The sequence below is a fragment of the Pan paniscus genome, chromosome 12, assembly GCF_029289425.2.
Source record: "Pan paniscus chromosome 12, NHGRI_mPanPan1-v2.0_pri, whole genome shotgun sequence".
Taxonomy (NCBI): domain Eukaryota; kingdom Metazoa; phylum Chordata; class Mammalia; order Primates; family Hominidae; genus Pan; species Pan paniscus.
Window position 1 is genome coordinate 53,071,084 of NC_073261.2, and position 139,305 is coordinate 53,210,388.

At 49.1% G+C, this 139,305-nt stretch overlaps 6 protein-coding genes and 1 non-coding gene across 12 annotated transcripts; 3 read left to right on the top strand and 4 right to left on the bottom strand.

The window, feature by feature from the left end:
• Nucleotides 1-10,881: 10,881 nt before the first annotated feature.
• Nucleotides 10,882-10,986, bottom strand: LOC112438955 (U6 spliceosomal RNA). The gene has a single exon (XR_003027267.1). It is a non-coding gene; the product is annotated as a U6 spliceosomal RNA (small nuclear RNA).
• Nucleotides 10,987-16,098: 5,112 nt separating this feature from the next.
• On the top strand, nt 16,099-18,739 carry EGR4 (early growth response 4). 2 transcript variants are annotated; one of them, XM_008960290.6, is made up of 2 exons: nt 16,099-16,486; nt 16,887-18,739. In XM_008960290.6, the coding sequence occupies exons 1-2, from the start codon at nt 16,351-16,353 to the stop codon at nt 18,209-18,211; spliced, it is 1,461 nt and encodes a 486-aa protein (XP_008958538.3). In that variant the 5' UTR covers nt 16,099-16,350; the 3' UTR covers nt 18,212-18,739. The 2 variants fall into 2 exon arrangements, with proteins under 2 accessions (XP_008958538.3, XP_003808249.3); XM_003808201.7 differs by having other exon boundaries at nt 16,890-18,739.
• Nucleotides 18,740-25,195: 6,456 nt separating this feature from the next.
• On the top strand, nt 25,196-54,963 carry FBXO41 (F-box protein 41). 3 transcript variants are annotated; one of them, XM_034953386.3, is made up of 16 exons: nt 25,239-25,509; nt 28,505-28,681; nt 36,518-36,632; nt 37,346-37,461; nt 39,884-40,926; nt 42,968-43,193; nt 43,684-43,757; nt 44,010-44,368; nt 45,132-45,373; nt 45,598-45,713; nt 45,829-45,981; nt 46,343-46,438; nt 48,790-48,908; nt 49,101-49,259; nt 50,352-50,467; nt 50,602-54,963. In XM_034953386.3, exons 5-16 carry the CDS (start codon nt 40,022-40,024, stop codon nt 50,662-50,664), a joined length of 2,628 nt encoding a protein of 875 aa, XP_034809277.1. In that variant the 5' UTR covers nt 25,239-25,509; nt 28,505-28,681; nt 36,518-36,632; nt 37,346-37,461; nt 39,884-40,021; the 3' UTR covers nt 50,665-54,963. The 3 variants fall into 3 exon arrangements, with proteins under 3 accessions (XP_003808256.2, XP_034809277.1, XP_034809276.1); XM_034953385.3 differs by lacking the exon at nt 28,505-28,681; XM_003808208.5 differs by lacking the exons at nt 28,505-28,681; nt 36,518-36,632; nt 37,346-37,461 and having other exon boundaries at nt 25,196-25,509.
• A 1,687-nt stretch (nt 54,964-56,650) lies between these two features.
• On the bottom strand, nt 56,651-75,400 carry CCT7 (chaperonin containing TCP1 subunit 7). Of its 2 annotated transcripts, XM_003808196.5 has the most exons (12): nt 75,262-75,400; nt 69,860-70,013; nt 69,113-69,219; nt 66,528-66,653; nt 65,614-65,666; nt 64,943-65,114; nt 61,730-61,894; nt 60,474-60,662; nt 59,737-59,834; nt 59,215-59,347; nt 58,221-58,427; nt 56,651-57,016 (listed from the first exon to the last, which is right to left on the bottom strand). In XM_003808196.5, exons 1-12 carry the CDS (start codon nt 75,265-75,267, stop codon nt 56,795-56,797), a joined length of 1,632 nt encoding a protein of 543 aa, XP_003808244.1. In that variant the 5' UTR covers nt 75,268-75,400; the 3' UTR covers nt 56,651-56,794. The 2 variants fall into 2 exon arrangements, with proteins under 2 accessions (XP_003808244.1, XP_008958537.1); XM_008960289.4 differs by lacking the exons at nt 65,614-65,666; nt 69,113-69,219; nt 69,860-70,013; nt 75,262-75,400 and having other exon boundaries at nt 66,528-66,589.
• Nucleotides 75,401-76,294: 894 nt separating this feature from the next.
• PRADC1 (protease associated domain containing 1) lies at nt 76,295-81,642 on the top strand. The gene is made up of 5 exons (XM_003808200.6): nt 76,295-76,529; nt 79,416-79,516; nt 80,059-80,168; nt 80,690-80,857; nt 81,078-81,642. The coding sequence occupies exons 1-5, from the start codon at nt 76,295-76,297 to the stop codon at nt 81,196-81,198; spliced, it is 735 nt and encodes a 244-aa protein (XP_003808248.3). The 3' UTR covers nt 81,199-81,642.
• Nucleotides 81,643-82,425: 783 nt separating this feature from the next.
• SMYD5 (SMYD family member 5) lies at nt 82,426-95,429 on the bottom strand. 2 transcript variants are annotated; one of them, XM_003808194.5, is made up of 13 exons: nt 95,279-95,429; nt 90,667-90,775; nt 89,446-89,585; nt 88,877-88,998; nt 88,425-88,494; nt 87,730-87,834; nt 86,843-86,905; nt 86,554-86,624; nt 86,129-86,235; nt 85,658-85,714; nt 84,701-84,795; nt 83,958-84,028; nt 82,426-83,862 (listed from the first exon to the last, which is right to left on the bottom strand). In XM_003808194.5, exons 1-13 carry the CDS (start codon nt 95,372-95,374, stop codon nt 83,706-83,708), a joined length of 1,263 nt encoding a protein of 420 aa, XP_003808242.1. In that variant the 5' UTR covers nt 95,375-95,429; the 3' UTR covers nt 82,426-83,705. The 2 variants fall into 2 exon arrangements, with proteins under 2 accessions (XP_003808242.1, XP_034809273.1); XM_034953382.3 differs by lacking the exon at nt 95,279-95,429 and adding an exon at nt 94,926-95,272 and having other exon boundaries at nt 89,446-89,684.
• A 1,657-nt stretch (nt 95,430-97,086) lies between these two features.
• On the bottom strand, nt 97,087-106,822 carry NOTO (notochord homeobox). Its single transcript, XM_003808193.5, has 3 exons — nt 106,256-106,822; nt 101,023-101,237; nt 97,087-98,865 (listed from the first exon to the last, which is right to left on the bottom strand). The coding sequence occupies exons 1-3, from the start codon at nt 106,635-106,637 to the stop codon at nt 98,707-98,709; spliced, it is 756 nt and encodes a 251-aa protein (XP_003808241.3). The 5' UTR covers nt 106,638-106,822; the 3' UTR covers nt 97,087-98,706.
• Between the last annotated feature and the right edge of the window lie 32,483 nt (nt 106,823-139,305).

Here is a 139,305-nt window from a genome sequence, read left to right on the forward strand (position 1 = left end):
GTATTCATTTTGCAGAATTGTAATGTTTAATTAAAATTTGTTATGAAATGTATCATATATAAAAGTACACAAAGATAATCAGTTTAAAAGAAAAAAAGAAAGATTGTTTTCATTTGGTTCAAGCAAAAAATAATTGTAAAAAGGTAAAGGGTGTTTAATGGATAGTGAATAACTGTGGGGCCAGGAATAATCTGTACCCCGCTGGCAAGTCTCCTGGATAAATGTGCATTGCATCTAATGTATGTCAAGCCCTGGGTGCGGAAAAGATACAAAGATGAATAAGAGCTGATGCCTGCCCACAAGGAGCTTGGTGTCGAGTAGGGGAGATAGGTGTCTATACAAATAGCTAATTTATACAAAAACACAGAATTTGACCAAGGCTTAATAACAATAACCAAAAAAAGATACTGAGAGCACAGTGACAAGGGGAAGGACAAGTCTATTTGAGAATTTGAGTCACCTTGAGCAAGGCCTGGAGAAAAAGCCAGGAAAAGCCTCATTGGAGAAGACTGTGAACAAGGGACTTAGACAAAAGAGACTTGAAGGCTTAGGAAGGGTGGGTGAGAAGTAGTAGGGACAAGGGGCATGAGGAAGGGCAGTGTCTAAATCTGGGCCTTGCTCTTAGACTTCCCAGAAGGCCCAAGAGCCCCTAAGGATGAGGCTAATGTGGCCAAAGTGATAGGAAGGTTGGGCACAGATGCTGGGTCAGGTAGGGGCTCTTGAGGGAAATCTGGAGGGCAGCCTCAGCCCTAGACTCACCACCTGGGGAGCTGTCTCTGGAGGACCAGGTCTGCTGTGGGATAGGCGGCTTCCTGCCTGGATAGCCAAGTCAGGGGCTGGATCAGGAGACTGATAGGAAGGCAACGCGGCCGACGTGAGAAAGTAGAAGCAGGAGAGTAAAGTGGTTAGGGGCACAGTACCGGAACCCAACTTCTGAGTTTATGTCCCAGATCTCCACCTTCTAGCTTCTTAATCCTGGATCAAAACTTAAACTCTCTGTTCCTCAGATTCCTCTTCCATAAAATGTGGACAATAAAATCACCTACGTCATACAGCTGCGGTGAGCAGCAGGAAAGGAGCTGACAAATAGAAACTGCTAGCACAGGGTTAGCACCCATCAGTGTTAGCTGGGAGTATTCTCTAGGCATTTGACCAGAGGGTCCTTCCATTTCTCTATCCCCACTGATTTTTTCAAAAATCCATTTCATTGTCATCGAGGGCCAATTCATTCAGTTGGTCAAAACGTGGACTACTGAGGCCAGTGGGTTGAGGCTCAGTCTCTCTATGGATCCATTAATGCTTCTTGGTTCCACATCAAAGATGGAGACTGCTTCCAGCATAGTCCCCAGCCTGGGGGGCCAGCCATCTCAAAATAGGTGCCCTTGGTTATGGGAGGGCCTATGGGAAAGCAGGGGTGGGCCAAGGACCCCATCCCCCATTGAACAATCAGTGTAGACCCCAACACTCCCATCCTTTAATTTTCTAAAGCAAGGAGAGAGACAAAATAGTTTCAATCACAGGCTTCAATTCCTCTTTTTCCCACTCCTACTTCCCATATCCTCCAGCCCCTCCCACAAAGCTAACACCCCAATGAAGAGTCCTGGCATTCCTGCTGCTCTGGAGAAAGGCTCAGCCTCTGATAACCAAGGGACATAAGGCTCTTAAAGGCAGTAGAACCACCACGGAGCCCAGGAGCTCCGAGGCAAAGGTGCTGGCAGCAGGCACCCAGCAGCCTATATATGGAGCTGCCAGGAAAGCGACTTGTTTCCAGGGTGAGCCGGCACAGGCTTTCAGGAAACTCGGAACCTAGCAACTCAGAACCTAGCAACGTAATTGAAGCCTGCCACGCTCACCTCTCAGCCCTCCACCTCCAGCCCAGCTCCTGCTCAGCGCGGAGCTGCTTTGGAGAACTTGCTGCTGGCGCCCAACAGCTGGGTGAATTCTGCTTACAGTGTTTCCCAAAGAGGCCTGTAGGACATCTGGGTCTTCCATGGTGGTGGGGGTTTTGGCCTCAACAACAAGGCTCTGGTGGCAGAAATGATAGCAACCCAGTGAAAAGACAGGGACAAAAGGGTCAAAGGAGTCAGTGCAAAAGCACTGTCTGGGAAAGCGAATCAACCCAGATTGTCCCCTTGGGAAACATGGCATGTGCTTGGTGTGACAGCTGATTCTCCCCTTAATCACTGCCATGAAAACAAAATAACCATAAGAGCAATGGCAGATTAGACAAGGGAAATTAAGGAACCCAAATACTGACAGGATGCATTTTTGAAGATACAGCAGACTCCTGGGTCCTTGTGACAACCTTCCCACACCAATTCTCAGACCACCTTCTACCTGAACCTGCACGGTGTCAAAATGGCCTCCACAAGAAGCAATCCAATGGGGCTCTGTTCTCTCCTTGCCAAGACCAGGATGATAACGCAGTTGTGATGGCCACAGGACTAGGAAAGACCATGGATATAGGCAGCAAAGTCTAAGGAAATTTTCTTAGACAGAAATCTGAAACTAGCATGGAGAATAAATGGTTAAGGAAAGAGAGAGAAAGAGAGGCAGCGAGAGAGAGCGAGAGTAAGAGCAAAAGCGAGAGCGAGAGAGACAGATCAGAGATGGGACCTCCAAAGCCAGGATGTAGCAAGGTTACCAGCAGCAGCCCTGTAAGGTAAGTCTGGTCCCACAGGGCCTTTCAAGAGGGACTCCTCCTGTCTAGGGCCAGAAATGACTTCTAACTGGCTTCTGGTCATTTTTCCTTATTTTAACAAAGATCTATTTGATTTAATAGGCTTTTGTCTCAATGCTATTTGAACATACTTTGCTGACTCAATGAGGGATGTTTTAACCATTCTTCTTATACTATCCTTACCCCTATTTCATTGCTTCTCTTCCTAATTTTCAGGCTTCCAGTTCTACCTTCTTTCTATTATTTTCCCTTACCTTTCCATCCTATGTATTAAACTTTATTCTTTTTAAAACTATTTGCTTCTATGTTTTAGCCTTTTTATTTAAGAAAAATTTAACCTTAAAAAATCTTCCTTCACTTATATTTCTTGCATATTCCTTTAAAATGTTGTTTAGATATTTACAGATTTAATGCTTGTATTAAATTAAATACTTGTATATTCCTTTAAAATATTATTTTGATATTTACAGATTTAATACTTTCTATTGTATTTAGTTTTAGTTCAACCTTTTATGCTTAAATTGTTGAGGGCTTTAAATCCTTGTTGTTAACTGTATCAGTCATGATTCAGAGCAGGCATGTGGCAGATTATACTTCCTAAAAATGGCTGCAATATTTCCATCCCACTTGCTCTTCCAGAATTTTGTCACTCCTCCATCAACAGGTGGAGTCTAAGTCCTCTCCCTTGAACCTAGATGAGTCTATATAACTGCCTTGACTACTAGAGTATGGCAGAAGGGATGCTATGGGACTTCTGAAGCTAAGCAATAAAGGTGATCTCTCTCCCTCTCTGTTTTTGTCTTTCTCTCTCTCTCAAAAAGCTCTCCCTTGTAACCCAGCAACTATGTTGTGAGGAAGCCCAGGTCGCCTGGAAAAGTCCACGTGGACAGGAACCCAGGAACTCAGCTGACAGCCAGCACCAGCTGGCCCACCTGTATGCATGGGCCCTCTTGGAAGTAGACCCTCCAGCCTTCAGTAGAACCCCTCCAACTGATTCAATGTGATACAAAGATGAACCTTCCCTGCCAAGCCCTGCCCAAATTGCAGGTTTGTGGGCAAAATAAATTATTGTTGTTGTTTTAATCTACTAAATTCTGGATGGTTTGTTAGACAACAATAAGATAACTGAAACTAGGAAACAGAAACTATGTGTTTTAAAAAGGAAGAGGTTTACTAGAAGATATCAAATACTTACAAAATCTTTGGAAGGGCTAGAATGAATCTCAGAATATAAAATTATTAAACTCAAAAATATGCTATAGTACAGGGACCAGGAAGTCCCTGCTGGCCAACACACCCATTTTTCAACACCTAAAAAGCCAGGGAGTGGGCACTGGAGCACTGTTCATGTCCCTTGATATGGCTTGACAGCAGAAAAACAACCCAAAGAGACAGGGAGATGACTCTGCCCTGTGCCCACCTTCTAAGTCTCACACAAGGCTATGCTTGGTATTACTTAATTTGCATTCAAATTCTAGCTGTAAAGGAATCTGAGAACTGTAGTTTTCAGCTTTCCAGCCTCTGCAGTACAAGGAGGCCCTCAGAAGCAAGGAGAAATAGAGATTAAGCAAATCAGCCAAAAATATCCATGTCTACCTTCTGCCCAATCGATTATACCAACTACCATATTTTCAAACTGTTTTTATTTCATCTCCCCTTTTCCATATTTATTAGTTCATTTTTCATGATTTGTTTTTATACTGGCTAGCAGAATTAGTGGGTGTAATGATGATAGCTTTGAGGAGACTGCACTCTACAAGCAGGGAAGTTTAAAACCTCTGTCTCCAGATGCACCTGTGGCATTCATCTGGTCTCGCCTAATAGATACCCAGTCCTTGAAGTTGGCTCCTTGTTGTGCCTAGCATACTGTCTTCCCTCAGTCTCACTCTACAAAGGTTTCCAGGTTATTAGTCTGAAATGTATCCATCCAGCTCATTTTCTACACATTAACATTTTTATACTCACTATATCAAATTTAATGGACTAAAAATATATACTGTTCTGCAATTCATTTTTGTTATGTTACAATATATCAAAACAACTTTCTAACAGTATATATGGATCTATCTCATTTTAAACAGCTACAGTTTTTTCAATCACATAAGTTACTATAATTATTTAACTAATCTCCTCTTGATGGATACATAGCCATTCTTTTCCAATATGGCTTCTGAGTTTTAGTTCATTCTTGCAAAGGCCTTCTTCATTCCAAAATTATAAAAATTACCTGATACATTTTTTGGTTATTTTATAGTTTGGGGTTTATTATTGTATTTTAATATGTCTGGAATTTACTTTTGAGTGTTGTGTAAAATATATATTCTACTTTTTCTTCCAGGGGTCTACCCAGTTCTCTTAATACCATTTATTCAATAATCAAATGTTTGCATTACTGTGAATAGCTACTTATATTCTAAATTCCATATACATGTGGGTTGGTTTCTCAACTCTGTTCCACTGGTTCATTTGGGTATCCCTTGCTCTAGCACTACATTATGTTAATAGGTTTTGATATTTGATAGAGCTTTAGACATCATTTTCAAAATTCTCTTGATTATTTTTTCCTATTCTTCCAAACATATTTTAGAACTAATTTGTCAAATTGCACTCCAATTCCACAAAAAAACCACAGATGTTATTGGAATCTTTACAGAAATTGCATGAAACTTACAGATTGATTTGGGGAACTGACTGTGGCAGCTATGGAGGTGTGGCCACTCAAGTCTCCCTTCAACAAAGGATTTGCCATTCAGCTGCAAGCAGTGCAGTTATCCATGAGCCTACAGCTGTTAGCACCTTTCAGGTTCACCTTAGCTTTCAGGCCAAGACCATGCTCTTTCCAGCTAGGCCTCTCACCAATGACTGAGAGCAAAGAGGGCATAGAGACTGGCCGCTTCTTCCCAATGCAGGATTCTTCTAATGGGTTATTTGCTCTGGAACTCGCCACTGGGTTGGCTGAGACTGTCAGATGCTCATTGCAGTGTGAGGCTCTTCTATCCAATCTTGCCTTTATCTCTCACATGTGTTACTCCCAAATAAACTCCCTGTAGCCTTCCCTCTCAATGTCTGCTTCACAGAGAACCCACCAACACTGACACTGACATATTCATAATATTGAGTCTTCCCATCCAATAAGACATATGTCCCCACCTAGTCTATTGTTCAATGCCCTTCAGAAAAAATTTTTATCATTTTCTTCATATTCATCTTGCACATTCTTAAGTTTATGACTAGTAATTACTCAATTTTTCAAAGTTTTTTCTGCTGAAGTAAATGACATCTTTAAAGTGTGATAAAATACATCAATCACACTTTAAATTGATATATTTTAAAGGTATGTAGCAGGTCATAAGGGTTTATAACTGTTATATCATCGCCTTGTCATTCATTTCTAAGTTGTCTTCCTTTTGACCTCCTGAAAACAAACATAGAATTAAACAACAACAATCTACTTCCATCAGTAGGAGAATGGATAAACAAATTGGTATATTTAAACAATGAAAAGTTAGTGACTGAGAAAAAAGGATTGATACATACAAAACATTTATTAATTGATACTGATGCATGAAAAACATGGAGTGGGTAAATCTTACAGAGATTATGTTGAGCAAAAGAAGCCAGACACAAAACAGTACGTACTGGATTATTCCATGTATATGAAGTTCAAGAGTAGGCAAAACTAATCTATAGTGATATACTGAGAAATATGGTTACCCGAAAGGGGGTATCTACTGACTGGAAAAAGGTACAAGGGAACTTTTTGGAGGATGTAAATGTTCTATATATTGATTTGTGTTAAAAAGTCATCAAATGGTAGATTCACTTAAGATTTGCTCCTTTCACTGTATGTAAATTAAAGCTCCATAAATAAAACGTAGTGGGTCAGAGGAAGACTCTGTTTCTCCTACTGATTCTCCACCTAAATAAATGACCACTGGCCAGGCACGGTGGCTCATGCCTGCGATTTCAGCACTTTGGGAGGCTGAGACAGGAGAATTGCTTGAGCCCAGGAATTCAAGACCAGCCGGGGCAACATAGTGAGAGCCCCATCTTTACAAAAAAAATTTTTTTTAATTAGCGGGGTGTGGTGGTGCGTGCCTGTGGTTCCAGCTACTTGGGAGGCTGAGGTGGGAGAATTGCCTGAGCTGGGGAAAGTTGAGGCTGCAGTGAGCCATGATCGTGCCACTGCACTCCAGTCTGGGCAACAGAGCATGAGAGCCTGTCTTGAAAAAGAAAAAAAAAAAAAAAAACGACTAACCCATGGTCAAAACTGAACCCAAGAGTCAACCTTGACTCCTTCCTCTCTCTTTTGCCCCAAGGATAGCTATTCACCCTTGTGTGTGTGTTATAAAAGAGCTCCTAAATGGCTGCTGACTCTGAAAGCTTCTCCTTTCCTGTTGCCACCCACTGTTCACGTCTGAGGGCCCACTGTCAGTTGATTTGCCACAGTGGCCTCCTAACTGATCCCCGTTCCAGGTCACCTTCCACGCTGTATCAGAGCATGGAAGGTGGTCTTAGAACGCTGGTCATTCTAAGATAAAAATCGCATCGCCTATACAGCTTAAATCTCTTCAATAGCATCATATTACTCTAGGGATAAAGTCCAAATGCCTATGCATAGAAGCTTGTGATCAGATAGGTGGGGGGGGAAAAAAAAAAAAACAAGTCCAAATGCCTAAACCTGCTTAAAAGGTCTTCTAGGATCCTGAGCTCACCAGTTTCTCCAGCCTGACCCCACTTGCCCTTCCTAGCCTCTTTCCCTCCTCACACTCCAGCCGTCATGGGCTTCTGCCAGTTCCCTGAATCCTTTTCTCCTCCCTTGTCTTTTTTCTCTCACCTTCTGGCTTTTGTATATGCTGTTCCCTTTGCCCAGAACATTCTCCCCACTCAACCTTTCCCTTTTTCTGGCTAACTGTTACTTAACCTTCCAGTCTCCATTCAAATGTCACTTCCTTGGGGAAGCCTTCCCTGAATATCTTGTTGAGCTAATGACCTCCTGCTTCCTTCTATGATCTCAAACCATCCGGTCCTTCTCCCACTGGCACATGCATCACACCTTTCTGTAATAAGTTGTTGAACTGGCTGATGTATTAAGTCCTCAACAAATATTTAGATGAATGAATAATGAATGAATGAGAGCAAGGATTGGAAGAAAACAACTAGTCATGAAATTCATGTCATAGTGACCAATTCCACCCACATACACATAGATGCCCAGAAAACGCAGGGCACACATTTGGGGTAGGAAGAATTACTCATCATTTCTTAACTGGATATATTGTTTCTAACCTTGCCTTTTTTTTTTTTTTTTTTGTAGCAAGTGCCTGTGCTTCAACCACCACTTAATTTGTTAATTCTGACTCTTAATCCTGAGACTATAGGTAGAGAAGGTAACATACTCCCATTTCACAGGTGAGAATGCACAAGCACAGAAAGTATTTCGAATTTGTTCAAGGTCACAGAACAAACCAGTGGCAGAACTGGGTCAGACTCAGTTCCTCTGACTCCCTGGCTTGAGGTTTTACTCTATTGTCAGATTCTCTATGTCTCCTGCAGGCCATGTGTCCCTACCAAATGTAGGGATCACCGGTTTGGCCTTTGTGAGAGCAGGTGCTTAGAAATCCTGTTGAACTTTCTTCCTTCACTACCTACCCTGTACCAGAAACCCGCTGCACAACATTGATAAAACCAGTTCTATTCTAGGCCCCGACTTGCTGCTGCCTGGGGAGGTGACCCCCAGGGCATTCCCCCTCATGCTTAACTGAATAAAACTCCCTGCTGAAGTCTTCACATGGCACACCGCATGAACATGTGGGACCCACTGGTTGCCAAGCCAAATGTGGCTCCAGATTATTCTAGGAAACAAATAAATTGTTTTGCTCTGGATTGAAGGAATTGCTAATTAGGGATTTTTATTTTGAGCAGTGTTCCTTGGAGCTGGCAGACAGATGGAGTAGGCGACTTGCTCCAGGGGCATTGTTAAGCAGAGGGAACTATTTCTGCCCCTGGTTATGAGAACGTGCCAGAGCTCATTGCTGCCCAGCTCTTGCCCTCAAGGACAAGGGAGGCTTCCTGGCTCACAGTCATTTCCTCTTCTCTGGGACTTGCCCTCAAAGCACAAGCACAAGACCCTAGTGGTGGTGTCAACCGGATATTACCCTGCCTGCTAGCCATATAATTGTCCTAAGGAGAAGAGCAGAGGTCTTTTCTAGGATTCCCTACCTGCAACTGGGAATGAGAATCCATTTATCACAGAAGCTGAGGTGTAGAACACACAGTCTGCTAAAGGCCAGGTTTTCAGTTATCAGTGAGAAAAAAAAAAGGAGCTGAGAGCATTCTGAAAACTCTTAGCCTCTGACATCCAGCTTCTGACACCCAGTGTGTCCCTGATGCCCTCACAGGTTGGTTGTTTGACACTTTTTTGGATTTCCCATTCCCTTGGATATGCTGATAAGTTTCTTCTTTCTTCCCCTCTTTCTTTCTTTCTTTCTCTTTCTTTTTTCTTTCTTTCTTTTTCTTTCTTTCTTTCTCTCTTTCTTTCTTTCTTTTTCTTCCTTTCTTTCTTTCGTTCGTTCTTCTCTAAGCTAATTGAGGTTGCATTTCTGTCATTTGCAACCAGAAGCCCAGCCTGATGATGATGGACAGGATTCAAGGACACACAGAGGACCCAGGCTATGGCTCAACAGACCTAGCTGTGGATAAATTGCCTGGGCATTTCAGAGTTATATTGTCCAATCTCAGTACAATGACCAATCTACATCAAAGAAGTTTAAAGAAAACTATGGCAAGATGGGGGAGGAGAGACGGTGAAAAGACAGTGAGATGAGTTCAGATAAGTGAAAATAGAAGGAGGCCAGAGAGAGAGAAACATGCCAGATAGATAGGTTAAGAAGGCTTGTTTCTAATTCCAGTTCTGTTCTAGAGCTATAGGTCTCTCCGTCTGCTCACCAATCCTCCTTTTTACCTTCTTAACACATGAATTGAAAATTAGTGCTCTGAACACCATTATTTAATCAAACAAAAACATTTAACAAGATCCAAGTCCATTATTACCCACAAAGGGATAACCAGGCTTAGATCCAAAGGGCTGATGGGAGGCCGATTCCAAATCACAGGGCAGTAGCAGTGTGAAGTCATTGTAACCGTCCACCTACCTCTGACCCTCCTAGAACCCACCCTAGTCACGCCTCTTCTGTGATCATCTACCTCTCAGCTCTGTCCAGTGTTGCCAAAGGAAGGCTGTAGAATGGAAGATGAGAGAAAGAATAACCTCCCTCTCTCCTGTAGGAGAACAGCTCAGAAGCCAAGCCACCTTGGAAGAATCCACTTTTCCTAATGGCATGCAGCCACCTTGTTCTCCTCGCCACCTCTCCCCATGATCCAAAAGAGAAAGAACAGGCCCGGTGTGCTGGCTCACACCTGTAATCCTAGCGCTTTGGGAGTTCATGGTGGGAGAATCACTTGAGCCCAGGAGTTAGAAACCAGCCTGGGCAACAGAGAGACCCCATCTCTACAAAAAATGAGTAAATAAAAATAGAAAGAATTCAAAATAGAAAGAACAAAAGTAAAGAGGGTACATAAGCCCCCTATGTACATGTCCCCACCTAGTCCTCCCAGTCTATGCCACAGCAGAGCAGCCTCACTTTCAGTGCCCACTACACGGATGTGAGGAGCATAAGGAAGGCTTCCACTCAAAAAAAGTCTTTGGGTGAGGAGGCCAAAGGTGGGTGGGTCACTCAGGTCAGGAGCTCAAGACCAGCCTGACCAACATGGAGAAACCCCATCTCTACTAAAAATACAAAATTAGCAGGGCATGGTGGTGCATGCCTGTAACCCCAGCTACTTGGGAGGCTGAGGCAGGAGAATCACTTGAACCCGGGAGGCAGAGGTTGCGGTGAGCCAAGATCACACCATTGCACTCCAGCCTGGGCAACAAAAGTGAAGCTGCATTTCAAAAAAAAAAAAAAGTATTTGGGTGAGGTATTAAGCCTCTATATCATGGAAAAGGAAATACTAAGGCCCTGTGAAAAGATTCTCATCCTTACTGATAATTTTTACAATAAAAATTAAAATATCACTGGGATGCCTCTTTCTGCTTACCAGTTGGTCCTCATATACTGCTAGTTGGCCCAGAGATTGGAACAATCTTTTTAGAGAATATTTAACAATATATATAATTTTAAGTGTTTGTACCTTTGCCCTAAAACCAGTTCTATTTGTCCTAAAAAATTTCCCTTTTTTTAAGGACCATACTAATCTTCCCTGTATCATTCCAATTTTAGTATATGTGCTGCTGAAGTGAGCATGAAATTTCACTTTTTGTAATCTAGCCTATGGCTATAGTATGAGTTCAGATCCCAGCATCATCACTAACCTGGTAAGCTTGGGCAAATTTCTTAGTGTTCCATGCTCAATTTCTCCATCTGTAAAATAGAGATAATAATAATACGAATCAGATTGTGGTGAGGATTAAATGATGAGTATAGGTAAAGCTCTCACTACCTGTCAGATAGTGCCCATAGTAAGTAACGTGCAAATGTTAGCTAGAATACTGTAGTATTATTACCCCATCAATGCACCACATATACATAAAAGACTATATATAGCCAGATCCTTTATAATAGTGAAAGACAGGAAACTATAAAGTTAAAAAATTATATTCATCTACACAATGAAATATGCTGGTGAAACTGTTACCAACACTATAGATCAACACTGTAGATGGGTATCATTATGGAAAAAATTTAAAAAAAAACAAGATACAGTGTTAAGTTAGTTACAAGAGTACGTATAGTATGAAAATGATGTAAATAAGAATGATGATAATAATGTGATTGTTGACTAAATGGATGTTGACTAAATGGATGTTGCATGAATATGCATGAAAAAAATCTATAGGAATCAACCTAAAATGTGTCCGTGTGTGTGTGTACAGGATAGTGAAAGGTATTCTCGTTCTTTGCATTATAATTTTTAACATTTGTTTTTTTCAATAAGCCTGTTACTTTTGTGGGCATTAAAAATAATAGCCATACTCATAATCATAATAATGACCCAAACCACAAACTAATGATGGGCCATGAGCAGGGAAGAGAAAAGAGACGGAGAAGGACCCTGACAGTTGGCCTCTTGCCTCAGGGGCCGATGATCACACTACTTCTGCCCTACTGGCTGTGGAAGCCCGGGGGCACTGCAGAGGTCTTGGGAGTGGAGTTGGGCACTGCAGATGCTGCAACTGGATGCAGACTTCATCTCTGCTGTGGCTTCATTAGCCATGTTTTTTGTTACTCTGATGGCTGGCCCTGCCTCTGTCCCTGCTTTTAAATAAATCCTTTAGGAAGAAAAAAAAAAGAGGGAGTGGAGGGAAGGGGTAGGAGAGAAGAGAGGAGAAGAAAGGAAGGAGAAGAAAGGAGAAGCAGAGAGGAAAGAGGAGTGAGAGATGCAGTGCTCCTGCATCTCCATGGCCCCAGGAAGTGGGACATGGAACTGTTCCTCAGCTCTCGCTGTCAGGAGTCGCCATGGAGACAGAGTGCTGGCCTCTTCATGATTAATACTCCCAGGCAGCTGTCTTCTTGGAGTCTTTTAAAATATACACACTATTATTTGAACACAATGATATTTAGAGCAGAAAGATCAAGGTAGGGTGTGGAGGAGGGAGCAGTAGCATAACCAGAACTATGACAGGGGCTGAGCCCTCCCCAGAAGAGAGAGCAGGGAGGCTGCCTCTACCCTCCCTCTGCCCCTCCCCACCTCCTTCCCTGGATTCAAAGCTTCCAGTCTCATGCACTGCAGCATCAGCATCTGAAGGGCCAACCCAGCACCTGGCACTGGGCTGTGCTCAATGAATATTTGATGAATGAATTTCTTCATTCATTAATTCATTCAGCAAATGTTTGTTCAGTGCTTGTCTAGAAAGTGATTCTCCTTTGCACCTTTTCCCATGGAAATAGAAAATTCGCTCTCACCTTCCCCAAGATCACACATACATACACACACACACACACACACACACACACACACACACACACCAACTTACACAACAGCTCCAAAGAACCTTATATGTGCTACTTCTCCACACTAGTTGTGACCCACTGTTTTCCTATCCATGGCCATCACTCCAGGGAATTCTTGCAGGGATGGGCACCAGCCAGCTCAAGTTTGCACATCACATCCTATTTGAAAGCTACAGGGAGATAGATCCTCCATCTAAAGCCATCCAACAGTGAATCCTTTTGTAAAATTAATTATCTTTTCCTAAATTGTCTTATAGAGTAGGCTAGCCTGGACTTGACTCTCAGCCCTACCACTGACTAGAAGTGTGGTGTCGATCACGTCATTTGACCTTTTTGAATCTGTTTCCTCATCTGTGAAATTGGTCTCCAATTCCTTACTCCATAGAACTTTTGTGGAGATTGAATGATAAAATATTTGTAAAATGCTCAATGTATGTGATTTCCCTTTTTTCCCTTGTGTACATTTGTGTTTTTATATTTGAAGTGTGATTTAAATGGAGCTCATAGATCTAAGCTCCTCTCTCTTCCTTCCCTTCCCAAAGACCTTTATTTCATCTGGGCCCAGAATCTCTTTGTAAGCTGTTAAAATGTAGGGAGAAGAAGGGACGAGCTGGGAAGAACTACAAAATGCTCAGCCCCCTTTATATTCCCTCCCAGTCCTCAGAGAGCCAAAGGCAGATGCAAATTGCCCTCCAGAGGTAGCCATCCTCTGTGCCTGTGAGTGTGTGTATGTGTGTCCATTGGAGGTAAGTAGCATAGACATGGGGGTGTGAGCCATCCCACACCCAGAGCACAAGCTGTCTCTTCCCTATCTCCTTTCCTAATCACTCCTACCCACCCCCGAGCCCTGCCCCCAGGTCTGGCCTCTAACACAAGAAACTTTGGTGACTTGGACCCTTGTCCTAACACAGACCTAGTCCAACAGCCCTTGGCAGAGAGAAGCAATGGCTTGGCAACTCACCAAGAGAGTAGGGGAATTATCTGTGACTAAGAAGGAGGAGGAATGCTGTGGCAGAGGGAAGAACAGCAGAAGGGATGGGCAACCTGGGGCTGACCAATCTGGCCCGACGGGGCGACCTGGGGAGACCTGGACACCAGCCCAGTCAAACTCCTCCCCTCCTCCTCCCTCTCAGGCAGTAGGATGCCAGAGTGGATTTGAGACATGTGTGCCCTGCGTGTCTGGTGTGGGCTCACCTGGCCTTGGCAATGCATTTGGATTAGAATCAAACCCTGGATCTGAAATACAGTATAAGGAAAATCGTGCTTGGTGTGTCCAATCTTTACAGACATCTGCTGGGTTTCTGCATTTCCTACATGCTCATATATGTGCTACTAACACAGAACCATAAGTGTAGCCATTTAGTAAGACACACTGCAAGTGCATGACCCTGTGAGAACCTTTATATGATTTGTGGACTTCAGGAGAAGATGCATACAAGTGTGTCAGCATATGTTTTGCAGGTGATTGTGTGAAGGGACATATTCTGTGAAAACACTTAATAAGGTCACTGTGGGATGAGGAGTGGGCACCTAGTGCTGGAGATGGGGCTCAGGGTCCCAGCAGACATAAAACCAAAGTCTACCTTCTGGCCTGTAATAGGCACTTAAGAAATGAATACTGAATGAATGAACATTGAGAAACTGAATGGATGTTTGGATAATGGACATAGGGTGAAAGGACTGAGAATGTGGTGGGGTTTGGGCATTCTTGGGCTCTCTCTCTCTCTTGAAAAGGAGTGTACAGGGGTGGAAGAGAGGCTGGGAGCTATACTGCCCATGATGCTGAGTCCACCACCCCCAAAGGGCTTTGTTTGTATTTCAAAAAAGGAGAGAAGGAAGGAGGAGCCCTAAACCTGCCCACCTTACCCTCCAGCACACAGAGTCTCAGGAATTGATGCTCTTCCTAAAGAAGAACATGCATTTATTTAATCCTTCCCCCCCCCATGTATTTATTTAATTTGGTTCCAGAAAGGAGTTAAGTGAGCTATAATACAAAATAAAATAAACATTTTAAAAAGAATGAGAGAATGAGACAGAGGGAAAACCACAGCAGAAGAGAGATGAGACTAGGAGAGTAGGCAAGGTTCTTTGCTGGAGTTGGCTCTGATGCTTCTGCAGCCAAGATTCACAGCCTCCTTAAGGCTAGGATTTTTTTTTCTCAAAAGAAGCCCAATTATTTCAAGTACTGATTCCAGGGAGATATTTCCCACGGATTCCCTGTGTGTTGCTGGGAACAACATCCTTAGAGCGAAAGCCATTTGTATGAAGGCAGAAAAAATGTTCTGCAGAAGCATCTCATACCCTGTGGGTGAGGGAGGAGTGAGCAGGAATTGGCCCTACTTTTCTGGAAGATAATTTGCCAGTTGTCTATCAAAATTTTACATATACTTTGGCACACAATTACACTCGTTGGAATTTATCTCACAGACACATTCACATTTATATAGTCAAGGATGTTGACTCCAACAACATTGGTATAAGTAAAAAGTTGGAAACTGCCTACATGCTCATGGATAGGGGACAAATCGACTAACTCAAGGTCCTCCCTTACAATGGAGTACTATACAGCCTTGAAAAAGAATGACAAGATCTTTATGTCAGGACATGGCACAATCTCTAAGTTATTTCAAGTGAAATAATAATAATAATAATATTGCAGAACAATGTGTATGGTTGGATATACATAAAATTCTTCTTAAAGAATACCCAAGAAACTTAAATGTGGCTACCTCAGGAGCTAGGAATGAAGGTAGGTGGAGAGGAGGGACTTTTACTTTTCAATTTAGAATATACCCTGTTGTGCTAGTTGACTTTCCTCCTACTGTTAACAAGTATTACAGTCCTTTTTTAATTTAAATTATTTTTCCTAGCACAAATTAAAAAAAAAAAAACTTAAAATGAAAAACACACAGGCGTGAGCAAAATAAATGAATGGCAATAATCTCTATGGTTTACTGAGTGCGCCTGGACATTTATGTGCTCTCAGTTTCTCTCCACAGGAAATGCACAGATGAGAAACTGACGTTAAGGGGGATTGAGTGTTAAGCTAGTTAGTGGCAGAGGGCAGAGTCAAACCCAACACGGTCCTCCCCTGCTGCCCCTCGGCCTCTGCCTCCCGGACTGTCGGCCCGGTGAGGCGCAGCGCCCCAGACTGGCGCATCCACGGCCCCAGCGCACACAGGGCTCCACGCTTGGGGAGCGCGCGCGCACGCAGCGGCGCGAGCCTGGCGGCGGCGGCGACAACAACAACGTCACAGCTCGAGCTTTCCTTTTCGGGAGTCCCCGGCACACATCCTGTGTCCATGTTTGGGCATTTACGTCACGGCGGCAGGGCCGGGGCCTCCCAAAATGGCAGTGGCCCGGGGAGTCGGAAGCCCGGAGCCAGCGCCGCCGCAGCTATATAAGTGGGGGGGCTGTGGGCTGGGGGAGCCCGGCTGCGCTTTGGAGAGGCGAGGAGCCGCCGCCCGAGGCCGGTGCGGGCGAGCGAGGGCGCCGCGGCTCCCCGACTCCTTTCCCAGAGGTGAGTGCCCGAAGCCAGGAGCCCGGGCGCCTAGGTCTGCGCGCTGCGGGGAACCCCTACCGCCAGCCTCGCCGCCACCCGCGCGCCCCCAAGCCCAGCGGGCGAGGCCCCGGGCGCCCCACAGCCGGCGCCGCGCCATGCTCCACCTTAGCGAGTTTTCCGAACCCGACGCGCTCCTCGTCAAGTCCACTGAAGGCTGTTGCGCCGAACCCAGCGCTGAATTGCCCCGGCTGCCTGCCAGGGACGCTCCCGCGGCCACCGGCTACCCTGGAGGTAAGGAGGGCGAGCAGGGGTGCTCAGACGACGACGGCGCAGCGCGGGGGCGCACCATACCTGAGAACCAGGAGGGACTGGGACATTGGAGCTATGAGAATAGGGGCGATGGGAAGCTTAGGAGTCCTGGGGTGCGCACCCTCATTCCCACCCACACTGGGCCGCCAGCGCCTCCGCAGGAACCTGGGCGGTTATCGGAGCGCCCTTTTGCCTGTGCACGTGTGTTTTGCGTGTGCATGTTTCTATGTGCTCCTTGGGACGTATGCGGGCCCCTGCTGAATCAGAATGTGCAAAAGGCACTTTGTGTATATCCGTGGGCACCAAGAGTTTCGTAGGTAGGGGCTGTGGACTCAGGTGCACTCTTTGATGTGCCCAGAGCTGATTCCTGCTCCCTCCTCAGCAGGCGACTTCTTGAGCTGGGCTTTGAACAGCTGCGGCGCAAGTGGGGACTTAGCCGACTCCTGCTTCCTGGAGGGGCCTGCGCCCACACCCCCTCCCGGCCTCAGCTACAGCGGTAGCTTCTTCATTCAGGCAGTGCCCGAACACCCGCACGACCCGGAGGCACTCTTCAACCTCATGTCGGGCATCTTAGGCCTGGCACCCTTCCCCGGTCCAGAGGCAGCAGCGTCCAGATCCCCGCTGGATGCCCCTTTTCCTGCGGGGTCCGATGCCTTGCTGCCGGGTCCGCCGGACCTTTACTCCCCGGATCTGGGCGCTGCCCCTTTCCCAGAGGCGTTCTGGGAGGCCTCGCCTTGCGCGGGTGCCCCCTCGCAGTGCCTGTATGAGCCTCAGCTCTCCCCGCCCGACGTCAAGCCCGGCCTCCGGGCGCCTCCCGCCTCGCCAGCGCTGGACGCTGTCTCTGCCTTCAAGGGTCCCTACGCGCCCTGGGAGCTGCTTTCTGTGGGGGCCCCAGGGAACTGTGGGTCACAGGGAGGCTACCAGGCCGCCCCGGAGGCTCGTTTTCCCGCAATAGGGACCAAGATTGAGGACTTGCTGTCCATCAGCTGCCCTGCGGAACTGCCGGCCGTCCCAGCCAACAGACTCTACCCCAGCGGGGCCTACGACGCTTTCCCGCTGGCCCCGGGTGACTTAGGGGAGGGGGCTGAGGGCCTCCCTGGGCTCCTGACCCCTCCTAGTGGGGAGGGAGGGAGTAGCGGCGACGGCGGAGAGTTTCTGGCCAGTACGCAGCCTCAGCTTTCCCCGCTGGGCCTTCGCAGCGCCGCCGCGGCGGACTTCCCTAAACCTCTGGTGGCGGACATCCCTGGAAGCAGTGGCGTGGCTGCACCACCCGTGCCGCCACCGCCGCCCACCCCTTTCCCCCAGGCCAAGGCGCGACGCAAGGGGCGCCGCGGCGGCAAATGCAGCACGCGCTGCTTCTGCCCGCGGCCGCACGCCAAGGCCTTCGCTTGCCCGGTGGAGAGTTGTGTGCGGAGCTTTGCGCGCTCCGACGAGCTCAATCGCCACCTGCGCATCCACACGGGCCACAAACCCTTCCAGTGCCGCATCTGCCTCCGCAACTTCAGCCGCAGCGACCACCTCACCACGCACGTGCGCACCCACACCGGCGAGAAGCCCTTTGCTTGCGACGTGTGCGGCCGCCGCTTCGCGCGCAGCGATGAGAAGAAACGGCACAGCAAGGTGCACCTCAAGCAGAAGGCGCGCGCCGAGGAGCGGCTCAAGGGCCTCGGCTTTTACTCGCTGGGCCTCTCCTTCGCTTCTCTCTGAGCAAGAGATGGGTTTATGGGTTGGGGCGCCGCCGTTCGGCGCGCACGAGTTCCGGGCCGTTCCCCTCCCCGCTCTTCTTCCAACTCCTCCTCGCACGCCCGAGGGCCGGCCTCCGGTCCCGCTTCCAGTTTCCTTGAAGCGCCCGCCGCACACGCCCTATTCAGCACCAGCTCCGCGGACAGTTCCCGCGGTCCAGGCGCTGTCTCCCTTGTCAGCCGCGCTTTGGGGGAAGTCTTCTGAGACCACCCAGTGAATAGGCACTACCCTGGGATTCAAGACAGTCTTTTGTAACTGGCACACGCCCCACGCCTTCCTCTATAACCCCCAGAGACAGGCTGGGGCCGCGCCAAGGCGGTCTCGCGCGGGACTTTGTACAGCAGTGTCTTATCCAGCAGCCATTGGATGTAACGTTTTGCTTTGGGGTTTTTTTCCTTTTGTTGTTGTTAATTTTTGTAAAGCAGACGCTACTCTCAAGCAGTTGACAAAACTGTTTATTTTTGCAATTAAAATTATTGTGCTAAAAGCTTACTGAATCTGCCATGTAAGCTCCTGACCCTTCCCCTCAGCTTCTCCCCCAGGACCATATGTGCCAGAAGATAAAGGAGATCCCCACGCTCATGGGGTACAGGCCCTGAACATATTACACACCCACTGTCAGGCACACCTGCCAGGAACTGCGGCACAGAGTAGGCATTCAATAAATGTGTGTTAGGTTAATGAACGAATTTAATCACAGCTCACCTAAGGGCTGGAGGTGTTTCTGGAACTTCAAAGTGGTTAAAAGGCGTAGGTGTTCAACATTATGTATATATTATTCTCCTTAATCCTCGCATTCCCAAATAAAGCAGGCATATACCTCATTTCAAAGATGTGGAAGCAATGTAGATAGCTTGCTGGAACAATGTAGTTAACCCAGGCTAGGAACAGACAGGTCAAACAAATCTGTCCAACTTCAAAGCCAACCCTCATTTTCCAACCCCAGAATGGAGGCACCTAAACTTAATACCACGATTGGAAAGGCTTCCTACCAGAAGGTGAGAAACAGGTTTGGCAGCTAGAGGGAGCTCCAGGCAGTAGCGACAGCAGCAAAAGGCTGCAGTATTTTGGTGCTGTTTGTGAAAGCCCAGAGTGTTCAGTGTCACAGAGGCTCCAGACAGTATCTATGCATCTGTTCAAGAGTCACATGATCTCAGGACCCAAAGGGTCTCAGCATTTAGCTAGAGCACACCTGAATATAGCTAGGAGCAGGCACTTGCCAGAGACTGATGGTCACCTTAGTTGCTCTTCCCACAAAAAGGATCTTCTCCAGGTGGCATCAGCCTACTTACCATTCAGCCATGCACCTGCCACAGCTACTTTTCTCCAGCTGTCCTTCCAAGTGAACTCTTCATGGCTTTGGGATCAGAGGAAGGCTAGGAGGGTGATGAGGAAAGCATGACCTTGTAATGGTGAAGGTGGCCCCTTTTTACTCTTTGAACTCCCCACCCAAAGCTTTTCCACTCTTTCTGGCCACCTTGGGCAGACCTTGGAGCATAAAGGCCGCTGTGCTCTCCATCTCTCTGCTCCAATGACCCCTCTCTGATAAGGAAGAAAGAAGGCCTGTGTCTGAGGACTTCATTCTTTTGTCTTCTGAGCTGAGCTGTTCTTGAATTAAGAGAGCTTACAGCCCTATGATGCCAGATCAAACCAGCTTCTGATACTCTTGCTTCTTTCTTCACCCCTTCACTCTAAGATATGCTCACCCTCCACCCCACAGTCCAGCTGACCAGAGGCAAAATGATCAACTCAGAGAATTCCATCCTTTTCTCTCCCCAGGTGTTAAGTGCTTTCATGTGGCCAAGTATCTTGTATCTAAGAAACTAATTTGTGGTAAAGGATTTAATATTACCTCTTCTAGGAGAATTAACATTTTAGAACAGTAGCCTGCAGAAGGCAATGTTTAACCCTATGAAGAGGCTCAAATTGTGGACTGTCAGGCACTGCGATAAGTGGTAGATTCATGGAGACACAAGATAATGATGACCCTCATTGTCTTACTATTTAAGTCACCACACCTTTCACTTATTAGGCATGGGCCACCTGACTTCACTTTTCATGAAGAGTAGGGCAAGAAAAGCATAATGGCCCATATTTCAAGCAACTGGTCCCAAAACACACAAGCTGAACAAAGGAGGAAACGCAGACAGTTGGTGGCTGGCCTCTGATCACCCCTATCTTGCCCTCTCCAGCAGCATTCCAGCAAGTGCTATCAGCTCTATTATTCTTATCCTCACACCCACCTAGGCCTAACATCACTGATGAGAAAATTGAACCCCAAAGAAGTGACTTAGTAGTAGTCCTGGTACCAGAGCCCAGTCTGGCTCTATAACTCCTAGCTGAGAAGTTCCTGCTATGTCCCAAGGGACACTGCTCCCATTTATTGGAGCTTCCCCTAGGGATTGTGAGGGATGAGAATGTTAGGCTAGAGATGGAAAGAATTAAAACCAAACAATGTGAAAATCAATCCAAACCCAGGACCCAACCAGAATTGGAGACCAAAGAGCTCATTTTCCTTATTTGCTCCTCTTTTTCAACTGGTCCTCAAAACATGAGTGTTTTCCTGGACCAGTTCTTAGCTCTCTTCTTTCCTATTTCAACACTTTCCTTACAGAGTGCATTCATTGCCAGGCCTTCAGCTATTATTCCTACGTAGATGGCTTCTAAGTCAGACAGCCCCATGGTTCTAATGAATACCCCCATATGGATGTCCCACCACCATTCCAAATACAGTCTGTCTAAAATCAAATCACCCTTCCATATTTCTGGTAATAGCAACATTATTTGATTCCCTGGATTCATCTAAGTAACTACAGCTCTGTGGGATTCACTTTTGCTTCTTCCCACCCCACACATCCAGGCTGTCACTTAGACTTGTTGAATCTTATTGTAATTCTTCAGGGTCTTCTCTACTCTCATTCACGGTACATTGTTCCGGGTTACGTATTATAATCTTTAGCTTGTGAGCTCAACTTCAGTGGGGATTTACTTGGGCAGCAATACTCTGTGGCCTTGGGTGATGGTATGTTTCTCCTGAGCAGTTTCCTGTTTGCTTCTACCAGACACTCCAAGAGTATCACCTGATGGAGACCAATCTTTTGTTAATTTCTTGGTTTGAGGTTCTTGTAACATGCAGATGTTTTGAGTTCAAAGTCCAACTCAAGTAGTTATAAATTTTCAGAGACAGTTCCCACTTCTCTAACCAGGATCCAGGTCAGGACAAACAAGCAATATGCCTCCCTTCCCATACCTTCTGGGGTTAGTCACAGCACATCTCATGCTTATATTTCTTGGTCTCAGTCCCCCTATTTTGGTCCATGTAGATTTTTTTCCCTTTCTTGCAAGCTCAGCCAAGCATTTCAGGAGATGTCTGTTACATTTTATGAAGCAATCCACATATTTTGTAGCAAGAGAGTCTTTGGGCTATCTAGTCAACAATGTTGTTGAAAACTGAAGCCAGATGATATTAATTCTTCTATTAAAATAGTTCCCACATTTATCCTCTCTGTGCCTATTGCCAGCACCTTAGTCCATGCCACTCCCTCCATATACACACATACCTTGGCTATGTCAATTTCATAGAATCACATAATAGCGTTGCAGTTGGAAGGAGTTTGTAAGAACATCCTGTCCAGGCCAGGAATGGTGGCTTACACCTGTAATCCCAGTACTTTGGAAGGCCAAGGCGGGTAGGTGGCTTGAGTCCAGGAGTTCAAGACCAGCCTGGGCAACATGGCAAAACTCTGTCTCTATTTTTTAAAGTATTTTTTTAAAAAGAACATCCTGTCCAAACCCACACTCTATGGAAAAGAATACTGAAGCCCAAGATGTTGGGGATTTTCTAAAGGGCACACAGATAATAAGAGAATGAAATGGGCCTTGAACCTGGGCCTTCCAGTTCCAAGACCAGTGCATATCTAAATATCCACTCACTCCACAGATACTGAGTGCTACTACATGCTGGGCCAGTGATTCCCAACTATTTTACTTCCTGGGGCACCTGAGAAATTCGACACACACATCAGTAACAGAGGCTCACTCAAGTCCTGATTCTCACACCAAAAAGGTGGGAAAAAGTAATACAAATCTTGATGAGGTGGGATATGGGGGGGAAGTTTGAGAAAGCAACCCAGAATGTTTGCTATTTTCTCCCTCTTCACCCCAACTCCTGTACCCTATTTGAGACAAGGCTACACTATGCCAAACTGCGTCCTGTGGTCCCTCTGCCTCCATTATGCCTCCTTCATTCCACATTGCCCAGCATTAATGATGAAAATTTCCTAATACACCATTCACAACAAACAAGAGCTTCATCCCAAACTGACCAAGGTTTCCACCCTCCTATAAAAACAATACCTATTTTTCACCCTTGCTGTCAAAGCCCTCTATATCTGATCCAAATTCACCTTCCAACCTCCTCTGTCATCTCTCCCTTTGTGCTTTGCTCTGCCACCTCCCTTCCCCCACCAGTTATCCAAATGCTCCCACCCTTGAGCACCTTCAAGGGCAGAAACCTCATTTGATCCACATGTGTGGTCCCCATATCACCAAGTCTAACATGAAAGTGCTTAATTATTGTGTCAATTAGTTGAACAACAACAACAAAAAACCCAAAAGGAGAAGAAGGGAAACAGAAAGGGGAAGGAGGAGGGAAGGAAGGTGGTTGGAGAGCATGAAGCTGGCAAAGAGAGAGGGAGGAGAAAGGATCAGGAGGGAAAGATGGGAAAAAGCAGGACTGAGGACCGAGTCTGCAGCAAGGGGCCCTGATAGGCACCATAGGCCTCATGAGTGGGTCTACACCTCTGGCTAGTCTGGGTCTTTCCAGCTCTTGCTGAGCCCACAATTCTTTGCCTCAGCTCTGGGACCCCAGAGGTGTCTCCGTCACTGAGCTCTCTCTCTCTTTTGGTTTCTCTGGTTCACATGGAGTGGGATTCAGTTTAACATTTTTAGAACTGTGGTTCCCATAACAACCAAGCAGGAACTGTTGTCTGTGAAATGTAGCATGGGCACACAGGCACACAAATACACATGCATACATTCACAGACATATGCACACACACATGCACACAGGTGCAAATACACATGCATGAACTCTTACCCACACATACACACATGCATGTGCTCACAGATACACACATGCACCTATGTACACTTGCATATGCACAAGTGTACACCTGCATACACACACACATTCACACACTCATGCACACATGCACAAAAGCACCCACATACATAGCCATGCATGTCCCAAATTGTTTTGACACATTCACAGGATGCACAGAGTGAGGAGAAACTTCACAACAAAGGTGAAACCAAGACAATATATGGACATTTTTGGCCATCTGCAAGAGCAGATGGATTTAGGGAATCTGCATTTTGACACGTGAAGGTCCAGTGGACTGTATTATAGCAGAGAAGGCAGGAGGGCACTGTGGTTGAGCATAGACTTTGGAGTTTGATGACTTGAGTTCAAGTCTTGACTATGCCATGTGTTGAGCTCTGAATTTTAGTGTCTTCATCTGCAAAGTAGGGATAATAATAATATTAGGAAGAGCAAATGATATGCATAAAAATTATTAGCATGATGCTTGGTGCCTGGTTAATAGGAGCTGTTATCGTTTGGGTATTAGGAAAAGTGATTTCTCATTTGTCCAATCTCAGAAGACCTCCTCGAGGAGGAAAGAAATTCAGGAGCTACAGAGAGGAAGAGAAGATCGAGAGAGGGGGAATTCAACCTGATTGGCCACTGTACAGCCTCTGTCCTTATTAAATTTGCCATTCCCCCAAAGCCACTGACAAGTTTACAAATTATCCTTCCTGATACTGAATGTCCCAATGCCTCTGCCTTCACAGGAATGGGATGGGGGGTCAAAGAGAACTCCCATGAGCCCGAGTTACTGGAATCCTGGGACTAAGTTGGGTTTTTGCTCTCCTGCAACCAGATTGCCCCTCAAGGCACATGTGCACAGCCCTACCCAAGCACCACCCTCAGGCTGAAATAACACTTCCCCCTCAAGGCACATGTGCACAGCCCTACCCAAGCACCACCCTCAGGCTGAAATAACACTTCCCCCTTTTCTCATCCAAGCCTCAGCTCTGCTCTGGCCTTGGTTGCCTCCAAACCCTGTGTGGTTTCTCAGCCCCACTGCAGCCCTGTGGACTTCCTCCAAGCGCACGACAGCCAGATTGTTTCTGCCTCACCAGCTTGGTAGGCCTTAGGCCAAAGGTGGGGCCGTCTAGGTGCTCCAGTCCCAAGAAGCCTGGCTGCTATCTTAGCCAAGTGGTGGGAGTGGGTAGGAGGGAACCAGGGACCTGGAGGCCTTTTCCTCCTCCTCTAGGTCCGGGATGGGATTTGTGATGGGTACACGTGTTCCTAGGAGGCTCTTTAAGAGCAGAATTGGGTCTCCGGATGGGGTCCAGCAGCAGTTCCGCGGGTTCCCTAGGAATGCCCAGAGGGGATCATCCCAGGCGGTCTCCGCGGAGACCAAGCGTCTGACCCGAGGTCGCCGAGTGCACGACCCAGGCGCGCTGCCCATGAGGCCGCTTAGGGACCGTGGCGCATGTCTCAGGAGTAGCGCCTGCGCCCGCCCCCTTCCGGATTCACAGAACCGCCCACCCCCGGATTTGCCCCCGCGTGGAAGCAGGCCCAAGCCAGAGTGCTAGGGTTAGGGCGGAGAGGCCCTGATTCAAGGTGGGCAACAGAAGCCACAGCTGGAGGTGCCCAGGGCGGGGAATGCACTGGGCGGTGCCGGGAGCCGGGAAGACTGGGACCCGGGAGGAGCGCGGCGCGAGCCATCCCTGCACCCCCAGGGCGGCGCCGAAGACCCCTCCCCCATCGAAACCACCTTGAGCGGAAAACGTGGGGTCCCGGCGCAGCCGCTTCTGGGCGCATCTGCCGCTCCCCAGCTCACTGGAGAGCCCGCCCCGGAGGAGGGGCCGGCTCCGCCCCACCTCCGTGCTGCCTTCCTCCCCCTTCCCTTGCTTTCCTCGGCCCGCGCGCCCCCTCCTCCCCCTCCTCCTCCTCCTCCATCCTTCCTCCCGCCGGGTTCGTGCGCCCCTCCCGCTGCGACTGGCTGGGAGGCTCGGCCGCCCCCGCCCCGAGAGGGAGGCGGGGGCGCTAGCCGCGGCGGCCACCCAAGGCTGCGGAGGGGAACGAGATCCGAGGCCCCAAGGCGGCCCTGCGTCTGGACCGGGCACGCGGGGGCTCTTCTGCGTCCCCAGCCCTGGGCCGCTGGGCCTGGCCTCGCCGCGGGGTGGAGGAGGTAAGGGCGAGTCGCGGGCACGCTGCGGGACTGCTCCCGGAGAGGGAAGGAGGGAGGACCCCAGCCACTGTCCCTTCTTCCCCTTCCTTCTCCTTCACAGCCCTCCGGAGGCCCGCGAGGCCGCCCAACAGGGAGGGATTCTGGGCAGGCCAGACCAGAGGCAGGGAAGGGGTTAATTTAAGAAATTAAAATCAGAACGTTTCGAGACCAGGCTTCCCCTCCCCCCTCTCGCCTGTCGCTCCCTGAGCCAGGTTTTGGGGCGGGGGCGGGCTCCAGAACCCCACTGGGACTCTGGACCTTGGAGAACAGGGGCCAGAGGGAGGGGGGAGGGGAAGCGCCCTGAAACCCCAACCCTCCCTACCGGCTTCTGAGGGGCTGGGGGAGGGGCCTGGTGTTGAGGCCTGGCTGGGCACCTGTGCGGGTGTCTGTGCGTGCCGGTGTGCACGTGTGATAGTCTGGAGGTGTGCATGTGTGTGCACGCATGTGTCTGTCTCTTCACATCCAGTGCCTGTACTGGTGACAGTGCTCACAGTGTCTCTGAATGTGTGCGCCCCTCCGCATTGCCTTGCATGTGAGTGTGTGTGACACGGGGCCTGTGTGCACTGCCCACAGTCGGCCAGCGAGTACTGTGTGGGCCTGCTCTCTCCTTAGGTCTCTCTGCAGCGAGGGGCCCAGATGGTTTTCTGGGTGTGGGATCCAGGTTCTGGAGCCTGTGTGTGACCTTGGGAGGTGTATGCCTGTTTGCAGGAGCAGGAGAGTAAGGGAGGGCTTAGAACAGAAAAAGCAGTGCCAGGGCTGCTAGAAGGCAGAGGACTGGATGCATTGACCCCTGAGGGTCTTTGCCAGGCTGGAGTGACTACTCTGGGAGGTATACATGTTGGGGCCACAGCCACAGGTGTGGAGAGCCAGAGCCCCAGCCTTCTTGGGGGATTCAGAGGGATTTATAGAGGCAGTGGACATTCCTTTACTCCCCACCCACAGGGGCCTAATAGGGGTATAATGGGGACAACTCCGGCTGCCTCCCCCATCCTTAGGATACCTCCACCTGCTGGCAGATGCCTCCTAAAAGTACCGAGCTTAGAGCTTCATTTCTTTGGCTTGTAAATCCATCTGTTAACATCCAAACCTTCCTTCCCCATTTCTGTAATTTCCACCTTCTCAGCCCCTTTTCTGCATGTGGATTTTATATGGAAAGAGAGGGAAAGAATTGTTGGGCCCTGAAGGCCAAGTGGGATGAAGAGAGAAGATGCCATGAATGTGATGGGGAGGTGGGGACCGGGAGGCAGGGCCACCAGAAAACAAACTCTATTACCTTCTCAGTTTTGCCTGATCTGAATTTAACAGAGAAAGAGACAGACACAGAGAGGGAGTTTGGTGATATCCACACAGTTGTTTCTAGATTTAGGAATGCCTAAATGGCTTCATTTTTGTTTTTGTTTTGGAATATTTGTTTGTTTTAGACAGGCTCTTGCTCTGTCACGAAGGCTGGAGTGCAGTGGAGTGATCATGGCTCACTGCAGCCTTGACCTTCCGGGCCCAAGCGATCCTCCCACCTCAGTCTCCCAAGCAGCTGGGACCACAGGCATATGCCACCACACCTGCCTAATTTTTTTTCTTTTGGTAGAGACAGGGTCTCCCTATGTTGCCCAGTCTGGACTCAAACTCCTGGGCTCAAGTCCTCCTGCCTCAGCCTCCTGAAGTGCTGGGATTATAGCCACTGTGCCCAGCCTTGTTTTGGAATATTTGTAATGGGAAGGGGGTGATGGTTGTTGAAAAGTAATTACCATCCTGCCTTTGAATTCCCTAGATCTCTTTACCTCTCTAGTGGCCTATCATACCCTTTATCCATTCATTTAACAAATATTAGGCCAGGCACGGTGGCTCACGCCTGTAATCCCAGCACTTTGGGATGCTGAGGCGGGTGGATCACCTGAGGTCAGGAGTTCGAGACCAGCCTGACCAACATGGAGAAACCCCATCTCTACTAAAAATACAAAAACTAGCCGGTGTGGTGGTGCATGCCTGTAATCCCAGATACTTAGGAGACTGAGGCAGGAGAATTTCTTGAACTTGTGAGGCAGAGGTTGGGGTGAGCCAAGATCATGCCACTGCACTCCAGCCTGGACAACAAGAGCAAAACTCCATCTCAAAAAAAAAGAAATTTATTGCATGCTACCATGGGCCAACCTGTGTGTATTACACTGTTAGTATGATGTTCCACTCTCAATCAGAAGGAACACAATGTGGAGACCAAGGGCATGAGCTTTGGTAGTCAGGTAGTACTGGGTTCAAATCCTAGTTTATCATGGTTTTAGTTATTCATTAGGTTGTAACAGACCACCCCAGAATTTCTGGATTTAAAACAACAGCGATTTATTATTCCTTCATGGTCTGTGGGTCAGCTGTGACTGTGTCTGTGGCTGTGGGCCCTGCTGGTCTCACGTAGACTCTCACACAGCTGCATTATGTTGAGAGCCTAACAGGAGAGGGACATCAAAATAGCCTCTCATTCTTCAGGGTCTTAATACACATGGCATCTAATCATTTGCTAGTCTAGCCCAAGTTTTTTATGTGGCAGCTGGATCCCAAGAGGGAGTATTCCAAGAGGACAAGTCCTAAGTTACTGCTGATCGAGCCTCTGCCTGCATCAGGCTTGCAAATGTCCAGTTGGCCAAAGCAAGTCACATGGCCAATCCCTGAGTCAGTGTGGGAGGAGAGCACATAAGGACAGGAATACTGGGAGGCATGTCTCATTGGGAACCACCAAAGCAACAGTCCATTACAGGCCTTCCTTGGGCAAGTGATTTGGACACTGAGCCTCAGTTTCCTCATCCTACTATGGAAGCAGTACCACCTACTTGGCAGCATTGTTGTGAGGACCAAGTGAATAGCATGATGTCTGACCAGAATCATTAGTAGATAAGTATTCACTGTTTTGATTGTTAAACTACAGGCACCCTAATGGCACAACTCTCATTCATTTATGTGTACCCAGTGCCTAACATGGGCCTTGTGCTGGACATCGTTTGCTGGGTGGATAAAATGGAATGAAGCAGACAAGCCCTAAGCCTAAGAGCTCAGCTAGAGCAAAGCTGCAGCATTGAGAAGACACAGCAAGCTCTTACCTCCCAGTAGGTGACCAGCAGAACCAGGAAGCCACCTGTTATTCAAGGTGATTCTTGGATTTACTTAATTGTAACCAGTTCATCCAGTTCCATGATAACAAGTGGTGGAAATTGCTTTGGTTACATGAAGTCAATCAATTTCTCCATTATTCAGTGTGATTCCTCTAACAACATACTGATATCTACTGTGTGTTAGGATGAATCAGTTGTATTGTCTCTGCTTCCAGTGTATGTGTTAGGAGGTATTTGATGTGCAAACATGTCCATGATTATCAGTATGTGATGCCTGCTACCACATCCTTGAAGAGGTGCAGTAAGGAGTGATTCATGCAGTGATGTGATTTGAGCTGTAGAGGGAGAGGTCAAGGAAGGCTTGATGGAAAAGGTAGCATTTGAGCTGGGCCTGCAGAATTCAGGCCCAGGAGTCCCAGGAAGAGGGACCAGCATGAGCCTAGACTTGGCATTTCCCCATGGAGCAAAATCTTGTAGGGCACCCTAAGAACACACATGGGAGAGAAGCAGAGACAAAAGCTAGAGTGGGCGGAGCTCAGGGATGGTTAGATTCCAGCCAGTCTTGAGGGTGGGCAAGCCTGGGTGGATGTCACCTCTCAGAAGACGGCCAGCCTTCCGAAATGTTTTTAGAATAAAAGTGACATGACTGGATCAATATATGCAGAAAACTTTGGAAGCTGTGAGAATTCAAAGCTGGGAGATTTATAGACTCCAGTTAGACAATATCAGTGGTCCAGATAGAAGGGGATATAGGTCTGAACTGGGGAAGTGGCTTTAGGAAAAGTAGACAAAATCAAATATTTAGAAGTTATTGTGGACAAAAATCAGTGATTGATGAGATCTGAGGGGGACTGAGAATTCTGAGATGGCTTGACGGGGCGGCGTTTTGGGGTTGGGGGGCGGGGGAAGGGGGGGTCGCTATCCAGGGTGCTGAGTATATAACATGGGTATTGGTTGAGATGGGAACCATGAGAAAGAATGTTTGAAGGCGGGTGTTGGGGCATTGTGAGTTCAGTATTAGTCACGTTAAGCTTTGAGCCGCCAACATTGAAATAGCACCCTTTTCATCCTCTCCCTGTCTACTGGCTGCTTCTAAGAAGCATTTTTTAAAAAAGAATTGTTATACATTTCAGGTCTAAGGCATTGAATTATTCGTGCCTCGGGCCTGCGGAAGTGAAGATATAGAGTAAAATTAGGTTAGCCTTAAGAAGCATTTAAATATGTTCAGGTCACTCCCATCTTAGAAACTGCTTCTGGATTCTCCCATGCTGCCTCCTCCTCTTCACAGTTGAGCTTCTTGTATTCACTCATTGTCTCCTCACATCCTTACCTCACTCACTCCTCAGCCCACATCAGCCAGGCCCATCAAAGCAGCAGTCTTGAAAGTCCCCAGTGGGCCCTTCCCTCTTCTGCTCTTACTTGAGTTTTCAACATTATTTCTACTGTTGCTCACTCCTCTCCTGGACATCCTCTCTTCCCTAACATTCCTTGCCAGAACTCCCATTTCTGCTGCTGGTTCTTAGGAACCTCTTTGTTCTTCTGCCTCTCTGAGGGTCCATCTTTTCCCCCAGCTCCCCTCTCTCTGAGCCCTCTCCCTTGGACTTGCTCATTGATTAAATACTTTCCTTTTTACCCTTAAGTTGCCAAAACTGTATTTTTGGCTCCGTGTTGCAATTCATGTACTGAATATCTCTACTTCCACGGCCCACTGGAACCTCAACCTCATGGAATCCACAGCCAAAATTATCTCCCTTCAAAACTTGCCTTCCTCCATTTTTCCTCCTTACTGAGTCACATCCTCATCTCCCCAGTTGCTTAAGACCCAAACCCAAGCCTCATCCTTGAGTCCTCCCTTTCTTACCTGCCACAGTCATTCTGTCACCAGGCCTTCTTGACTCTCCTTCCTTAATTGCTCCCATATCCATCCTTCTCCCCATTTGCACTCCTGCTACCGTGGTTAATAGTTTCCACTTCCGGTGTTCCAACAACCTTCTTCCTGACCTTGGCTCTCTGTATTTTGTTCTCTAAACTGTAAATCTGATCAAGTCCTTGCCATTCATTCATTCTACAAACACTACCCCATGAGCACCTGCCCCATGCCAGGCACTGTTAGAAGTGTTGGAGAAACAGCAGTGATTGAGATATACAATGTCTCTATCCTCAAGGAGCTTACATTTTAGTTCCCTGAAGGAGGAATACTCTTTCTCACTTCCTTGCCCTTATACATGCTGTTTCATGTGCTCCGAATGTCTTTCTTCTCCTACCCCAACCTCATAATTGCTGTTCCTCACCTGGCAATTATATTTTGCTCTTCAAGAGTCAGCTTAGATGCTACCGCCTCTGGGGGCTCCCCAGTCCCCCAATTCCTCAAGTTAAGTGTAGAATCCCGTGCCTGCCTCTTGCATAATGTTTATTTCATAATTGTATACTCTAACACCTCAGTCAGCCCAGGGAGACAACAAACTGTTTGCAGGCCAGGACTGGATCTTGTTTGTCTTTGTCCTCAACAAACCTAGCACAGCACCTGGTATAGCTCATGGCACAGGGTAGGTACTCAGTAAATAGATATAGAATAAATTCGTGTTTGAATAGAGCTTAGGAGAGAAGTCTAGGCTAGAAATGCAGATTTGGGAGACTATTAGTTAGGACACTTGATTGCAAGGGACAGAAATTCAGCCTGAACTACTTTAAGTAAATTTACCAATTCATATAACTGGAAAGAAGGGAAATGAATGAGTCTTAGACACCTAGGTCCTCACAGATGTGGTGAGGACTTTACAGCTCTTGGCTCAGCTTTCCTCTGAGTATTGCCACCTTGTTCCCCACCATGCATGGGCTTTCTCCATGTGATGGGTGGAGGTTGCACAAGGCCATAGACAACTTCACTGTCCTAGCATGGGATCCCAGAGGGACAAGAGGACTACTTTATCTTTCATATAAACTCCCAATAGAGGACTCTGTTGGCTCAGCTTGAGGAATGTGCTCAACCCTGGGTCAATCACTGTGGCCAAGAAGATAGAAATACTGTGATTAGCCAGGCCTGGGTCATGTGCCCACCTACTAGGATTGACAACCCAGCCACAACCACATAAAGTACAGAGGGGCAGCTCACTAAAGAAAGGATGAGATGTTGCTATTACCAAAAGGTGAAGAAGACTTGCTGAGCAGATGAAAATCATAATGCCCACTGCAGGGACTATCAGTGACCACATGATGGTGGAAGCCATAGAAATGCAAGATGATCTGTGTTGCTGGCAAAGCCAATGTGTGAGAATGTGACAGGAAACAGGAGCTACAGAAGACACACATCTTAAGATGGTTGGTCTTGTTTGAAGAGGTAAGACTCACATACCTGTAAGCCTTAAAAAAAAAAAAAGTACCTCTGATTAGTTCAGCCTGTAGAATCCTTCTATCCAAAGAAAACCTTGATGAGGACTTGAAAGAGAGTAGGCTTGAGATAGGCATTTCAGATACGAGGAGCACCACAGGTCTGGAGGCAGGGCCAGGCCAAAAAAGGAGGCAAGTCTTAGGGCTGCAGAGGTTGCTGATTTGGGGACACAAGAATGCAAAGGAAAATCTTCAACTGTTCTGTCATGGTGCTCATAGTACAGACCTGTGATGAAATTTGAACAACACTTCTGTTTTCCTTTTTCCTGCTGTCCTACCTCCCCCTGCCTTTATTGCCCTCTTGCCTGCATTCAAGCAAAGCTTCAGGCTCACGCTTAGGAGGTGCATAAATCTAGACAAAAATTTTCCTAAGATTTATAGTCACTCCTCAGCTCCAGCAGATGGAGGGCAACTGTGGAGGAGGGCTGGCCTGGGGTGAAGAGGCACCTGGACCCCAGAAGTCCCTCTCCTCCTCCACCTTACACATCCATCCACAGGCTGATACCCCCAGACTTTCCCCTTCCCCTGCTGTCTGGCAGCCTGGCTAGCAGGATGCTGTGAGGCAAAAAGGGGCACTTCAAAAGTGTATGGTGAGAGAGGGCAGGGTGGGTAGAAGGCTGGCTACTTCTGGGGCCCTGAAAGATGCCCCCCACAGGAAGGACCAGCACTTAGTCAGGATGAACAGATACACACAGATATCCTGACACCAGGCTCACCATACATTATAGAATATCCTTGTTCTTGAACAGTTCTGTATGTGTGTGAACTCTAGAATATCTCTGGTCACTTTGCCAACTTCTTCAGTTTTGTCTATAGTTATTAGTCTATTCAAGTTTTCTATTTCTTCTTGAGTCAATTTTGATAATTTATATTTTCCTAGAAAAGCATTCAGTTTACCCAGATTTTCAAAAATTTTGGCCAAGAGTTGTACCTGGTAGTAATTTAAGAAAATCTTCTCTGTGCCAGCAGTTATCTTTTTTTTTCCCCCATGTGTTATATATAAATGCATTCTCTCTCTCTCTCTCTCTCTCTCTCTCTCTCTCTCTCTCTCTGAATAGATTTGCCAGAGAGCTGTTTATTTTGCTGGTCTTTTCAAAGAACCATGTTTTGGATTTACTTCTCAAGGCTACATTTTGGGTTTTAATATACCTAAAGGATGGTGATGTTGAAACAATTACTACACACCATTTTTTTGTCTTTCTTTGAGATGGAGTTTTGCTCTTGTTGCCCAGGCTGGAGTGCAATGGCGGAATGGCTCATTGCAACCTCTACCTCCCGGGTTTAAGTGATTATGCTGCCTCAGCCTCCTGAGTAGCTGGGATTACAGCCACCTGCCACCATGCCCGTCTAATTTTTGTATTTTTAGTAGAGAGGGGGTTTCACCCTGTTGGCCAGGATGGTCTCGAACTCCTGACCTCAGGTGATCCACCCACCTCGGCCTCCCAAAGGGCTGGGATTACAGACGTGAGCCACCACACCTAGCCTACTACATATCATTTTTTTAAAAAAAAGAAAGTTAAGTCTTGGCCAGGTGTGGTGGCTCACGCCTGTAATCCTAGCACTTTGGGAGGCAGAGGCAAGTGGATCACCTGAGGTCAAGAGTTCAAGACCAGCCTGGCCAACATGGTGAAACCCCCCTCTACTAAAAATACAAAAATTAGCTGGGCCTGGTGGCATACGCCTGTAATCCCAGCTACTCAGGAGGCTGAGGCGGGAGAATCACTTGAACCCAGGGCGTGGAGGTTGCAGTAAGCCAAGATTGCGCCACTTCACTCCAGCCTGAGAGACACAGCAAAACTCTGTCCAAAAGAAAAAAGAAAGTTAAGGCTTGTCTCACATATACTAAGGTATTTATGGATGAAATAATACGATATTTAGGATTTGCTCAAAATTATCCAATAGTGGGGACAGGGCAAGTGTGACGCAGGGAAGTAGTGTGCAGATGAAAAATAATTGGCCATGAGTTGAGAATTCTTGAAGCTGGATGATGGGTACCTAGGAGTTCATCATAATACTCTCTCTATTTTTGAACATGTGTGAAAATGTCTATAATGGAAAGTTGGTTTTTAAAAATTCCTATCACACCATGCACACCAAAAATTTCTAGCTGGGTTATAAAATGCAAATGGGCCAGGCGTGGTGGCTCACACTTGTAATCCCAGCACTTTGGCAGGCCAAGGTGGGCAGATCACCTGAGGTCAAGAGTTCAAGACCAGCCTGGCCAACATGGTGAAACGCTGTCTCTACTAAAAATACAAAAATTAGCCACGTGTGGTGGTGGGTGCTTGCAATCCCAGCTACTTGGGAGGCTGAGGCAGGAGAATCACTTGAACCCAGGAGGTGGAGGTTGCAGTGAGCCAAGATCGCCACACCACTGTACTCTAACCTGGGCGACAAAGTGAAACTCTGTCTTAAAAAAAAGGGCCAGGCGCGGTGGCTCATGCCTGTAATCCCAGCACTTTGGGAGGCTGAGGCAGGCAGATCACGAGGTCAGGAGATCGAGACCATCCTGGCTAACACAGTGAAACCCTGTCTCTACTAAAAATACAAAAAATTAGCCGGGCATGGTGGCAGGCGCCTGTAGTCCCAGCTACTCAGGAGGCTGAGGCAGGAGAATGGCGTGAACCCGGGAGGCAGAGATTGCAGTGACTGCAGTGAGCTGAGATCGCACCATTGTACTCCAGCCTGGGCGACAGAGCGAGACTCCGTTTCCAATAAAAAAAAAGAAAAAAAAAATCCAAATGTAGGCCAGATGCAATGGTTCAGGCCTATAATCCCAGCACTTCGGGAGGTTGAGGTGGGTGGATCATTTGAGCCTAGCACTTTCTGACCGGCCTGGGCAACATAGTGAGACCCTGTTTCTAAAAAAAAAAAAAAAAAAAAAAAAATCCAAAAGGAAAAAGGAAATCATACAGCCTAAAGTATTTAATACTACCAAGTCATTGTCAGTCTATGGTATTAGGGCTATTTGTTTAAAGCCCTTAATTCTAAAAAATATTCTGGAATTTTAAAAAAAGGAAATCACAAGTATCGAAAGAAAACATATGTAACTGTTTATAATCTCTGGGTAGGGAGAGATTTCCTAAGCATAATAACAAAATCCGATTTTACGGCGGCATAATTTAAAACTCTAGTATATCAATAAAGACCATAAACAAAAGTAAAAGCCAATCAACACACTTGAGAAAAATATTTGAGGTATATAAATGACACAGGATCAATAATATTAAAAGCTTTTGTAAATCGATAAGAAAATATGAATGTTCAGTATGAAAATGAGCAAAGTAGTGCACAGGCAAGTTACCGAAGAGATAGAAATGGCCAGTGTATGTGTGAAAAACTGTCCAGCCATCACAATCAAGGACATGCAAGTGAAACAGCCAGGCCACTTTCCAGTTTCAAATTGGCAAGAGCACAGGGGCCAGATCGTGAAGCTAAGGAGTTTGGCTGCAGTTGGTAGTGGATGGGGGTGCCCTTGAAGGAGTCTGAGCAGAGGAATCCGATGCCTTTACAGATGGAATGGAGCTGCGGGACTGAAGGCTGGGCCAGCAGTCTAGATGTGATGAGGCTGTGGCCTGGAAGAGTACAAAGCATGAGAAAAGAACAGTTGGGTTGAAAGCACTTGGAAGGAAAAACCAGTAGGTCTTGATGGTTAGCAGAGAGAAAAATCAAGATGGCCAGTGCTGTGGCTGGGAGGACAGTAACACCAAAGGAAACAGGGGTGCTGGGTAGTAGGTGAGGAGAAGTCTGGGATTTGTTTTTGACACTGTGGGCCATTGTGTTAGTCTGGAGTCTCATTACTAGAGACTGGCAACCGACCCAAATGATAAAAGCTACAAAAACATTTGCAGCCCTTCTCAATGGTCAAGTCCTGGGTTAGAGCTTCAGGCACATCTGGATGTGGATGCTCAAATATCATCAGGGGTCCTTTACTTTTGTCTCAAAGAGAGGGCAAAAATGGCCACAAGAGGCTCCAGGCTCACAGCCTACCAACTGAGCACAGCTCCCGAAGTGACTGTATCGGCCCAGATTGAGAAATGAGTCCATTACTGACCTGACCACTGTGATTCTAATGGAACAGACTGAGGTCATGTGTGTTCCCTGGGAGCCAGTGGAAGCTGTCAGCCCTACCCAAATCTATTCAAAGTGCAGGCAATGGTTCTCAAAGGGAAAATTGGGGATCAATTCACAATAAAGAGGGACTAGAGCCGGGCAGCAAAAACAATAAAAGTCCACTGTATTTCACTTCTTAGATGTCAAAGATCGACACAGACCCCCTTTACTGTGTAATTTTAAAAAATATTTTCCTGTTTATCATAATGCAACTATCCCTCACCAAACTTAAAGCACAGTTATCCCACTTCTGGGAGGAGACATTCCAAGTTTTCACCCAGTTACCACATCTATCCCCAATTCAACATCTTGGCAATGGCAAGGGGCTGTTTGTTTGGTTAGGTACTAAGCTCATGGTCTTTCCATTTAAGGCCCAACTACAATGATGGAGAGAAAACTGTATAGCTGAAAGAAGAAAAACCCTCCTAGTTGAAGAGGGGGGTGAGGAAAAAAACCTGGACCGTGGTCCACATGCTTGACTGAATGGTGAGGAAGAGGTTCCCTGGTACACCAATCTAACTGCTCTGATTTTGCTGTCTCTGTGAGAGGGGCATTGAAGGGTGCATGTTTGGGGAGGTTCAGGGCAACCATAGGGGCTGAGCAATCCTTTGGTTTGTGGGGGCTTTCAGGCAATACAATCCCCTTAATCCCTGGGAGGCTTTTCAGTCAGTTTGCATTTGGTTATCCCCAGAGCTATTAACCAAAGCTAGAGACCTCTATGAAAGTTACGATTCTTGAATGAAGTCCCTGGTGGTGGTGTAGAAGGAGGGGAGGGGTTATCTCTTAGCAACAGGCCCCAGTGTTCTGCCCATCCCAGGAGCCCTTGGTTCTGCAGCCTCTAGCTGGGCCTCTGCCACAGGGCAAAGCAAACTCCAAGTTTGGGGAGGGAGGCAGAAGGTCATCTGCCCCTTCTCACTGAAGCTGCATCCCAATGGAAGGCTGCTTATAATGGAAGCTTCTGTCCAGCTGGGAGGGCACAGCAGGAAGGGTTCAGCAGGGCCCAAGGAGTTGAGTACCTGTCAGGCCCCAGGCTTATCTCCCTCTTAGTTCCCAGCCTCTTTGTCTTCGCTTGAGCTGACTTTAGCTTGAAGCAAAGAACTGGCTCTTAATTATCTGACTCTCAGCCATATTGAATTACTGGCTGCAGGCAGAAAGGGCCTCTCTGGGCAAGCCCAAATTTTCTTCCTCTCTGCTTTCAGATGGGCTCCTTTCAACCAGAGTGTGTCTCTTGCTTGTTGGACCTTACTGAGGCCATTGGAAAGACACTCCCAACATCCTGACATTTTTCTACAAATCCCCTAATGTTCCAGCCATGGTAGGTACATGGCCTGAGCTCCAGGGATGGTGGGAGACAGTTTAATCATCTGCTTTGCTGCTGCTCTGTTCACCAACCTGTGAGTGGGGAATGGGGGAAGTAGTGCCAGCTTATGCCCCCCTCCTTAGTTCAGCTAATTTCTTTTGTGGATCTATTAAAAATTTCCATCTCTGATTCTAATTTCTTGGTTAGGATATTTTCTGGGTGCAAGTAACACAGATCCAACTGTAACTAGCTTAAGCAAAAAAGGGAAATAGGGGCTAGGTGCAGTGGCTCACACCTGTAATCCCAACACTTTCAAAGGCTGAGGTAGGTGGATCACTTGAGGTCAGGAGTTTGAGAGTAGCCTGGCCACCATGGTGAAATCCTGTCTCTACTAAAAATACAACAATTAGCTGGGCGTGGTGGCACATGCCTGTAGTCCCAGCTACTCGGGAGGCTGAGGCAGGAGAATCGCTTGAACTTCAGAGGGGGAGGTTGTAGTGAGCCGAGACTGCACCACTGCACTCCAGCCCGGGTGAAAGAGTGAGACTCCATCTCAAAAAAAAGAAGTTGGGGGCGGGGGGGAGTGCAGAATTGATTGGCTTGTGTAACTGAACAGGCCAGGCTCTCAAACAGTGTCTGTGAGGAATGTGTTTCTCCATCTAAGTTTTGCTTCTTTGGGTTGGCTTCATTCCCAGGTGTCTCCTCCCAAAAGGAGAAAGGATGGCACCAGCAGCTCTGGCCTTCTCCATCAGCTTAGAAACCTGATCCCAAAGACAATGCTTTCCCTCAGTCATTCCAGAACAGTCCTGGGGCTCACTGGCTCAACTTTGGTGCTCTATGTTTACCCCACAACTGATTTGCCAGGTCTATGTCATATCCCCAAGACCATGTGGACTGAGAAAGTGGGGAAGGATGGTTCCCTATGGTCAAAGCAGGGTGCTGTTACCAGGAGGAGGACTGGATGCTGGGCTGGCAAAAGGAACAGACATCCACCCATACATCCTGTGGAAATGCCAGAAGGCAACACAACTATGCGGCAGGTCAGGATGGAGAAGTAGAGCTTACAGGTGCGAGTAAACCTGTGTGAGGGAAGCTGACTGCCTTCCTAGGGGGAGAATAGAGATGGAGGGCTCCAGAGGCAGACCTCAGGGAATGAGGACGTTTAGGAAGGCAGCAAGAACAGGAAGTTGCAGAACCCAGGGGAAAATCCAGACAGGAAAGCTCATGGCAGCTGTGAAGATGGAGGGGTCAACAGTATCGGCCATGGGACTAAGTAGGTGAAGACCCTTGATGACAACTGGCTTGTCTGATCAGCAGGTGGTCTGTGACCTTGATCACAGGGCAGTGGAAGCCCTATTGCAGGCAGTTAGGAAGAGGATGGCAGTGAGGAATGGGATGGAGACCCCACAAGGTAGGAGAAGAGTGACAAGAAGCCAGAGATGGAGGGGCAGCAGGAGTTGACAGTGAGGAGGGTTGGGATGCCAGAATTGGTGGGGGGATGGAGGGACCTTGTGCCAAAAGGGGTGTGGGGAGGATGGATAATAAAGCCCTTGGGGTAAAGGCAGGGCAGGGACACTTACTGGAAGCCTACCTCACCTTTTCTAGGTCTGAGAAAAAGACCTAAGGGCCTGGAGTAGTAGGGATAGGAGGATGTGGTGCAGAAGTCGGGACAGAACAAACAGTGACACATGCGATGTCATTAGGTAGAGTGATGTCTTGGTCACTGCAACGTGGTACCAATAGTTCCAGCCTGTGTGGGGGTGCAGTCTGCAAAAAATGAAAATAAGCATGCATGTTCTTTCCAAGGATTTTTACACTCATTTTAAGTATACAGCTTGATGATTGTTTAAATATGTACACAACTGTATAACCACCACTCAAAGCAGATAGAGAACATTCTCCGCATCACATAAAGCTGCCTCCTGCCCCTTCCTAGTCCATGTAGCCCCCAGCTGGGGACCTCTCTGCCGACTTCATCATCAATTGTGTCTGTTCTTGAACTCCATCTCTCTGGAATTCTACAGCATGCACTCTTTGGTCTGGCTTCTTTCATGCAACATAATATTGGATGGACTCATCCATGTCACTGTGTACCAATAGTTTCTTTTCTTATTCCTGGGTAGATTCCATCATGAATATGCTACAGTTTAACCGTTCTACCATTGATGGGCACTTGGGTCGTTTCCAGGTTGGAACCATTATAAATAAAAGTGATTACGCGCCTGCCCCTTTAAAAACAGATTATCTCATTCTCTCGCTCTCTCTTGCACACATACAGGCCCTCGCACAGGTGCCAGAGCAGGCCAGCCTCCTCTGGGAGGTCTCCCCTTGCCCCTCAATGCTGATTTCCTCATGGCTGGGGGATGAGGGCTCCGGGCTGGGAGCCAGGGTGGGAGCAGCGATACCCTCTTCCTAAGACTCATCGCGTCTCTTCCAGCCTCCTCGCCCCAGGCCGCGGGCGCCCTGAGCCTTCCTGACCCCGCAGGGGGCCTCGCCCGCGGTCCCCCATGAGCGCGCCCGGCTGACCGGCGGGGCGGCCGCGGTGGAGCCCGCGTGCCGCGGGGGCGGCGGGGCCATGGCCTCGCTGGACCTGCCGTACCGCTGCCCCCGCTGCGGGGAGCACAAGCGCTTCCGGAGCCTGTCGTCGCTGCGCGCGCACCTGGAGTACAGCCACACCTACGAGACGCTCTACATCCTCTCCAAGACCAACAGCATCTGCGACGGCGCCGCCGCCGCCGCGGCCGCCGCCGCCGCCGCCTCGGGCTTCCCGCTGGCTCCCGAGCCCGCCGCCCTGCTGGCCGTGCCCGGCGCCCGGCGAGAGGTCTTCGAGAGCACTTCCTTCCAGGGCAAGGAGCAGGCGGCCGGGCCGTCGCCTGCGGCGCCGCACCTGCTGCACCACCACCATCACCACGCTCCCCTCGCCCACTTCCCCGGCGACCTGGTGCCCGCTAGCCTGCCCTGTGAGGAGTTGGCCGAGCCGGGCCTTGTGCCCGCCGCCGCAGCGCGCTATGCGCTGCGCGAGATCGAGATCCCGCTGGGGGAGCTGTTCGCCCGCAAGTCCGTGGCGTCCTCGGCGTGCTCGACGCCGCCGCCTGGCCCCGTCCCCGGCCCTTGCCCCGGGCCTGCCTCCGCTTCGCCCGCGTCCCCCTCACCCGCTGATGTGGCCTACGAAGAGGGCCTGGCGCGCCTCAAGATCCGCGCGCTGGAGAAGCTGGAGGTGGACCGGCGGCTGGAGCGGCTGAGCGAGGAGGTGGAGCAGAAGATCGCGGGCCAGGTGGGCCGGCTGCAGGCCGAGCTGGAGCGCAAGGCGGCCGAACTGGAGACTGCGCGGCAGGAGAGTGCGAGGCTCGGGCGCGAGAAGGAGGAGCTGGAGGAGCGCGCGTCTGAGCTCTCCCGCCAGGTGGACGTGAGCGTAGAGCTGCTGGCCTCACTCAAGCAGGACCTGGTGCACAAGGAACAGGAGCTGAGCCGCAAGCAGCAGTGAGTAGACCCTCGGGGCCCTGTGAGTGGTTGTGCTTGTGCGGGTCACTGAGCCACCACCACCACCGTGGGCGTGCCTGAGTGTGTCTGTATGTGGCCATGGCTTTGTAATAGAGGATCCGTGGCCAGGAGCATGTATGTGGGGCCAAGAGTGTCATGATGATATGTGGTACTGTGAGGACATGGCAGTGTGACCCTGTGCCTCTTTGTGAAGTCTGCCTTTCTCGTTCTCTGTCCTAGACAAGCCAACCCCTGCATTTTGGCACCAGATCCTCTTCTCTTTTGCCTAGCCAAAGATATAGCTCAACTCTCCCCTCTCCTTTTCCATCATCCGATTTTTTGTTTCTGCATATTTCTAAAAGCATACAGACATGTCATTTCTCCCATCTGCCATAACCCCCTTCCCCTTAAGCTACTGCCCCTTTTCTCTCCTCCTTACAGAAAACTCCTTGTATTTGTTTATACTTCTTGTCTCCAATTTCTTTCCTCACTTTCTCTCTTGAACCCAGGCTGATCGGGTTTCCACCTCTACCAGGGTCCCCATGTCACCAGCGACCTTCCTGTTGCTAAGGCCTAGCCATCGTCTTACTTGGCCCATTGGTGGCATTTGACATAGCTGATCCCTGACATGCCTTCTTCACTTGGCTTCCGGGACACTCTTGGGATTCCTTCTATCTGTCTCAATCTTGTTCATTTCTCTGGTCTTTAAATGTAGAATTATGAACTACAGATGGCCCCTGACTTACAATGGTTTGACACAATTTTTTGATTTTCCGATGCTACAAAAGCATCATGCAGTCAGTAGAAACTGTACTGTATGAAAATGAAAAACAGTATGTACAACCATACTGTTTTTTTTCAGTACAGTATTCAACAAATTACATGAGATCAACACTTTTTTTTATAAAATAGACTTTGTGTTGAGTGACTTTGTCCAACTGTAGGCTAATATAAGTGCTCTGAGCACATTTAAGGCAAGCCAGGCTAAACACTGATGTTCGGTAGGTTAAGTGCATTAAATGCATTTTTGACTGATGATATTTTCAACTTACAATGGGCTGAGGGGGATGTATCCCCATTGTAAGCCAAGGAGCATTTGTATATAGATGTTATTTATGTGTCCCCATTGTCATATAAACTCCATAAAGACAGGAGTTGTTCACTGCTATTTCCCCAATACCTAGAACAGTGCCTGGCACCTAGAGGGTGTTCAATAAATGTTGAATGGATGCACAAACAACCTGGAATGCATTTGGGAGTAAGTATGCATGTGATTCTAAGTGTGCCATGTGTTCACGCAGCTCCTACAAGTTGGTGCAAACTATCAGTATGCTTCCACATTTCAGTGTATTCCTCTGTGGGTTGATGTGACTTAGTGTGTATTTTTGAAGGTTCCTGCAAGTATGTTTGACTGTGTCGGTGGTACTGTGCCTCAATGGTTCTTTGCGTGTCTCACACGTAAGCACATGCCCAAGCTGGAACATGATGTGACTACACAAACATGAATGTGTGAGGCTGTGCCTGGGGCTGTGTAATGAGCCTCTGTGTGGGGATATGTGACATGGCTGGTGGCTCTAAGTGTGTGCCTAGGAGTGTTCTGTGTTGGGATGCCGGGTATTGAAGGACATGCACATGTGACTGAACATGTCTGTGTTTCTGTATGAGAGAGATGTGTCTGGTTATGGCATATGGATGTATATGGGGTACGTGTGTGGGGATGTATGTATGCCTGGGGTTGTGTGGGACTGAGTATGTCTGATTATTTCTGTGGAGAGCAGGGTGTGCAGTATTTCTGTGGAGAGCAGGGTCTGGGGCCAGGTGGGTGGGGTGTGAGTGTGTGGCTCGGAGTGCATGCATGCATTTCTGTATGTGTCATCGTGCGGGGCCGTGTGCTAGGCCTGTTCTGCAGGAACCCATGTGACCATAAGCAGACACCGCAGGCAGCTGTGCCAGTGTCTCCCCGCACTGGCCAGGCTCTTCTCCAGAGGGTGGGTGGGCAGGCAGGCTGAGGCCCTGGGGTAAGAGACTGCTCTGGGCCCAGGGAGGTGGTGCAGATCGACCAGTTCCTGAAGGAGACGGCGGCGCGGGAGGCCAGCGCCAAGCTGCGGCTGCAGCAGTTCATTGAGGAGCTCCTTGAGCGGGCTGACCGTGCCGAGCGGCAGCTGCAGGTCATCAGCAGCAGCTGTGGCAGCACGCCCAGCGCCAGCCTGGGCCGTGGAGGTGGGGGCGGTGGTGCTGGCCCCAATGCCCGGGGCCCAGGCAGAATGGTGAGTGCCCACCTGCCTTCCCTCCTCTACCTGCACACCTGGCCCCCCACAACCTCACCTTTCACGTGGCTGGACATCTCCCCCATGATGCCGCATTCGCCCCTTCTTTGGCTTTTACCCCACCAGCAGATGCCAGGAACAGGGGAGCCCCTTTGATTGGGCAGGAGTGCCAGTGCCAGCCCCCGAGGCTGTAGTGAGATGTGATTCAGTGGCCCCAGCCCTCGGGGGCTATCTCTGCCCATCCCTGCAAATGAGAGTCCAGGAGCCACAAGCTGGGGTCCGGGGTGTTGTGTGGGTGTGGGGAGGGGCTGGTAAGCCTGCCTCTCTGGGCTGTCTATCTGTCCATTTGTCCATCTTTCCCAACTATTTTCCCTTCTCTCTCCTCTCCCCCATCTCCTCTCCATCTTTTGCCCTGTTTCCCCTGCTATTCCTGCTCATCCTCTTGCCTCCTCCGCCCCTCTCCTTTACCTCCTGCTCTGGGGGCCCACAGCGAGAACACCACGTGGGCCCGGCCGTGCCTAACACATATGCAGTGTCACGGCATGGCTCCTCTCCCAGCACAGGGTAAGCCTTGGGCCCAGCCCACCCCATGCAGCCCACCCTCACCCTGGAAGGATCCGCTGGCCTGTCTGGGGCTTGTGTCACCCTCCTGCCCCTACCCTCCCTGGGTCACGTATGTCTGCCTTTCCACACCCAGAGGGGGCTTTTGGAAAGCAGGGCGGGTGGGTTGCCCTCAGCTGATGGTAGGGGCAGGATGGGGAGTTTGGGTAGGCCTGGTGCCTCTTACCCCTTACTGTGTGGTCCACCCTGCCCCAGGGCCTCCAGCCGTGTGCCAGCCGCATCCCAGAGCTCAGGCTGCTATGACAGTGACAGTCTGGAGCTGCCCAGGCCAGAGGAGGGGGCCCCTGAGGACAGTGGCCCTGGGGGCTTGGGCACACGGGCCCAGGCTGCCAACGGGGGCTCAGAGCGGTCCCAGCCCCCTCGCAGCTCAGGCCTGCGGCGCCAGGCCATCCAGAACTGGCAGCGCAGACCCCGCCGACACAGCACTGAGGGGGAAGAGGGTGATGTCTCCGACGTTGGCTCCCGAACCACTGAGTCAGAGGCTGAGGGCCCGTTGGATGTGCCCCGCCCCGGGCCTGCTATGGCTGGGCCATTGAGCAGCTGCCGGCTCTCAGGTAGGTCCCGGAAGGCTGGGCAGGGGGACACAGGTCTGAGGCAGTGAATCTCCTGGGCTCCTGCACCCCCCTCCCCTTTCCCCAGACTTGCCCACCCCTCCTACATAGCGCCCTTCAAGCCTGGGGCAGGAACTCTTGTGACAGGGCAGGGCTGCAGTGGCACAAGTATGCTCAGATTGTCTGTTGCACAAGGATGCCACATCTAGGGGGCAGGGGGGTCCATTCACGTGGTAGGCTCATCAACATTTACAGGGGAACAGTTGAGTGTTGCCTCCAAACTCTGAAGCCCCTGGTGCAGTGGGGGAGAGGCCCCCCACCATATTCACAGAAGGCACCACACATATGTGGGTGGTTTGGGAGGTGAGAGGGCTAGGGTCAGGGGTGTAGCCACACCCCATCTTCTGGGCAGCCCCATGCCTGCCTTCTGTTTCCAGAGGCCTGGTTTATACTCCAGCACCACTGCCCCCCGAACCCCTTTCACTCTCCAAATCTGATGTGTTGCCTCTTGTAGGGGGTGAGTTTGAATGATATATAACCTTAAAAAGGAAGTTTACACAAGGGATGCCTTTTTGTAATTTGTAAAACTGGAGATGGGGTACCGCAAAGGACAGGGAGGCAGAGGCCCCTTTTCCTTCCTCCCTAGGCCCTGGTACCACAGCATGTCCATTCCTCTGCAGATCCTACCCTGCCCCAGCTCCCCACACACATCCCCACACCAGCCTTGACCCTCCACACTCACTTTTGAACCCCTGGTATTCTGCAGCCCGCCCTGAGGGAGGCAGTGGGCGGGGTCGGCGAGCAGAGAGGGTCAGCCCCTCACGCTCCAATGAGGTCATCAGCCCAGAGATCCTGAAGATGCGAGCTGCCCTCTTCTGCATCTTCACCTACCTGGACACGCGCACACTGCTGCATGCTGCCGAGGTCTGCCGGGACTGGCGCTTCGTGGCCCGCCACCCCGCAGTCTGGACAAGGGTGCTGCTTGAGAATGCCCGTGTCTGCTCCAAGGTACCTGCCCCTGCCTGCCTTCTGTGCCCTGGTGTGAACCCACCTTTCCCCCTGGGTAGAATCTGGCCCCTTGAGGTCTGGTCCTTGCAACCCTTACAACACTGTAATGCCAACCTGGCTTCCCTGAAATGCTCTCATGGGGCCTTCTATCCTGGGGCTGGCCCACCTCCAGCCAACCAAGTTCAGACCCCTTCATCTCCAAATGCCCTTCCCCTCCCCCGCAGTTCCTGGCAATGCTGGCTCAGTGGTGCACCCAGGCCCACTCTCTGACGCTGCAGAACTTGAAGCCCCGGCAGCGGGGAAAGAAGGAGAGCAAGGAGGAGTATGCCCGGAGCACCCGGTGAGGCCTGCGATGGGTGGGTGGTGGGTGCTGTTGGGCCACAGACCTGGAATTAAGTAAGGATGTTTCCCAGAGGAGGAGGTTGCCAGCTCTCTGACCTCTTGGTCATCCCCAGGGGCTGCCTGGAAGCTGGGCTGGAGTCCCTGCTGAAGGCAGCTGGGGGGAACCTGCTGATCCTGCGCATCTCCCACTGTCCAAACATCCTCACCGACCGCTCGCTCTGGCTGGCCAGCTGCTACTGCCGTGCCCTGCAGGCTGTCACGTACAGGTGGGTCAACCGACTAGAAGCATGGCCTGTTCCCTCTAGGCCCAGGGTCCTACCGGATCCCTAGGCGCTGCATAGCCTCCCCCAGGGTTCTCAAGCAAAGGGATCCAAGAGCTCTATGGCTGAAGGAAAGGAAGCCTTGGCAAGAGCAGAGGCCACCACTGTGGGCGACTTTAGCTTTGTCTTGTATATTTTCTTTCTTTTTTTCTTTTTTAAATGGAGACGGGGTCTCGCCGTATTGCCCAAGCTAGTCTGGAACTCCTGGGCTCAGGCGATCCCCAACCTCGGCCTTGACCTCCCAAAGTGTTGGGATTACCAGTATAAGCCACCCTGCTGCCTGACTAGCAGCTTTGTCTTTTCACAGGAGTGCCACAGACCCCGTGGGCCACGAGGTCATTTGGGCCCTGGGCGCAGGCTGCAGAGAGATCGTCTCCCTCCAAGTGGCACCACTTCACCCCTGGTGAGCCCTGGCAGGTTTGGGGGATAGGAGGGGGGACACGGTTGGGCCTGGTCTGGGGCTGAGGACTTAGCAGATCTGAGCCCATTCCACAAGCTGTTAGGACAGATCCACACACATTAATCTGTCCATTGAGGCATTAGGAGCAGGGCTTTAAAATCAGACCTGGTTGGTCGAGCACGGTATCTCACGCCTGTAATCCCAGCACTTTAAGAGGCTGAGTCGGGCGGATCACCTGAGGTCTGGAGTTCGAGACCATCCTGACCAACATGGAGACACCCTGTCTCTACTAAAAATACAAAATTAGCCGAGCGTGGTGGTGCATGCCTGTAATCCCAGCTACTCGGGAGGCTAAGGCAGGAGAATCGCTTGAACCTGGGAGGCAGAGGTTGCAGTGAGCCGAGATCGTGCCATTGCACTCCAGCCTGGGCAACAAGATGGAAACTCCGTCTAATAAATAAATAAATAAATAGATAAAATCAGACCTGGGGTCATGTCCTGGCTTACTGGCAGTGCCACCTTGGCAATCTCAATCATGTCTTAGTTTCTCAAGCTGCAAAGTAAAGGTGGTATTAGGAACTATGGACCTTAGGGCTGTTGCTCGCCCAAATGAGATCAGGTACACAAAGCCTGCAGGGTCCACAGTAATTGTTCAGTAAACACCAGCTAAAAACCACCAGCTTTGTTTGACATATGAAAGGTGGTTCAGGGAGGTCAGTGTATGAAAGAGCTGGTCATTGGAGAATCCAGGTTATGAAATCATTTCTCACTCTGTTTGGAGTTCCTCTAACACACCAGGCTCTTTTGCTCCCTACATTTTGCCTCTCTCCACGCGACAGCTCCTCCCAGTCATCCAGTGTGCCTTCTGTAACACCCTGGGTAGAGTGTGTCACTGCTCCCCTGCCTCAATCCCCACTGCATGTTGCCCTGACCCCTCTGTCATCTACTTTGCAATAATTTCTTTTTTTTTTTTTATTTAGTTTTTGAGACAGAGTCTTGCTCTGTTGCCCAGGCTGGAGTGCAGTGGTGCAATCTCAGCTTACTGCAACCTCCACCTCCCAGGTTCAGGCAATCCTCCTACCTCAGCCTCCCAAGTAGCTGGGACTACAGGCATGGGCCACCATGCCCAGCTAATTTTTGTATTTGTAGTAGAGACGGGCTTTCACCATGTTGGCCAGCCTGATCTCGAACTCCTGACCTCAGGTGATCTGCCCGCCTCGGCCTCCCAAAGTGCTGGGATTACAGGCATAAGCCACCGCGCCCGGCCCTACTTTGCAATAATTTCTTTATATTTCTATCTCCTCCACCAGATGGGTTGTTCTCAAGGCAGAATCTAGGAATGTCCATTTCTGTATCCCTAGTACCAAATGCATAATAGATGCCAGAGAGATGTTTGTTGCCTGGGCAAATGTTGAGGGTTGAAGTGTTTAGGGAAATGGCATTTGGTGTGAATGGAAAGGAAAGTTGGGGCAATCAGGAAGGGCCTTGCTAAGGAATTTAGGTTTTTTTGCATTTTATCTAGAAAGTATTGGAAGCTATTTGGCGGGATTTTAGATTTTAAGAAAGGGATTAAGATCAGACTGTTAATGTTCTATGCCCCCCACAACTTCTGCCACCAAAGAGACTGTCCACTCTTTGAGGGTAGAGACCATGTCTATGTTGTCACCGCTGTACCCCCAGGGCCTAGCTCAGTTGTTGTTGACTTGATAACCACTTGCTGAATGGCGGAGTGAGTGGATGTAGGAATGAGGGGCTCTCTATCTGCAGTGTGGAGGATGAGATGCAGGGAGACTAGTGCTAACCCAGAGAGTGCCAATGGTGGTCTGAACTGTGGGTTCAAGAGTACTTAAGGCCGGGCGCAGTGGCTCACACCTGTAATCCCAGCACTTTGGGAAGCCGAGGCAGCAGATCACTTGAGGCCAGGAGTTTGAGACCAGCCTGGCCAACATGGTGAAACCCTGTCTCTACTAAAAGTACAAAAAAATGAGCCGGGCATGGTAGTGCATGCCTGTAGTCCTGTCTACTCGGGAGGCTGAGGCAGGAGAATTGCTTGAACCCAGGAGGCAGAGGTTGCAGTGAGCCGAAATTGCACCACTGCACTCCAGCCTGGGTGACAGATTGAGACCCTGTCTCAAAAAAAAAAAAAAAAAATAGTGCTTGGGAATCAGAATCTGCAGGACTTGGTGGATGAGATGAGGGCAGAGGAGTCAGGGATGATCCTGGTTCTCTGACTTGACCTACTGGGTTGTTGGAGGAATGCTTGCCTGAGTCAGGGAGGGGTCCCACAGGAGGAGCATGCTGGGTTATCAAGCATCCAGAGACTTCCCTGACGGCTCCCCCTTCCCATTCTCTAGCCAGCAGCCCACACGCTTCAGTAACCGCTGCCTGCAGATGATTGGTCGCTGTTGGCCCCACCTGCGGGCCCTGGGGGTCGGGGGTGCCGGCTGTGGGGTGCAGGGCCTGGCATCACTCGGTGAGTCTTTCCTTGGACTGGGGTGGTGGGTAGTGGGAAGCAGGCATGGGTGCAGTGCTGCCTTGTGAAATCCCACAGGGGCTTGGGGCTGCAGCCTGGGTGGTGGCAGGTGGCAGGGTGGTAGCCAGGGTGCTGGCTGCAGGGGTGACCTGGGGAGTGTGTCAGTAGGATCCCCCTTCTTCCTCTTCCTAGCGAGAAACTGCATGCGGCTGCAGGTCCTGGAGCTTGACCACGTGTCAGAGATCACCCAGGAGGTGGCAGCAGAGGTCTGCCGGGAAGGCCTGAAGGGACTGGAGATGCTGGTGCTCACGGCGACTCCCGTCACCCCTAAGGCCCTACTGCACTTCAACAGTGAGCACTGGGGGAATGAGGGGCAGGGTACGACTATCACCTGCCACGGGGCCCTGTCAGCAGGTAGCCTAACTATCACTGGGGCAGATGGATCAGGGTCTCCAGCCAAGGGCAGAGGCAGGGGGACAGGTTAAGAGCACTGGTTCTAGAGCCTGACTGACCTAGGTCCCAGGTCTGGCTCTGCTACTTATTAGCTGAGTGATGTTGGGCAAGTTACTATACCTCTCTGAGTCCTGTATTCCCATCTTCTAAGCTGACTTTCTAGGATGGGTGAGAGGATTAAATGAGATGATATGTGGAAGCCCCCCCAAGGACAGTTCTCAGGGTGAAGACTCCTCTCTCCCTGGACTCTAGATCATACCTCCTTGGCTTCCACACCTTTCTCAAACCACCCACTCCACTCTCAGTCACTACTCCACCTGCACTGAGGACCTGGCACCCAGTGTGGGCTGCTCCTGCCCAAGGAGACCACCAGCCAGGACCCTTTGGCTCCTGAGAGGACCCCATGCCAACTGCGCTAAGGTGCCTTGACCCTCTTTCCAAGACCTTCCTCCCCCTTCAGCCACATGGGATACCCTGGACTTTACCACCAGAACTAACTGCTCAGCCTCCAGAATCATGACCTCCAGGCCCTTCTCAGTCGCCTGATCTTCCTCTACCTCCCCCGACTTCACGCCATATCCAGTCCCTGAAGCCCTCTGTTCCCAAGTATTTGCCCCACCTCCCCCTCCTTTGTGCTTCAGCCTGGATCCACGAGCCCCACCTCAGCCACTCTGTTCCTTGCCATTCATCCCCAAATGCCCAGACCATGGTATAGCTGCCCCCTGTGTCAGGGAAGTTCCTAGAGGCTTTGGACAGCTGGTGGCTGCCCACTCACCCTCCCAGAGGCCAATGCAGCCTCTCCTGTGCCTCAGCCCCATCTACCTCTCCCCGCATCCGGTCGCCAGCCCCCAGGTGGCATGAGTCTGCTCTCCTCTGTCGTGTTCCCGGTAGCTGGCACCTGATTGTCTGATTTCATTAATTAGTGAGAGGAGAGGAGGCAGCTCCACAGCCCAGGCCAAACACGCCCCTACTTTGCTCACCTTTTCTCAGGCATCTGCCGGAACCTCAAGTCCATTGTGGTCCAGATTGGGATTGCGGATTATTTCAAAGAGCCCAGCAGCCCTGAGGCCCAGAAGCTGTTTGAGGACATGGTGACAAAACTCCAGGTGAGGGGTCAGCTCTGAGGCTGTCCAAGACCCCAAGTGGCATCCCTAGACTGGGGCTGGTGACCTGGGTGAGTGTGGCAGGAGGGAGACCTGCCTGGCACGGAGGGAGAACTAACCCAGGGTTCGGTCCGCAGGCTCTGCGACGGAGGCCCGGCTTCTCTAAGATTCTGCACATCAAGGTGGAAGGCGGCTGCTAACCCGGGTAGGGGGCGGCAGGGCCCCTGCCAGCCCCACACCAGGGCACTCTCTTTGGACCTCAGAGGGACCCTGGTTTGGACTAGACCTTTGGAGGCCGAGTGTTATCCCTGGCTTCTGGAGGGGGACTGTCAAGTCTCCTGTCCTCCTCCTGGAGCAGCAGAGCAACAGGCCTGACCCAGGGCACTGCCTCCCCAGTACAGGGGCTTGGACAGAAGCTGCCCTCCGACCCCCACCCTACCCCGGCTGGAGTAGCCTCTGGCACAGCCAGTGAGGAGCTGTCACCACCAGCGCCTGGTGTCATCACCTGGAGGATCTGCAATAACCACCCAGTGGCTCCTCAGCTGTTCTGGCTGGCCTCTCCTTCCTGAGGCCCAGCCTCCTGGTCAGGAGCATCTGGGGCCCCAAGCCAATGGGGGCTCCACAAGGCAGCTCAGACTTGGCAAGGAGGGCTCTTCTCCTCAACCTTGCTGCAGCCTTCTGGGGGCACCCCTTCAGACAGCCTGCCCAGGCTGTGGATCCACATTTCCTGGGGGTACCACAGCCAGACCCAGGGGCCTGGGCACGTGGTCAGCCAAAAGCTGGGGGCAGCAGTACAGTGGGGTAGTGGGGGTGGGTTTGGAAAGGAAACAGTCACCCAGAACTTCTCCCCAGGATGAGACCACCCTTCCAAGGTGGGGGATTGCCAGGGGGAGAAAACTTATTTATTGCTGTAAGACAGGACCCCTCCTCCCAACCTCATACCCCACCGCACACCAGAGCTAAATTCAAAGCTGAAAGGCGCACGTTTCTATACCTACATTCATTCCTGAGGGACCCTCCAGAGGGTCAAGGTCCCAGCCCCAGGCAGCCCTGTCACAGTGAGAAGTAGTTCCTGTCCTTAAGGAATTTCCTTCTAATCAGGTGCTTGGGCAGGAACCCGATGGCCTTCGGGTCACCAAGGCTGTCTGGGAGGGAGGCACAGGGCCGCCCTCTGTGCTGAGGCCGTGGAGGAAGCCAGGAGGAGGGTGGCTTGCTTTGCTTCCTTGTCTAATTAGCTTGCTTGAAGATGTGGCCTTGGCAGGGAGCCAGACCCATGGGGCCAAGGAAGAGGAAGAGCATCCTCAATAGACTCACTCCCCCTTCCTCGGTCTCCACGGGCCCCGTGGACTGAGGGCTGCATTGGGGTCTTCTGCCTAGGGGAAGTGCTGGACCTGAGCTGGAGCCACTTGGCTTAGAAGCCACAGGATTCACTTTTCACTGGCCTTTGCAATCCCCAAAGGATCAGGTCTCAGAACCAAGGCTCCAAAGGCTGAGGTCTCCCCAGTTCCTCCTCTCAGAACTCCCATAGTGGCTCAGAGGCCAGGGGTCCTGCCAACTTTCATTTGGAAAGTTCTTTCGAACATCTAAACTAGATCTATCTTAGGGTTTCTTTCTCTCCTAGATAGGATCAGCTCCCAGCCCTAGCCATTAGGCTGCTGGTCCTGGCGGGGGATGGGGTCCCCTCGTTACCCAGTCCTTCCCAGGGACCCAACTTCCTTACACAACCTGGCTTGGACATGAAGACCCACCCCCAGGTTACCTTGTAAAGAGTCCTCCAGAGCTGGGATCCCATGGGCGCAGCAGCACACCCAGCTCCCATGGCGTCACTCCCTAGCTCTGTCCCAGCTTTTGCTATCATTGCTGACTTTTCCTCCTGTGGCTCGTTCTGTCCCTGCCCTTTGAAAACCTAAAATACCAAGGGTGTCATGCTGGCAACTCCCTGCCCAGTCCTGCACAAAGCCTTGGCTGTGTGTGGCACCGCTTGCCTCCTACCCCAGAGCAGCTGGCTCCATTGGCTTCTCCCTGCACCAGCCCTGTCCTCAGGGGTCAGGAAAAAGCAGCACAGCTTTCTTTCCTCTCCTCCAGAGGCCTGGAAGGGAGGTGGAGGTCCACTAAGGGCCTGGCTGCCTTGGATTTCTTGGTCCTGCCTTGCCAACTGCACCCTGTAGCTCCTGCTCCCTGTGACCCCAGAACCAGAGGTGCTGCCTTCCCTGTCTCCTGGACAAAGCACAAAGGGATGCTCTGCTTGGCTTGAGCCTGCCCAACTGAAGGATTTTCTCTGCCCCAGGGACCTTCCATCCCTGAATACAAGGCTCTAGGCAACTTCTCTCTGGGTGGTACACACTAGAATGCCTGGCATTAGCCCTAGAAAGGAGGTTGGGGTGTATGGGTAGTGAGCTAGGGTGGGAGAAAGGTGGTGCTGAAAGGACAGATGCTAGTTGTAGTTTCACTCACTCATTCATTCATTAGTGCAACAGTACTGAGCACCACCTGCACTAGAGGCAGAGGGGTGAACAAGATACCCTTCTGCCTGGGGGGACGTCCACTTCCCATGGGTTTGGCTATTTCCAGGAAAGCCCCTCAGTCCTCCACCCTGTTCTGGCTGTGTGTGAAGGATGTGTGTGAGCAGGCCCAATCCTTTGCAGCAAGAATGAGAGGTCAGAGTATCCCATTGCACACGCACCCTGGGGCTGACAGACTTGTGCCCCCTAGCCTTCATGCATGCCCAAGCACTGGCAGCTTTGCAGCCCCTGCCCCACCAGCCCCTTGACGCTCTTCTTTTGTTCTCTCCTCGGGGATGAGCCCTGCTGCTGAGTAGGGAGCTTTTGCTTGCTGGGAGGCTCTATGCATGGATTTTTTTGGTGACCATACAGCTAGGGCTGAGGATGGGAACAGGGACAGAGGGCCTGGCTATCCCTAGAAGCACTTCATCCATCTTTACCCACCCAAACGGGATCCCTCCACATCTCATACCCAGTAAGATGCAAGAAAGGAATATCTGAGAGCAAGCAGCCCTGCTCCAGGGGCCCCAGGTATGTGTAGAGGCCCAGTGGGGGTGGCCACTTGGTGTTCCTACCACACCCTGCCATCCAGTCTGGCCCCAGTACCTACCTGGGAGGTTGGTGTACTTGGCTTAAGTACTTCATGCTTTATTCAGGCTGCTTCCCCACAGCACCGGCAGGAAATGAAGGTGCACTTATATGCATCCCTGCAGGAATAAAGAGTGGGTGGCCTGCCCAGCCCAGCACCACGGCCTTTCCCCAGCCAGGAGAGACCACCTAAGGATCAAGGCAGCTCCTGTTTTCTTGGTTCTGTGACACTCGAGTCTGAGCCAGCCCCTCAGGAATTGCCTCAAAAGAGAAAAAAAAAAAAAAAAAAAAGGCCTCCTTCCCAAGGCCTGCCACTCCAAGGTTTGGCTCCATCCCTTGCCTTTGGGTCCTGCCTATTTCCCCACTCCTGGTCTCCTATCTTTGGGGCCACCAGTGGGGAGTCACCTGGGCCCCAATCCCTCTAAGGCGCTAAGTTGAAGGAGGCCTTCCCAGAGTGACTATTGGTGCCAAAGTCCCAGTTCCTGTTGGACTTGGGGTAAAAACAGGAGATGGTGAGTGGGTGTATGGCCCAAGTGCCCAGAGAAGTTAACTCGAACCCATGGGACCTGTCCCAGCCTGTCAGTCCCTGATGAGTGTAACTTCCTTCCCCTGGGGGCCTGGCCCTTCTCTCCAACCCAGTGGCCATGCTTTCTCACCCAGCCTTGTGCCCAGCCTGCATTTCTGTATATATTGCTGTGTATTGTGTGTATGTATGTATTCCTGGACAAGTGTGTTCATCTGCAGCCCTTGCCTGAGGATAAGGTTTAGGATTGGGTAAAGATCAGAATACCAGGGCCAGCTAAGGCAACGACTCCCTCCCCAACCCCTTGGGACCTCAGCCAGTCCCAAGGCTGCCCTGACAATCAGGCAGGCTCCCCACCGTGAGGCCAAGCCTCCTCTGCCACTGCCAGCATGGCCCAAGGGAGGCTTGGCCTTGGGCTTGCCAGCCTCAGCTCTGCCCTGACAAGGGTCTTGTATCCAGGGCAGAGGCCTGAGGTGACCCAGGCTTGCTTTGTGGCTGATGCCAGCAGGCTTGGTTCTAGTGGGCACCACTGGTGGGCAACCTCCATAACTGGCCCTTAGGCCCTACCTTCCTACACAGCTAGGCTATAATGGGCCTAAGTGTGAGAGGGTAGCTTCCCCAGCCCCAAGCACAGGCAGAGGGGTGGAGAGCAATTTTTGGTTTTACTTTTGTTTCTGAAGTGGTGCCTGTACCTCCAGCCCCCAGGGGGCCTTCCCTGGCCACACTTCTCTGCCCCACCCAGGCATCGCCATCCCAGCACTTTGCTCCTTGTCACCCGTAAGATGCCCTTTGCTGAATGTACCTGAGTGTATGTATTTAAAAGGACTCACATGGGCATCAGAGAATTTATGGCTCTGTATCCAATAAAAAAGATGGTGAAACTGGTCTATCTGCCCCAGAGAAGTAAATGGTATGTGGCCACACTTATCATCTGTGTTATCATGGTCTTTCTGCAGCTCAAGTGCAGAGAGGCAGGTAACCCAGGGGAATGAAGTATAACAAGACTTGCCAGCGGGCACAGTTGCTCATATCTGTAATCCTAGCACTTTGGGAGGCTGGGGCGGGAGAATCACTTGAGCCCAGGAATTCGAGACTAGTCTGGGCAACATAGTGAAACCCTGTCTCTGCAAGAAAAACTGAAAAATTGCTCGGCATGTGCCTGTATTGCCAGCTCCTTGGGAGGCTGAGGTGGGAGGATATCGAGCCAGGGAAGTGGAGGTTACAGTGAGCTGAGATCACACCACTGCACACTCCAGCTTAGGTAACTGAGTGAGGCCCTGTCTCAGAAACAACAAAAACTTGCCTCAGGACTGCAGAAAAGCCACCTAGGGTGACTGTCCTGCCACCGCTCAACCCTGCTTTCAGTGTGTGTATCCAGAGGAAACGCCTTGAGATACATCATTTCTGACTCTCAGCTAGGAGGGACTACCTTCAAGGACAAAACCAGTACAACAGGGCAGCAGGCACTGCCCAGCCCCTCCCTGGCTTGACTGCCTACTCAGGAGGCTCTGGCCAGCCAATCAGGCTTTGACTGCGGGAGACCAGGTTGCCATCATGGTCTGGCCTTGACTTCCTCATTTTACAAAATGTCCTTGTGCCCCTGACTTGATTCCTCAGGTCCTGAAATATTTAAAATCAGAAAAAAGAATAAGTGTTTTTAGGCTTAAACTGTGTCTCTAACATAAAGTAAAATAAACATTTAAGTCTCACTACTCTTTGAGCCAGCTACTCTTACCCTGCCATACAGGTAGAATAGCAGAGGCTCAGAAAAATTAGTCTACCTAAAGACCATCAAGTTAGGAGGAATGCCACACTCCAAAGCCTGGACCTGCCTGCCACCCTCTGTGCTTTAGAGTCCATCTAACCAGGAGTGGCTGGGTTCAGAGAATTTTTTTAAAAAATCACTTCCCAGTTTTAGCTAGCAAGTCTCAATGGCTGACAATGACATCATCATTTACCTCCGGCTTTTAACAACGACCAACTACAGCAGGGTGCAGGCCAGCTATCAGGACCAGTGTAAATCAGGAGGATGTTAGACACTGCTGGATTTCCAGCTCATCTGTGCCAGCCATTCCAAACTCCCATTGGTCACAAGAAAGCAGAAGGACCAAGATCACTGGGGGCTGAACTGAAAAGACTAGGTGGGTGCTTTCAGTCGTCTCCTTAGTAGACTTCCAAGGGATCACTAGAGTTTAGAGAGCATAAGGCCTCCCTAAAACACCCTTCTCACAGTCTTGAGTAAGAGGGAACAAAAGACTAAACCAAAAGAATATGGAGATAGAAGGGGCAGACAAGGTAATGTAACCCATTTACTCAAACCAGAGAAACCCCGAGAGCAGTGTCTGGCTAGGCCAGGGCTAAATAAGATGATACCAGAAGAAAGCAACTGCGTGTTGTCCAGCCACTTCTGGAACAAAGAATGCAACCACAGTGAAACTTCCAGACAGGCCACTCTAGTGGAGCTCACCCCAGGATGCTCTTGTCTCCCTGTTGGACAAGTGCATATAAAGCTAAAATTCTGAGCTATAGCCAGACATTTATGAGTACCATGCCAAAATAATTTACAAAGTTATCTGAAGTCTTACATTTTATTTAAATAGCCTCCAGTAAGAAGAGAGTGGGCCAATTACTACCCCTTCCTTGTAAAATGAAGTAACCAAGCCAAGGAGGGTAAGTGCACCCAGCAGCCAGCCAGCCATGTGATGGGTGGGGTGCCTCTCAGTGGGGGCGGCCACGACCACGGCCCCGGCCTGCTGCTGTGGGAGCATCCACAGTCGAGCGGGGGTTCTTGATGGTTTCATCTACAGACACGATCAGGCACGCAGCCTCAGAGGCTGCTGTCAGCGCATTGATCCGCACCATAGCTGGCTCCCACACGAAGGCTTCAAAGTTGTCAGCAATGTCCTCGTTGTTGATGTCTACTCCATACCATGTACCCCCCTAAAAGAGTAGGAAAAGAAAGGAGGTAATATGGAACTACTTTCAACTTTCCTCTTGTAAACTGGTACTCCAAAAGACACTGCTAGGAACCCGCAGACTCTCTGAACTTGGTGGCATTTCGCTGAAGAATACTGCATCTTCCTATGAGCATGCCAGGAACCTGGAAACACCCCTACTCCCGCCAACTCCTCCCCTTAGCCCTGGACATACCACACAAGACCTCTGGGATCTTCTCCCAGGCAAGCTGTTGTGTTTTGGGGCGGCCCCATCCTCAGGTCACCTGAGGACTATATATATATATCAAACAATGAGTTCTCAAGATAAACAGGAATAACAAAAATACTATCCCATCTTTCATCTCATTGCTTCAAACAGCCCGATTTTACAGATGAGGCAAGTGAGACACAGAGGTAAAGTGACTTTAAGCAAAAGTCCTAATACAAGCCAGAAGCAGGGTCATTCACTGGGTGCTAAGCACTTAACAAACCTCTATCTATTTAACAAATGGAGAAATTAAACTCTCAGAGAGGTTGAAGTAACTAGCCCAGGGTCACACTTGTAGGGCTCTGGAGAGCTTCACCACCACACCGGTAAGCCCACTCCATGTGGTCAGTGTGTGCTTCCAGGAAGGTGGATGCAAGGTTCCTCCTGTGGTACCATAAGAAGCAATCATACTCTTTTTTTTTTTTTTTTTTTTGAGACGGAGTCTCACACTACCACCTGGGCTGGAGTGCAGTGGCACGATCTCTGCTCACTGCAAGCTCTGCCTCCTGGGTTCAAGCAATTCTCCTGCCTCAGCCTCCTGAGTAGCTGGGATTACAGGTGCCCACCACCACGCCTGGCTAATTTTTTGTATTTTTAGTAGACACAGGGTTTCACTATGTTGGCCAGGCTGGTCTCGAACTCCTGACCTCATGATCCGCCCACCTCGGCCTCCCGAAGTGTTGGGATTACAGGCGTGAGCCACCGCACCTGGCCACGATCACACTCTTGGTAGAAGCAATGAAGAAACCCTGGATCTCCTGTGCTAGCACCATGGCTTTCCTTCTGCCCTCAGAGGAGGGAGTTGGTCAGGCAGACAGGCTGGGGGGAGTTGCAGCCTATCTCCTGGGCCAGGCGTGCACAGCTTGAGTAAGCACAGCTCACGTTCAGAATCTAGCCCCACCCGCCCAAACCCTGAACCCTGGGGAGAGAAAGGACCCACCTGGGCATGCCGAGCCCGCAGCTTGTTGAGAATGTTTGTGGCATCAAAGCCAGCATTGTCACACAGCTGGCGTGGGATAATCTCCAAGGCCTTGGCATATGCCCCAATCAACAGCTGCTGTTTTCCTGGAATAGTCCTTGAGTAATCCCGCAGGTACTTGGAGAGCTCCATCTCAATGGCCCCGCCACCAGCCACCACTGAATCATTCTGCAGAGATCAGACCACCTCTCAATGTAAGAGGGCCCCTGGTCCAAGCTTCCATGCTGGGCCACTCAGTAGGTCCCTTCAGCCCAGAAAGAGTGGTTCTTCATTCCTTCCTCCATCCTAAGCCCCAAACGCCCAGACACAGCCCCTATCTAGAACATCCTAACTTCAACCTGGTGAACCTTATGGTTTCTGACTATTTTCAAGGTCAACTGCAGCTCAAGGACACTGGCACAATTACTGGAATATCTGACTACATTAGCTCCAGTTTGCTAACAAAACCAAGTCTTTTTCTTCTGCTTGCTCTGTTGCCCAGGCTGGAGTGCAGTGGTGTGATCATAGCTCACTGTAACCTCCAACTCCTGGGCTCAAGGCATCTTTCCACCTCAGCCTCCCGAGTAGCTGGGACTGACTACAGGCACATGCCACCATTCCTGGCTAATTTTTTTATTTTTGTAGAGACAGGATCTCGCTATGTTGCCCAGGCTGGTGTCAAACTCTTGGTCTTATGCAACCCTCCCATCTCGGCCTTCCAAAGTGCTGGGATTACAGGTGTGAGCTACCACGCCCGGCTAAAACAACAAGTCTTAGCTTTCAAGGCAGGATGACCTATTTTTGAGAAACTGAGGCTCAGTTTCTCTACCATTTGTGGGGCAAATCAGGGCTCACCACACCACCCAGGAAAGGGCAGGTTATATAGAGAAGGAATCACCACACAAATCCAAGGTCTGATCAGCTAGGGAGATAGGAGAGAGTAGGCTGTGCAAGCAGGAGGATATCAGCCCAGTACCTTGATGGCCCTCCTGACGATCATGATGGCATCATGCAGGGACCGCTCTGTCTCCTCCATAAACTGCTCGGCACCGCCACGGAGGATGAAGGTGCATGTCTTGGCCTTGGGGCAGCCAGTAAAAAAATTGTACCTATGCCCAGGATTAAACAGTACACACATGAACTCTTGTCTGCCACCATCCTACTGTATTGTCCTCACTGCCAGCCCCCCCAACACTCAGCAGCTGCTCTTACATTCTTCACTCAGGTTACCCAATCCCAACCTTATAGACATTTTCTTGGAAAGGTCTGCAGCTGTACCACTAGGGCATAAAAGATTGTGGAGTCAAGGCTTTTAGATCTTCCTGTAATGCTGTATATTATCTGAGCTCTTTATGGCTCAAAGGTGAGACTCTGTAAAAGCTGTATACCACTTTGTACACAAAGGTGAGACTTTGTAAAAGCTGTATACCACAGCCAAAAGATGGCAGAAGACCAGACCCAGGCAGGTTTGTGAGCTCGGTCTGGGCCCACGGCTCACCTCTCGCCTCCAATCTGGGTCTCTTCAAACACCTGGCATCGACCCAGCACATCTGCTGACAGAGCATTCACACTGGTCTGGATTGAGCCTCCACAGGCCTAGGGAGCAAGGAAGGCAAGATCTAGCAGTGAAGGTTCCCGAGGCCAGGCAGCTTCCTGCCACCTCGTCTCAAAGCCAATTCCCACGCATGCCCCCAGAGCCTCTACATTACCCGCCCTTTCCCTTGACTTCCAGGCGACCCTTCCCCCTCTCTGAAAGAGCAAAAAAAAACCAAAATAGAACTAAAACACATCAAAGGCAAACAGAAGAAGTTAAAAGGAGATAGGGACCCATTCGATTCAGCTTATACTCCCTCCCCTAAACTAGGGTGGCACTGGGTCCAGCAACTGAACTCAGGAGTACTTTAAACCTAAAAGTATCTTTTGTGGGATGCTCATGAAAGGGAAAAAATCTGGCTGGAAGAATCAATATTTGAGTTTGTCCAGCTAATCATAGCATTACTGCTAGGTTCTCTCACAAACCAGATTTCTGGACTTGTTTTGGTTAGACTAAAGTAGTTTGTGCTACTGGGCACACACACATGGAAATGGAGTGTGTCCTGGAAAAAAAAGAGTTAAAAAAAAAAAAAAGGGCTCAATTCACACGCCAACCTGACAGTACACTCTGTTATACCAGGGGTCAGTGAAAACCCTTCAGGGCCACAAAGGCCAAGAAGCAGCCTGTGAAAATCTGGTTACCATCATTGTCCTCTTCAGATCCTCCTCAGGTACTCGGCCAGCACAGAACATGTCCCTGTCAGCAAAGTACTGGGTGGCCACATCCCCAATGGGGAGTTTGGACAAGACAACTTTGGCTCCAGAATGATGGATCTTCTCTAACTTGTCATAGAGAATGTTCCACTCAGCATCAACAATTGCCTGATAATCCTGGAGAGACCCAGAAAAGGATGAGAATGTTTTGGGGTGAAGGTTGACATATATGGTAGGGTAAAATATACCCATCTGCCCCCACCAAATAAAACATGCTGATTCATCTGGGAATTAACAGAGATAAACAGAATAGCTACTCCTCAGTCCAAGCAAATAAGGATCCCATGAGATGACTTAGGAATCACCTGAAACTCCCCAACACAAAAGCAGAAAGTAACCCCAAGGCTGAGAACCAGAGCTGGTGCTGTCAAGGTGCGAGAAATAGTTTAAACTGGCTGAGGTCTAGCCTCTTCTGAGGTGCTGGATTCATGGAGTTCCCAATAAGACCCCTTTGGCCGGGCACAGTGGCTCATGCCTGTAATCACAGAACTTTGGGAGGCCAAGGCAGGTAGATCACCTGAGGTCAGAAGTTCAAGACCAGCCTGGCCAACATGGTGAAACCCTGTCTCTACTAAAAATACAAAAAAAAAATTAGCTGGGCATGGTGGCACATACCTGTAATCCCAGCTACTCAGAAGGCTAAGGCAGGGGAATTGCTTGAACCCAGGAGGCAGAGGTTACAGTGAGCCGAGATTGCACCACTGCACTCCAGCCTGGGCAACAGAGCGAGACTCCGTCTTAAAGGAAAAAAAAAAAAAAGACCCCTTCCCCAAGAACTGCTCAAAGGTGGGTGACACGGCTACCTCCAGAGGTAGCCTGGGTAACATCAACAATGAGAGCACACCTGTCTCTGCAGCACTAGGTCTAGTCTAGAAGTGGAGAAACTCACACTTGTACCAACAAGAGGAACCAAAATACCGGGCAGGCTACGTAGCTAGAGAGTCCCTGCCATCCCCTTCCCCAGGACCACAGCGTATTTCAACAGGTGTTCCCTATCCAAATTTCCTCAGGTCAAGGTCACTCAGGGAGAACACAGAGTATGGAAAGAAGGGGGCCTAGTACTTAGACATCAATATTCAGGGGGGCAGGAAGAGAAAGGGGCCCACAACAGTCATGAAGACCCAGGGCTCTGGCTCAGAAAGCTGCCCATTTCCATGCCCCCACCAACTGGTGAACCCACCTACCTCAACTGTGTGGACTCTTATCTCAGCATTGTCTTTCTCAGCTTTCAACTCGAGCTCGACATTCAAAAGGGCAATCTTGGGATTGTGGTACTTTTTGGGTTGCATTTCAAACCCAGCGTAAGAGAAAGTCTTCTTGAATGCAACGCCAGCTACCAGCTGAGAATCCTGTTTTAAAAAAACAAACACTTTAATGGTTTGGTACTAACATGAAATAAAATCAAGCTAGTTGTTTGCTGGCTAGTGCTTATCCATTCCTGTGAACCTGAGCTAATCATGTCTTTATTTCACTGTTGTAACACAGCCTTTCTGTTATCATAAAATCGAAGACAAATCCTTTTTTTTTTTTTTTAAATAACACAACATATTATTTCAGTTACCCCTTAAGCATAAGGAAAATCATCTGGTTAGCAGAGGCAAAGCATGGTAAAGGCCTACTGGGCTGTCCTCTAAGACTGGCCTCTGCAGCACTGGCCAATGGATAATGCTGTACAAACTTCCAAAAAGTATGCCAGAAGAGGAGCCAGGTGTTTACAAAGAAGGCAAAACAAAAGCTGTGCAATGCTACCCCCTTCTATGCCCCAACTCCCAAATCTCAAGTATCCTCCTGTACACCTCCATGTACCCGTAATTTGCACTGCACCCTCCACCCCCACAGCCCCAACAGCATGGATACTATAGCCTTGACGCTTCCTCCCTCCAGAAGATGATGCCAAAAGGTCTTAAGAATCAGAAATCCCCTGTATAATTTCTAAGCTATCACTGCAGCTCCTCAGACCTCAATCCCTCAAGGTAGGGATCTTCTACCACTTGTTCTGCAACAGAGCTTCTCTGTGGGTTGGATTTAACAGCAGGGCATAATAGAAAGCACACTGCACCCAGGGCTGACTCAGCACTACCATGAGACTTAGGTTCCAATCTCAGATCTTTTCCTTACTAAATGACCGAGTCATTTCCCACACCATAAAAAAGGGTATTCAGTTCAATAACCTTTAGTTTCTCTGCCAGTGCTCATCTACAATTCTAATCTATAATACTGTAACCCATGGGTGAAGAGTATCTGTCCCCAGTTCCTGCATCATTCAAATCCACAGCTTCCTAAAGGGAGTGATGCCTGAGCTGAATGACGGATGAGCAGAAATTAGTCAAAGAGAAAAAAGGAAAAAAGGGGTTCTCCTAAGAGGTGGGAGGCAGTGTTGTGGAATCAGAGAATGAAAAGCCATTTGAAGTTGCTAGAATTTAGAGGGTAAGAACCAGCCAGTGAAGAAGAGAGAGGGGAAGCAGGCAGGGGCCAGTTTAGAAGGATCTTACAGGCTCTGTTAACGCCTGGCTTTGTATAGGGAATGTAGATATCAGAAGGCTTTACGCAGAAGAATAAAGTAGGAAACTTCACCCTGCAAATAGTAAATAAGTACAATGGATTTAGGGGATCCAAGACTGGAAGAGGGGTGGCAATAGTACCAGGAAAGAGTAAAAGAGACAGACTCAATAAATAATTAGGAAATCACGAGGTAAAATGGAACAATGGTAATTGACAGGCTGGAGTCAGAAGGGTTTTCAAGGATGATCCCAGATTTCTGGTTTGAGTGACTGAATAAACGGTGGTGACACCAACTATGACAAGAAATACAGAAAATGCTATCACAGGAGTGGAGGACAAGATAAAGCGTTTAACAGCAGTTAGACACAAGAAAGAGCATGAGGCTCAGAGGAGAGGTGAGGACTAAAGATATGGATCAGAAAATTCCCAGTTAACCCTGGTAACAAGTAAATAATCACTACCACTATTTATTGAATTCTGGGTCAGGTTTGTATGTATTTAACGAATGTAGGACAGTCTCGGAAAAACGCAAGTGTGGCTTAGAGTCCCTGGCTCTCTTGCCGGGTAAGATTATTAGTCCTGATTTCTAATCTATCTAGATTAGAAATGGATGCCATTTCTAGATTAGAAGTGGATGCCAATCTAATCTCAACCATTTATGGAAGTAGGAAGGCCCAAGAGAAGATGAAAAATCGCTACTAAAGCAGTGAGTAAAGACAAAGTCAGCAAGCCATGATGAAGATAGGGAAATGGCTCAGATGACCTCCAGGTTCCTCACAGCTTTATTACATACAGAGAATCTCAGCCCACTGGTCTGACATATGCCACAATAGGAGGGGAAATGGCAAAGTGGGAATGCAATTTGGGAGGGTAAAATTTAAAGAGAAGGGCCAGGCTATCTTTCAAGCTGGTCCTCCTCTATCCAAATCGCTTCAGTTGAGGTCACTGACGAAGAGTAATAAGTAAAGCAGGCCAGAGACTGAAAAAGCCAAAAGCAGCATGGAGATACCAAGGACGTTTCCAGACAGATACTACTGTGTTAAAAAGAAGGAGTTGTGCTGTCCAAGATAGTAGCCACTAGCTACATGTTGCCATTTAAATGGAAATAAAATTAAGATTCAGTTCTTCAGTTACATTAGTTGCATTTCAGGTGCTCAGTAGCCAAGTGTGGATGGGGCTATCATATTGGACAGTGCAGATATGTAACAGTCCCACCACCCTACAGAAAGCTCTACTGGAGGGTGCTGAGTTAAGAGCTACACATGCTAATGTGGATCAATTTCTAAAATATGTTGTTAAATGGACAAAAGCAAGCTACAGAACACTATATAAGCAATCTTTTGTCTTTAAAAAACAGTATTTACATACATGTTCATATATGCACAAAGTAATTCTGCAAGGATACACACAAACTAATAGTGGCTGTATATGGGGCAGGGGTAGTGCATGAAACACTTTTAACTTTAGGCCCCTTCACAGTTTGAAATATGTATCATCTATTCAAGATAAATGAATGAAAGAAGGGCAAGCTTAACAGTATCACTTAGGAGTAAGCAGTGAACTGAAAAATCCCTCTCAGATGTATTAATTGGGAGGTCATTGATGATTTGAGCTAGCCCTACTACCCCTCCACCACCCACTGACACAGAGAACCTGAGATTCTGAAAATCATACAGTCCAATTTTCTATTCTGCTGACAAATAATATCCACAGAGGTTACCAAGTTTATCTAGTCACAGCCTCTAATGGCAGTATGGAAAGTACAATGTAAGTCTGACTTCCTGCCTAACATGCATTCTCTTTATTCCTGTAATGAGTACCCCTCTGCCATATGAAGCTGTCTGAAGGGTCAATATGAAAGCAAGAGCTGTCTAGGAAGGCCACAGCAGGCTTACCTCGAGGGCTCCACCCTGTACCTTCTTGATTCCAATCATTTTAAGCTGCAGCAAATCATCGAGCATCATCACTGCATCCACCACCATCTTAGCAAAGAAAGCTTTCTGCTGGGAGATCAGCTTGGAGCTCAGAGCGGTCATGGCACACTTTTCCAGCAGCTTCCTCTGCTCCCTGGGACACAAGGGCAGAATCTGCATCAGGTCTTGAAAACCAAATCCCTCTTATCTGATTCTACTACAGTGTGGAGGTAGTTCCCTTCCAGTCTCTAAACTCAGCCCTCTCCAACTTCACCTTTTGTATCTTTAGGGCAGATTATCAGTGACAGATGGTGACTGCAGTCAAAGATCTCATATGTGGCAGCTTTTAAACTACAGTCGACAGCTTCTTTTGTGCTCTGTGGGCTGGGACACAGCCAAGGGTCTGGCACGAGCCAAACAGCCCCAGGCACATAGAGGGATTGCAGCATGCTTCTGCATCCAATTTGGCCACAGGAAGTCAGTCAAGGTTCTGACAAAGGCCTGACACGGTGAATCGCACCTGTAATCCCAGCACTTTGGGAGTCGCAGGTGGGAGATCACTTGAGCCAGTAGTTCAAGACTAGCCTGGGCAATACAGCAAGGCTCCGTCTCTTTAAAAAAAAAAAAAAAAAAAAAACCCACTACAGACTTACACTTTATCTGCCTTCTTCACGGTCACAGCAATCTCTTTGATCTTGTTAACTGCCTGCCAAGAACAGAAGTTGAATGAGTCTCTCATGCTAAAGACAAACTGCTGAAGTGCACCTCAATCTCTCAATAGTCCTGAGTCTGTTCACTCCCAAATCCTAAGCATTTCTACTCTACAGCTGAAACTTCTAGGTCTTGTAACTGCTCAGAAAAATGTAAAACTCTATAGTTCAGAAAATTCCAAAAGTCAGAAATGCAGAGTGGGTATACAGTTCTGAAGAATCAGGGTGCTTCCAAGATTTTGCTCTGGGTCTGCAGGTAACACGCTACAGCGAATGAGTGGAAACAGCTGTGACACGAGATTAAGCCAAACCTGGTTTACTAAAAACACCTACGACAACTTGTAGCACTTTATATATTAGTTATATATAAAATATGCATACAAATATATAAACTTTTTATTTTTTTCCAAAGTACTCCTCATATATTATTTCATTTTAATGTCACCACTCAAATTAGAGATAGCAAAGAAAGTAAGGCCTAGAAAGATTAAATGACTTGCCCCAGATCACAAATGAAGGTTAGAGGGCAAATAATAGCTAGGTCTCAATATACACCATGAGGTGCTTGAGTATAGCATGTAGTAGTAGTATGCCATGAGCCTCTTAGTCCTTACTAAGAGACTATGTCTACATCATAGTCTACCAGGCTGACTCTAACCTGAGGCTTAAAGAGATTAAGTAATACACCTCATCAAATGGCTACAGATTAGTAGAACTCAGATTACTAGGGAGATGTCAGAAAATGCCCAAAGTACCCTGTTCCCCAGTCCCTCCACACTCCTGAAAAGAAATTCCCCTTCCTAAGAGAAATGTGAAGGTGTCCAGGCCCAAGAGAAGGTTAATTAGTACTGCCATACCAGCTGGGTGGCTGTGCGGAAAGCTCGAATGATGATCTGGGGGTGTAAACCTTCCTCCACATAGGGTTTCACCTGCTTCAGAAACTCTGCAGCCAGCAAGGTCACTGAGGTGGTGCCATCACCCACCTGGAAGATGATGACAGGAAATACACGTTTTCTGATGTTCAGGGAATAAAGCCCTGAAACTCCATTTTTAGGCACACTATCCATTTAAACTGAATATTATTTAAATGGATATCAAGCTTTTTTCTGGACGCACAAGTTTTTGCAATAAGTAGAAAGAAGGTAATGGTAGTTACATATCCATCATGTCAAACAGTCCTGGGCTACAAAATTAATTCCCCAGACAGCCCCATTCTCTAAAGAGGGCTGATGTGGACAATCAAATGTCCTCAGGGTAAAAAATTACACACATGAACTGAGAACTTATGTTACGTACAAGGCACTGTGATGAATAAAACAGTCCTTGTCATGCTTATTGTAATACAATACTTAAAATAATCATGGTACCAAGAAGCAAGAGACAAACATTGTTTAAGAAGCAAAAGGTGGCTGGGCACGGTGGATCACACCTGTAATCTCAGCACTTTGGGAGGCTGAGGCAGGCGGATCACCTGAGGTCAGGAGTTCAAGACCAGCCTGGACAACATGGTGAAACCCTGTCTCTACTAAAAATACAAAAATTAGCTGGGTGTGATGGCGGGCGCCTGTAATCCCAGATACTCAGGAGGCTGAGGCAGAATTGCTTGAACCTGGGAGGCAGAGGTTGCAGTGAGCCAAGATCGCACCACAGCACTCCAGCCTGGGCGACAGAGTGAGACTCCGTCTCAAGAAGCAAAAGGTACTGCAGGAGTTCCTTTCTTTTTTAATAGAGAAAGGGTCTCCCTATGTTGTCTAGACTGGTTTTGAACTCCTGGCCTCAAGCAATCCTCCCACCTCGGCCTCCCAAAGTGCTAGAATTACAGGCATGAGCCACTGCATCTGGCAGGAGTTAAAAAAAAAAAAAGGTAACTTTCAGTCAAATCCCACTAAAACAAACGTCCTAGGACCAGCCAAAGTTCTTTATATTTCAAAAACTATGAGGAGGCCAGGCACGGTGGCTCATGCCTGTAATCCCAGCACTTGGGGAGGCCGAGGCGGGCTGATCACCTGAGGTCAGGAGTTCGAGACCAGCCTGGCCAACATGGTGAAACCCTGTCTCTACCAAAAATACAAAAATTACCCGGGCGTGGTGGTGGGTGCCTGCAATCTCAGCTACTCGGGAGGCTGAGGCAAGAGAATTGCTTGATCCCAGGAGGCGGAGGTTGCAGTGAGCCAAGATCACACCATTGCACTCCAGCCTGGGCAACAAGAATGAAACCCCCTCTCAAAAGAAAAAAAAAAAAACTACTGGGAATAAGCAGATTACTAGTCTGCTAATCTTTTTTAGATGGTGCTTTTCTGTGATGGGATCTAAATCCTATTTAATGAGGGTGAAAAAGAAAAAGAGCTTTCTAAGAAAATTGGATAAACTCTAAACTGGAAGAAATTTATTTCGGTAGAGATGGGGTCGTGCTGTATTGCCCAGGCTGATCTCAAACTCCTGGACTGAAGGGATCCTCCCACCTTGGCCTCCTAAAGTAATGAGACACAAGCATGAGCCACCATGCTCAGCCCAGAAATTTATTTTTAACTTCATGTATGTTCACTGTGTAAGGTAAGAAATTCTCAAGGGGCAAAAAAAAAAGGTTATTATAGAGAAGGTTTAAGTGGGCAGATTTCTGGACCAAAAGGCATTATTCCCTCGTTGAAGACAAAAACAAATCAAATCCAGACTCTTCTCTCTTTAATTTTATATATGCTATACCTGTTTTATAGGCTTGGCTCCTAATAAACCTTTTAACGTAACTTCAGGACATACCTGTAGTATACATATTTTGCAGTACTCTAAAATACAAAACCTATCTGTCAACACATTTATTAATACTCCAGTGTTAGAATTTATTTTTAAAAGATAGACTGGCTAATGCCATGAATTATACACTTAAAAATGGTATTAAGAATAAATATTATGTCTGTTTTATCATCAGTTAAAAAAAAAAAAAAAAAGCCTGGTGTAGTGGGGAATGCCAGTAGTTCCAACGACTAAGGAAGCTGAGGTGAGAGAAGGCTTGAGCCCCGGAGTTCAAGGCCAACCTGGGAAACATAGTAAGACCCTATCTCTTTAAAAAAAAAAAAAAAAAAAAAAAAAAAGAAAGGCAGATTGGAAGTCTTAGTTTACAGCCCCATTTTATAAGAGATGAGAAGTCAAATTATTTAACCTAGCAACTCACACAAATGACAGCACACAACCTGTTAAGATCTCAGGCAGTAGACTTATATCTAAAGACTGTTGTCATTCACCAATGTATTAATGGATATGAAAAGCTACATGTAACGAAATAGTATGAATTTTAAAAGGCTGTTAATTCTAAATACTTTTATAAGCATGTATTACTTGTACAATTATAATTATATATAATCTTAAAAAAATTTAATAGAGGAGAACTAAGGAGCAAGCAAGCATGTGTTTCAACCTCCATTTAAACACACAACTATTTACCTACCTCAGCATCTTGGGATTTGGCAATGTCTACCAAAGTCTTTGCTGCAGGATGGACAACATCAAGAAGTTTCAGAATTGTGGCCCCATCATTAGAAATTGTTGCTTTGCCTTAAAAGAAACAAACAAAAATCTAAAGCCCCTTTCTTAAATGCTGTCTTCAAGTGGGACCTAGAGCCCATCTACACTTTACTGGGATGGGGCAGAGGGGATCACGGCAGGGCTGAAGGGAAAGGATACCTATCTGATCTTTCTATACAGAATTAGCTCTGTACACAAAGGGTCTAAAATCACAAGCTTTTGCAGACCACAGACTCCCAATTTTCCTTGAAGAGCAATTAATACAGGTCAACTGGATACAGAAAAGATTTTTTAAATAAAAGTAACCACTTAGATATTCTTACCACAGTTGATACCCTCACACATCAATTAATATACCAAGATATAAACAGGAATTTTCTTGTCTTGGTAACAATGGAAGTGAACACAGGAAACTCCAGATGGTTCTATTTCATGTTTCTAGGCCACGTCTCCCTATGAGGCAACAGGCTCCTGAGCCTAGGTTCTCTCATATATTCCCACACGGGCTCAGCAGTCAGGACAATATAAGAATTGGAACTGCTTCAGAGTGAGTCATCTTTCAACGATCTTAAAAGCAGTGGGATTTCTGATACCAACCTATGCTAGTCCCAAACACCCCCTCAGGAGCCTCCTTTCCTGCACACAGGCCTGAGGAACTCTGTAGACTTACCTCTGCCATCTACAATAAGCTTGTCCATGCCACGGGGACCCAGGGTAGTTCTTACAGCCTCAGCAATCACCTGGCAGGCACTGATGTTACTCACAAGCTGGGGGATGCCTTGGGAGCTATCAGTCCCCTCTTTCAATAGGATAACTGGTGTGGGCTAGAAAAGAAAGAAATTAACTGCTTTTAATAATCATCTATTATAATGAGACTGGCAGGGGAAAGGGGAAAATGCTCCCATCTCTCCCTTAACAGAATTATCTAGAGGTCTTCTTAAACCACATTCCCCCAACTGTCTACCACATCCATTCCCCAACCAGCCTCTACCTCCAGAGACACTATCAAATTTAGCCTACCCTGCAGGTATGCTAGACAGGAAAATGGTTTGAGAAGCACTGACCTAATCTAAAAGAAAAAATCATGAGTTCTCCAGTACCCAGCTGAATGACCATGGCCTTTTCAACTTCTGACCTTACTCCCTGTGCTGAGGAATTGGGTCACAACACAGGAGGAAGAGGCAGACCCTGCTAAGTGTTCATTCCGCAGCAAAACATCCACTTGTCTGTGTTACAGCTCAATCTTAGAGAAGCAGATGGGACACTGATGCAAAATGCAAGATGCCAAGAGCTTGAGTTGTTGTCCTACAGATGCCTAGGCAGTCAGCTTTATGTAACAGTGATGTTCAGCTGCAGTGTAGGAAAACAGGCAGAGAAACAAACAGCACCTTTGCCCTGTTTTGAAAAATGACGGCAAATCTAATTCATACAGCAATGTTTCCATCTCTCATGCTGGCTGAATAAAGCTTCTGTGTGACTAATTTCCAATCAGATACCCCAAAGAAGTTTTCCTCTTTCTATATTGCATTGGTCTCCAGAACATTCCCTATCCCCGTAAGGGCTTCATTTGCAGACCTGCTTTAGAAACTCTTGAGAAACAGGGATACTTGCTTGTTTTAAAGGGCCCGCTCAGATATCTTTGCTCTAGTGACCACCATTATTAGCAGAGAGAGCAATTTCTCAGCTTAGCAAACCAGACTACTTTCTCTCCACATTCAAATCTGAGCCTTCAGAGATAAGCCCACGAACTAGATCCAGTCTTCTCAAGTGTTTCTGGCTAATTTTGTGTGTGACACAGAATGTAGTAAGGATAAATACTATTTCAAAACTTTTATTGTGTTAAATTTGTTACTAGGCTATGATTAAAAATGTATTTCTTACTGTGGAATGCAATAAAAAGTTTGAAAGCCATCACCTAGTCCTTAGAGGTACGTGGATGTCTGAGCAAGGAAGGCACAGGAAAGCACAGAGCTTTCCCAACCTAACAATGAGGAGTGAGGAATTCCTGCCAAAGACAGAGTCTTGCCACTCATGAGGCTGATTCCTTATTAACTGGTCAATTCCTTAAAAAGTTCAACTCTTTTGGCCAGCACAGCTGGAGGGTAGTAAGCAAGAGGAAGACTGGAATAAAGCTGAAGAGGCAGGCAGGAACCAGATCACATACACACTTGTAGACACACTATGGTGAGGAGTTCAGATTTCATTCCTAAAAAGGAAAGCCCTGGGAAGCTTTCAGCAGAGGAATGGCATACTGTGATTTACATAAAAAACAAAAACCACTGTAGAAAAAAGAGGATCACTTGAGCTCATGGAGTTCAAGACCAGCCTGGGGAACATGGCAAGACCCTGTCTCTACAAAAAGAAAACGAAAAATACCCAATAAACTCTACGGAATAAGAGAGTGGGAGTAATTTAATATATTATTCTTTTTTAATATATATTTCTAAGAGACAGGGTCTTGCTCCACCACCCATGCTGGAGTGCAGTGGTGAGATCATAGCTTACTATAAGCTCAAGCCTCCTGAGTAGCTGGACCGCAACGCATGAGGTACCACACCTGGCTAATTTTTTTAAATTTGTATTTAAAAAATGTTGCCCAGGCTGGTCTCCAACTCCTGGCCTCTAACAACCCTCCCGCCTCAGCCTTCTAAAGTGCTAGGATTACAGGCATGAGGCACCATGCCAGGCCCTCATTAAATTTTTTTAAATGCTTGTCAAATAATCATACATTACTCATTTTATTTTTTATTTTAAAAAGAATGCTTGTCATGTAAACCCCTACATTTGGGGTCAGGCGTCAACTGAAGGGAAAATTCCTTCCTTTTGCTGGAGTGTCCCAGGTCTGGTGGCAAGAAATGGCTTCTCTATACTCCCAGCATTCTTTCTGGCCCTTCAGCTGGCCCAGTCCCTGGCACCTTCTGTAAGGGAAAGATGTGTGTCCTGAAAGGCCCTACCATCTCCCAGTCTTGCTAAATCATTCCTTATGGCAGCCCCAAGTCTCCTCTGGTCCACCCCTGCCACGGATGGAGTCTTACACTTTAAATCAAAAACTAACATGAGTCTCAATCACTTCCTATCACCTTCAACAGGTTCTTTCACCTCAACAGGTTAACTTACCCAATGCTTGTGTATACTTTTTCTCACCTCAACCTGCAAAGTGTACCCCCATCTAAAATAGTCACTCTGCCATCTTCTACCAAAGCCACTTTCTCACCACCAGGCCACCAATTCCTCAGAGCTCCAATTCTTCCAAGAAGTTTTCTCTACAGTAATAAACAAGGGCATCTGAATAGGGGAATCCCATAACTTTCTCTTCACTTGCCCTTGCTCGCAACTTTTTATCACCATCCAGCTTAAGCACAAGCTTTCCAAAGACAAGGACCAAAATAACCTTAATTTGAAGAGTGCCAAGATTTGGCCACACATGAAGCAATATTCAGCAGCTTTTGGGGCTGAAAATCCAACTGCTACTTGTAAGTGCTTGACAGCACTGGCTTCTTGACTTTTGGGGAGAAAAGCACTGGCACTACAGTAACACTACATTTACTGAGAGTTCTTAAGCACAATGCAAGAAGAGCTTGGAAGCAGCTAACCACAGATCCCCCAGGTTCCCTATGCTTTGTAAGCCCTGAAGAAACAGCAGGCTGGGTAGAGAGCATCTATGGGGTGGAAAAGGTGGCAGAGCTGGATTGAGTCAAGCCAAGACAAGCAGGATAGGTCCTCTTCTAACAGTTCCCCAGCAGCAGGCACTGTATGGAAAGTCCAGTTTCCATCCCTTAGTTACTTTCAACCTCGCTCCTTTTTTTTATTCCTCTAATAAATAAGAAACAAGGTCGGGTGCGGTGGCTCACGCCTGTAATCCCAGCACTTTGGGAGTCCAAGGTGGGTGAATCACAAGGTCAGGTGTTCGAGACCAGCCTGGTCAACACGGTGAAACCCCGTCTCTACTAAAAATACAAAAATTAGCCAGGCGTGGTGGCGTATGCCTGTAATCCCAGCTACTTGGGAGGCTGAGGCAGGAGAATTGCTTGAACCTGGGAGTGGAGGTTGCAGTGAGCCAAGATGGTGCCACTGCACTCCAGCCTGGGCAACAGAGCAAGACTCCATCTCGGGAAAAAAAAAAAAAGAAAAAGAAACAAGAGCAGACTCCAGTAATTGGCCACAGGTATAATGGAAGGTTTTGGAATTTCAGCTTACTGATCTTCCTCTTCATCCTACTTTAAAACTTTCACTAAGCATCATTAAGCTTAATGGCTTACAAAACAAGTGTGTCTATGCCAAGGCACACAGCGCTCAACACCACAAAGGCGAGGACATACATTTTATGCAAGCTGTACCAACATCACAGGACTGAGGTTTCAGGGGACCTTTTCACCTCTCTTTCGATTACAGAAGTATTCTAGAATATCAGGGGCCAATCTGAAGACAGGAAGACTCTTGGAGATAGAAGTTTCACATTCCAAAAATGGGAAGGAGATATCAAGAGCCAATACAGCAGGGAAACGTCAATCTGACAGAGGAGGGGTCAGTTCAGGGAAAACCCAAATGTGATGATCTAGAGCCCACTGGTGAAGAGAATGGCGGTTCTGATCCCTAGCTGTGTGAATGTGAACCAAAGCTCTTACGGAAGCCCTGGCAGCGGGATGGACTGATTCCAGAGATGAAAGGAAGCAAACAACCACCTCGCCGAGTAAGAGCTAACATTGCTGAGTGCTTACTATCTGCTAGGCACACTGACAAACTGAGAACCAGAAATTAAATAACATGCTCAAAGTCACACAGCTAGTAAGTGGCAGAGCTAAGTTACAAACCTAGGCATTCAGTGTAGCTCCAGAGGCCTTACTCTCAACTGCTGTACTATGCTGCCTCTGCACAGAAGATGAAGACGACTTCAAGAATGAGCAATGCTAGAGACATAAAGGGGAGAGGAAGTACTGTTAAATGCTAATTTCCTTCTACCTTGGGTACAAGCGGGATTCATAGGGCATTTGGTAGAACACCTAAAAGGCGTCTGCGTCCCTAACAGGACAGGGAAAAGCTGCAGGAAGCAGGAAAAGAGCAGAAGATAGAGTCGGACAGGCCAAAATGAATAAGTGAACTGCCAAGTGCACAGAAAGCAGTATCTCAGTCAGGGTCAAACACCACCTCGGAAGCTGGCCCTACTCAATAACAACCCAGGAGATACCATCGAGGCTTGGGACCCACGGAAAGTATCTAAAGCTCCGAGAGAGAGAGAAAAGAAGTGTGGGAAGTAGGGCTAGAAGGAGCACTTTAGGTGGCTCCAGGACTCTCAGCAACTCCCTCGCCCCAAATTTCAAGAAAACGAGACCCAGAGTTAGGTAGCCAACTAGAAAAGCCTTTCTTATGTCACCAGAGTCCGAGCCTGGGTCTTCCCACCTCCGATACAGTGTCTCCATCTACCTTTCCCGTTCTCCTGGCTGAGAGGCTGCAACCCCCAGCAACCACCAGGGCCTGGTACATTCAGTAGGCACTAAAGACGCGTTTATTTAATGACTGAGCGAATGAGTGAATGAATTAAAAGTACTAGGGAAGGCGTCTGCTTCTCTGCACGCTGCGGTGAGGGTCAGCGAGTGAACATAGTGAGTCCCTAGGCGGGCACAATATGAGGTCCCCAATGTGTCTGTGCCGGTTCCAAGAAGCACACGTCTTTACAGCCCGCAAATCTCAGGGCAGCCCCAGCTTCCAAGTCTAGCTGCCGACCGCGTAACCACGGCCGACCTGCACTCGTTTCACGCAAGTCCCGATCATGCGGGGCTAAAAAAGAGGTCCCCGACGTGGGTTCGCGGGCCCGAAGCACCCTGGGACTTGTAGTCCCCAACCGGCCAGCCCAGAGACTCCTCTAAAGCCCCACGCAGCCCTCGCCAACGGCTCCAGCGCCGTGCTCCGGCCGAGCCAGGCCGCGGCTGGCTGGGGTCGCCCCTAAGCTGGGGATCTGGGCGAGGACAGAGGCGGCAAGCAAAAGAGGGTCCTACAGAGCAAGCCCAGGCCGAGCGGCGCCGGCCACCGGCCAGATGGCAGCTGATGGCGACGGATGCGCGAGACGCCACTCACCATCATTTTGGAAGCTTATTCAGCGGCCCGCCACTCTCCCCTCTTCTCCGAGACCGGGCCGCCCAGCAACCCACAATGCCTCGCGCAATAGAAATACCCAGAAGCTTGGGCCGGGAGAGGAAGAGAACGGACCACTTCCGCTACTCTATGGTTCGTTACCACCGACTCGGTGCGGCTAGAAGGACCTGAGGCTGGGCTTCGGGGGGACTCTCTAGTGAGGGGCGTTCATTAAAGAGGGGTCGCCGCATTTCAGTCGTGCTTCTTAGAGCACGGAGGGTCTTTGCTCGGCCCGCATCACCTACTAACTTAATTCCACCCTCCTCCATCCCCGGACGCCAGACCAAGGAATGCAATAAAGGCAAAAGTGTGGGACGCAAAGTGTGGGATAGGCTGGTGCCAAAGCACTTTACGTGAGCGATCTCATTTAATCCTCACAACCCTATTGCGTTGGTCCTATTAAGGCCATTTTACTGATGAGAGAAAGGAGGCTGAGAGGTCAAGGTGTCCAGTGTCACAGTTACATAGTCAGTGTCAACGGGGCGAGCGTGGGAAGCTGGCCCCAATGCCCGTTTTCTGGCTTTGCACTGGCCAGAGGCTCCTCGTGGATGGCGTGCGCCAGGCCGCGGCCCCAGCGCCTATCCACGGTGAGCGCGCAAGCGTTGGTGGCACTGGGCGGAAGACCCCCTGGCGCAAGACGAGTGCCTTCCCGTGAAGGCGTGGGGAGGAGGGAAGCGCAGCTGGGAGAAGGCTAATCGTCGTCAATTGAGGCGGCCTTGGAGTGGACAGGACCGAGACCGCAAGGGTTAACGGCCTCGACTATCGACAGCTGAAGCAAGTCCGGCTACGGGCACACCTCCAGTGCTTGTCCTCCCTGGCCCGCCCACCGCCAGCGAGGACCCGGAGAGTATGCTGGGACGGGGCTGAGGCGAGGGCCGGTTGTAGCTGTTAAGAGTTTAAGCCAATCAGCCCCCGGCTCCACTTCTCTCGACCAATAGGAAGTAGGCTAAGGCGCAGAGGCGGAAAGTGTGGCTACATGAGCAGGCGTCAGAGCCAATCAGCCTTGAGCCTCGTTCCCGTCGTCCAGCCCGCGGCGAGAGCGGGTATGTGGGCGGGAGGCCGGAGCAGCTGTCAGGCTGAAGTCCGGCGAGCGACGCGCGGCGGGGCGGCGGGAGGAAACGCGGCGCCGGGCCGGGCCCTGGAGATGGTCCCCGGCGCCGCGGGCTGGTGTTGTCTCGTGCTCTGGCTCCCCGCATGCGTCGCGGCCCACGGTGAGCGGCAACGGGTGGGACTGCGTTGCAGGGCGGGGCTGGCCGTCCAGCTTGCGCGCGTCTCGGGTTGGGGGCCAAGGGTCACCTTGGGGACCCTGCGAGTTCAGAGCAGGACAGGTCTGGGAGCGGGCGGCCGGAATAAGTGGGTGGTGGTCCAAGGACATAAAGTGGGCGCAGCCTGAGGCTGAAGCTCTGACTCCTCACCTTCCCACGACAAAGCAGATCTCCCCACTCGCCCCTCCCCGCCCACTAGCGCCGACCCAGGTGACTCAGGGTGCGACCAGAAGGGACAGCTAAGGAAGGATACTACAGGCTGGAGATATGTATGTGAGCATTCACATGTACACAGGAGCACACATTCCTACACGTGGGCACACACGCACAAACCGTTTACACCTACACAAGCACATAAATGTATACATCTATGCACATAAGTGAGCACATACGTATACCCACAACTTACACAATAAGCACACGCAAAGGCAAGCAAGGGTTGGGGAGGAGGGAGTGAGTTTGACGCTAGTCCAGGAAGGCTTTCTGGGTGTGTATTTGTATCCGAGAGGGAGTCCCCACTCCCAGGACTGTATAGCCCAGTGCCAAGCCATGGGAGCTCTAACTGATGGCTGTGATTTGGGCAGTAAACAAAGACAGCTAAAGCCTTAATGCCATCCTTGGTACACAGTAGTGACTTGGTAGTTTGTTGATAGACTAACAGACTTGTGACAGCAGTTTTCTTTTTTTCTTTTCTTTTTTTTTTTTTTTTTGAGACGGAGTCTTGCTCTGTCGCCCAGGCTGCAGTGCAGTGGCCCGATCTCGGCTCACTGCAAGCTCCGCCTCCCGGGTTCACGCCATTCTCCTGCCTCAGCCTCCCAAGTAGCTGGGACTACAGGCGCCCACCACCACGCCCGGCTAATTTTTTTGTATTTTTAGTAGAGACGGGGGTTTCACCGTGTTAGCCAGGATGGTCTCGATCTCCTGACCTCGTGATCTGCCCGCCTCGGCCTCCCAAAGTGCTGGGATTACAGGCGTGAGCCACCGCGCCCGCCCATGACAGCAGTTTTTATCTTTCAACATTCCGCAGTCTCTCTGGGTTAAGGAAACCAGGGACTCAAGTCCAGGTACAACATTAAACTTTGGTGCTGAGGAGAAGATCCCATGCCCCAGAAAAATCTAGTTGTCTGGAAATTCTCTTCACCGGTGCTATGGAGCTAGATATAGTTGTTCACCCATTCAGGAAAGTTTATAGGGCTATCCCTATATTGTAGCCACTATGCAAGACACTGGGGATTCTTCATTGAATGAAGTTACAAAGTGGAAGAGGCAGATATTTAAAAATTATGAATCCAGGGCAGGTGCGGTGGCTCACGCCTGTAATCCCAGGACTTTGGTAAGCCAAGGTGGGAGGATCACAAGCCCTGGCAACAAGGCGAGACCCCATTCCTATTTAAAAAATGAAAAAAAAAAAAAATCAGCCTGGTCAACATGGCGAAACCCTCTCTACTAAAAAATACAAAAAAAAATTAGCCAGGCATGGTGGCGCACGCCTGTAGTCCCAGCTATTTGGGAGGCTGAGGCATGAGAATCGCTTGAGCCTGGGAGGTGGAGGTTGCTGTGAGGCGAGATGGCGCCACTGCACTCCAGCCTGGGTGATAAAGTGAGATCCTGTCTCAAAAAAAGAAAAAGAGGCCGGGCGCGGTGGCTCACGCCTGTAATCCCAGCACTTTGGAAGGCCCAGGCGGGCAGATCACGAGGTCAGGAGATAGAGACCATCCTGGCTAACACGGTGAAACCCCGTCTCTACTAAAAATACAAAAAATTCTCCGGGCGTGGTGGCAGGCGCCTGTAGTCCCAGCTACTCCGGAGGCTGAGGCAGGAGAATGGCGTGAACCCGGGAGGCGAAGCTTGCAGCGAGCCTAGATCGCAACACTGCAGTCCAGCCTGGGTGACAGAGCGAGACTCCGTCTCAAAAAAAGAAAAAAAGAAAAGTTATGAAAGCTGTATAATTACAAATTATGTTGAAAGTCCCCATTTATTAAAAAGTACATTTGAATGGGTATGGGAGGGCAATCATGAGGCAGAAGCTTTCTCTGAGGAAGTGACATTTAAGGTGTGACCTGAAGGATGACTAGGAAAGAGTCAGGTAAAGGGGTGGAAGTAGGGTGGGGTGGGAGTAGGGGGCCTTCCAGGCTCAGGGAACAGCCTGCACAAAGACCCAGAGAAGTGAAGACACTGAAAGGCCAGTGTAGCTTGAACACAGGATGGAGGAGATGAGGTTGGAAGAGTGGCCAGGGGCCACAGCAAACAGGGTCTTGTAGGCCACAGTTTAAAAAGAGTTTAAATTTTAAATGCAAAGGGCAGTTATTGAAACCCTAGGTATGGTGATGTGCTCATAATTGCTAAGATGTTTTCGATTTCGGGTTGTTGCTTGGGGAGCAAGAATGGAGGCAGGGAGGCCAGGTAAGAAGCTGAGCTGTCAGGACAAGAGATGATAGTGACTAAACTTAAGGGGATGGCAGTGGGACCAGAAAGTCAACTTTTAAATTTTAGTGAGAATTGCTTTGTACGCAGGCCACTACATCTCTACCCTGAAACTCCCAGGTCTTCAGAGCAAAAATACTAACCCTGGAGCTCTCAGTTTTCCTGGCTTACTGCGTAAGCAGCAGCAGCTGATATAAACCTCTGGGGTTAATGACTCTGCATCAACTCTATCCTCCCCAGGACAGAGGCCATCTAGCCCCCAACCCTGCCACTAGTGGACCCCGTTGGCTGAAGCCAGGACCCTGAGCCCAGACTATAGCCAGCCTAGCTGAAGACACAGGGTCTGGGATCTGAACCTGAACCAGCTTGTTCCTGGGAGGCTTCTTACCTGTACTCTTTATCCTTCAGGCTTCCGTATCCATGATTATTTGTACTTTCAAGTGCTGAGTCCTGGGGACATTCGATACATCTTCACAGCCACACCTGCCAAGGACTTTGGTGGTATCTTTGTAAGTTAAGGGAGGCCCCTGATCTCTGATCCTCAACCTCCCCCTTCCCCTCACTGAGCTGCAGTGACCCTCTCATCCCAACTGAGTGCTGGGACAGGGAAGGGAGCAGAATCAGCTCTGCCTTCCATGAGCTGCAGCACAGAAAGGAAGCTCTTCCAGCTACTCCCCTGAGTATAATATAAACCTAGGCACCATGGAGGGACAAGTTGTCTTTTTAGGGGACATAAAGTGAAAAGCCAAGAGCACCAGCTTTCTCTGCCAGCTCTACCTGTGAACTATGTGACTTAAGGCACATCACTTCCTCTCTCTGGATCTACAACCAACTCCCCTGCCTATCTCATAGAAGGGTAGGGTGGTGTAGGACAACCAGATAGGCCTTTGCGAGAATTAAGTAAAAATGTTTAAGTGTCTGGCGATACAGAAACCACTCCATGTTTCCTTCACACTTTATAAGGCGCCAATAAGATGGGATTGTCAGCCCAGTCCTAAAGCAGGTGTGTCTCATTACACTCTCACCTGTCCAAATGTTAAATGTTTTTCAGCACACAAGGTATGAGCAGATTCACCTTGTCCCCGCTGAACCTCCAGAGGCCTGCGGGGAACTCAGCAACGGTTTCTTCATCCAGGACCAGATTGCTCTGGTGGAGAGGGGGTAAGGAGTGGGCAGGCAGGACACGAGGAGTGGGCAGGCAGGACACGAGGAGTGGGCAGGCATATGGCAGATTCTGAGATTATTGGTAGTAGTGCTTTGAAAGAGCTGTTTTTGAAAATTTCATCTTTTGAAGCGTCTTTAAGAAATGTCTAGCCTGGGCAACATGGAGAAACCCTGTCTGTACAAAAAATACAAAAATTAGCTGGGCATGGTGGTGCACACCTGTGGTCCCAGCTACTCGAGGCTGAGGTGAGAGGATTGCTTGACCGCATGTTAAGGCTGCAGTGAGCCGAGATCACGTCACTGCACTCCAGCCTGGGCAACAGAGCAAAACCCAGTCTCCAAAAAAAAAAGAAAAAGGAAAAAGAAATGTATTTAAATTATCCATGCTTTTAGCTATTTACTTATGAGCCTTTATAACAGATTCTTCATAGTCTGCCTTCTATACTCCCAGGGTGATGGTCTGGGGAAGGGGGAGCTAGGACCTGTCTTTCCTTTGGTCTTATCACCACCTCTTCCAGGGGCTGCTCCTTCCTCTCCAAGACTCGGGTGGTCCAGGAGCACGGCGGGCGGGCGGTGATCATCTCTGACAACGCGGTTGACAATGACAGCTTCTACGTGGAGATGATCCAGGACAGTACCCAGCGCACAGCTGACATCCCCGCCCTCTTCCTGCTCGGCCGAGACGGGTGAGGGCTCCTTGCCTCTGGCTTTATCAGCACCAGGCTGGGCGCCATGACTGGGTCAGGGGTAATCACCAGTCCCTTCTTGCAGGCCTCAACTTGGGGTGCTTCAGTTAGAGGGCAAAAAAAGATCTCGGGCTTTGGAACTCCCAGATTGATGGGGACAGTGGGGCATGATGGGGTACCAAGAAAGTGACCGTCACCACCTCTCTTCATGCCCTCCCAGCTACATGATCCGCCGCTCTCTGGAACAGCATGGGCTGCCATGGGCCATCATTTCCATCCCAGTCAATGTCACCAGCATCCCCACCTTTGAGCTGCTGCAACCGCCCTGGACCTTCTGGTAGAAGAGTTTGTCCCACATTCCAGCCATAAGTGACTCTGAGCTGGGAAGGGGAAACCCAGGAATTTTGCTACTTGGAATTTGGGGATAGCATCTGGGGACAAGTGGAGCCAGGTAGAGGAAAAGGGTTTGGGCGTTGCTAGGCTGAAAGGGAAGCCACACCACTGGCCTTCCCTTCCCCAGGGCCCCCAAGGGTGTCTCATGCTACAAGAAGAGGCAAGAGACAGGCCCCAGGGCTTCTGGCTAGAACCCGAAACAAAAGGAGCTGAAGGCAGGTGGCCTGAGAGCCATCTGTGACCTGTCACACTCACCTGGCTCCAGCCTCCCCTACCCAGGGTCTCTGCACAGTGACCTTCACAGCAGTTGTTGGAGTGGTTTAAAGAGCTGGTGTTTGGGGACTCAATAAACCCTCACTGACTTTTTAGCAATAAAGCTTCTCATCAGGGTTGCAACTGTGTCCTAGAATAAGAGCACACGGGTGGGCAGGACCTTCAAACTCACTCATATCATCCCATACTGTCGTTCTGAGGAAAGGAAACACCCACAGAGGACAGTGACTGGCCCAGGTCATTTGGGACCAGTGCTCAGACTGCTAGTCTTAGATCCCAGCACAGCTTCCTGCTAGGAGCCAAGGAAGCCCTGGGAAGCCAGAGTTCAGCCCCTCAGGAGAAGACTCATCTTAGAGCCTGGAACTGGGGGTCCAAACTGGACCTCAGGGCTAGGCACGGTGGCCCATGCCTGTAATCCCAGCACTTTGGAAGGCCGAGGTGGGAGGATCAGTTGAGGCCAAGAATTCAAGACCAGCCTTGGCAACAACATAGCAAGATCCCATCTCTACAGAAAAATTAAAAATTAGCTGGGTGTGGTGGCGTGAGCCTATAGTCCCAGCTACTCAGGAGGCGGAGGTGGGAGGATCACTTGGGCCCAGAAGTTCAAGGCTGTAGTGAGCTATGATTGCATTGCTGCACGCCAGCCTGGGTGACAAGGTGAGACCCTGTCTCAAAATTTAAAAACCACCCAAACTGGACCTCAGAGGACCCTTGCTCTTGGGCATTAGAACATTTGCATAGCAGAGTGTAAATAAGAGCAGAGGTGAGCCCAAGCTGGTGAGCCTGGAGCTCCCATCTCCTACCATTACCTGGTCTAATCGGTATTCCTTTGCACCCACCTGTGCCTGCTGCACGCCCGGGGCAGCCTGCCCAGCCACTTGCCACAAAGCATTCCTGCAGAGGCCTCTCACCACTCACATTTTATTGAGAACAGTGGGCAGGGGGGCTGGGAGAGGAGTGCTGACCATTGTGAAGGAGTAAGAACCCAATGGGTAAGGGGCCAGACAGGTTTCACCTGGCTCCATGGTCCAGGAAAGGGCCTGTGGGGTGGGCACCTGCCCTCTCTGGGATCCCTCAGCAGGAGAATGCAGCAGGCTCCTCCAGGAAAGGGAGGCACTGGGAGTGATGGGTTGTAATTCCCATAGCATCCAACCCAAGAGTGAGAGGGGTGGTGCTAATCTGGGGGTAGGAGGGGACAAGACAGGGCTACTCTTGAAGTATCTAGCCCAGCTCCTCAAGGTTTCTGGAAGACTTCAATGTTAGTCTGTGGAGACCCTAAAGATGGAGATTGAGGCCAGGAGAGCCCCTCACTGACCCATTTTAACTGGCCCCAGGAATACCAGAGCATCCTAATCTAAGGAGCGCAGGCCTGTCAAGCCCCAGGTCTCAGCCATGCTGCTGAGTGCTCATTGGGAAACAGGTGTGAGAAAGGGTGATGACCCCCTATGTGTCCCTCCTGAGGAAGGCAGAGGCCTTTTCCATACTCCATAAGGCCAGCCACTGTGCCAGGTCCTGAGAGGCAAGGCACGAGTCTGGGGGAGGGGTTAATCTCCACTTCCCCAGATGTCCAAATGGGGGTGTGGGTGGGGGGAGTAATCCCCCTGGTCCAGCATTCCCAGGAGACAGCCTCAGGGAAGGGGCTCAGGATGCCCAGATCCTCCTGCCCGCCTCTGCTTGCTGGGCCAGTGGTCAAGCAGTTGCCTTACCAGCCACAGCTGTGGTGGGGGGAGGTGAGGACGCCTCACCACCTCGCGTCTCTGCTTCAATGAACTCGGTCTTTCTTTTACCCCTCAAAAGAAATCAACAGCAAGTTGAGAGGGGAGAAGCCTCAGGTGAAGGGGTGAGTATGGGCCGTGGGGCCGAGGGGAAGAAACACTGTTAGGCCCTGGCCCTGATTCCAGCCCCTCAAACCCTAGAGTGGAGGAACCTCAAGGGGAGGCCAGTTGTGAAAGGCTCAGTGCCAGTGCAGAGTCTGAGCCAACTCAGCAGCAGTGTCCAGGGCATGAGGTCTGGTGGGGGTTGGGGCCAGAGATCCAGGCTCTCTCCTACCCTCTAGCAGAGAGGGCTGGAATGGGGAAAGCAGGCAATGGGAGTGGGAAGTTCCCTCCAAGCCACTTCTCTGGGGGAAGAGCCCCCTTTTCTGGCAGGGTCTAGGGCAGGGCCCTTTCTGGGCAGGGCAACATCACACATCAGTCATCTCATCCCCCAGCTCTGCATCTTCTGGCTCTCCTTCCTCCTCTTCCTCCTCCTCCTCTTCCTCTTCCTCTTCTGAGGTCACATTGGGTTCATCAGCCTCTGCCAGGCATTTGGGACAGGAACAGACAAATAGATAGTTCTCCCTGCAGCAGTGGGGGATGGTGAGGGGGAAAAGTCAGGGAGCTATGGGATAGAGGACCCCAGAGCCCAGCTGCACAACCATGTCCCCAGCTGGCACCTGAGGATCTTGTGGCGGCTGTGGCGGCTGCGCTCCCGCTGACAGCAGTCCAAGTAGCTGATACAAATTTCCTGTAGGGCAGAGAAGTGCAGTCTGATGGTCTGTGCTCTTTTAAATGGCATAAGGGCCTCCCCAACAGCTACCCTATCTCCAACCACTGCCCCATCTCTAGGAGCCAAGCTTGCGTTGCCCTTCAGTGAAGGGGCTGGCTGCCCTCATCCAGTTCCCAGTGCCTTCAGTAGGCAGGCCACTATAAGGCTCCAACAGCCTGTGCCTGAGACAGAGGAGACTGTGGTTGGCCTCGGGCCGTGGTGAAAGCCAGTCAATGGCCAAGGTCTGCAGCTGGGATCAGAGGTCTTGGTATGATGCTACTTGACCTCGAGAAGATTCAACCAGGCACTGTGCCTGCACTAACAGACAAGACCCTAAACCCACAAAGAGCTATCTCCTGCTTTCTTAGAAATTACATATCTGCATTTGACCAAAAGATAGCTGGGGACAAGAATCTGAGCACATAGGTGTCCCTCAAACACTGTCCTGAGGCTTTCTGGAGTCATATTTTGAAAAAGCGAGGTAGGGTTAGAACCTAACCATGAGCTGAAAGACTCAGACCCTAAGGTATGTGGGGATTCCACCCAACAGCCTGAACTTCAAGGTGCTCTAGCCACTGCTGCTCCTGATCCCTGCAGAGAACTTCCAAGGCCTACTGCCCACCCATCCCGACGGTTCCTGGTCCCCCTCACCTCTCCTGGCTTAATATCCTCCAGAGCAGTGACATGCAAAAGGAAGTTGTTTTCTGGAAAGGAGGTCTCTGCATTGGGCACACAACTGTGGTTGCCTGGATCATAAGAGGCAGGTAATGAGGATTATTGACTAAAAAAAATAATAGCCTCAATTCTGCAGAGCACTGGGTCCTTTCTTGCTCGTTCATCCCTGCCAAGGCTGAGCACGTTTTGGAACCCAAGTTTCTGGACTCTGCATCCAGTGTTCTTTCCTGAAGACCATACAGCACAGCACAAATGAACTCCACAGCACTCCCACTCCAACTCGCTGTGACTGGCCAACTTCATTCTCAGTCGTGTTCCCACTGTCTCACAAAGGGAGGGACAGGGCTCTGAAGGAATGCCCACCCCAGACCACTTAACTCAGTTCTGCCTGCCATTGGACATCTAGTAACAGCTGACACAGGCCCTCTGAGAATCCAGTTTGGGAGGGTAGAGTGGCCCTGGAGCCTGGGAGGAGGAGTTTGCAGTGAGGAAACCAGGGGGTGGGAAACTGAGGTCTGGAAAAGGCAGTTGTCTGAGCTGAATCTGCCCCTCCTCATCAGGTGCTGATGAGACTCGCCCTGTAGCCTGGGCTCCCAGTACTCCCAAATCTCACAAGGCAGTGACGGTGCAAAGCCCATGCATCCCTTTGCAAGAATCAGAGCTCTATGCCTGCCTTAGTACAGGGCCTGGCCTATTGTAAGGTTTTATATATAAGCAGGTATTATAGCACAAACAGTTGGATGAACAAATGAAAAAAATGATAGAACAAAAAGGCCCAGGGGAATTCCTGTGGGAGCTCAGACCTAATGGGGCTCCCAGACTCAACCCTACCAGCCTAGAAAGGGCCAACTGAGAAAGATAAACTGTGGCTGCAAGGCCACCTGGCAAAGGCAGAAGCGCCTGGGACCATCCCTCCTCAACGCCATGACTCACAGCAGCTCTGAAGCACAAAGAGGCCAGATCCTTCACAGTTAAGAAACTCTCCAGTTGCTGTAAGACAGTAATACACACACATTATTCTACCCATTTTTAAAGGCAGGAAAAGGAAACGAGGCTTACACGGACAGGCACTGTCTCCACTGTCCTGCAACCCCACTGCACTAAGGCATCAGTCCCTACCATCTTACCTAAACTTGCCTCTCCGAGACAGAAGCCTTGCTTTTCTGTCTACAAGACATCCTATTTATCCAGCACCCCCCTCCTCCCAGCATCAAGCCTCTGGATACATCTTGGGGCTGTTTCTCACCTGTGTGCCCTGTGGACAGATCTGAGGCTCCCCACAGGCACAAAGGGATTACCTTCCCCCACCATTAATTCAGAGCACCCTGGGGAAAGACTTTGTGTCCACCATCTGACTGGGGGGGTCGCCATGGCTGGGTGAGGCCAAGGCCCTATCTCACCAACCTGCCTCGATGTCCTTGTATAGCTGGTCAATGAAGGTGTCAAGCTGCTCACGGTCCTGAGGCTTCAACTCCAGAGTGTCACAGGCATGGACCCACTGGCTTAGGGAGCTGGGGGTCCCAGGCAGCCCATGGTTGGGGAGGCGGAAACCCAGGTCACAGGGCTCTCCACCTCCAGGTAAGTTAAGCCCAGGAAGAAGGGTCTCCCATCCCCACCCCACTTCATTCTCCAGGTGGGGGCCCATCTTCCCCAACAGAGGCTCCCCAAAACAGATTCCAATGCCTCATTCTGATTCCCACCACTGTGTCCAGTTCAGTGATCTGTCTAGAGTCCCACCCTACCCCATCCCAGTCTTGAAAGGAACTGTGGCTACCTTCCTCAGTTTCCCACCCCTGAGAGTAACTTCAATAGCTCTGGAACATTCTAACCTGGTCCCAATTCCTTGGCCATTGGTCCCAACAAGAGCAAAGAGAGACCGGAATCCATCTGGAGTGAACCACTGTGGGGGGAAAAAAGAGATGAGTGCTCATTACAGCCACTGACTTTTCTTCCAATTGGACTCTCTGTTTGGGAAGCCTTCTGTGAGTCAGGCTCATCCGAACTCCAGAAGACCAAGTCGGCTTTGGCTCAGCTGTCCCAGTAGGAGATGATGACCTGATTGCTCCTGGAGAGCTGGAGTAACAAGGAGGCCACTGGTCCCACCCTCTCCTCACTCACCTGGCTGACTGCTTCCTCATAGAGGGCCTCTGTGAAGAGTCTCCGCAGAAGTTCCAGTTGGCCCTGGATTAGGGGAAGCAGGGAGAGACTTGTATCCCTGGGGATTTCCCATTAGCACCCAGGCAGGGCCCAGGCGACTAGGGGAGGGAAGGAAAAAGGGCCAGCTCTGTAGACTGAGCTTTCCGTAGGGGCAAAGGAAGGCCACAGAGTCTACCTCCAAAGAGCTTTGGCAGTCTGCCGGCCTGTTCCAACCCGGGGTGGCAAACCCAAATTTCTCTCCATTTTCCAGCACTTGTACCAGCAAGGCTGAGGCAGCCTGAAATGTCTATCCACACCACCACCATCAAATCTCCCTTGACCTGGCCTCCAGACCAGCTGGGCTCTCCCACTCCCTTCCTATAAAAGTTCAGTGCAAGAGGGCCCACCCCAGATGCAAACCTTGTACACACCTGCCTCCACCCTCAGGCAGCTCCTGCAGGGAAGTCTGCTGTCCTCAGTGAGGACCCATACTCTTTGATTGGGAACGGGTTCTCAGGACATGGGCAGTTTCACACTGCTCTCTGATTCTGCGGCCCCATTCTACCTGATTTGCCCACTGCTATCCTATGACGAGTCCTGCCTTCTAACACCAGTTAGGGAGCACTTTCGGGGCAAGGCATCTGACACGCCCTTCCTCTGTTGTCACCCCACTTCCCAACTGTAGGTCCACATGAGGTCATGAAGTAAACAGTGGCAGGAATGTAAGTCCTCTGAATCGATTTCTGGACCCAAGTTCTAACTCCTCCCTGTAGCTCAGAAGTGATCAAATGTGGTGCTCCCCACAGCTGGCCAGAGACATCCTAGGATATTTGGGGAGGGAAGGAGACAGGCCACAGGAGAATAATAACCTTGAATTTGTCTCCCAGAAGTTTATGGACAATTTCCTCCTCTTCATTGGCTGTTTTGTTACAAAACTGGGAAAAGAGTCTGATCCAACGGTCCTTGTCCTTCGCCTGCAGTGAACAAACATACTTACGGGTCACATACCCACCTTCTCACTGGCACTCCCGCCCACTTGGGAAATACCACTACACAGGAACTTATAGGGGCCCTTCCTTTGCCTGAGGCTTCCTCCCAATGCTGCCCACCCACAACCATCTCCCCAGTTGTAGCCAAGATAGCCAATTCAACAACACTTGGAAAACAGGAGAAAGAGGCTGAGGAACAATATTAATAGAAGGGTGGTTAGAGTGGCTTCTCTCGCTTTATGTAAGACATAATCCTGAAAAAGCGGTGCTTATAAATCAAATGCATGAATTGCTACTGCACAAGGCATCTTCTATATCAGAAACTACAGGCATACTATCACACTGGTCTTTAAGTTACAAAAAAAAAAAAAAAAAAAGACTACAGGCAAAACGAGCTCTCCACTCCCTATGCCTTCAGAGCGCATTCTGAAGGTTTTACATAGCAAGGAGCTCTCCTTTGGGAAGGCCAGGAAGAACTCTGCATCCAAGCTAGGGCTTTGAGGTGAGGAAAAGACTGAGACCAAGGGTTGAATGGGGCCAAAGTCAGCTTCCCCGAGAGGGTTGGGTGGGCTCACCTGCTTCACTGTGGCCACCATCCTAGCCATCAACATGATGCTTGCAGTCTCAGGTGGGTAGTGAATACTCCTGGGGAAAGAGAAAAAAGATTGGCCTAGAAATTCTCTCCCTAGTAGCTGAGCTCAGGGAAGCCGAGTCTGACTGGTACAGAGAAAACTTCCTACCAATTCCATCAATTACCAAGAAAGTCATAGACAAGGACTTAGGCAAGACTTTGCATCCCTATTGGCTTAATGGGGCTCTTTCTGGGAGAGCGTTAAATGCTAAGGACAGAAAGACTGACAGCCCAGATTAAAAGCAGGGGATAGGGTTATGTGACTTCTGTTTAACCCTAAGAAAGGAAGAAAAATCCGGGGAATTGTAACTTAAGAAAGACGGCAACACCTGATGAGCCCAGGCAGGCAACCAGGGAGGAAAGGATAAAGGAAAGAAGAGAGGAAAAGAAATCTACCTCCATGCCTCCTGAAGCTTATTGAGAGGATGCAAGGGGTCATCCTGGGAGGGGCCTGGGCACAGGACCTGGTGGTATTGCTCAGTGGCTGCCAACCGACATTCTGCACTGCAGTACATCACCTGTTAGGTGGGATAGAGGTCAGTACCCGAGGATCTGGCCCTAGGATCACCTCCTCTAACTGCATTCCTTCCACAAATAGCCCCTGAGCTGTAGCTCAGATGTATCATGAGAAGAGAAAACATAGGGTGCTCTGGGGATATGTGAAAGGCACACCTAGGCTTGCAAAACCACAGAAAGGGAAGAGAACTTTTCAGGTAGAGGGGAGAGCCCCTGCCAGGTCCCCAGGAAGAAAGCAAGCTCCCACCAAGCCCATTTTCCAGACAATGTAACTGTGCCAGGGAGGATGAAACTGGAACAATAACCAAGCCTTTTCAACATCTTATCCTACATTGTAGTTTTCAAGGGCCATGACCAGGTCTGTTGCTGCTCCTGTCTCCCCACTGAGGACTCCAGCTAAGGCCTCCCTCACCCACCCCCTTCCAGGTACACTCCCCAAGAATACTCACTTGGCAATGGGGACAGTTCTGGTGGAGGTCTTTGCGCACAGTGCACAGCTCTGGGTGAGGCAGAACCTGGCCTGGTTTCCCGGTCAGCCTCTGGGCATTCTCCTCTGCCTTCTCTAGTGCCCTAAGGCAGTGGTCACAGGCTGACGGTGAGAGCCAGACACAACAATGTCTTGAGAGCAGAGGCCACATCTATCCCTTTCACAGCCCTACAGAGCAGCTGCTATGTGCCAGGCACCATTCTAGTGTTTCATAAAGGTTTGGGAAGTGAGTAAATGAATAATTACATGCATGCATGAATGGATGAATGAATTTATTTCATGTGCATCCCAAGGCAGATGATCGCCTCCTCCCTCTCAAGGACCTCCTGGCCCTTATTGTCTAACTCTCCTTGCTTCTTAATCAGACTCACTCTGTGAGGCTCCCCTACCACCCCCAAACTGGGCTTTTCCCATACTCTGGGGCCAACTGACCCTCCTTTCATTGTGTCTCTCTAGCTTAAGAAATGTGTGGGTTGGGCACGGTGGCTCACGCCTGTAATCCCAGCACTTTGGGAGGCCAAGGCAAGTGGAGCACCTGAGGTTAGGAGTTCAAGACCAGCCTAGCCAACATGTTGAAACCTCGTTTCTACTAAAAATGCAAAAATTAGCTGGACATGGTTGTGCGTGCCTGTAATCCCAGCTACTTGGGAGGCTGAGGCAGGAGGATTGCTTGAACCTGGGAGGCAGAGGTTGCAGAGAGCCGAGATCGCACCACTGCACTTTAGCCTGGGCGACAAGAGCGAAACTCCGTCCCCCTCCCCCAGACCCCAAAAAAAGAAAAGTGTGAAAAAAGCATGTGGCCAGCAAAGCTAAGGGCATCGTACTTGTGCTCACCCCTAACTCAGCCTTCTTTGAACAAGGGCCATGTAGCCTCCTCTTGGTGGAGGACTCCACTTTGGCACTGGGCCTTCAGCATGATGTCCCTCATACCATGGAATCAAACTCGCCTAAGTCCTGCTGTGCTCCCTCAGGGAGCACATCTGAAGAGCCTCCCACCACAGGAATAAGCCTCAAACACCTGAGACTGGACAGAGGCATGGTTCTCAGGCACAGTCCTTCAATGGAAGACAGCATTTCCTCCCAACACCCAGAGTTCCAGAGACGTCAGCCAGTAGGGATGTATGCAGCTCACTTCCATGCACAAAGGCGACTGGGCCATGAGGAGTAGGAGAGATGTACTCACCTCGGTAGCGATAAAGTGCATTCCAGAGAAACTGTGCAGCCACCAGGGGCCGTTCTACGAAGATGGTCTCCCCCTTCCGGATGAGCTGTGTGGCAAACAGCCCCTTTCCCTGAGAGGGCAGAGGGATAGGATGGCCATAAAAAGGAACAGAAGACATAGCTCCGAGAGCTTCCAGGAGGCTGTCCAGCCTCACTCCCACATGCCTCACTCTTAGGAGAGGCCTCTGCCTCTGTGAGTTCATGGAGAGTGGTTAGCACCCTCCATAACTTTCTCCTCTGGAAATACAGCTCTGACCTATTTTCAGTTGCATCCCTTTCAGCCCATTCAGAGCAGAAGGCCTGGAACAGGGAGGCAGCCACCATGGCAGCCATCTCAGATTACTGAGAGAATTTTTCTCAGTATGGCCAGAGCAGGGCCAAGGCTTATAGCAGGCTGGGGCCTCCAGTACCAGGAGCTGATAATGGCAGGGCACTCATCTCTGAGTCAGCCACATGCCACTCCAGGATCCTGGCAGTGGTGTTGCTACACAGGGTTGCAGAGAAATCCTACACCATGGGACAGGGAAGCCTTGTTTGGGGGAGAATGTGCCTTCTTCCTTGGTCAGCTGAATACCCACAGCACCTAGCACAGTGCCTGGCATCCAACAAGTCCTTGGTGGTTGCACTGAAAGAAAGGAGCTAATACTAGTACCAGTCCTAACATTAACTTGCTGTGAACCTTTGAGCCAACTGCTTCACTTTACATCTGTTTCCCGTTTGAAAAGTGAGCATTATAATAATACCTACAAGGTAGTTTCCAGGGTGTAATGATATAGCACAGATGAATGGACCTTATGAGCTCTAGCTTCTTCCTACTCAATGAGGGTACAGGGACTGGCAACATGGGCATCACCTAGGACTCTGTCAGAAATGCAGACTCTTGGGCCCCACCCCAGACCTGCTGAATCAGAATCTGCGTCGTAATAAGATGCCCAGGTGATTCATATGCATGTTAGTTTGAGAAGCACTGGTCTAAAACACTATATACATCATGTAAAGGATGAAGAATGAGAAAAAAACCTCTGAACTGCCATCTCTCAAATGTGCAAAAGGACTCAGCAGATGGCTTCAGAACCCAGGCAGTTACTGGCCTTATTGGGCACATACTCCCACTACTCAAAGAAGACGTGTGGAGCCCTGTCAACACTGAGCTGCCACAACAAAAGGAGAGGAAAAAAATGCTTGACACCGAAGCAAAATGACCTGTCAGTGTTGCCTCCCAGGTAGCTCCCTGCCTCCTTAGAAGGCCAGATACGGTTGCCTCTCAAACTCAGAGCGAAAAATCTCAACCCTGTGAACAACTCTGGAAGCTCTATCTCACAGTAGAGTGGGACAGGTGAAACAAAACCAGGAGGCAAAGCCCTGGGTATACCCTTGCCTGGTTTCCTGGAAGCCCTTCTCCCCATGCCTTGTATCCCGTCCCAATCTAGCAAATTGAAAACTTGGCCTTCCTCTATGGGACACGACAATATGAACAGGGACTCACATTATTTCTGACAATCTCAAATTTCAATATTGGACAAATATAGATCTCCCTCTCTTTGTGAAGGACTAAATGCAGAAAATATTTCGTAATCAAAACAAAGAGAAAAGAATCAGAGTTGTTCCTTTATAAAGTCATTCCCAAAACTGATGACCATATTTCAAAGAAAACAGAGCTCTAATTCATAATATTAAGGTTGGGCCGGGCGCAGTGGCTCACGCTTGTAATCCCAGCACTTTGGGAGGCTAAGGCAGACAGATCACGAGGTCAGGAGTTCAAGACCAGCCTGACCAATATGGTGAAACCCTGTCTCTACTAAAAATACAAAAATTAGCTGGACATGGTGGTGTTCACCTGTAGTCCCAGCTACTCGGAAGGCTGAGGCAGGAGAATCGCTTGAACCCGGGAGGCGGAGGTTGCAGTAAGCCAAGATTGTACTACTGCACTATAGCCTGGGCAACAGAGTAAGACTCCATCTCAAAAAAAAAAAGAAGGTTGGAGAGCACTGAACCTGAATGGAAAGGGGACAAACCATACATACTTCCAATTTGAAAAAAAAGTTTTAAGAAAAAATCGTGCAGGCCGGGTATGGTGGCTCACGCCTGTAAATCTAGCACTTTGGGAAGCAAGGATGAAGGATCGCTTGAGCCCAAGAGTTTGAGACCAGCCTGGGCAACACAGCAAGACCCCATCTCTATAAAAAAAAATGGTGCAAAACTCTAAGACTATGTAATAGATTTTTGTTGTTGTTGTTGAGATGGAGTCTCCCTCTGTCGCCCAGGCTGGAGTGCAGTAGCACAACCTCAGCTCACTGCAACCTCTGCCTCCTGGGTTCAAGCAATTCTCGTGCCTGGCCCTCAGGTAGCTGGGATTACAGGTGTGCACCACCACGCCCGACTAATTTTTGTATTTTTAGTACAGATGGGGTTTCACCATGTTGGTCAGGCTGGTCTCGAACTCCTGACATCAAGTTCAAGTGATCTGCCCCTCTCGGCCTCCCAAAGTGCTGGGATTACAGGTGTGAGCCACCACGCCAGGCCTAATTTTTGTATTTTTAGTAGAGACAGGGTTTCACCATGTTGGCCAGACTGGTCTTGAACTCCTGATCTCAAGTGATCAGCCCACCTTGGCCTCCGAAAGCGCTGGAATTAAAGGAATGAGCCACCATGCCTGGGCAGACTATGTAGTAGATTTTAAAATCTTGATTAAAAGAAGAAAGCCCACAATAAGCCATGCTGCTATCCGGCTAGTGCACCAGTATGGTAATCCAGCTGGCTTCCACTGGACCTGGTGAGGTTTCTGTTCTGACTGGTCATGTCTCTGGCATAATAGTTGATAAATTTTTGAAAAGTCATTCCTATCCACAGAAGCAATAAACAGTAGTCAAAAACTACTCCCACTTGAGGCCCCTGGTCTATATAGTTTCATGACCCAATTCTCTCAAACCTTTAAAGAATAAATAATGCTCATGCTATTTAAACAATGTAATGACAGAAAGCATTTCTGTTTTACCAAAAAAAAAAAACAAGTATAACCCTCATGTGGCAACTTGAGGAAAATAACACAGAGAAAAAAATCACAAACCAATCTCATTTGAATAGAGAAGCAAAAAGCCCAGGATAATCCATGCTGTTACCAAGTCCAGGCAGGTATGTTATTTTCTCCAGCAGCAGATCGGATGTAGGCAAGGAGAGGGCAATCAGCTAGGGCCTTGATAGAAGCCTGGGACAGGAAAACTGTGCAAGGAGAGTGGCTGAAGTGATGAAGTGAGAGGGAAGAAATGAAGAAAGGAAGGGACTGAGAGACTGGGGGCTAATGAAGAAAAAGGTGAAGAATATCACTGCAAACCAAGAACGATGGAACTGAGAGGCCTTCAAACTGTGGCCACCCAGGAGCACTAGAGAGACTATGGAGATGGAGATAGGAAAAGGTAAGGAGACCAAGGATGTAGGGAAGCTGATTTACCAGGGAAGGAGCAAACTGCTCCAGATACCTCTAGAGCAGAAAGGGGGCACGGAAGGTTGAGCTGGAAAACTAGATCAATATGATGACGCTGAGAGCAGACGACAGACAACTAGAGGTCTTACGTCTTGGGCAAGAACCAACCATACACACAGCCACTACACAGGATAAATTATTCAACCTCACTAGTAACCAAAGAAACGTAAATGAGAACAAATATAATTTTACACATATCAATAGGCAAAGATAACTAGGAAAAAAATACTGCTGGACAAAACAAAAGGATGTTTGCACAGAAAATGAGCTCTAAGACTTTTGACTCTGGGGATGAAAAATACCATACAACAATAAAGGGTCCATTAATAAGGGGTTGGTTGAGTGAACTGTGACCCTCTCACGGAAGAAGCTACTACTCAGCTCTTAAAACTTAATATGTAGAAATAGGCTTGATATTGAAAGATTCACTGCTGCATCAAAAAGCAGTTTCTAAAAATGTAATTTTAACGTACTCATCTTTGCACAAGTATAGAAGTATGGGTGATTTTTGTATTTTCTTTCCTTACATGCATTTTCTACTTTTTTCTACAATGAACTTTTGGAACACAATAAAAACGACAAAATCACGTCACCTTCCTGCTAAAAACTCTCCCAATGCCCCCACGGCCTTTGGACTCTGGTCCAAATTCCTCAGCACTCCAAGGACCTTCGTGAAGGGTCTTGGCCTCTCTCCTCATCCCCTCACCCAAATCTCACACATGAAGTTCGTGAGGACTCACTCTTTTACACCTCAGTTCTCTCTGCCCGGCACATCCCCGCCCACCGTTCCAGGGATACAGCAGCAAAGCCCCCTAGCCCCGCCCCGAGCAGCCACAGAAGGGCCTCCCGCGGGCTGGCCGAATTCCGCTGGGAGGAAATGCGCACGGAGACTCCGGAGGCCCGGGTCTATCGCGTGACCGCGCCACGAGCCTGCGCGCGGGGACAGACTGGGAGCCCCCGGGCCGCGAGCAGGGGCAGGGCCGTAGCGTCCGAGCGGCGCAGAAGTCTCTGGGCTCCGGGCATGGAGTCCTGCCGGGCTGTCTCCATGGCCGGACTAGGGAGAGGCTCCCGGCAGGACCCGCCCCGACCTCACCTTGGCGCTGCTCACGAAACGGACTTCCACGGAGACCCGCGCGCGGCCCGCCACGCCCACGCAGAAGGAGAACACGTCGCACATGGAGGCCGCCATCTTGGGCGCGCCTCCGCCTTATGACCCTTAACCCCGCCTCGACCTGAGAGGCCACACCCCCTTCTGGTCCCGCCCCCGGCGAGAGTGCCCCTGAGGCTGCGAGGTTTTGGGCTCCACCAAGTCTGAATTTAGGTTCCGTGGTTTGTTGACGGGAGTGTAACTGGGCCTGCCTTTGTGCTTTTACATCGGTGCCTTTTTGTGTCTGTACCTCTGTATCAGAGCCTGTGTGCGCGTACAGTTTTGATGTGTGTATCTTTGAGTCCGTTGCATGTTTTGTTGTGGTTTTTTTTTTCAGATAGTCTCACTCTGTCGCCCAGGCTGGTGTGCAGTGGCGCGATCTCGGCTCAGTGCAACCTCTGCCTCCCAGGTTCAAGTGATTCATTCTCCTGCCTCAGCCTCCCGAGTAGCTGGGCGTACAGGCGTGCGCCGCTAAGCCCAGCTAATTTTTGTATTTTTAGCGGGTTTCACCATGTTGGCCAGGCTGGTCTCGAACTCCTGACCTCAAGTGATCCGCCCGCCTTGACCTCCTAAAGTGTTGGGATTACAGGCGTGAGCCACCTCGCCCGGCCTCCGATGCATGTTTCTATGTATGTTGTCTCTGTCCACACAGTGGCCTGTCTTCACTGAGTAAAGCGCTCTTTGGACCCAGCCCTAGAGTGGGACAGCAGAAGGCCAACTTACTCCTATCCTGTCTAGCTCTCAGCCTGAAGGAAAGGACTAGCTTATACCCCGGAGCTCACTCACCCCACTTGAAGAGTCCAGGACGAGATTTCCTTTCTCGGTAATCCCTCTGGCAGCAGAACAGTCCTGCCAAAGGTCAGGGTGGACTTGTGCCTCTGTCAGATTCTTCAATGGCTTAGGGACCTTGCAACCCGGGGGTAGCGGAGGAGTCCATAGTGGACCTCAGGTCTGAGAACCTCTGAAACTGGATACAGAAGTGAGTGTGCATATGCACACACTGGGGAGGGGCCTGTTCTCTCATTCAGGACCCCAAGAAGCTGCAAACCACAGACCTATGGCATTTGTCCCCACAGCTAGGCCTGACTATCAAGCCTTGTTTTGTTTCCTTGTCCCCTGATTTTGTGAGTTTTGTTTGAGACAGGGTCTCGCTTTGTCGCCCATACTGGCATGGGGCGATCTCGGCTCACGGCAGCCTCCAGCTCACGGGCTCAAGAACAGACTGGGCAACGTAGTGAGACCTTGTCTCTCCAAAAAATAGAAAAATTTGCCGGGCGTGGTGATGCGTGGGAGGATCACCTGAACCTGGGGAGGTCTAGACTGCAATGAGCCGTGATCAAGCCACAATTATCTATCAAATAATTATAGATAGATAGATAGTTGGCAGGGACAGAGAAAGGTTCTTGAAACTGACCCTGCCTCTCCTCAAGCTTGCAACCTGGTGTCAAGGAGCGAATAGTCCACGGACTTGGGGGAGATAGATAGTTGGCAGGGCCAGAGAAGAGGCTCTTGAAACCGACCCTGGGTCCCCTCAAGCCTGCAGCCCGGTGTCAGGGAGCGAATAGTCCACGTACTTGGGGGCAAACCTACCCGAGAGCAGCTGGGGACCGTGCCCTCACTCACCACCAGGTGGCAGGGCAGGCTTCCTTCCATCCCTCAGCTCAGTCCCCAAGAGCCATTCTAGAATCTGAATGGTCTGTGCTACAAAAATCAGCTCTGCAAATCCTGGCAGCAGGCTTCTTTCAGAGAAATCGAGCACATTCTTGAGAAGAAAAAGGAGCCATGAGTCAGAGTCATGAAAGGGGGAAATTATAACTGTCCTGTGAAAACACAGCAGAGTTTATGACAAAATGCCAGCCTTGGCATACACAAATTATTCTATAAAAAGATGGGGCTTTGCGAGGCCAAGGCAGGAGAACCACTTGAAGCCTGGAATTCAAGACCAGCCTGGGCAACAAGTGGACGTTGTCTCTACAAAAAATGTTAAAAATTAGCCAGGCGTGGTGTCACGCGCCTGTAGTCCCAGCTGCTTAGGAGGCTAAGGTGGGAGGATCACTAGAGCCCAGGAGGTTGAGGCTGCCGTGAGCTATGATTGCACCACTGCACTCCAGTCTGGGTGACAGAGCGAGACCTTGTCTTTGCTGCTGGGCCTGAGCTTCTTCTGAGAATGGTAACAGTTCAGACAAAACAAGAAAACGTTGGGAAACTTTGTGAAGTGGGCTAAACAGTCTACCTTCTCTTCTTTGCTCTCAACTCCTTCTGATGGTGAAGAGTCTTCTATGCCCAGATGCTTATTCAAAGAGGTTCCTTCTCCACAGCCAGGCCAGGAAAATATTAATTGCTGGTACAGGTATTACTCCCCCAGGTGAGGGGAGCTGTGATATTATGAAATATATATTTGGTCTTCATCTCGATTTCCTGGCATAGAACTCCTAAAATCCCTAGAATCTCTGAAGTGATGTCTTTTCATATGCTAATGAGTTGACTGATGACTGGTAGACCTTAAGACTCCATAAAAAACAAAAAGGGCAGGGTTGGGCCGGGTGGTGGCTCACACATGTAATCCCAGCACTTTGGGAGGCCGAGGTGGGTGGATCACAAGGTCAGCAGTTCAAGACCAGCCTGACCATATGATGAAACCCCGTCTCTACTAAAAATATAAAAATTAGCCAGGCATGGTGGCATGCGCCTATAGTCCCAGCTGCTCGGGAGGCTGAGGCAGGAGAATCGCTTGAACCCGGGAGGCGGAGGTGGCGGTGAGCCAAGATCGCGCCACTGCAGTCTGTCTCAAAAAAAAAAGAAAGGAGGGGCTGCCATGTGGAATGAGCCCTCAATCTGTGGGGTCAGACACTACCTGCAGGTAGATCATGTCAGAATTTGCTGAACTGGAGGTTGGAATGTGGGGTACACCCCTATACGTTTGGTCACAGAAGTGTTCTGTGTTGATTGTTGTGGGGTGACAGCAGAAGAAAAAAAGTTTTTTTTTTTTCCAGTTGGTCTTCCCTACTCAGGGGCCTACAAGCCTTAACAGTAACCATACACTTTGCACTGTGCATGGCACATTATTGCTTTACAGACATCTTCTCACCCCTGGGTGATCTAAGTTATGAATGCACCCATTATACAGATAAAGAAAAAAGGCTCGGAAGTTCCATAGGTTGGCCAAGGACATAGCTGAAGGCCAGAGCCTGTGCCTCCAATCATTACATTATTCCAGTTTCCAGGAATCAGTATAGAAAAGGGGGTCCCTGCTTGACAGCTCAGATTCTTCTGGTTGAGGAGGCTTTTCGTTGAGGTGTGAGGCAGGGAGCTCCAGTGGGTACCCCCAGGAGGAACTAGTCCAGGCAGCCTGGCTAGGGCCTCTGTCCCAGTCCTCAGCCGTCCACTCCTGACTCAGCATCATCACTCTGGATACTGGCGTTGGAGCTGCTGGAAGGCTCATCCAGGGAGGCAGCCTCGGCAGATGTAACCGCTGCCCTCAGCTTTTGCTGCTTCTGATACTTGACCCTGCGGTTCTGGAACCAGACTCTCACCTATAATTGGAGAGTGGGCAGAGATCAGAATGTGACCATCAGGTCCCACTGCTTCCTAATTCCTGGAGTGAACACCCCTCTCTGCCTGGCCAATATTTGCTCTTCCTTCTCAGGGAAGTACCTCCTCCAAAACACCCCTTTCTACAATTCCAGACACCATTCATTCATCTGAGTATTTACTGAGTTTCCAGTATGTGCTAAGCACCATCCTAGGTGATGCTGATACAGTGGTGAGCAACAGAGGCAAGCTGCCTGCCCTCGTGGAGCTCACGAGCTAGTGAAGAAACACTGGCAAGAAACATGTAAACAAACAAAGAGCTATGTAAACAAACAAAGAGCTATGTAAACACAAAAGGGGGTACAAACAGGGGTTTGGGCAGAGGAGGAGCCAGCATTAAAGCTGAGGCTCAAAGAGAGAGAGGCCCACCTGATGGGGACAGAAAAGAGCAGGTCTGCAGGGCAGGGAACAACCTGTAGGAAGGCTCTGAAATGGAACCAAGCTTGGAGTGTTTGAGGACCAGGAAGGAGGAGAGCACGGATGAGAGTGAGAGGAGAAAGTCAAGGGAGGGAAATGGGAGAGGTCAGCGGGTGCCAGATCACCCAGGACCTGGAAGGCCATAGATAAGGAATGTCACCCATGAGGCTTTTACGTGGGCCCACATAATCCTATTTACATCTGAAGTGCACTGTGCACCTAGCTGCTGTGTGAAGCATGGATGGCAGCAGAAGCAGGAAGACAGGAGGGAGGCTACTGCAGCGGTCCCGGGAGAGCTGGGGCGTACATTAGGGGTGACAGAGAGAAGTGAAGCCACTCCAGCTGTATTTTGGAGGTAGAGATGACAAGGCTCAATGATGGTTGGAAGCGGAGGAGAAGGAGGAATCTAGGATGATTGGGTTTTTGAGTAACCAGGTGGACGGTGGGGTCATGTATGGGAAAGGAACATATTTGGGCAGGAAAAAAGTCAGGAATTGAGGTTTAGACTTGGGTTTGAGATATGTGCCCATGAAATATCTAAGTGGAATCACCAAGAAGGTAGTTAGAGATATAAGTCAGATGAGATGGTTGTGCTGAGGATACAAATTTGGGAGTCATTGGCTTATAGATGGTATTTTAAGCCACGGGAATAGATGAGACCAGCTGGGAAGAGATTTTGAGGTCCCCAAGGGAAGAGTAGCCTGCCAAGGAGACAGAGCTGGGAGGAAAACTAGACAGCATGGTGTCTGGAGGCTATGAGGAACATGTTTCAATAAGGGATGGGGTGGCTGACTGTCCAGTACTAAGAGCTGCTGAGTGGTGGACTGAGCTGAAGAAAGGAAAGTGTCATATTGTTGGCTCTGGCAACATGGAGGTTATTAGAGACCTTGCTGAGAAGTTTTGATGGAATGGTAGGGAAAAGTCATGTTGGAATGTGTGAAGCAGTGAGTGGGAGGCGAGGACACGGACAAAGTGAACATGGCAAGTTGTTGAGAAGTTTGCCTGTAAAAGGAGCAGAGAAATTATATAATAGCTAGAGAGGAATATAGGGGTCAAAGAAAAATTGATTATATTGACTCTTTAATATCTACTTAATTTTTTTCTTCTTCTTCTTCTTTTTTTTTTTTTTTTGAGACGGGCTCTCCAAATGTTGCCCAAGCTGGAGTGCAGTGGCTCACTGCAACCTCTGCCTCCCAGGCTCAAGCGATTCTCCTGCATCGGCCTCCTAAGTAGCTGGGATTATAGGCACCCAGCTGATTTTTTTGTATTTTTAGTAGAGACAGGGTTTCACTATGTTGGCTGGGCTGGTCTTGAACTCCTGACCTTGTGATCTGCCCACCTCAGCCTCCCAAAGTGCTGGGATTAGAGGCGTGAGCCACCGCACCTGGCCACATCTACTTAATTTTACTGGCAGGTCCTTATTTAGCATGGAAATCCTTTATTATCAATTTTTAGACTAATAATCTAAGTTAACATTCCAAGTTGTTCACATTATGTGACTTCAAATGGGACTTTTTTTTTTTTCATTATATAGAGTGTGCAAAAAGTCAGGGCCTGTCCCCTCAACAGCCTGGCACAGGGAAGAGGGCCCATATCTTCCTCCCACCCTCCTTTTAGGGCCTTGCTGAGGTAGTGTTTGTCCCCAGGTGCAGCCCAGGCCCAATAGGAGTCCCTACTCCCACCTGGTTCTCTGTAAGTTTGAGCCGAGCTGCCAGCTGGGCTCTCTTCTTCCCCACCAGATTGTGCTGTTTTGCAAACACTTTCTCCAACTCTTCCAGCTGCTCCAAGTTAAACATAGTTCGGACTCTCTTTTGCTGTCTCTCAGTGTCCTGTAGGTCCTCCGTTGGGGCCCAGTCTAGGAAGGTCCAGAGTCCTGAGCAGTGAGCCAGCTCCAACCCTAAAGAGCAACCAGCAGCAGGGGAGGTTATCCAGCAGCAGGGGAGGTTAGCCAGAAGCCCCCTGCACTCCCATCTGGGCAAAATGAGAAGGCACACACAGCTCTGCTACCTTGCCTTCCCCTTGGCCAGGTAACAGTGCAAGAAGACAGTGGAAAGAGACTGTGCAGAAATAACAGGAAACAAACAAATGGGAAAGAAGGGACAATGCAATGAGACTGTCTGCCACCACTACTCTCTAGCCAAGTGGCTTCACTTCTGGCCCCTAAGAGGAGTTGCCAAACCTCCCTTCTCTTTGCTTTCCTCTCCTTTCCTTGACTGCTTCTGGCAACACCATGGAATGGGCAGAGAAGAGACCCCCAGGGGTTCACCCTTTTAATTCACTGAACAAATATTATACTTTTTGAATGTCTACTGTGTGTCATGCATGGTTTCAGGACAAAACAGAAAATCTCTGTCGTTATGGAGCTTACATCTTAGAAATGAGGTCAGAAGAGATAGAAGTCAGAAGAGAGGGTTGAGCTGAGGATACAAATTTGGGAGTCATCACTGAGCACGTTGGCTCATGCCTGTAATTCCAGCACTTTGGGAGGCTGAAGGGGGCGGATCGCTTGAGATCAGGAGTTCAAGACCAGCCTGGCCAGCATGGTGAAACCCCGTCTCTACTAAAAATACAAAAATTAGCCAGGCATGGTGGCACATGCCTGTAATCCCAGCTACTCAGGAGGCTGAGGCAGGAGAACTGCTTGAGTCCGGGAAGCAGAGGTTGCAGTGAGCCAAGATAGAGCCCACTCTACTCCAGCCTGGGTGACAGTGCAAGACTCTGTCTCAATTAAAAAAAAAAATTGGGAGTCATCAGCTTATATAGATGGTATTTTAAGCCACGGGAATAAATGAGACCAAGCTGTGGGCCAGTGGAAATGCATCAACCAAGAGCAGTTCCTAAGTCAAATCTTGATGGGGATGAGGGAGTGAGCCATTGGGCTATCTGGGAGTATAGTATTCTAGGCAGAAGAATGGCAAGCATAATGCTAAGGCCACTCAGCCCCCACTAGCCTTGGGGAGTCCTCAGGGCTGGCAGACAGACTGCCCCAACAAAGGGAGTGTGTCTGGGGTCCCGGCTGCTTAGGACTCCAACCACTGGGCCCACTAGGCTTACACTGTGCCTGCCAAGGTAGACCAAAAGATCAGGAAAAGCCCATCAGACATACAGCCTGGTGTATCTAGTCAGCCTTGTTTCAGAATCAGAAATTGACCTTTGGAGAAGAAAGTAGGCTCTACTGTGTGTTCCTTAAGAGCTCTAGTTGAGGCTGGGCACGGTGGCTTATACCTGTAATCCCAGCACTTTGGGAGGCTGAGGCAGGCGGATAGCCTGAGGTCAGGAGTTCAAGACCAGCCTGGCCAACTTGGCGAAACCCTGTCTCTACTAAAAATACAAAAATTAGCCAGATGTGGTGGTGGGCACCTGTAATCCCAGCTACTCAGGAGGCTGAGGCAGGAGAATCGCTTGAACCTGGAAGGCGGAAGTTGCAGTGAGCCAAGGTTGTGCCACTGTATTCCAGCCTGGGCGATAGAGTGAGACTCTGTCTTAAAAAAAAAAAAAAAAAAAAAAAGCTCTAGTTGGAATCCTAGCTCTGCCACCAATTACCAGCCAGAGGACCCTGGGCAAGACAATGTACTTCTGTGAGCCTTGATTTCCTCACATGGAAAATGGTGATAATAATCCCTACTTCCAGAGATGTCAGGATTTTAACATGGTGCTGTCTAGGCGCAGTGGCTCATGCCTATAATCCCAGCACTTTGAGAGACTGAGATGGGCCCATCGCTTGAGCCCAGGAGTTTGAGACCACCCTGGGCAACATGGTAAAACCCTATCTCTACAAAAAATACAAAAATTAGTCAGGTGTGGTGGTGCACAACTGTAGACCCCGCTGCTTGGGAGGCTGAAGCAGGAGGATCACTTGAGCTCAGGAGGCAGAGGTTGTAGTGAGCCAAGCCGAGATCACTCCTTGCCAATAGAGTAAGACCCCGTCTCAACAACAACAACTACCACAACAACAAAAACAAAAACATATGATGCTTACAGGGTGCTTAGCACTGTGCCAGGCACAGAGCAAGAAGAAAGTCAATGGTTATTATAAAAATTAAAACAGAAGTGATAATCCAATGGGGAAGAGGGATTATTTCCAGATCTGGGAAAAATTAAGCTGGATCCATACCCAATACCTTGCACTAAAAAAAATCTAAATGGAGGAAATATTTAAATGTAAAAAGGTAAACCCACAAAAATTTAGAAAAAAATGGGGAAGTTATTTTATGACTTCACAGTAAGGAAGTTCTTTCCAAGTATCATATAAGATGTGGGGACAGGCACAGTGGCTCATGCCTGTAATCCCAGCAGTTTGGGAGGCTGAGGCAGGAGGATCACTTGAGCCCAGGAGTTCAAGATCAGCCTGGGTAACATTGTGAGATTCCATCTCTACAAAATAAATGTTTTAAATTAGTCGAGTATGGTAGCGCATGCCTGTGGTCCCTGCTACTCGGGAGGCTGAGACAGGCATTGTGAGATTCCATCTCTACAAAAAAAAATGTTTTAAATTAGTTGAGTATGGTAGCGCATGCCTGTGTCCCTGCTACTCAGGAAGCTAAGGAGGAGTGCTTAAGCCTGGAACATTGAGGCTGCAGTGAGCCGTGATCGCACCACTGCACTCCAGCATGAGTGACAGAGAACCTGTCTCAAAAAAGAAAAAAAAAAGGATTTGTAAAAACACATCAAACATATAAAAATTAAAATTTTTTCTATGTAACAAAAGAATACCGCCATAATCAAAGTCAAAGGCCAATAAACAGAAAAACATTTGTAGTTCATTACAGTTAAAGGGCTAATTTCTTTTTTAATTTTTTGAGACAGTGTCTTGTTCTGTTGCCCAGGCTGGAGTTCAGTGGCTTGACCTCGGCTCACTGCAACCTCTGCCTCCCAGGCACAAGCAATCCTCCCACTTCAGCCCCCGCCAAGGTGCGCACCACCATGCCCAGCTAATTTTTGTGTTTTTAGTAGAGACGGGGTTTTGCCATGTTGCCCAGGCTGGTCTCAACTCCTGAGCTGAAGTGGTCCACCCGCCTTGGCCTCCCAAAGTGCGGGAGTTACAGGGGTGAGCCACTGCACCCAGCCAGGGCTAATTTCCTCAATAGAAAAGAGCATCTACAAATAGATTGTTTTAAATAACCAACTATACATATGGGCAAAATACAAGAACAGTAGTTCACAGAAAAAGAAATACATCACGAGGTCAGGAGATCAAGACCATCCTGGCAACATGGTGAAACCCCGTCTCTACTAAAAATACAAAAAATTAGCCAGGTGTGGTGGCATGTGCCTGCAGTCCCAGCTACTCGGGAGGCTGAGGCAGGAGAATGGCGTGAACCCTGGAGGCGGAGCTTGCAGTGAGCCGAGATTGCACCACTGCACTCCAGCCTAAGCGACAGAGCAAGACTCCGCCTCAAAAAAAAAAAAAAAAAAAAAATTAGCCGGGCATGGTGCTGGGGCTTGTAATTCCAGCCACTCCAGAGGCTAAGGCAGGAGAATCACTTGAGACCGGAAGGAGGAGGTTGTAGTGAGCAGAGATGGCGCCACTGCACTCCAGCCTGGGAGACAGAGCGAGACTCCGTCTCAAAACAAAACAGAACAAAAGAAAACAACTAACTTGAAAATGAGGCAACTGTAACATGAAGTAGTAAACTGTAATTCAGACCTCAGGTGTGTGAAGAGCTCAGAGAAAGGTGACTGGGAGTGATGGGCACAGCTCCCAGATCCAGTGGTATTGAATTTAGATGGGGCTGCGAGTCCAAGGGTTAATGCACTGCTGAAATGGCGTGAGGAAATGCAGGATTGGGGTGGGTGCCACGGAGTAGGAACCCGGCAAGATTGTGTTATCTTTGTATGGGTTGATAAGGCTTGGACTAACTTTGCTCCTGTTTTCTTCGTGGGGACATGGGGAAACATGAACCTGGCAACCAAAAATGGCAAAAGCACGTGTAGGTGGATGTTTAATGCTAGAGGGCAAAGTTCCCTCTATAGTTACTTTTTTTTGTTGATTTGTTTGTTTGAGACGGAGTCTCACTCTGTTGCCCAGGCTAGAGTGCAGTGGCGCAATCTCGGCTTAATGCAACCTCAACCTCCCGGGTTCAAGTGATTCTCCTGCTTTAGCCTCCTGAGTAGCTGGGATTACAAGCGCGCGCCACCACGCCCTCCTAATTTTTTGTCTTTTAAGTAAAGATGTGGTTTCACCATGTTGGCCAGGCTGGCCTTGAACTCCTGACTTCAGGTGATCCACCCGCCTCGGTCTCCCAAAGTGCTGAAATTACAGGCGTGAGCCACCGCGCCCAACCTTACAATTACTTTCTCATGAGATTTAAGTGCCTGGCCCTTAAGCACTACTTAAGAGCATTGCATGCACGCAGGCTCAGAGCGAAGTGTGTAGCTCAAGTTCACAGACGTGAGCAGTGGAGGCGGTAGTGGGGTGTGAGCCTTGACCAGCTCCTAACAGCTCCTCGCTCAACAGCACCGCCCGGAGCGTCCACTTCCCCCCACCCCGTAAAAAAAAACAGGGCCATTGGTTCGGGTCGAGAGCCGCTTTGGGAAGCGTCTCTGTCACCAAGCGCTACCCCGGGGTGTGCGAGGGAGTCAAGGGACGCGGAGACCGGGAGCAGGGCTGGGTCCCCTTGCAGCCCCAGCGCTGGCCTCCTGCCCACCGCATTCAGGCGCTGCGCCGCCCTCACACCCACCCTCTCCCACCTCAGCAGCGTGCGGGGGAAGCCTCGCGCCGGGGTCTTTTTCAGCAAGACTGTCGCGGTCCTCGGCTTCAACTGCAAGGTAAACGGTGGCAGAGCCCCTTCCCACTCCAGCCGTGTGTGATTCTCACACTCAGTGCCCTCTCCTGCACTGGGGCGCCGGCGGTGGCGGCCTAGGCTCTCCAGCCCCCGCCCAGTCCCCCGCGTGCGGGCGCCGGGAGCGCAGTACCTGTGACGCCGAAGCCCAGCAGGCCGCAGACGGGAGCCACGCGCGGCCCTGGCACAGGGTAAAAACCTACGCTCAGGTAGGCGGGCAGCCACGATGTCGGGCAAGACCAGGGCAGACCCCCGGTGGCGCACAGGGAAGCAGCGGTCCAGAAGGCCGGGTGGACGCAGGCGGAGCCCGACGGCTGGGAGGCCGCCGGCGCGCAGGGGTCGGGCCTCGCCAGGATGGCCTCGACCGAGAAAGGGGACTCGAAGCGTCCGGGAGCGCGGGGCGTGTTCGGGCCAGTAGGGGACCTGGGCGCCGGAGAGCGGCCAGAGCGCGGAGGTCGGACCCGAGAGCCCGAGGGAGCGGGTGGCGGGCTGCCTCGCGGCCTGGGGCTAGGCATGACGCGGCCGTTGCCCGGACGGACGCAAGGAAGGGAGCTCGGGAGAAGTGAGAAGATTCTGCAAAAGGCAGCGAGCAAGACCGGTTGTCTGGGAACCTCCTGGCGCTCGGCGAAGGCTCTTAAATTTGGCGGGGCGGGGCATGGGGCGGCCTCTCCCCACTGCGGTCCGGGCGGGGCCCCCAAAGCCTGTGAGCGCCCGCTCTGTGCGAGGCAAGGTGGGCACAGCACCAAAGAGTGTGTTCCCTCCCTTCCTCCGCTTTTAAAAATGCCCACCCTGGGGCGGTCGTGGGGAGGACTCTGAGCTCGCTGGTGATCCTGGGCGAAACACCCAGCCACCGAGCTCCGTCTTTCTCCTTTGCTCACTGAAGAAGGGATGCCCGTTTCCCCGGGGCCTTGCAGAGGCGGAGCTGTGATCTGGAGAGCGGTAGGGCAGTGCCTGCGGTCTTGGCCTCAGCTGACCCGCGCCGTCCTTGACGCAGAAGCCTCGGCCAGATTCACCTAGGACCGCGCGGACTTTTTGTTTGTTTGTTTTAAAATGTAAATATTTTATTTATAAGCACAGTGATAAGTACATTTTCCATCTGGCCTCAGCCCTTTAGTTTCCCTGCCTTGAGATGCCCTGTGATTACCAATTTCGTTCTTTCTTTAATATATTTTTTTGGCCAGGTGCAGTGGCTCATGCCTGGCATCCCAGTACTTGTGTGGGAGGCCGAGGCGGGAGGATCGCTTGAGCTCAGGATTTGATTTGATTTGATTTGATTTGATTTAGGGGTAAAAGATATGGCCACTATGTCTCTAACCTTGGACTTTTAGTATATAATTCTGTGTTTCCATACATAATTATCAGTTTTCTGTTGTGTCATTTATTCCTTCTTCAGACTGTAAATTCCTGAGCATAAGCATTAATATCTCCAATTTACATATTAGTAAATACAGCAAGAGAGGTTAAGGGAACTGCCTTGTTTCAAATCCCCTAGGTATGTGGTTTTAATTTGCATTTATTTCCCTGAAGACCGTTCATTGTGAGCATCTTTTTACATGCTTATCAGCCACTTGGATATCCTCTTTTGTGTGAAGTGCCTGTTCAACTGGTTTGCTTATTTTTGTATTGGGTCACTATGTTTTTCTTATTGTAAGAGTTTTATGTATAGATAATTTGGAATCAAGTCCTTCGTTGTAATATATATAGAAGCAGATAACCTCTGTCACTCTGTGGCCTGCCTTTTCATTCTTTTAGTAGTCCTTTTTTTTTTTTTTTTTTTTTTTTTCTGAGATGGAGTTGCCCAGGCTAGAGTGCAGTGGCACAATCTTGGCTCACTGCAACCTTTGCCTCCCAGGTTCCAGCGATTTTCCTGCTTCAGTAGCTGGGATTACAGGCATGTGCCACCACACCCAGCTAATTTTTGTTAAGTATACCAAAAATAAAGCCAAACGAATAACAGACTTTATTTTTATTCATTTATTTATTTATTTAGAGATGGAGTTTCACTCTTGTTGCCCAGGCTGGAGTGCAATGGCACTCGGCTCACTGCAACCTCTGCCTCCTGGGTTCAAGCGATTCTCCTGCCCCAGCCTCCTGAGTAGCTGGGATTACAGGCACCCGCCACCATGCCCAGCTAATTTTTTGTATTTTTAGTAGAGATGGGGTTTCACCATGTTGTCCAGGCTGGTCTTGAACTCGTGACCTCAGGTGATCCACCCGCCTTGGCCTCCCAAAGTGCTGGGATTACAGGCGTAAGCCACCGCACCCAGCCCTACAACAGACTTTAAAAAGACCACTGAGATGGGTTAGTACATGAACTAGGCACTTTATAAAAGGAAATATCTGAATAGCTTAAAACCATATGTGGCTGGGCGCGGTGGCCCATGCCTGTAATCCCAGCACTTTGGGAGGCCAAGGCGGGCAGATCACTTGAGGTCAGGAGTTTGAGACCAGCCTGGCCAACATGGTGAAACCCCATCTCTACTAAAAATACAAAAACTAGCTGGGTGTTGTGGTGGGTGCCTGTAATCTCAGCTACTCGGAGGCTGAGGCAGGAGAATTGCTTGAACCTGGGAGGCGGAGGTTGCAGTGAGCCAAGACTGCACCACTGCACTCCAGCCTGGGCGAAAGAGCGAGACTCTGTCTCAAAAAAAAAAAAGTATGAAACATACTGAACTCTGTGAGTCATCAGGGAAATGCAAATTCAAATCACATCGTGATCCACTATACACGCACCAGAAGATGGAAAATACCAAGGGCTGGCTGGGCATGGCGGCTCACACCTGTAAATCCCAGCACTTTAGGAGGCCAAGGCAGGTGTGAGGCTGAGGCGGGTGGATCACTTGAGGTCAGGAGTTCGAGACCAGCCTGACCAACATTGTGAAACCCCATCTCTACTAAAAATACAAAATTAGCCAGGTGTGGTGGTGCACACCTATAATCCCAGCTACTTGGGAGGCTGAGTCAGGAGAATCGCTTGAGCCTGGGAGGCGGAGGTTGTAGTGAGCCATTGCACTCCAGCCTGGGCAACAAGAGCAAAACTCTGTCTCAAAAAAAGAAAAAAGAAAAAGAAAAAGAAAATACCAAGGGTTGATGATAATATGAAGCATCTGGAACTCTTATCCACTGAGTGTGGGCATATAAATTGGTAGAAACGCTTTCGAAAAATGGATGAGCAGTATTTACTTAAGCTTAACCCTCTGACCCAGCAGTTCCTATCCTAGGTATAGTGTATACCCAACACAAATATACATATGTGTTTAACAAGAGACATGTTTCAGAATGTTCACAGCAGCATTATTTGCAATAGCCCCAAATCAGAAATTACCAGAATGTCTACCAACAGTAGAATAAAGTTGCGCCACTGCACTCCAGCCTGGGTGACAGAGTGAGACTCTGTCTCAAAAAAATAAAAAAATAAAAAAACAAGGCAAACTTATCTATGCTACTAGAAGTCAGGAGAATGCTTGGGGGTGGTTAATGAGTGGCAAAGGGCATGACGGGAACTTCTGTGGTGGTAGCAGTGTTCTATTTATTTTCTTTTTTTTTGAGATTGAATTTCACTATTGTTGCCCAGACTGGAGTGCAGTAGCATGATCTCGGCTCATTGCAACCTCTGCCTCCCAGTTCAAACGATTCTCCTGCCTCAGCCTCCCAAGTAGCTGGGATTACAGGCATGTGCCACCATGCCGAGCAAATTTTATATTTTTAATAGAGACAGGGTTTCACCATGTTGGTCAGGCTGGCTGGTCTCAAACTCCTGACCTCGGGTGATCCACCCGCCTCAGCCTCCCAAAGTGCTGGGATTACAGATGTGAGCCACCGTGCCCGGCCAGTGTTCTATTTCTTCATCTGGATGCTGGTTACACAGATCTTTATACTTTGTGAAAATTCAGTGCCCACTTGTTCTTGGTCTGGACCATTATCAGTCCTTCCTTTATTTAGTTGTAGTTTTGCTATTGATTTTAATCACAGGATATGGAAATACCATGTTGTTCCCATTATCCCCTTGACAGTCAGGATCAGTCACCCAGAGAGTCTGATAATACTCTTCAGTGCCTATTGATTCACTGGTGAGAGAAGCCCAAGTAGCCAGCAACAGTCTTAACTGCCAGTTCAGTGAAACCACTGCTGTGTCTCATGTGGAAATAGTTCACTCTTGGGAACTCTAGTATCTCTAGATCAGCAGAGCACAAAGTTACCGAGATAGGAAGCAAAAATTTTGCTAGAGAAACACTATGTGTTATATTGAGGAGATCTGTTCTCATTTCTACCCTCTGACCCACAAATCCTGGTTTGGGATTTCTCCCAGCACCATATGTTGGTTGCCGGTTTAGAGCACATCTTGCATCTGAAGGACATTACCCATGCCCTGCAACATGTTACTATCCAGCTAGTGCCATAATTAAGTCTTCAAAAGGTCATCCTACTGTTCTTTCAAGCCAGCTGCTTCAGGGTAATGGTAAGACCAGTGAATACCATGAGCCTGAGCCCATTGCTGTTCTTCACTTGCTGTGAAATAATTCTTTTGTCAGAAGCAATGCTATATGGAATGCCAAAGCATTCTATAAGTTCAGAGATGTTGGCAGAAGCATTGTGGGCAGAGAAAGCAAATCTATGTCACAGTAAATGGATATTCCAGTAAGAACAAAGTAATGCCCCTATGTGATTACCCTGGCACTAGGTGGCTAGTTGGTTTTCATATTGGGGGCTCAGTGTTGGTCTCTGCTGTTGGCAGGTTGGGCACTCAGCAATGGCTGTAGTCAGATTGGTTTTAGGGAATGGAAATCCATGTTACTAAGCCCCTGTCCAACCTCCATCCCTCTCGCCATGTTCACATTTTTTGTGAGACATTATGGTAACCACACCTACTTGTCACATCATCCCCATTGAATTTTGGGAGCCCAGCTTGATAGCATAAGTTCCCTCCGTCATTTCGGGCCTACAGAGAATAGCCACCATCGAGTTCTTCAAGGATATCAGGGCTTTCCTCTTGAATGCATTTCTCATAGGCTTGATGAAGGAAGTGTCTTCTAGAACTAACCTGGGCACATATTACAGGGGCAGGTAAATAGGTCTTCCATGGCAAGTCTACCCTAGCATTCCAGCCTTCCTTAGCCATTTGATACCTCTTCTACAGTGTGCCAACTTCATCTAGAAGTTGATATCAACCAACTGAACAAACTGTTAGACTCACTCAAGCTAGGACATTGAATCAGGAATCTCTGCTTAGTTGGCCCTTATAAATAGATTCAGCCTAATATGACTTTATATTTCTTCTATCCTCATCTCACACCTTTGGGATCCATGTCCATACATTTCCCCAGGTTTCTGTATATGTAAATTGGCAACATCATGAAATTGTTTTGGTGTGTATCATACCACCGTCTCATGGGAAAGGCTTTGTACTTCATTCTCTGTAGCCTGTTTGAACTTGAGTCTACCAGCAATGAGAGGCAGTGGAGGTAAATCCAGAGGGCCACCACTTCAGGGAAGGCCATTACAAGACCTTCAGGCAAGGGGAGATTCACTTCTTTTTTTTGAGACAGGGTCTTGCTCTGTCACCCAGGCTGGAGTGAAGTGACGTGATCATATCTCATTGTAACCTTGAACTCCTGGGCTAAATGGATCCTCCTGCCTCATGCCCAGCTAATTTTTCTTTTTCTTTCCTTTTTTTTTTTTTTTTTTTGGTTTTGTTATTTTTAGTTCTTTTTGAAACCAAAGAAACCATTGGCTAATTTTTTAAATTTTTTGTAGAGACAGAGTTGCACAGGCAGGTCTTGAGCTCGTGGGCTTAAGCAATCCTCCTGCCTCAGCCTCCCAAAATGCTGGGATTACAGGCATGAGCCACTGCACCTAGCTGAGATTCACTTTTTCAGATAAGAGTGGAAAGTTACTTCTACTGTGAAAAGAGATTCAGCAGAATTTAGGGGCTCAGATTTGTTGGAACCTGGCCATATATATCTTCATCGCAATTTTTACAGTCTCTCTTCTTCCCAGTCAATGACACAATTTTTAGCAGAAGAGACCTGAGAGGTTGGGAACATAATTTACATCATAGGACAGCCACAAAACTTTCAGGTCCTTTCCATGGACCTTGAGATGGGAATTCAAAATCCCGACTCCTCATATTCTTTCCCTAAATTCTTCAGGGCACTTAGAAACAACTCACCAATGTCATCATAATTGTTATATTCAAGCAAATATTTGGTCAATCAAAGATTTGAATTCTATAGACACCTGATTACGGTGTCTGCAAGTGATCATTTAAATAACTTTTTTGGCTGAGTGCAGTGGCTTACACCTGTAATGCCAGCACTTTGGGAGGCCGAGGCGGGCAGATCACCTGAGGTCAGTTCGAGACCAGCCTGGCCAACATGGTGAAACCCCATCTCTACTAAAAATACAAAAATTAGCCGGTCGTGGGGCTGGGTGCTGGTATTCTCAGCTACTTGAGAGGCTAAGGCAGGAGAATCGCTTGAACCCAGGAGGCAAAGGTTGCACTGAGCCGAGATCTTGCCATTGCACTCCAGCCTAGGCAACAAGAGTGTCAGACTCTGTCTCAAAAATAAATAAATTAAAATTAAAATTAAAAATAAATAAATAAATAAATAACTTTTTTTCCTATGGCATACCACGAAGAACCAGTGATCTCTTTACCCCTGACAACCTCTGGTAAGGGTTATTTATGCCTTTAAATATATTTAGGTCACAGAATCAATTCTAGATGACCCAGACTGAACCCATCACCCACTAAGGTTCTGTTATTCTTGGAACCATGTCCAGTAGCAGATTCTCTATTAGTCATGATCCAATCAGAGAAGCAGGACCCCTAGGAGTGACAAAGAATAAAGGATTTTTTTTTTTTGAGATGAGGATCTTGCTCTGTTGCCCAGGCACATCTTGAACTCCTGGACTCAATGATCCTTGCCTCAGCCTCCTGAGTAGCTGAGATTACAGGTGCACACCACTGTGCCTAACAGAATAAAGGATTTTTTTTTTTTCATCATACTCAACCCCAAAGAATAAAGGATTTTATTATGGGAATTTGACCTTACACAACTGTGGAAACTGGTAATAGCTCTCTGTGAGGATGTTACTTCTTTGTCTGGGTCTGGGACTAAAGTCCACAGGCAGGCATTGGGGAGGGAAAGATGGATGTGAAGTGGGAAAATTAGGACAAACTGGAGCCCAGGAAGAAGGGCAAGAATGAGCTAAAACCTGCCTCAGTCTCACAACACCTCCAAGCCTCTCATTTTGTTAATGCAGGTGACTTGCAAGGAAGTCTGGTGTCCTTCATTCTGAAACTAAGCACATACTTGGCTCAGGAGCTGGGAAAACAGAAGAGGGTCTGGTGGGAGCTGAAGGACCTACAGGCCCAGCTGTGGCCTCCATCTGCAAAACGAGCCAGTAGATCTGCCATAATGCGTGTGAGCTGCCATAGCACCTGCTCTGCACTGCTAAACATGGCTGCTGCTTCACTTCTGTGTCCTAAGCATCATGCCCAAAACCATTCAGGGAAGGAAATTCCGGGAAATGTAGTTCCAGCTTAGCTAAGTTGACACAACAAATTTATAATAAGGTTTAACCGGCCAGGCGCGGTTATCCCAGCACTTTGGGAGGCCAAGGTGGGCAGATCACGAGGTCAGGAGTTCAAGACCAGTCTGACCAATATGGTGAAACCCTGTCTCTACTAAAAATACAAAAGTTAGCCGGGCATGGTGGCATGCATCTGTAGTCCCAGCTATTTGGGAGGCTGAGGCAGAAGAATTGCTTGAACCCAGGAGGTGGAGGTTGCAGTGAGCTGAGATCGGGCCACTGCACTCCAGCCTGGGCAACAGAGTGAGACTCTGTCTCAAAAAAAAAAAAAAAAAAAAGTTTAACCATGTATAACATAAAACATAAATACCTTGGTAAAAGTCTAAAGGCATTCTTAGGCATGATAAACATGACAATCAAAATAAAGATGAGCTCCGGGGAGGGAGAAGGGAGTAGGATTAGGGAGGGTCACTTGGGCTGTCAACTTTCTGTATTGTTTTATTTCTTAACACAAAACAACCATAGTAAAAATGTTTGATGAAACTGAGTAGTGGTGGGTATATGGATATTCTTTTTATTATTCTCTATACTTGTCTATAGGCTTGAAATGTTTCATATTTTTTTCCTACCCCTCTGTATTTAAAAAAAAATTTTTGGCCAGGCCCAGTGGCTCACGTCTATAATCCCAGCACTTTGGGAGGCCGAGGTAGGCAGATCACTTGAAGTCAGGAGTTCCAGACTAGCCTGGCCAACATGGTGAAACCCCGTCTCTACAAAAAATACAAAAATTAGCTAGGTGTGGTGGTGGGTTCCTAAAATCTCAGCTACTCAGGAGGCTGAGGCAGGAGAATCGCTTGAACTCAGGAGATGGAGGTTGCAATGAGCCAAGATTGCACCACTGCACTCCAGCCTGGGTGATAGAGTGAGACTCCATTTCTAAATAAATAAATAAATTTTTTAAAAAAGTTTTTTTGTAGTGATGGGACATTGCCATGTTGCCCAGGCTGATCTCAAACTCCTGGCCTCAGGCAATCCTCTTGCCTCAGCCTCAAAGGGCTGGGATTATAGGCTTGAGCCACCTAGCCCGGCTGCCCCCTGCCCCTTGCCCCCTTGCCCCCTTCCCACTGTGTTTTTTAAAAGACAAAATACAATTTGAGAAAATGTCACAAAAGAAGAGCCAGTTGATAGACAAATTTCCCTAGCATAAAAAAATTCTTAAAAGCTGGGCACAGTGGCTCATGCCTGTAGCACTTTGAGAGGCCGAGGTGGGCAGATCACCTGAGGTCAGTTCAAGATCAGCCAGACCAACATGGCAAAACTCCATCTCTACTAAAAATATAAAAATTAGGCAGGCATTGTGGTGGGTGCCTGTAATCCCAGTTACTCGGAAGGCTGATACAGGAGAATTGCTTGAACCCAGGAGGCGGAGGTTGCAGTGAGCTGAGATTGCGCCACTGCACTCCAGCCCGGGGAACAAGAGTGAGACTCTATCTCAAAAAAAAAAAAAGTTCTTACAAGTCAATAAAGGCAGATATCCCCAAAGAAAAATGAGCAACATAAGTCACAGAAGACATACAAATAGATATAACCACATTAAAAGATGCTCAATATGTTTAAAAGATTATAAGCACATTAAGATGCTTAAATTTATATAAATATAATAAATGATATTTTTGACTATTTGAGTCCCAAGATTAAAAAGATTAATAATATCCAGTGTTGGTGAAAATGAAGGGAAATAGGCCCTCTCATATATTACAGGGAAGCATGTAAATTAGTTCAATTTTTTTGGAGAAATTTTTAAAATTTAAAACCTTTTTCTTTTCTTTTCTTTTCTTTTCTTTCTTTCTTTCTTTCTTTCTTTCTTTCTTTCTGTCTTTCTTTCTTTTTTTTTTTTTTGTTGTTGTTGGAGACACGGTCTTGCCCTGACACCCAGGCTGGAGTGCAGTGGGTGATCTCAGCTCACTGCAACCTCCACCCTCTGGGCTCAAGCCATCCTCCTACCTCTGCCTCCTTAGTAGCTGGGACCACAGGCACGTGCCACTGTGCCCAGCTATTTTTTTATAGTTTTAGTAGAGATGGGGTCTTGCCATGTTGCCCAGGCTGTTCTCAAACTCCTGAGCTCAAGTGATTCGCCTGCCTTGGCCCCCCAAAGTGCTGGGATTTTTTTTTTTTTTAATAGAGATGGGGCCTCACTATGTTACCCAGGGTAGTCTTGAACTCCCGGGCTCAAGCGATTCGCCTGCCTCAGCCTCCCAAAGTGCTGGGATCACAGGAGTGAGCCGCTGAGCCCAGCCAGGAGAATAATTTGCAATAGCTACTAAAATGTCAAAAGATTCCTTTTCAAAGATTCCTGTGTAAGGATGTACATTGTAGCACCTTTTATAGTAGCAAAAGCCTGGAGGCAACTTAAGCATTCCCTAGATCTCCAGTGCCTAGAAGCAATCCAGGATTTTCTGATGAAATTAATTTTGGCGCTCAACCTTGAACAATCAGTTTTCTTTTTCTCACTTAATTGTGGAAATTCCTCCAAGCTACCCAGTTTAGACCTAATTCATTCTTTTTAGTGTCTGCTTAATGTTCCACAGTATGGGTGTGCCACAATTTATTCAACCTTTCTTCTGTTGAAAGGCATTCAGGTTGTTTTCCGCTTCTGCCCTACAAACAGAACTGGTAAGAAACATTATTTTAAATATATATTGTGTACTGGCTCTTTTATTTCTATACAAAAAGATCCCTGAATAGTATTAATGGACAGAAACCTGTAAGAGTTTATATTTTTAAATTGTAATTGATATTACCTTATTGATTTCTAAGACACTGTAAAAATTCACATGGCCCTTGTGACCTGCTGTATCCTCAGGGCCTAGTCCATGCCAGGGACTCAGTTGGCCAAACTAAAATAAAAATATTTAAAAAGAACAAATAAATTTGTCCAGGAGCTCTCGAGCTGTCCTCCAGCCAAATTCTTCCCCACTTCCCAACCCTCTTTCCCCACTAAAGGATTTTCCTTCCTTTTTTTTGTCTAAACCCATTAATATGCAAGTGAGCTGGGTAGCAAGGAGGAGAAGGAGGGAAAAATGGTAATAATAATAATGGGTAATATTTACAGATCACTTAAGCTTTGCACTTGGGTTATCTCACTTAAGTAGAGAATGAGTTTCCTTCTCTGGATTGAGGGAAGAAGAACGTTTTGAGCACTGGTTGAGATCTCAGAGTCACTGGGGAAGATGTGTTAGGAAGCCCCTTTGCTGCCCTTTCCCAACACCCTGTGAATCCTTGTCCCTTTTCTCCTTTTTCACTCTCCTTTTGCAGGGTCTTCATCTCTCTTTCTTTCTCTCTCTCTCTTTTCCCTCCCCTCTCTTTGTCCCTCCCTCTATACCTTCCTTTCTCTTTCTCTCTCTTTTCTTCTTTCTTGTCTTTCCAAAGGGAAGCTTTTTCATGCAGAAGAAAGGTGCTAAATGGTGATGATGGAGTTTGTTGGACCTGGATGGAGGGCTGCCATGCAACATGCCCTAAGTCAAGCCCAGCTTGCAGGGTCAGAGGGCCCCAGAGCTGCCTTGGGGAAGCCCCATACCACCTCCCCCTACCCCCTGCCTGGGCTGTCTCAGCTCCAGCCCACACCTGCTCTCCCCTCCCCTGCCCCTCCTGCTTCCCCTGCACCTGACAGGCCAAGAGCAAACAAGGTTGGTTGTTTGTTCCTCCCTCCCTGGAATGCACAGCTAACACATTGCACTTTGCAGTTACCTAGTGTTTCCTAACTTTTTCTTATGTATGCTGCCTTTAAGATTTTCTCTGAAATTCTATGCCCTTCAATTAGACTGAAGTCGACAAACATTTACTTGTTTGAGGCCTATTCTGTGTTAGGTTTTATGAGGGGTACAAAGTGCAATGAAATATACAATTCCTGCCCAATGGGAGCTCAGAGTCTTACGGTGAGGGTGGAGGGAGGGGACAGAGAGACTCATCCACAACTAGCTAATGCAACTGCCAAACCAAAGGGATGGATTCTATGGGAGTACAAAGGATGGAGAGATTAGTAATAACTTCATAGGCCAAGTGCAGTGATTTATGCCTGTAATCCCCACACTTTGGGAGGCCGAGGCAGGCAGATCACCTGAGGTCTGGAGTTCAAGACCAGCCTGGCCAACATAGTGAAACCCTGTCTCTACTAAAAATACAAAATTAGCCAGGCATGGTGGTGCATGCCTGTAATCCCAGCCACTCAGGAGGCTGAGGCAGGAGAATTGCTTGAACCCAGGAGGCGGAGGTTGCAGTGAGCCGAGATCGTGCCATTGCACTCCAGCCTGGGCGACAGGTGAGACTCCATCTCAAAAATAAATAAATAAATAAATAGATAAAGTAATAACTTCATAGGTCCAGGAGGGCTCTGTGGAGGACACTTTCCTCTGCAGAGGCATCTGAAGAGAGGGAGGTCTATCAAGGGATGAGAGTGGGTGAGATCACACAGAGAGAAAATGCTGTAGTAAAAGAGAAAGGGGCTTGTATGGATCCCTTGGGGACTGCTATGTTTAGGGACAGCAAGGACAGAAGAAGAAGGATTAGTCAGAGAGGAAGGTTGACAGCCAGGGCAAATAACCCTTGTGCAGTGAGATAAGTATGTTTTCTATTCACTTGGAGCACTTTATACAGCTGGTTGGGACTTTAGCAGCAAACTAGTCAAAGCCCTTTCTTTCTTTCCTTCCTTCCTTCCTTCCTTCTTTCTTTTGTTCTTTTTTTTCCTTCCTTCCTTCCTTCCTTCCTTCCTTCCTTCCTTCCTTCCTTCCTTCCTTCCTTCCTTCCCTCCCTCCTGCTTTCCTTCTCTCTTTCTCTCTTTCTTTCTCAGAGTCTCGCTCTGTTGCCAGGGTGGAGTGCAGTGGTGCAATCTGGGCTCACTGCAACCTCTGCCTCCCGGGTTCAAGCGATACTCTTGCCTCAGCCTCCTGAGTAGCTGGGACTACAGGCGCGTGCCACCACACCTGGCTCTTTTTTTGTATTTTTAGTAGAGACAGGGTTTCACCATGTTGGCCAGCATGGTCTCGAACTTCAGACCTCATGATCCGCCCGCCTTGGCCTCCCAAAGTGCTGGGATTACAGGCGTGAGCCACCATGCCCGGCCTTTTTTTTTTTGTTTTTTGTTTTTTGTTTTGAGACGGAGTCTCACTCCATCACCCAGGCTGGAGTGCAGTGGCACGATCTTGGCTCACTGCAACCTCTGCCTCCCAGGTTCAAGCAACTCTCCTGCCTTGGCCTCCCAAGTAGCTGGGACTACAGGCACCCACCATCAGGCCTGGCTAATTTTTGCTTTTTTAGTAGAGACGGGATTTCACCATGTTGGCCAAGCTGGCCTCAAACTACTAACCTCAGGTAATCCACTCACCTCAGCCTCCGAAAGTGCTGGGATTACAGGTGTGAGCCACCGCCCCAGCCCTGGCTCATTTTTTATGTTTTTTTTTGTTTTTTTGCAGAGATGGGCTTTTGCTATGTTGCTCAGGCTGGTCACGAATTCCTGGCCTCAAGCAATCTTCTTACCTAGCCTCCCAAAGTGTTGGGATTTTTGGTATGAGCCACTGTGTGCCTGCCCTGACGCCCTTTCTTGTACTGAAAAGGGAAGACATTGAAGACCCACTAAGTGTGGAGTGACTTGCTCAAGAGAAAACTCAGTTCAGGACTGTGAACTTCCAGCTCACTCTGCACACCCCTGTGACAACCCAAGACCCACTTCAGTGCCGTATTCATCTTTTTATCCGCTAGTCACAACTTCCACGGTGCTTAGCACATATTGGTTGAGTTGAATTCTCTCTCTCCCCTATCATTCTAGTTTCTGAAAAAAGGGACAAGAAAGAGGGATGGTCCTCTAGTGAACCCCTATTATAGCACAAGCACATTGCAAGGGGCACACCTGTGCATTCTTTTTGATTCCCACAATCATACTGTTATCCCCATTTTACAGATGAGGAAACTGGATCTTGGACAGTAATGTGATTTCTTTTACAACTAGTGACCTGCCAGAATTCAAACCCATTAGGTTGGTGCACAAGTGATTGCAGTTTTTGCTATTGAAACTAATGGTAAAAACCACAATTACTTTTTTTTTTTGAGACTGAGTCTCTGTCACTCAGGCTTGAGTGCAGTGGCCCAGTCTCAGCTCACTGCAACCTCCGCCTCTTGAGTTCAAGCAATTTTCCTGCCTCAGCCTCTTGAGTAGCTGGGATTATAGACGCGTGCCACCACACCTGGCTTTTTTGTATTTCTAGTAGAGACAGGGTTTCACCATGTTTGCCAGGCTGGTCTCGAACTCCTGACCTCAGATGATCTGCCTGCTTTGGCCTCCCAAAGTCCTGGGATTACAGAAAGGAGCCACCACGTCCGGTCTAACCACAGTTACTTTTGCACCAACCTAATAGTTCTGTTGACTCAAATCATACGATGAGAGTGTTTATTTAATGGTTGAAATGGAATTGAATTGATTTTTCTTCTGTGCTCATAGCCCTTAGAGAGGAGGGAGGATTTTTTTTCTTTTGTGGGTAAGCAGGAGATGGAGTTATAGAAGGAGAGTGAGTGAGAGAGAGAGACAGAATCCTTTTAAGGGCCCTTTTTTTTTCTTTCTGTCTTTCTTTGTTTTGAAACAGAATCTTGCTTTGTCGCCCAGGCTGGAGTACAATGGCGCCATCCTGGCTTGCTGTAACCTCCACCTCGCAGGTTCAAGCAATTCTCCTGCCTCAGCCTCCTGAGTAGCTGGGATTACAGGTGCCCGCCACCAAGCCCAGCTAATTTTTGTATTTTTAGTAGGGGCGGAGTTTCGCCATGTTGGCCAGGCTGGTCTTGAACCTGGGACCTCAAATGATCTGCTCTCCTCAGCCTACCAAAGTGCTGGGATTACAGCACTGCACCCAGTGGGGGCCAATTAATTTTAACTACTCATAACTGACCAAACTTCCAATACCCATAGGAGAGGCAAACAAAGGTATGAGTTCTTCTTTAAAAATCACCACCTATCTTAGACCTTAGCTCCTTTTTCAGCATTTTCACCATTTGAACCTGATCTGAGGGGCGTTGTTGAAATGGACAGACACAAAGAAAGTTGGGTTGTGTTGTGTGTGTGACCTCTCCAAGTGCCATAAATAGATGGAGTCAGAGAGGGGAGAGGATGCAAGAACCACCTAGAAATAAGTTTCTGTGCTCAGGAAAAACAGGCGGTGGTGGTCGTGGTGGTGGTGGTGGTGTGTGTGTGTGTGTGTCTGTGTCTTGCAGGTAGATAATGTTGGGCAGGGGAAGAGGACAATCTTGCCATAAGCTCAGCTCAGACCTTCCCTCCTCCCCTGGTGAGCTTTTTAGAGCTCTTCCACAAGTGGGTTTCTAAAGTTGTCACTGAGCCTTTGCCACTCACTACTAAGGCTAGAGAGGTTGAGTCCAGGAGGAGGGCAAGTTGGGAGAAAATAGGTGGGGGAGGGCACTGGAAGTCCTGGGAAACCTCATTATTCCGGCCAAGAACAGAGGCTGGACCTTGCCACCACTGGGGGTCTAAGAGTGGGATGGGGGCTCTGGCTGGCTGTTTGTTCAGCACCAAACTGAGGTTCCTGTTAGGAAGTTTGTGTCCAGATGGATTTGTTTGCTGTTCACACTTGCAGGGAGAGCTGCCCCTTGGAGTCCTGGCTTCAAACATAGGCATTAGTGTGGGAAGGGGGATTATGGGCTGAACTCAGAGTCCCCATAATCCAGGGAAAGTCAATATCTATAAGCTCCTTTTTTTCCTCTCCACCCCATCTTTAGAACCTGTGAATACAAGCTCCTGAAGAGGAGAGTAAAGGGATGGACCCCACTGGAAGCTGCATAAGATGGCAAGGGGCTCAGACCTGACTTCCTCTTTTCTGGAGAGGAACCACGTGGGGGCTAGTCCCATGAGGAGACCTGAGTCAGGAAGGGTTTGAGTTTGGCTTTCCCACTCACCAAGGGAACTCCTTACTAGGAACAAATTATCCTAATGCTGGCGTCCACCTCTGAGATTCTGACTTGTTGGTCTGGGGTGTGGCTGGGTGTTGGAAGCTGGAAAAGCTTCCTAGGTGATTCCACTGTGCAGCCAAGGCTGAGAACCACTGCTCTAGAGGCTGCCAGCTCCTCAAACCTTAATGTGAGCACAGATCCCCAGAGGGTCTAGTTCAGTTGTAGCTGCTGACCTGGGAGGTCTGGGGTAGGGCGTTAGGTTCTGGATTCTAACACTCCCAGGGGATGTTTGTGCTCCTGGTCCAGGGACCACTTGTCAGGTAGCAAGACTCTGTCCTGCCTTGGACTCCTCATTCCATTTGTCCTCACTGCACAGAGGGAAAGGGACAGAGCCATCTCTCCAAGTTTCCTGCACCTGTTCACCTAGCCCACCCTTTCCCTCCACCCTATTTGATGAAGTGATCAACAGACCTCATAGCCTCTTGGGCCAAGGCTGGTCTTCTAGGCCTTCTTCAGGTCTAAGTGGACAAAACAGATCCCTGACCCTGCCTTGAAACAAACCAGTTCAACTAACTCCAGTTGGGGAGTGTGGCAGAATGGGGCAAAGAGCGGGGAGCAAAAGTAGTAGGCGCTTGGCAGGGCATGGTGGCACCTGCCTATAGTCCCAGCTACTTGAGAGGCTGAGGTGGGAAGATCTCTTGAGCCTAGGAGTTCAAGGCCACAGTATGCTATAATCGTACCTGTGAATAGCAACTGCATTCCAGCCTGGGCAACATATTGAGAGCCTGACTCTAAAAAATAAAATAATAATAATAAAAAGTAGCAGGCACATCTTTCCCTAGTCCTTTTTGGGAACTTAGGCCTGCAGGGAAGGTAGGACATAAACATTGTGTGGTAGGGTGTGTTTCCAAAGATGGCTGCAATAAAATCTTCCTTTCCACATGCTCTGTTACAAAATGACCTTGCCATTTCCCCAACCCCTTTTCTTGAATCTGGGCCAGCCCTGTGGCTTGTTTTGGTTAATAGAATGTGGAGAGAGTGATGCAGTGTAACTTCTGAGGCTGGCCCTTATGACCTGAAGCTTTCCCTCACTGCTTGGGATTTTCACTCTTGAGATCCAGCTGCCATGTGAAGAAGCCTAAGCTAGTCATGCAGAGAGAGACAGAGAGGTCCCAGCCTCCCACCCAACTCTACCAAGACTCTAGATTAGTGAATGAAGCTATCCTGGATATTCCAGCCCCAGCCACCATCTGATTCTAACCAATACCAGCTACATAATTTGCAGAGCCCAATGCACAATGGAAATGCAAGATCCATTGCTCAAAAATTATTTAGAAATTTAAGATGGCAACAGCAGAGCGTTAAACTAACTGCAGGGTCCCTCTGAGTGTGGGGCCCTCTACAGCCACACAGGTTGCTTGCCTGTGAAGCTGGCCCTGATTGCAGCCTTATAAGATATCCCAGCTGATACCACATGAAGCAGAAGAACATCCCAGCTGAGCCCCGGCCAAATTCCTGACCCCCAGAATTGTGAATAAAATAGTTGTTGTTTTCAACCACAAAGCTTTGGAGTGGTTTTTACAGAACAGTAGATAACTAAAACAAATTGCGTGGTATGACTTTTATAGAATGGGAGAACCCTGAGAAGAGGCCCTGGCAGGTCAGTGCCTTGGGAATCTCAAACTATAGGCCAAATTCCAGTCTCTTAGTAAATGATAATACTTGTTCACTAAATCTTCGGATCTGTGAAGACGAAGACAGTCCACAAAGTGCAATAGAGTCAAGAACTAACTATAATTTGGCTGGGCATGGTGGCTCATGCCTATAATCCCAGCACTTTGGGAGGCCAAGGCAGGCAGATCACCTGAGGTCAGGAGTTCGAGACCAGCCTGGCCAACATGGTGAAACCCCATCTCTACTAAAAATGCAAAAATTAGACAGGCATATGCCTGTAATCCCAGCTACTTGGGAAGCTGAGGCAGGAGAATCGATTGAACCTGGGAGGCAGAGGCTGCAGTGAGCAGAGATTGCACCCCTGCATTCCAGCCTGGGCAACAGAGCAAAACTCTGTCTCTGTCTCAAAAAAAAAAAAAAAAAAAAAGAACTAACTATAATTCAGTGTTTGAATGTGTAAATTTCCCAAAATATGCTGACCTCATTGAAGACAGAGAAATGCAGGGATAGGACTACCACTCTTGCTCTGCCTTTTCCTTGGAGCAGGCAACTTGAAGAAGCCAAGGAAGGAAGGTCTTGAGTCAGGCAGACATAGGATTACATCAGGCTTGTGTGCATTCACCCTGTGAGAGTGACATCCTCCTCATCTGTCCCCATCCTGCTCCTCCGGCAGCCTTTCCCACCCCAGAAAATGGCATCTTTATCCTGCCAGCTGCTCAGGGCAGAAAACTCAGAATCATCCATGGATGTACTCTTGCTCTCATTCTCACAACCAGTTCAGCAGCACCATCCTCTTGGCTCTACCTTCAAAATACATTCAGAAGCTGGGTGCAGTGACTCACACCTGTAATCCCAACGCTTTGAGAGGTCAAGGCAGGCAGACTGCTTGGGCCCAGGAGTTTGAGACCAGCCTGGGCAACATGGCGAAAACCCCATCTCTACAAAAAATACAAAAATTAGCTTAAGCCGAAGAGGCAGAGGTTGCAGTGAGCCAAGATCGTACCGCTTCACTTCAGCCTGGGTGACAGAGCAAGACTTTGTCTCAAAAGAAACAAAAACAAAAACAAAATACATTCAGAATCTGACTTCCTCCATCGCCTTCCACTGACACTTCTGTGGCCCAAGCCTCCTGTCTCTAGCTGGGATCAGTGCAGTAGCTATCTGCTCCCTTGTCTTCCCCTTCTCTCTCAGCAGCCTTCAGCGCAGCAGCAGCCAGAGTGGCTCTGGTAAAGAGAGTCAGATCATGTCACTCTGAGCAGAGGCTTAAGACCCTCCAGTGACTCCCCACAGCCCACATGAGAGCTGACAAGGTCCTACCCTCTTTCTCTCTAACCTCACCCACTGTGATCCCATTCTCTTGCTCTGCTCCCCCGACAATGGCTCTCTGGCTTTCCCCTGACCGTGCATGCTCCTGCCTCAGGACCCTTGCATTTGCTGCCCCTGATGCCTGGAGTGTTTGTCCTCCAGATATCTGCTCAGCTCATTCTCTTACCTTCTTTGAGTCTTTGATGAAATGTCACCTTTTAAATGGGGTCTGGCTGGGTGCAGTGGCTCACGCCTGTAATCTCAGTACTTTGGGAGGCTGAGGTGGCTGAATCACCTGAGGTCAGGAGTTCGAGAGCAGCCTGGCCAACATGGTGAAACCCCCGTCTCTACGCCGCACACCCCACCCCCAGCCCCGCGCCGCCATCTCTACTAAAAAATACAAAAAATTAGCCGGGTGTAGTGGCACGTGCCTGTAATCCCACCTATTTGGGAGGCTGAGACAGGAGAATCGCTTGAACCCGGGAGGCAGAGGTTGCAGTGAGCTGAGATCGCTCCATTGCACTCCAGCCTGGGCAACAAGAGCGATATTCCATCTCAAAAATGAAAAATAATAAATAAATAAATAAATAAATAAGGTCTCTCTTGACCTGACCAAAATGGAGATTTTGGCCTACATTCCTTATTTTCCTCTATTGCTTAATTTTTCTCCGTATCACCATCCAACAAACAGATATTTATTTTTATTACCTTTTTTCAACAAGAATGTGTGCTGCTTAAGGGCAGAATTTGTTTTGTTTTGTTTTGTTTTGTTTCTAATAGAGACAGGGTATCCATGTTGCCCAGTTTGTACTTGAACTCCTGGGCTTAGGGGATCCTCCTGCCTCAGCCTCCAGAGAAGCTGGAACTACAGGTGTGCACCATCATGCCTGGCCAGGATAGAGAATTTGCTCTGCTTTCTTTACTGCTTTTTTTCCCCTGGTGCCTAGAACTGAGCCTAGGAACCCCACAGATATTTGTTAAATGAATAACCAATGAATGAACCTAGCTGATATTAGCTTCACCTGATACAGCCCACTTCACTGGATTGAGTGGAGTCTAAAGGAGGTAATAAAGACACAGTTGTGGAGCAAGGGCTCACGTACACATACGTGTGGGAATCAGGGAGGGGACGTGAGCTGGGCAGCAAGCAGCTCATCAGTTTAGTGTCTGCATCTTTGGCCAGATGTTCCTTTCAAGGAGCCAGGTTAGCCATCACCAGCCTGGGATTCTGGTCTAGGATTAACAGGGCTTCAGCCTTCATCTAGGGAATTCTGGGTGGGGATTGATTTGGCCCAAATATATTGTCATATCACTTGAAACTTGTAGCCTTTCTTTTTCTTTTCTTTTTCTTTCCTTCCTTCTTTCCCTTCCTTGCTTCCTTCCTTCCTTCCTTCCTTCCTTCCTTTCCTTTCCCTTCCCCTTCCTTCCTTCCTTCCTTCCTTCCTTCCTTCCTTCCTTCCTTTCTCTTTCTTTCTTTCTTTCTTTTTTTGTTCGAGACAGACTTCTGCTCTTGCTGCCCAGGCTAGAGTGCAATGGCATGATTTTGGCTCACTGCAACCTCTGCCTCCTGGGTTCAAGCCATTCTCCTGCCTCAGCCTCCCACGTAGCTGGGATTACAGGCATGCGCCACCACACCCGGCTAATTTTTGTATTTTTACTAGAGACAGGGTTTCACCATGTTGGCCAGGCTGTCTCAAACTCCTGACCTCAGGTGATCCACCCACCTCGGCCTTCCAAAGTGCTGTGATTACAGTCGTGAGCCACCACTCCCAGCCAAATATATTTGTTTTTCTTCCTTTCTTTCTTTTTCTTTCTTTCTTTTCTTTCTTTCTTTTCTTTCTTTCTTTCTTACTTTCTTTCTTTCTTTTTCTTTCTTTCTTTCTCTTTTCTTTCTTTTCTTTCTCTCTCTTTCTTTCTTTCTTTCTTTTCCTTCTTCCTTTCTTCCTTTCTTTCTTTTTTTGGATGGAGTCTCACTCTGCACTCTGTCACCCAGGCTGGAGCGCAGCAACACAATTTCAGCTCACTGCATCCTCTGCCTCCCAGGTTCAAGTGATTCTCCTTCCTTAGCCTCTCAAGTAGCTGGGACTACAGGTGCGTTCCACTATGCCCAGCTAATTTTTGGTTTTTGTTTGTTTGTTTCTGAGATAGCGTCTCACTTTGTCATCCAGGCTGGAGTGCAGTGGTGCGATCTCTGCTCACTGCAACTTCCACCTCCCAGATTCAGTCAATTCTCCTGCCTCAGCCTCCCAAGTAGTTGGGATTACAGGCAGGTGCCGCCCGCTCGGCTAATTCTTGTATTTTTAGTAGAGACAGGGTTTTGCCATGTTGCCCAGGCTGGTCTCAAACTCTTGGGCTTAAGTGATCTGCCCATCTTAGCCTCCCAAAGTTCTGGGGCTACAGGCATGAACTTGAGCTACCGCACCTGGCCAAAACTTGTAGCTTTTTTTTTTTTAAATAATTGTATGTGCTAGACTTTTTTTATATGTATACTTTAAGTTCTAGGGTACATGTGCACAACGTGCAGGTTTGTTACATATGTATACATGTGCCATGTTGGTGTGCTGCACTCATTAACTCGTCATTTACATTAGGTATATCTCCTAATGCTATCCCTCCCCGCTCCTCCCACCCCACGACAGGCCCCAGTGTGTGATGTTCCCCTTCCTGTGTCCATGTGTTCTCATTGTTCAATTCCCACCTATGAGTGAGAACATGTGGTGTTTGGTTTTCTGTCCTTGTGACAGTTTGCTGAGAATGATGGTTTCCAGCTTCATCCATGGCCCTACAAAGGACATGAACTCATCCTTTTTTATGGCTGCATAGTATTCCATGGTGTTTATGTGCCACATTTTCTTAATCCAGTCTATCACTGATGGACATTTGGGTTGGTTCCAAGTCTTTTCTATTGTGAACAGTGCCGCAATAAACATACGTGTGCATGTGTCTTTATAGCAGCATGATTTATAATCCTTTGGGTATATACCCAGTAATGGGATGGCTGGGTCAAATGGTATTTCTAGTTCTAGATCCTTGAGGAATCACCACACTGTCTTCCACAATGGTTGAACTAGTTTACAGTCCTACCAACAGTGTAAAAGTGTTCCTGTTTCTCCACATCCTCTCCAGCACCCCTTGTTTCCTGACTTTTTAATGATCGCCATTCTAACTGGTGTGAGATGGTATCTCATTGTGGTTTTGATTTGCATTCCTTTGATGGCCAGGGATGATGAGCATTGTTTCATGTGTCTGTTGGCTGCATAAATGTCTTCTTTTGAGAAGTGTCTGTTCGTATCCTTCGCCCACTTTTTGATGGGATTGTTTGATTTTTCTTGTAAATTTGTTTAAGTTCTTTGTAGATTCTGGATATTAGCCCTTTGTCCGATGGGTAGATTGCAAAAATTTTCTCCCATTCTGTAGATTGCCTGTTCACTCTGATGGTAGTTTCTTTTGCTGTGCAGAAGCTCTTTAGTTTAATGAGATCCCATTTGTCAATTTTGGCTTTTGTTGCCATTGCTTTTGGTGTTTTAGACATGAAGTTGCCCATGCCTATGTCCTGAATGGTATTGCCTAGGTTTTCTTCTAGGGTTTTTATGGTTTTAGGTCTAACATTTAAGTCTTTAATCCATCTTGAATTAATTTTTGTATAAGGTGTAAGGAAGGGATCCAGTTTTAGCTTTCTACATATGGCTAGGCAGTTTTCCCAGCATCGTTTATTAAATAGGGAATCCTTTCCCCATTTCTTGTTTTTGTCAGGTTTGTCAAAGATCAGATGGTTGTAGATGTGTGGTATTATTTCTGAGGGCTCTGTTCTGTTCCATTGGTCTATATCTCTGTTTTGGTACCAGCACCATGCTCTTTTGGTTACTGTAGCCTTGTAGTATAGTTTGAAGTCAGGTAGCGTGATGCCTCCAGCTTTGTTCTTTTGGCTTAGGATTATCTTGGCAATGCGGGCTCTTTTTTGGTTCCATATGAACTGTGAAGTGAAAAACTTGTAGCTTTTCTAAGCAAACATAAATACCTGCACTCTGGCAAGCTCCTCTACCTACCTGCCTACCTCCAAATCTTATATTTAGTTCATCATTTACTTCAGTGATGCGCAACCTTTTTCTGCATTTAGGAACACCTTTTTTTTTTTGAGACGGATTCTCGCTCTGTCGCCAAGGCTGGAGTGCAGTGGCACGATCTTGGCTCACTGCAACCTCTGCCTCCTGGGTTCAAGCGATTCTCCTGCCTCAGCCTCCCAAGTAGCTGGGATTACAGCCACCACACCCAGCTAATTTTTGTATTTTTATTAGAGACAGAGTTTCACCATGTTGGCTAGGCTGGTCTCAAGTGATCCGTCCACCTCAGCCTCCCAAAGTGCTGGGATTACAGGCATGAACCACCGTGCCCATCCCCTATTTTTAAATGATTTTTTTTTTTAATTTTGGATCTCAGAAGCAGAGGGCTGAGATATTCTCTCCTGCTCTTTTGTGGGCATTGCCATCAGAGGTCCACACTAGACCCCACTCTTCATTCTGGCTTTTTCTCTTTCCCCCTATTTCCTCCTCCTCTCCTAGTAAGCCCTTCTCTTGTGTATTTGCTATTATTTATGGATCCATGTAAAATGTGCAGGGCTGTTCTGTATTTGTTTTTAATTTACATAAATGGTATTGTGTATAAATCTCTTTTTTTCTTTTTTAAAACTATTTTTAAAGTCTCTCTTTGGTGCTGTATGCATGGAAGTTTCATTGCTTCTAATAGCTGTTTTCTAGTATTTCACATTGCAGATGAAAAGTCAGCTGTCAGGTTAACTATTTGCAGAAAATCTTTCTGTTGTTAAAAAGTTTGGAAGGTTTTTTTCTTTATCATCAGTATTCAAAAGCTTCAGGAAGATGATTGGGTGTGTATCTTCTCTCCACATGCCTTTCCAGCTGTAGGCAACAGGCAGTTGGAGGGGGTAGTTATCAATTGAGTTTTGCTTGTGTTGAGTCTGAGGTGTCTGAGAAACATCCTAGTGGAGATACCTAACCAGAAGTTAGATAACAGAAGTTGTCTGGACTGGATATAGATTTGGGAGTCATCTGCATGTGGGTTCTAGTTTGAAAAGAAAAATGAATGGATAAGCTCAGAGATGGAAGAGAATTGGTCAAGCAGGAAGATGAGTGGGCTAAGTTGCCAAAAGCAGAGGATCTATTACTATCAGTGACCAATGGTTTTCCTCCCCTTTCTTCTTTTTTTTAAAACCATAATAAAATATTTCAAACACCAAGAAAGTTATAGATAAAAATGTAAGTACTCAAGAACTCACCATTCATCATTCTCGACTGTAGGTTTTGCCACTTTTACATGAGTTTTTTTTTTTTTTAAGTAAAAGCACATTGCAGACACATATGGGGCCTTTTGTACCCCTCTCCAGTCCTATTTGCTGGAGTCACCTCCAAATCTAATTTGGTATTATTTACACTCACAGACTCATACAATTCCTCCATATTTATTGACCCATAAGTAGCTTATAGAAGTATTTTGTATACTTTTAAACTTCATATATGGGGCCAGGCACGGTGGCTTATGCCTGTAATGCCAGCACTTTGGGAGGCCAAAGCAGGAGGATTGCTTGAGCCCAGGATTTTGAGACCAGCCTGGAGAACATAGTGAGACCCTGTCTCCAAAAATGTTTTTATTAAAATTATAAACATAAATTTAAAAAAGAAAAAACTTCATATATGTAGTATCATACTGTACTAATGCTTCAGCTTGCCTCTTTCACTCAGACTGTTTGCAAGTTTTATGTATATAACCCTAGTTTATTAATTTTCATTGCTATAGAGTATTCCAAAGATGAATATATTACACTTTGTTTATCCAGTTATACTGTTAGTGGATATTTGGTTGTGTCCAGTTTTTGGTTAACAGTGCTACAAAGGATAGCACCTGCTGCTCTGGGCTGACCGCCACACTCAGGCAGTTCTGGTTGTTGATTGGAGATCCCTGAAGGAGGTAAGGGCTGCTTCAGAGACCGCTAATGGAGCATCTGCTATATGCTAGATATTGCAAAATTGTAGCCCTTAATCCTCTCCACAACCTATGAAAATCACAACCCCCCCCCTTTTTTTTTTTTGAGACAGAGTCTCACTGTCAACCCAGGCTGGAGTGCAGTAGTGTGATCACATGGCTCACTGCAGCCTTGACCTCCTAGTCAAGCCATACTCCCTCAGCCTCCCAAGCGATTCTCCCACCTCAGCCTCCCAAGTACCTGGGACTACAAGACGCATCACCATGCCGGGCTAATTGTTTTTTTTTTTTTTTTTTTGGAGAGACAGGGTTTCGCCATGTTGCCCAGGCTGTTCTCAAACTCCTGGGCTCAAGCAGTCAGCCCTCCTCGGCCTTCCAACGTGCTACGATTACGGGCAGGAGCCACCGACCCCGCCGAAAAATCACCAATCTTTATAAGGAACACAAGGCTCAGAAACAGGGGTAACACAACTAGTCCAGGTCACGCAGCTAGTAAGTGGCAGAAAGGGGGGGGTCACCCTCTCATCCCTCCAGGCTCCTCTGGCCCTGACCTTGCATTGTCCCTCCTTCCCCAGCGAACGCACTGCCTCAGCTCCCCTCTTACAGCCGCAACCCTGGAGGAAGGGATGCTTCTGGAACTTCTGGGGTTGGTGCTCCGCAGTTGACCGGGACATTCCTGGGTTTGGTGTTGGGATGGAACCTGTCAGTGCCTACTGCCTGGGTGTACTCCACCCAGGGGCAGAACAGGTGACTCACAGCACTGCCCAGCACAGAGCTAGGCCTGTGCCTGTTTTGGGGGTCCAGGTTCCTGGGTGCCAGAACCCCATTTTCTCAGTCTCCACAGAGCTGTACGAGGGGTACAGTGCCCTGGAAAATTGAAGCCCTTCAGTAAAAGTCTGGACTTCCTTTTGGGAAACCTGGGCTCCAGTCCTGCTGCTTGATGCAGGAACGTCACTGAGGTCCCCTGAAAAGTGGGGTGATAGTGTCAGGTGGTACTGAGCCCACTGATGGAGGCAGCAATTTGTTTTGCAAGTGCCTGCGGCTCCTGGGCGCAGTCCCAGCGAGGACGCGAGAACGCGCGGGGATGTGAACGGTGGGGGGCGCCCGGAACCGAGGAGCTGAAGGGCCCGGCGGACGTAGGCCGTCATTTCTCGCGGCGAGCAGCAGGGGGCGCGCGCAGACTGTACAATGCTGGCGCCCCACCTCCCGGCAGCGGGCGGGGACGCATCCCGCGGGTCTCTAGAGCGGGAGATCGCGCGGGAAAGGGCTGTGCCGGGAAGGGGCTGTGCCGGGAAGGAGCGGAGGGATCAGTGCTTCGAAGGGATCTGTACGCCAAGATGATCCTAACTCCTTAGGAGCTTCGAAGCTACGGGAAATGAAGCTGGAATGGGGGAGAGGGGGAAGGGCGCTGTGCCTCGGGGGTGGTAAAGGATGGGTGGTGGTGGGAACGGGGACACTGTCGAGCGCTGACTACCGCTGCGCTCGGGCTGGTGGAGTCACTGCTTCCTAACTGTGGGGAAGAAACAAACATTCCCCGCCCCTCCTCCCAGGAGGAAGAGCCGGTCACTTCTGGAAGTCCCAGCAGCTCACTACGGAACTTAGGGGAGGGTGAAGAAGAGAAGGCGTAGAGCGGGGAAGTGGCTTGGTCAGTTCAGAAGCACCAATAGCATAGGACTTCATAACCTTCCAAGAAGAGGGCTGGTTACAAAGCGTCTTCGCCTCCCAGGGGCTGGGTTGGGGGTGTCCCAGGAGCCAGAGTGAGGCATGAGTGGGGAGTCCCTGCGTCACTCCAGAGAGGAGGCCCGCTTGGGCACAGGTGCCCCAGGGACCAGCCTACTGCGCTTTCAAGCCCCTACGTCTTTCTAAGGGATGAGGGATCCTATCCTAGACCAAACCTGCCAGCCCATACTGAACATACCGCCTTTCTTTGAAAGAAAAGTGGGGGGGGGGGAGGCTAAAGACCTTCGCAGAGGGACCCTGAGATGGAATCAGATGCTAAATTTGCGCACAGCCCTCTGAGCTGGAGAACTGGAGAACTTCCTGGAGGAAGAGGCTGGGAGCTAGCTGTGCCTTGATAGGTGGGCAGAATTTGGAGAAGCCAGGGCAAAGGCTTGTTTGTAGGAATGAGCAGTCTGCCTGGGAAACGGGAAAGAGTTGGAATTTGCGGGGCGGGAGGGCAGGGGCAGGGCCAGAGGAACTCTAGCTGGGGGTGCGGCTACCAGGAGAGGAGCTGGTTCTGGAGTTCTAGGCTGTCCTTCCGACCTCTGGGGGCCCTGAGATCTGGTTTAAGACTCGGACTTGTACCCTGGGGCTGCTGGATGCCTGCCGAAGTCTCGCTTCCCGGACCAGCTGAGGACTCAGCCCTGCGGCTGAGGTCCGCGAGTTCCCTGGACATCACCGGGTGTCGTGCCCGCCGCCCCGCCCTGCGGTCGCGGGCACTGACCCCCAAGTACGCACCGGGCGGGGCCCCGCCACTCTCCAGTCTTCACACCTCCGCCTTTGGGTCTTTTTCCTTCCCTTCCCCAACCGGTTCCCCTTCCCCTCGACCCACTAGGCAGACAGGGAACTAGGGGTGCGGGAGACGGGAGGGTTAGAACCAGGCCTCAAGACGGCGCGGCGAGGTGTGCCTGAGGATGGGACGAAAGGAGACCGTGCCCGGGTGGCCTCTCCCGAAGGAAAAACCCGTCGCTCCCCATCCGGTGCCTGCCTCCCCGAGTATCCCCCGGGGTGGGCGCCGAGGGCACCCGGGCGCTGGGAGCCGGGGCCGCCCCCTTCCCCCACCACCGAGTCACTGCCGGGCAGGCGCCGCCGCGGGCGGAATCGAGCACTGGGGATTGAGGCGGCCGCCGCGTGTTTGCCCAGCGCCCGCCCCCGCCGCCGCGGGCCCTAATCTCCGATACACTTGCGAGTTGGCTTCCTGCCCCGGGGCCCCGGCTCTGCAAGCAAACAGGCCGAGCGCGGCGCTGCATCCGAAATGCGGCATTTGAGCAGCGCGGCGAAGGCGAGCGGGGGAGCGGCCCACCCGGGTAATTGCCCTTCTCGGCTCCTAATCCCCCCACCGGGCCCCTCCCGCCGGCTGCGGCCCATTGATTAGCTCAGGAGCCGCCGGCTCAACCCAGCTCCCGAGGGGCCATCACAATCCCCACCCTGGGCCCGGGAGACTGTCAGGACCCCCGCGGGGTCCTTCCGGACTCAGAGCGGGAGCGTGCTCCTGGAAAGGGCAGTGAGATCGCCAGGGGAAAGATGGGGTGGGGGAGAAAGGGGACGTCCAAAAACTTGCAATGGAGCCCAGGCCATGCACGCCCCAGGCCGAGAAAGGCGGGACCTCAGACCCTGCTGTCCCGGTGAAGGAGACAGTGCAGAGGGCCCTTGAGCGCGACTGGGCTTGACACCCCTGAGAGCTCACTGTGGAGCCCGGGTTAGGAGATCCCCAACCACCCAAACACAAATCACCCTCAAGACCCCGTACTTATGCGGTGGCCTGAGCCTGCTTCCTGTGGTCTGCCCAGAGGAACCTGGGCCTCACAGGGGAGGAATGCCAAGTGCTTCAAGCTGGGAAATTGACATGGTCCATTCTACAAAATAGAGCTCAGTGCAGATGAGGAGAGAAATAGGGTTCTATGGAGCCTTTCGGGGCAAACCCACTGATGACTGGGTGATAGCTTCACAGGGACAAGACCCAGTTGCCATCTGGGGTGAGTTTTGTTTCTTCCCTCCCACCTTTCAGCTTCCTATCTGAGCCTGAACTTACACCCCTTCCCCCTCCCAGAATAGCCACCCCAGGCCAGGAAAACTGAGCATTTGCCTACTGAGTCGACCTCCCTGAGTCTAGGCCCACAGTTCAAAGCCTGACTTCTCTGTGCAGGGGCAAGGCTTGCTGCGGGGCCCTCTGGGGTCTGGTGAGCAGGGGCCTCCTCTGACACCCTGAAACCTGGGAACAAACACTGGGGTTGGGGGCAGAGGCTGGGCCAATGTAGAACACAACAGCAGAGACACAGGAGAGAAATCAGGCTTCTGGCTAAGAGGAAACCATAGCAAACTAGACCCTCATGCCTCAGTGACCCCCCTTGTATACCCTTGAACAGGGCTGCACTAGGGTGAGGCAAGTGACGTTCCACTTAGGCACACATCTTAAGGAGGCACTCCCTCTCGAGGCCCTGTAAATGCAGGGCTAGCACCTGAGGGAGTGCGTCCTCCCTCACTCTCATCCTTGGCCTGCCCTCATCTTGCCTAAGAGAGCTGTCCCCTGGCCTCAGATAGCTCCAGTCACTCCCATAACCTGTTGATTTGCCTCAGAGCCCCCCCCCCCATCACCTCGCCGTCATCCTCACTACTCACTCGGTTGGTACTGACTATATCTTAGGTGGAACAGCGCGAGGCAGGGACCTCATGCTTTGCAGTCACTGCCAAGAGCAGTACCTGTGTTATTCAGACACAACGCTAGGCTCTATTCAGACATGGAGTGCTGAATAATACCTGACGAGTGAGTAAATACCATGTGTCTGCCACCTTCTTCTCCCTGAGGCCTGCCTGAATACTTTCCCCTAGACACGGCTGGCTGCAGTGGGCACTTCTAGGTTGCTCGCTTTACCTCAAGCCCCTTTTAATACTCAGGCCCCGCTGCCTGAGCGTGAGTTTGCACAATTGGTGCGTGCTTGCTCTTACATCTAGTTCTATGTCCTGTTTCTCTTTCCAGCCAAATGCTGAGCTCCCTGAGGGCAGAGACCAAGCCTGTCCTGGAACTCCTTATCTGCCCTGTATGATGAACCCCAAGGCCCTCTCACCCACCTCTGAAGACTGGTCAGACAAGTCCTCCTAATGCCTATTTCTGGTTGAGGAGAGGGTGATCCAGGTCATGTGTTTCTACATTGACAGAGATGTGTGGAAGCCAAGGTTCTGGGTCCTAGAAGCCTCTCTTTGTGCATGGACTATGAGATCTCGTCATACTCAGTAATCGCATCAGGCAAATTATGAAGATTCGGCCGGGCGCGGTAGCTCACACCTGTAATCCCAGCACTTTGGGAGGCTGAGGCAGGCAGATCACTTGAGGTCAGGAGTTCGTGACCAGCCTGGCCAATATGGTGAAACCTTGTCTCCACCAAAAATACAAGAATTAGGCCAGGTGCGGTGGCTCACGCTTGTAATCTCAGCACTTTGGGAGGCCGAGGCAAGCGGATCACCTGAGGTCAGGCGTTTGGGACCAGCCTGGCCAACATGGCGAAACCCCATCTCTACTAAAAATACAAAAATTGGCTGGTCGTGGTGGTGGGTGCCTGTAATCCCAGCTACTCGGGAGGCTGAGGCAGGAGAATCACTTGAACCCAGGAAACAGAGGTTGCAGTGGGCCGAGATCGTACCACTGTGCTCCAGCCTGGGAGACAGAGCAAGAGTCTGTTAAAAAAAAAAAAAAAATTGTGAAGACTCAATACTCTCTGACTCACTATTACGTAGGTATGGGCTGGCGGAGGTTTCTCAGCCCTTCTCATGGCCCCAACTCTAATGAATGTGAAACTGCACATGTGAGTGGGCGGGAGTGTGCATATCTGTTGGGGTGTGTGTGTGTGTGTGTGTGTGGTGTCTGCTATATTCGAATATGTGTGCGCCTGGGGAGTTGTGTGCGTGTGAGTGGTGTGTGTGGATTCTGTTGGATATGAGTGTAGCTTTGTGGAGGTATTGGCGGGTGTGTGTGTCTGCTGAGTGTGGGTGTGCATGTATTTTCTCTGGGGCTGTGTCTGTGTTTTTGTAGTGTTTGCTAAGGGTGAGGGTAAGTGGTATCTATGGGGCATGTCTGCAGAATGTGTGTGGTGCTGGCTGCAATGTATGCATGCAACGTCTGCTCTGTGTGCATGTATGGGGCTGGGGTGCCTGCAGGCTGCATCATAATGCCATAAAATGCCTGGTGAAATCCCCCTACCAGTGACTGTGCTGGCCAGAGGCTGCCCCTTAGAGGCAAGCAGGGAAGGTCTGGGAAGTCCCCTGTCTCAGGAAGCTGAGGGACCACAGTAATTGCTGTGCCCAGGGGCATGGAGACCCAGGCAGGGACAGGTGCTGGCTACAATAAGTAGACAAAGGCCAGTGCCTGGAAGTCTCGAATCCTATTGAATACAGATGGCAAGGCTGCATGCACAATACAGATCCCAGGCAGGGGATAAGGATGGACATGTCAAGCCTGGGTCTCAATCCAGACAACATATTCAGGCTCAGGACAGTTCAGAAGGAGAGGAGCCCTGGGAGAAGGCTGAGCTCAGATGGTTGGGGCAGTTGGGGGAAAGAAGTGAGCTGGCTCTGGAGGGCCATATGGCACCCTGCTGGGCAGAGGCAGCTCCGTGCCAGGGCACAGGACTTGGTGAGGGGAACAGGAGCTGGACCTCAGTCCCATTGGCCCCCTGGCTGGGTGCCCTCTTACAGGGGCCCAACTGTACATGGTGACCCTGGATGTTGGCCTGGGAACCTGTGATCTTCTACTACATCTGGGGCTGGCAGAGGACCCGGGGGCTGAGAAGGAGACATGGTCTCACGATTTGGAGGAGAGAAGGCTTGACCAGAAGGGACTGGCTGTGCAGCAGGATAGCTGGAGGCCTATTGGCTGGGCATCCTGTCTCCTGGGTCCTGGGCCGGTCTTGGCAGCAAAGTCAGGGCAGATAGCACCAGCAAGCCACAACCGTCCTGCTCCACAGAGCGCTAGAACGGCCACTCATCAGTTACAGCAGGACTATAACGATGACCAAGAAGAGAAGACAAAACAGAAGAGGGTAGGTAGACCAGAAAGAGTGTTCAGAAAGAAGCTTGAAAGAGGAGAGGAGAGACACTCCTGAGTAGTAGCACCAACCTACCAGCTAGATTTGTAACCTCCAACTACTACTTTCTGGCCTCAGGTTTGTCACCTGACTAAGAGGGTTGGAATAAAACAAATTTAAGTCTCTTTTACCTTTGACTAGGACTGACCCAGGCTGGCCTTTCACCAGCTCCTGTCCCCATTTCCAAGGGAAGCTGGGTGGGGGGTAGAGGGTGTGGACGACTCAGTGTGGTCCATCCTCAGACCAAAAACCCAGCTAGGGGCCCACACATTACTGTCTGAAACACCATGCTCAGGTGTGAACAAAGATGCTTGGTTACTGTGGACTTTTAATTCCAAGGAGGGGTGTGTCTTTCCTAACTCAATGGAAGAATCAAATTAGGAGCCTGGCTGGGCATGGTGACTCACACCTGTAATCCAGCACTTTGGGAGGCTGAGACAAGAGGATCACTTGAAATCAGGAGTTCAAGACCAGCCTGGGCAACACAGCGAGACCCCATCTCTTAAAAAAAAAATAGGAGCCCACATCTTCAGATTCCCAGGGCTGAGATTCTGGGAAACTCAGCCAAACTCCAGAGCTGATGCAAGTAGCAAAGGACCTTTTTTTTGGTCACTGGAGCCTGGAGGACAGACAAGGGCAAGAGGCAGAGAATTCCAGCCTTTACAGGTCACAGAGAAAGTGGAGGAGGAGGAGGTAGCTGATGCCTCCACACCCAGGAGGGAGGGGGAAATGATGAGCAAGATTTTTCACCCTTTCAGTAAAACAAAAAAAATTATTTCTCCTATTTCCTTCTCTGAGATTAATGATAAACTGTCTATCCCCTAAAAGAAAATGATAAAGACTCTAATTTTACTTGGAGGCTTAGAAATACCATTTCTACGCAAAACAGGGAGCCCATAATCAGACTTGAGCGGGGCAGAGCTTTGATAGAAAATGTTTTCCTCTCTCCCTCTATTTCTTCCCCTCCTTCCCCTTGCAAACCAAGATGCCCGACAGCTAAGAACAATGCTCAATAAAATGAAATAATATTTTAGTCAAAATAGGCCAAGACTGCTCCCAGCCAACTGTAAATTAGCATTTTGAGGGCAAATATGCAGACAATTTGAGATAATGAAGCCTGATTATTCAATCCAATGAATGTTAACTAGGGAGCAGAGGCTCCACTGCCTTATCTCACTCCCTTCGATTTATTTTTTTAATCGTTTCACATTTGAACTCTTTATTTGTTTCTGTTTTATGCGCCCCCTCCCTCTGTCACTCACACACACACACACACACACACACACACACAGTCTCCCTCCCTTCTCTCCTCCATTCCTGCCCAGGCTGCAGAAGGGGAGCGTTGCAGGGGCCGTCAGTCTTTCCACCCAGCCTGGCCTTCGGGTTGGGGTCAGCACGCCCCATGGAGCCCCTACTGTGTGCATGGTCCTTTGTAGAGTTGCAGGGATTTGGGGGTCAATGTGCACTAAACAGATGACACACACCCTGCTTCTCAGGGCTTAGAACAGGCCTGGGTGCAGGAGCTGGAGAATGGCAGGTTTATAAAGGAACATGCCAGGTACATGTGGGGCTCAGGGAAGTGGGGGTGGAAGGACATTGCCTTTCATGTCCCTCAATCCACCCTCCATGAAAGGTCCATGTGGAGCACGCCCTGTCCCCAGGAGTCATGGAAAACTTTCTTAAATTATCCTTTGTCCCAGGCAGGACTCACTGCATAATTTGCAGGACCCAGTGCAAAATGAAATGCAGGGGAACTTGCCCAAAAATCATTGAGAATTTCAAGATAGTCATGGCAGAGCATTAAGACACCAAGCAGGGGACCTTCTGAGCTCGGGGCCTGGGCAACTGCGCACGCCACACACCCATGCAGCTGGCCTGCCTCCAGCAGCTAAGGGGCAGCCTCAGGCCAGTGGGAGGTAACATAATGAGGCCT

Excerpts from the sequence above, each read along its gene's own strand:
- EGR4 (XM_008960290.6), top strand. The coding sequence starts at position 16,351 with ATGCTCCACCTTAGCGAGTTTTCCGAACCCGACGCGCTCCTCGTCAAG. Across the intron at positions 16,487-16,886 it reads GGCCACCGGCTACCCTGGAG|CAGGCGACTTCTTGAGCTGG; the intron begins GTAAGGAGGGCG and ends CTCCCTCCTCAG.
- SMYD5 (XM_003808194.5), bottom strand. The coding sequence starts at position 95,374 with ATGGCGGCCTCCATGTGCGACGTGTTCTCCTTCTGCGTGGGCGTGGCG. Across the intron at positions 89,586-90,666 it reads TGCACTTTATCGCTACCGAG|CCTGTGACCACTGCCTTAGG; the intron begins GTGAGTACATCT and ends TCTCACCGTCAG. Across the intron at positions 86,906-87,729 it reads TTCTGGGAGACAAATTCAAG|GGCCAACTGGAACTTCTGCG; the intron begins GTTATTATTCTC and ends CCCCTAATCCAG.
- FBXO41 (XM_003808208.5), top strand. The coding sequence starts at position 40,022 with ATGGCCTCGCTGGACCTGCCGTACCGCTGCCCCCGCTGCGGGGAGCAC. Across the intron at positions 40,927-42,967 it reads GAGCTGAGCCGCAAGCAGCA|GGAGGTGGTGCAGATCGACC; the intron begins GTGAGTAGACCC and ends CTCTGGGCCCAG. Across the intron at positions 50,468-50,601 it reads ACATGGTGACAAAACTCCAG|GCTCTGCGACGGAGGCCCGG; the intron begins GTGAGGGGTCAG and ends TTCGGTCCGCAG.
- NOTO (XM_003808193.5), bottom strand. The coding sequence starts at position 106,637 with ATGCCTAGCCCCAGGCCGCGAGGCAGCCCGCCACCCGCTCCCTCGGGC. Across the intron at positions 101,238-106,255 it reads GCTGGGCTTCGGCGTCACAG|GGTTGGAGCTGGCTCACTGC; the intron begins GTACTGCGCTCC and ends GTTGCTCTTTAG. Across the intron at positions 98,866-101,022 it reads TCAAACTTACAGAGAACCAG|GTGAGAGTCTGGTTCCAGAA; the intron begins GTGGGAGTAGGG and ends CTCCAATTATAG.
- CCT7 (XM_003808196.5), bottom strand. Across the intron at positions 65,667-66,527 it reads TCCGCACAGCCACCCAGCTG|GCAGTTAACAAGATCAAAGA; the intron begins GTATGGCAGTAC and ends TGTTCTTGGCAG. Across the intron at positions 59,835-60,473 it reads ATCTGAAGAGGACAATGATG|GCCTGTGGAGGCTCAATCCA; the intron begins GTAACCAGATTT and ends CTTGCTCCCTAG.
- PRADC1 (XM_003808200.6), top strand. The coding sequence starts at position 76,295 with ATGAGCAGGCGTCAGAGCCAATCAGCCTTGAGCCTCGTTCCCGTCGTC. Across the intron at positions 76,530-79,415 it reads CGCATGCGTCGCGGCCCACG|GCTTCCGTATCCATGATTAT; the intron begins GTGAGCGGCAAC and ends TTTATCCTTCAG. Across the intron at positions 80,169-80,689 it reads ATTGCTCTGGTGGAGAGGGG|GGGCTGCTCCTTCCTCTCCA; the intron begins GTAAGGAGTGGG and ends CACCTCTTCCAG.